Consider the following 117777-nt stretch of genomic DNA (forward strand, 5'->3'; position numbering starts at 1 on the left):
TGTGCTGGCATAGCCTTTCTTAGGCAGGTGACATTTAAAGTACTTTCACTTTGCAATTAATATATTTTTAATTACAACTGGCTTGTTAGATATGAAGAGTATAAAAACAAATAGGGAGCTAACGGTGAAAATATAAACATGATTTATAAAGTAGCGATCAGTCACCTGCGTTTGTATATTAACCCCGAAGTGTCGTGAGCCCAGCAGCACGACCGGGGTAAGGGCACAGGGTTGTAGACGGAGGAGGGCCCAGTGATGAAGGGCAGCCTGAGATGTTATTTGATTCTTAAAAATTCCTTATGGTTACTTTAAAGTCACACCTACTCAGGAACCAATTCTCCAAGTTAAATCTTTTTTTCTTTCTTAAGTGTATTATCAAATATGATATATTTGTGATACAATGATAAATGACAGTAGCTTAAATGTGTTTTTTCGTGCTGTCTAATAATTCTCTACATTTTCAACATTTGACATTCCTCAAATAAATGTTGACTCATGGGGTTTAAAACATTCAAAGGGGTGTACAGATGAAGCTATTACACTCCCCCACTCTAAGCCCTCCCTCTGGGTCTTGAGAAAGCAGAAGACAGCAGTCTCCCCCAAAGCCGCCTCCCACCTGGAGATGATGTGAAGCTGGCTGCTCATTGTTTGAATCTGCTCTACCACACAGGAGCTCCTGGGAGCATCTTTGGTCCACACAGTTCTTAGCAAGGATGCAGATAAGTTTGGCGAAGTTTTGTCCATAAGTCGCAGTTTTCCTAGCAGAGGTAATGAGCTGATCTTTGGTCTATACCAAAAGACAGGAAAGAGTTAGAAGCAGGTAACAACGCCCTCACAGGTCTTCCCTGAGACATCGGTGCCAAATTGCAAATGTCCAAAAGTTGCTTGGCACAACTTATTTCAGCCCCAGGGTGAACATATTTTAGCTTAGTCTAAAACCAGGATCTCCTGAGCTTCCTCCAAAGGCTTCAAGACCAGCCACTGCTGGGTTAGTATGAAGCTTATTCTCCTGGGAAGCACGGAATGAGGTGGTCCAGGCCCATGCATCTGTGGGGGCTGCTGAAGGGAAGACAGCCCAACCTCCTGGTCTTGAGGTAGACTTTCTCCACAAAAGCTGAGGCCTGCACTGACTCAGAGTTTTCAGCAGGCCCAGGGCAGAAATGAGGCCCCTAAGAAGGGCCAGGTGAGGGGAACATGCAGGCTGGAGGACGTCTTGGCTTGACCAGAGGGGCCTACAGTTACATGGAGAGCTTCCTGGAGGGGAACTGATAATTAAGGAGTTGCTGACAGAAGCCATCTCTTAGTTAGCTGATTTGAAATTTTAATCATTCTGGATCTTATTTGTCTTCATTTGAGAAGAGAAATTTGGACAAGATTGGCAGCTTCCTTTTCTTTCCTCTTCTTTTTTTTTTTTTAAGCAACAGAACTCTTTATTCAAATAAAATCTTCATCATGGTAAATGTGGAGGCAACCAGTACAAGTAAAAGATGGGCTGCTTCAGTGGATGGGGGACCCAAACCAGAAACTACACCTGCTCGTCTGGGATGAGCAGGTCGGTGGCCCTTCAGCAGGCCACAGGAAAGTAGACACTGGCTGGAAAAGGAAAACCCAGATGATGCCACGGGTCCTGCCATTGCAGCCACTGTGTAGACAGGGGGGACCCCTCCTCTCCAGATTTGGTTCAGATGTCAAGATGGATGATGCCACCACGCATGAACCAAGAAGGTATGAAAAGGTGTATTACTCACATAATGAGGCTTTCCGGAGAGAGTGGGCAAGCTCCTAACCAAGCCTGGAAAGGCTCTGAAAAGGCACGCGAGAACAAGGAAGGGGCGTGGGCTTGGCTTTCGTTGTGGGCGGGGGATGGGGCCGGGGTGAGGGTTTCCACTCATCAGCCAGGGCTCGGGTGGTTTGAACTTCCCACTGGCACCAACAGAGGCCATGCCTGGGCTCTTTTATTGACTTGCCCAGATGTGGAGCAAGCGAGGAAGAAGGAGGAGTGGGTGGGACTTGAAAGCTGCCAGCAAACAGCAAAAATGAAGTGACCCTGCATTGTACCTGCCCTGTTGAGGGGCTCCTGAATGCCATGAGGACTGGACACTAACTTAACGGACAGAACTTAATTTTGTTTGCCCCACTCTTTTCGTAGTGGCTGGCCCTGGTGGGGAACCACTTCCCAGCTCCCTCCCCTCCGTGTGTCATGCTGTCTCAGCTCCTCCTGGAAGGGAAAAATCAATGCTAATAAATCTGTGCTAAAGGCTTGCTTTATTAGAGGTATTTGCAATTCCAGGTAAGAAAGGAGTGGGTACAGGCTTGTCCAATATCTAATTCAAGCAGTTCCAAGCTCCAGGGCAGACCATGGAGCCAATGGCACCCCGCAGACCTACAGCAGAAGGAGTTTTCTAAATGGCTCCTGGTGCCAGGCTGCCTCTCCCTTCTGGTCCCCACACTCAGTAATGGACTTGTTTTATTTTTTTCAATGTTGGTGTGTTGGTGTTAAGCAATGCCTAACTACACCGCATCAAGAAGAGGGCTAAAGAGAGTTAGAACAGGAGACATGCGATTGAAGTTGGTCCCCCCAAAGCCGGTGGAAACCGGCCTCCTCCTCCCCTTCCAGGCTGTGCTGGCCCTGAATGGCCATCTCTCAGGAGCCTGTAGCCCCGTTACCTCTATTTTGGGGAGTTTTTAAAGACATAAATGGCTCCCCTTCAGTTCATCCTCCGGGGTATGAACGAGTCCTTGATTTTGCTAAATTGCAGCTTCTGGCAAATTTCCTTCGCTGACGGAATAAGGCAAAGCCTTACCAGTAAGCCCAAAGGAGGACGGGAAGAGAGAAATGAAGTGCGCCTTACAGTACACCCGGAGAGAGGGGGAAGACAGCGCCTGAAAATGTGCTTGACGGCCTCCGAGAGCGGTCGCTCCTTCCTGGGAGCTGCCCGGCTGTCCTGGCTTCTGCAGGGCAGCAGCTGGGAGCCCTGTTTCCCCACCACCCACGGAAGGCCCAGTACCAAGATGCGTCCTCTTCTCCTCAAACTCTGAGCCATCAGGAGCACCTCCTCGGCCACCTGCTGGGTAACCTGGGAGATTCTGTTCCCCCCGCCCACGCGGCCATCCTCCGGGAGAGGCGGGTCCCGCTCGGCGTGCAGCCGGGCTGGACAGCAGGGGGCGCTGCAAGGGGTGCCGTTTTGCTGCGGCTGCAAGAGGAAGACAGGGTGGAACTGCTGAAATTCCGGATGCTCAGACCTTCTAGCCACAGTGGGGATGCACACGGTCTCTTTATCATTTTTAAAAGAAGAGTAGGAATCAAGAGGGTTTCCTGATCCCCACGTGCCGGCAGCTCTAGGCGACATTCTCCAAACACGCAGGAAAACAGCGAGAAGAGGAAACCACGAATCCCCGAACCCCCGTTACTCTGCGCTCCGTTCACCCCCAATTTGCATAAACTGAAACCCAGCGGACTCAGATCCCAGTATGGTTAAAATACCACATCTTCTTTCCCTTGGTGAATTTTCAGGCCTTACCTGGAAGAGAAGAGAATCAACAGCTTCTTGAAAAAATTCAGGAATCCTTGAAACAATTATTCTACATGAAAAGACAATTCTCTTATGAAAAATTACTTTTTTCTCCCATTAACTTGCTTGTTGTTTTCTAGTGAGAAAAACAGTAGCTTCTGCCATCCAGAAGTGGGTGAGGGCACGTTATCCTTTTCTGGACCCTGGGTGGGGCCTCCGCTAAGCCTTTTCCAAACTCTGGAATGGAGACCAGTTGTTCTGCACTTGGAGGCAAACCCAGTAACAGAGCGTCAAGAGTGACCTTGATGGTCTCCCGGCCTCACGAGATCCTGGGCTCCTGAAGGCAGAGGCTGGGCCCTGGATGCTGGTAGGAGGGAGAACGCCCGTGGGTGGAACCTCTGGGCCTTCCCACCCCTACTTCTCCCCCGAGACCCCAGTGTAGCACAGTGATGCCTCAGAGGGACATAATATAGCTGCTGGAAAAGTACGAGCGTGATAGCAAATTCTAAGTTCACGAATCTATTTGGTCTGAGGCCGTTATTTCACCAGGAGAGGAATGGAAATCAAAGGACAACTCCTCCAGGTGCGTGTCCCTTCCACCCCGCCTTGTGGGCGGGCTCTGTTCAGTCTTTGTTCTCAAGCACATGGGAAGGGCGCTGCACTAATGACATAGGACCAGGAGACCAGTCCCCCAAGGACGGGGTTGGGTGAATCGCATCCTTTGGCTGTAGCTGTAGAGCTCAGGCCATGAAATTGCCGAGTGGCAGACGAGGGCCAGGAGACTGCGGAGGTTGGGGTCCAGGTGACCTGCCCCGGGGTGTGGGTGCCCCACATCCGGGCACTTGGCCGCCAGCTTGGCCCAGGAGCAGACAGAAGCAAAGCATGTGGGAAGAGTCCTAATTGCTTGAGTTCAACTCAAAAGTTGTCCAGATGCCAAGAACAGCAACCAGCCAGGTAGGTGGCTGGCGGTGGTGCCAGGTGTCCAAAGTGAAGGCTTAACGGCGGGATGTTTTCCTCTCCAGCCATAAGGTGTTCACTTCCACATTGGAAGCAAACCTGGGCACAAGCATGCACCCCGCCCCCCAGACTCACAGGCACTGGGAGACCCCCTGGGTCCAAGTTCACGTCAGAGCTTTTATTGCCTGGAAAGTCCTTCCTCACTGGCAAATACAAATCCCCAGCTTCCTTTGAAGCTCAACTCAAGACAGCGCTCCTCTCAACAGACACCTAAAGCATCAGCTCCATCCCTCCCGCGACCACTTTTCCCCAAATTTGAACCTCCTCTGCACTTCCAGGCTATCTGTAGCATCCTTGCAAGCAATCTAAATCACTTACCGTGCACCTGCAACACCCCAGATAGCATGCTTGGCCAGAAGGATCTAAAGATGAATAAGATCAAGTCCTTGAACTTGAGTGGCTGAGAGTTTAGACTTTCTGTGCTAGTGCACCTGAGACGTCACCTGGCTTGGCTATCGTTTTTATGTGTTTTGTCTTCAATTAAATAATCTCCCACCCTCTGAAAACTGCTAATTGGCCTTGTTTTAGACAGGCTGGGATGCCCCCTGAATGCTGGGAGGGGCAAGCCAGAGCCTCTTCTGGAGAAGGACTAACACACTGAGGGCCAGCAGGCTGCCCAGATGGGGCCCCGGAGTAGGTGAAATGAAGAGAAAGGAAAGAACTCAACTCATATGCGATTGGTGATCCCTGAGCCAAGAAGTAGGGAACTGGGAAATATTCTTTTCAACTCATGTTTCACATTCAACTGTCAGGGACCTTAAGCATCCAAAGTTAGAAGTGTCTCCAGGCTCCTCGGTAATGAAAGAGGTCAGGACTCTGTTGGCAATCCCATAGCTGGAATAAAGAATTTCCAGGTTGTAATGAACAAGGGCCCGGAAGACACACCAGCCCCTTTCCAAGACCACACCCCCCCTCAGCGGGCTCTGACCTACCAGGTGCTCACTGTTTGACGTGCTGGGCTGGGTGGAGGGTGTCTCTGCCCCCAGGAGCCCCAGGGAGTGGGACGGTGGAGCAGACACACACACACACACACACACACACACACACACACACACACACACACACACACACAGAGAGATGGTGATTCTCCCTCCCGGGGGGGTAGCCCTCCAGGCAGAGCCATTGTCCCTACTGCCCAGTCTATGCACTATAATTGTGCGTGTGAAGGAGAGTGCTCCCTGGGGGTAGGAGCCTTGGAAGGTGAGGCCTTGCTCTTCACCCAGAGGAAAGCAGCCTGCAGCAGGAGAGGTGGCACCCCTTCATGGACAGGAGTGGTGACGGGGGCTGGACTAGCCTGCCCTTCTCCCCGCTCCCAGTGCCGGCGGCCCCGGGCGGCCAGCCTCACCCTGCTCTGCCAGCAGTTCTGTGAAATGCTCGTATGGAGAAGTTTTGATGAAAAACGGAATCTGCCAGGTGAAGTCAGAGGCATTAAGTATGTGCTAGAAAGACCTTATGGAAAACAGACCAGGAGGAGCCGGCAGGTTATCTGGATTCGTGGGACCAGGCGCTGTGGAGCAGGAGCGTCTGGGGGACAGCTGGAGTCTGAGCAGAGGCGGCGTGGGCTGCGGGAGCGAGGGCGCCGTGCCTGCCCTCCTCCCAGCTACTCCGGGAACAGGGCCCTTCTCAGGGTAATGACATTTTAATCAGAAAAATGAAGTGAAGAGTCATGGGGTGGAGAACACATGGTCTGGTCGGCTTCGTCTTGGGAGAAAGCCCAGGGAAAGGTTTGGGCACGTCTGTGCAGCCAAGCATGAGGTCGCGAAGGGGTCAGATCAGGTTGCGCTGGGCTGAGCGCGTCTGCTCGGGGACTTCTCGGGGGGGGGGGGGCACTGCCAACCCACTGTACCCCCCACAGTCTGTGTAAGCAAATCAAATGTTTGGGCTCCACAGTGCCTGGCGTTGTCTGGTGCCCCAGAAGGAAATGACCGTGCAGAGAGGGGGTTCAGCAGACCCAGCAGCCTTCCAGCAAATCTCCCTTTTTGCCTACAAGGATTCCTGCCACTTGCAAACGGAAGAATTCTGATTGGGGTAGGGAGGTAACATTGCAGGGGTCAAGGTGGCATGAAGCAGCCTGGTCCACGGTGGGAGTGCTGTCAGTCCAGCAAGAGGAACCCCCTCGAGATGGGGCCATGAAAAGACTTCACAGAAGTCAGCCATTATAGGTACGACTACAGGACACTAACCGTGTGCCAGGCAAGTGCAAGTGTTTTACGTGGATGCGTTCACCAGCCCTCCGCCAGGAGAGCATCAGTGTACCCATTCTCTAGACCAGAATCTTGAAGTCCAAGATAGCTAAGACACTGCTCTGAGGTCTCAGAACTTGGAAATGGGAGAGGCAGATGCAGCCCAGGCAGTCTGGTTCCTGATCTTGGATTCTCAAAGGCTGCCCTGTGCTGCCTGCCAGATGTGAATTACACACATGGGCACCAAGAGAGCTTTTTCTGGAACTTGACAGGGGGCTTTGGTTACTAGAAAGAAGGCTAGGTGGGGGAAGAGGAAAGATGCTGACTTTCCTACCATGCCCAGGTCTGCTGCGACTGTCCCGGTGGTGGCTGGATCAGCAATGCAGGTCCCCGCTGAACACCCTGGGGTGTCTCTTGGGGCAGCACCCTGAGAGTCTACACCGCTGGCTGCAGCTGCTCCCGATGCACCCCCCCTCAGGGTGGGGCTGGGGCTGGGCAGGGTCCTGTTCATCACTGGGCTTCAGGCACTGGATCAGGAGTCTCCAGGCCTTGGTGTGACCACCTTTCCAGGCCTGGAGCTGGGCCACGGCATGGTGAGCCTTGGCTGCCCACTCCCACCAAAGCCAGTCCTCTGGGTGTTCTTGTAGCACACGGACCCTCTGGGCCACCTCCTTGGTGAGGATGAGAATACTCTCCAGAGCCACAGGAAGGTCTTCCTGGCAGGACCCAGACTCCTGACCTGCCACGATTCCCTGCACAGCTTGGATACCAGACACCATTCTTTCCAGGGAAATTTCTGGCCGGTTCTGGGGGTCTTTGCAGGCAGAGAGCTTTGGGCACAAGGCATCTTGGAGGGCATGTTCATAGTCTGCATTGATACTGCCAAGGTGGCCAGTCAGGGCCTTGGCATGAAGGGTGAGTTCTAAGCAGAGAAGTTCAAAGCGAGTAGACAGGCTGGGGGATGGTTTGGGGGAGGAAGCCAGAATCGGTGCCACATCCAGCACAGCGTCTGTGAGCACATGGACTTCCCTGCACAGAAAGGAGATCTCACCCTTTGCCTGCTCATCCCCACACAAAAGGCAAGACAGCTTGGCAGCTTCTTGAAGCCTCTGAGAAACATCTGCTGCCTGAGCCAACCCTTCCTGCAGCCCCTGCTGGTCCTTCACAGCCTGTCTCAGGGGCAGCAGGAACAGGCCTTGTCCCCCGCTGAGCCTCTCCAGGCAGAGGAGCAGGTCTTGAACAGCCACCGACCACAGAAGGCACCCGTCCTCAATGCTCTCTTCCCATGACCTAGGGGCTTGGAGACCACCAGAGGCCAGAACCTTGTCTAAAAGCTGTTTAGCATGGGTCTCCACCTCCTCCAACCTGCCTTGCATTTGTAAATGTGCTTCTGCGAGCCCAGTTGAGTCAGAATCCTTTTTACCCAAATCCATGGGCCCACTTTTGGCTGCTAGTTGGACCATTGAGGCTAAATTCTGCTGAAGCTCCATGAACACCGCTGTGTTCCCTGGAAGATCAGCTGCTGGGTTGTTGCAAAATAGCTGCTGACACAGAGAATACCAGTCACCAGCTATGACCACCAAACCTTGCCTGGTGTCCCTGGTTCTCCCAGACAGTTGGAGAGTTACTTCCAGAGGCCTATCAGTTCTGGCAGTCATGCAATGTTCTGTCTCCCTTGCTAGATCAATAATAGAAGGTGCCAGTGATGGGATTTCCTGGAGTTCAATTACTCTCTCTGAGACCAGTGGTCCCTCTCCAGCCAGGGCCTCCTGAGCTGCATTCATAGCTGCATCCTGTTCCTGCAGGATGAATTGAGCTGAGGTCACTCCCCGGTGGCTCTGGGTCTCTACAGCAAGGATGGGTTTGTTGGTGGCAGGAGGTGGAGAGCCCCCTCTCTGTGGATGGGTGTCAAGAATCAAGGGATAGGAAGGATGGTCCCTTGGTGGATAGGAGGTGCCTGGATCATTTTCCCCCAACCCAGGCTTCCTCTGGTGTTTCAGTTCAGGAACTGTGCAGTCCTGGAAGCAGGGGAGAATGAAAGAAGTCTGTCTCTTAGCCATGCCAGACCTTTGGACTTGGTCCCGGAGGGGGCTGAGGATTTCTGGGTGGTTAGTCCCGTCCAGCCCATCTTGGATGCTCTGAGCTGAAAAGATCAGATGTCTTGCCATGGTTAAAAGTGCACCTGAGTCCTGAGAGCTGTGCCCACCTGAACAGTGCTGGGCAGCTGCACCCAGGACCAGGGAGGATTGCTCCAGCTGCTGGATCAAGACTCTCAGGCCATTTCGGAAAATGGGATCTCGATCTTGGTCCACATACCTGCTAATCACCTGCGCTATGTGGGTTGCTCGACCCTGTAAATACGCCACCAGTGGAGAACACTCTCTGGAATCTCCACTCCTCAAAGTCCATGTAAAAAGGTCCAAGCGTTTGGTCATTTCCTGAACCGACACACTCAGGAACTCAGGAATATTGAGAACATCATCAAAACATGCTAATAAGCCTTCAGACGCCCTGGCCCACTCCTGAAGCAGGGCCTGCAGGGTAGCAGGGCTCCAGTCCAGACCAGACCCTTGGGGACTTTGTGAGAAAAGCTGCTGCACTCTGACCACAAGCCCCCAAAGGCCGACCATGGTCGCCTCCATGTCTTTGCCAGTCTGTCGTCGGGGGCAGCAAACCAAGACCAAATGAGCCACACTGAGCATCTGCTTGGCCTGGTCATGGAAAGCAGCGAGGAGACGCTGGAGGCGCTCAGGCAAGGCCTCGCCATCGCACGGGGAGGAGACAGGGGATGTCGCCAAGGCAGCTTGGACCAGCCTTTGAAGAGGACTTTGCGTGTCGGTGAACGTGTCCAGGATCTGGCGCAGCAGCCCAGTGCGGACCTCGTGGGAGAGGTCCTCAGTCGCCGCCCGCAGCGCCGCGCACTCCTCCGCCGGCTCCTGGCTCCCCCCGCCCGTCCCCGGAGGCCCGCCGATCGGGTCCAGGCGCCGGGCGCCGGCGCTCCGCAGCTCCAGCAGCCGGCGGCAGCGGGCCACCAGGCGCAGGCGCTCGGGCGGTGCGGAGCAGGCGGCCAGGCGCATGCAGTGCCAGACCACGGCCGCCAGCGGCGCGTCCAGCCGGTCGCCGCGCAGCCCCTCGGGCCCGGGCGCCGCCAGCAGCTCGCGCAGCTGCCGCAGGCGCCGGCGGAGCGCGCCGTGCGGGGCGCGGGCGGCAGGGGCCGCGGCGCCGGGCTGCAGGCCCACCAGGAGCTCGCCCAGGGTCTTCCTGGCCAGAGCGAAGACGTGGCGCCGGGAGGCGGCCAGCTGCGGGTCGCAGGGTCGCCGGAGGTGGCCGCGGGCGGCCGCGAGCAGCGCGGGGACGCAGCCCCGCAGCAAGCGGCCGGCGCGGCCCAGGCGCTCCCCGGATCGGCGCGCGATCAGGCCGCCCAGGCGCTGCAGCGCCGCCGCCAGGTCCGCGAAGGGGCCGCGCAGCGAGGCCGCGTCTCCCGCCGCTTCCAGCGCGTCCAGGCAGGTCAGGCACCAGCCCGCCGCCCGCACCATCTTCCTGGCCATCGCAGCGTCTTCCAGGAGCAGGACCTATTCGAGCAATCAGGGGAGGAGAAGCAGGAAAACGGTTTCTGGAGCCGCAGCGAGAGCAATGGCAGCTTCCTCACCACCCCCATCCCCGCTGTATAAGCAAACATCCTTCAAAAGACCGAAGAGTGCAGACTCCCAGAGCTAACAACAACGATAATGTCACCTACGAGTGACGATTAAAGAAAGCACTTGGCTTAACTGAAAATATGAGACCCCCGAATTGGGCTACACTTAATGTGGGGTCCAATCTGGCTTTGAAGCGCCCATCTCTCCTGATTGGAGGAGGAGCAGCCAGCCGTCTACATGGTTAGCACCGCATCACAAACGACAGGGTGTTTAGGAAGGACTTACTATTTGCATGAGGATGATGGAGGCTGGAGAGATGGCCTCTCCCAAAGTGCCTCTGAGAAACCTTTCCTAGTCTGACTCTGCTGCTCCCAGACGCCTCTGTCCATCCCCTTCAACAGAGCTGGTACCCAACCACTGCCCAGGGCATGCCCTCTCTTCCACCCATCAGCAGGTGCCAAAGCCCTCCGGGTCTGCCTCTCTCATCTCCCCGTGTCCGATCTTACTTTACTGAGGATCTGTTAAACTACCAATACAGCCCCCCATAATAAGCCACACTACTGAAGTTTTAATGATGAACATTATTAATACGTTAATACTAGATAATATTTAAGGCATATAGATTCTAACAGAAAGCAATGTCCCAGCTGAAAGAGTTGTGCCAGATGGTGGAATGCCAGGAGGGAGAATGGGGAGTGTTTGCAGGCTGAGGGATTATCCTGGCCCCTGAGATCCTCTCAGCCACAGGTCAGCACAACAGGTTAGCCAAATAGGCTAAGAGTTGCAGAAGTTTCAATACCTTCTCCCTATAGCTTCTGGCCATGGGTAGGGTGAGATCACCCCTTTATTATTAGGGGTTGGTGGCCAAGTGTAGGGGATGAGGGGGTCACATGTGGGTTTAAGATCACAGACTCTAACTCAGTATGTCTACCCAGCATCCTATGGTAGCTTCCACATTTAGCATTTATTAGTAAATTGGTAATGAACTCTGTGTCTGTGATCTTGGCATAAACTCGGGCAGCTTCCCCTCTCTGGGGTAGGCACCCGTTGTGGGAATGACATGCCAGGTCCATGCTTCCCAGCAATGAGCACTCTGTCCAGACCAGCCAGCCAGCCAGCCAGCCCTGACATCAGCCTCACCTTCGTGGTGGCCACCAGGATCTGCTGAGCTGTGGTCACTAGCTCCTCCTGGTGGCTCTGACATTCCGGCCGAAGATGGAGCTTTTGGGCAATGAGCGTGATGTTCCTGGAAGACAGGATCAGAGACTCGGCAGCAGAGCCCATTTCCTCCTGGAGCCACTCTTCCTCAGAGTCTCCTGCCAGCCTGGACAGACGTGTTTTCACTCAGCAGTTACCAACCAATATAATGTTACAAAAAAGAAACATTCCCATAAAGAAACTATGATACATAGAAATAACGGAGCACTCACAATAAAGCCATTAAAACGGTGGTTAGGTCTATAGATACGGTGATAGAAGCCACTCCAAGACTTGATAGTGAGTAAATAAAACCAAACTACAGAATAGCATATAAGACAAGATTTCCTTTGTTTTCAGTTATGTGCAGATCTCCATAGAGAGCCATTTATCTCGAAGGATAATCAAACTGTGGTTCTATCTTGGCATTTTGAAATATGCTTTGTTCCTTTTTGAATTGCTCTCATTTCCCCTGCAATGAACGTATATAATTACTACAAAAGACCAGTAAACCTCTTCTTGTAAGGAAGAAATATCTAGACTCTCATTTCAACCCCTGTTATCAAGAGGAGAGTTCTTATGTAACAAGAATCAGATTCCATGACCACAGATGTCCACAGCAACTGTTTTGTTCACGTGACTGCAAACATTTCTTTTTCAACAGTAATCCTTAATTGTGCAAAACAAGAAAAGTCCCACCTGCTCTGGCCTGATCTCATAATGGTTATTCTTTGCAAATGAGGCTGAGCTCTGTGCCTCTGGAATCTCAGGCTGGGAGGACACAGGAGTGCCAGATCGAGCGATCTCAGAGAAGCTCCTCTCAGATTTTGGTCCCTTATTTGGTGTCAGCCAATTTCAATGCTCCTCACCCCTTCCTACCCCAACAATCCAGCTACCCTCACATGAAATATTCTCTGAGTTCCGAGGGTGCAGGGTCACACAAACCCAAGCTGCCCAACACAAGAAAATAGCAAAACATTGGGGAAAAAGAGTCCTGGGAAGAACGCGTGACAGCTGTGGCCTTCTTTTATTTTACTTTTGGCTCCTCGTGGAGAATTTGCACATCAGCTGTTCAGCCCATAACTTTGATACTCAGGCCATAAATATGACTGGGCCACATTCTGGCAACTGAACAGCGGCTGTGAGCATTGGTGTGCAGGACTTTGTGTGGACATATGCTGTCATTTATTAATAAATAGCTAGGCATAGTAGGCATATGTTTAAAGAAACTGCCGAAATGTTTTCCAAGGCCGTCGTACCAGGCTGCATTCTCAGCAGCAGTGTGAGAGTTCCAGTTCCTCCACGTCCTCACCAATAACTTGGTATAGTCTTTTCAATTGCAAAAAAATGGGTAATGCTCCCTTGCTGTGGTTTTCATTTGTCTTTCCCTAATGGTTAGTAATATTTTATTCTCATGAGAATTTTGTCATATGCTTACTTGCCATCTGCATAGTTTCTTCGGTAAAGTATCAGCTCAAACCTTTTGACCATTTTTATCAGTGGTTTGTTTCTCATTCTGAGATTTGATGGTTCTTTACATATTTTTATATACACTCTTATCAAATAGATGCTTTACAAATATTTTCTCCCAGTCTCGAGCTTCTTTTCATTCTCTTCCTAGTGTCTTCTGAAGAGCAAAATTTTTTCATTTTTTGAAAAAAATCAAATTTCTTCTTCTGTGCTTTAGGTGTTGTATCTAAGAAATCAGTTCTTAACCCAAGATCTCAAAGACTTTCCCCCTATGTTTCCTTCTAGAACTTTCACAGATTTGGGATTTATATTTAGGTCTATGATCTATTTGAGTTAACTTTTATATATGATCTAATGTATATATCAAAGTTCATTTTTGGGGTATATAAATATCCAATTATTCCAGCACTGTTTGTTGAAAGACTAACCATCTGCCACTCATTTGCCTTTAAACCTTTGTAAAAAAAATCAATACTAATTTATACCAAGGATTCATGGTATAATGAACAAATTCATACCAAGTGCACAGTATTAAAAGAATAATTTTAAAATGCATAACTGCATTATAGAAGAGAAATCGCACAGAGCATTTATTGGACCACAGTGTAATTCCACTAGAGATCAGAAAGATAACTAGAAAATCTCCAACTGTGTGGTCCAGGAGAGACTGAAGTTGGAAGTGGAGGGGAGACAAGATGTCTGAAGCCAACATCTTTCCCGGGGCTGCTGTGATGATCACGCTGACCGTGCAGACACAGCCCCAACGGCACGGTTCACCCAGACTCTAAAGCACACGGTCCTCTGGGGACCCTAGGAGCCCTTCCCTGTTTACCAACCAGTAGGAGCTCCTGTATGTATATATACACATACACACATATACATATATATGCATATATATATATACACACACACATATATACACATACACACACATATATCCATGGATAGATATGCTTTATCTGAATTTTTTAATGAAAAGGGAGAGATGGGGAAGAAAAAGGTTGGGAAGAAGGAGTGAGAAGGAGAGAAAGCAAACATCTCTGGAATCAATATATACTGAATGTCCACTCTGGTTACCTCTGGGCTACAGGCTTATAGGTAATTCTTTCATTCCTCGTGTCATTCGTATTTTCTAAATGTTCATCATATCATCCATTTTTAAGCTCCAGGAAACGTATCCTTGGTGTTGGCCTCTTCTTGGGGGGTCTTCCCTGAAGCCCTGACCTGCTGCCAACACTGGCCTGCTGATGTGGCAAGTTCCTTCCGGCCTCCTGAGAGCTTCCGCAGCAGAGAGAAGCACTGGAACTTGCCAGCCACACACTTAGCGCGCTTTGTACCGATTGCCTCCTCTTGCCCTTTCCTGAGAACTGCTGGAGGAGCTGCCCTCAGAGCTGATGGAGCCAAACCCAAGTCAGAATATAAAGTATTTGCAGTGTTGCCCTGATTGATGGGCTGGACCTTTTCCCACGGTCATGAGCACAGATAATTCTCTTTATAAAAAATTTACTTGCCCGGAACAGACGATAACAGCAAGGGTATTCATAGTGAAACAGACAAAAGGGACATTTGCCTTCTCTCAAAGTTTAGCGTGCCTTTTTGTTGCGTGCGATGACAAAATGCATTTAAAAACTTAGAATGTGCAAATGAGTATTAAATTTGGATAAAATCACTCCATGCACTAACTCCTGGGTAAATTATTATAAATATTTTGGCAAATTTGTATCCATGAATGACTACCTCATGTAAGAGGACTCACACAGTATTTGTTTTTTAGCGTCTGGCTTATTTCACTTAACACTAAATCCTCAGGGTTCACCCATGTTGTAGCATGTGTCAGAATTTCCTTCCTTTTTGAGACTAATATCCCACTGTACGTGTACACCACGTTTTGTTTATCCACTCATCTGTTGACTGACCCTTGGGTTGTTTCCACCTTTTGGCTGTTGAAAATAACGCTGCTACAAACAGGAGTGTACGCGTATCTGTTAGAGTTCCTGTTTTTCACATAGAATCAGAAGTGAAATTGCTGTGTCATATGGTAATTCTATTTTTAGTTTTCTTGAGGACTCATGTATAGTTTTGAATTCTTTGCTTCTAACTCACTTAACTTTTGAGCATGAGTATTTTTTCAAAAATATTTTTGTAACTCTTAATAATTTCGAACTTCCAAAAAATTTTGCAGAAATAATACAAGCTTCAATATGTGTTTCAACCAGATTCGCCAGCTGTTCTCATTTTGCCATGTCTGCCTTATCATTTTCTCTCCTTCTCTCTGTGTTTGTATGTGTGTGTGTCTAGAAAGTTCCAGACACGATGCTGCTTTACCCTAAAATGCTTCAATGTGGATTACCTAAGAATGAGGACATTCACTTTGAGAACCACAAAGCAGTTATCAAAATCAGAAAATGAAACAGTGATACAATGCCATTATCAAATCCAAAGTCAGTATGCTAATTTTGCTTATTGTCCCCAGTCTGAGAACATGAATGAAATTTAATTGCCAAGTCCTGTGGTGGGCAGTTTTAAGATGCCCCCACCCCAAAATTCCCATTCCTCCCCAAATTGGTAAGCAGATGCAATTAAAGAGACCTTAAAATAGAGAGATTATCCTGGACTATTCGGGGTGGGGGGGTCAGTGTAATCACATGAGCCCGTAAAAGCAGCAGAGGAAGGCAGAAGGGGTGAATGTGAGAGAAACTTGACCTGCCATTGCGGGAGGGGCCACAAGGAATGCAGGCAGCTTTGAAGAGCAAAGATGAGCCTCTCTGGCTGAGAGCCAGCAGACACACAGGTTCCTCAGTCCTAGGACCACAAGAACAGCCTGACTGAGCCTGGAAACGAACTCTTCCCAAAGCCTCTACAAAAGAGCCCGGCCCATGGGCATCTCCATCTTGGCCTGTGAGACCCAAAACAGAGGAACCAGCCAAGCCCACGAACTCCTAACCTTCAAAATGATGAGATACTAAACTTTGGGGGTTTTGGTCCTGGAGTTTGTGATGACTTGTTACAGCAGCAATAAAAAACCAATGCCGGTCCCCTCAGCCTCCCTTAATCTGGAACAGTTCTTGAGACTTTCTGTCTTGACCCTTGACTCCTTGTGGAGAGTCCAAGACAGTTGTCTGTAGAAGGTCTCTGAACTGGGGTTTGTCTGATATTTTATTAATAGCTTCAGGTTCTGCATCTCGGGAACTGATTCCACAGCAGGGGTGCTATGTCCTTCTCAGTGAATCATATCGGTGGGTGTAAAATGTTTTTGTCCCAATAATAGTAATGTTAACTTTGACCACTTGGTGACATCTGCCAGGCTTCTCCTCCGTAAAACTATTTCCTCCTTTTAAAATGAATACTCTACAGGAAGAGACATAGGGACAATATAAGTATCCTGCTCCTCATTAAACTTTTGCCCACTAATTTTAGCATCTATTGATACCCCTTGCCTGGAACAGTTACTATTAAGATAGGTGAATTCTCTGTTCATATTAATTCTAGCTCTATATTAGCTTACAAATTTTGTTTGATAGCTTGCTTCCCCATGTAAAGCAATACTATAAGTATTTCCCCTAATTAATAAATGTTCATCAACAGCATTTTAAGCATCTGTTTAATGTTTCACCATAAGGTTATATCGTGGTTTACTAAAGTAGGTCATTTAGCTTCCTTCTACTTTTTCATAATTTTAAATAATGACACAACAAATGTCCTTGTAAATACATCTTGGCTCATATTTATGAGTATTTCCTTAGGATAAATGAGTAAGATTGGAATTAATGAGTCAACAGGTACATATTTTCTAAAGTCTTGGATCTGTATTATCAGATTATCCTCTAAAACACCATTAGTATATGAGAGGACCCATTTCTGCCAACAATGAGCATTATCATTATTCTTTAATCTTTGTAAATATGTTGAGCTGGGAAAACAGTATCTTACTATTTAAATTTGCATCTGATTGTTTGCTAAAAATGTTTAGGGGTAAAGAGTTGAGAGTATGAGTAAGATTGCATATATATTTCAGATTTTAAAAGTCATTTTTATTTCTTCTTTGGTAAAATATCCATACTTTCCCCACTTTTCTATTTTGGCATTTGACTTTTCCTTTTTGATATAGGCATATGTTTACTTTTCTCTTTGCTCTACTGCTCGTGAGAGCAAGGACCCTGAACGTCTTATTCACGCTGTATTTCAGCACTTAGAGCCTGACACTTTAGTAGGTGGGCAGTAAATACTTGTTGGATGAAACAGAGGAATATTTATGAGACTTCTTTCTATTTTAAAGATATATCTGGAGCAATCTTTCATCAGCTATCATGTGCCAGGCACTGAGCTCAGTGACTTGTGTATATTATTTCTCATACCCTGATGACAGTTCTATGAGATTTGGTTATTATCTCTACCTTCACAGAGGAGGTACAGAGAGGTTTCAAGATCTTAGCTACAGCCAAACAACTCGCAAATAGTGGGGATGGGATTCAAACACGGGAAAACTAATTCCAGCATCTACAGTAAGTTTTAGGTTATAAAAATACAAAACTTTTGTTATAGTATTCTCTTTCACTTACAGAGTTTGGGTTTGTTGTTATAACTAGGCTCTTTAATTTTAACCCTGGAACTGGAATTTAATACGGAAATAATTTGCATGCTAGCTTACTCATAAAGAATCAGGCCCAATGCACTGAGTGACAGGCAGGACAATTAGGTTTGGACAACTCTGAAGATTCTTATCTCTGTAGTAAAAAATAATCTGTGAAATAAGAATGAACCTAGAAATCTTCTAATGGGATATGCAATGGCTCCTTAGTGGGAAACCCAGTCAACTAATTCTGAAGTATTTGCATAATGAAATTTCACTCCAGCTGATAAATAACGACGTGTTTAGCAGGTTTGCTTTATGTTTTACCACTTTATCTGTCACACCCGACACCTTTCCAAAAGCATCTAGGAAACTATAATAAGGCTCTCGTTACACTCTTCCTCCTCGGTAAACTTGTCAGGGTAACGGGCTTGAGTTTGAAATGATTACCTTCGGGCAGCTTGCACAAATCCTTCACTAGCTTGAGCCAATTCCTCTGCCGTCTTCTCCAAAGAGGCAAATACTTCATTCCCCATGTCTCTCCTCTCTAATGAGATGATCAGATGGTAAAGCCGAATGGTCATTGGTGAGATGATTCTCTCAATGGCCTTGTTCTGTATCATGGAGCCGACGTCATCCAAGAGGAAGGACTCCATCTGTGGGCAGAAGTATGACATGGCTGAGAGCAAAAGAGGAAGACAGCCTTCTAGTCAGGATAGAATGGATAACAACAGGTCAGAGTCCCTGCTATAATATCAAGAAAAGTCAGATAAATTATAAAAATTACACCCCAAACACATGAGGGAGCTGCAGCAGCGAGGACTATGAGATGAATTAAGATTTCTGGGAGGGGAGACTCCTTCTGAGATGAGTTAGTATAGATGACAATTTCCTTAGGGGCGTTCCGTTAATTCTGGGCACAGACTCAGGAACAGAGCCAGGACAAGTCAGAAGTCCAGGGCTGGGGGAAACGAAAAGAAAACTTTGTGATAATTAAAATTATCACCTAGAAACATTACATAATCCAACTGCCGAAAATCAAACACAGAGAGAAAAATTTTAAAGCATCCAGAGAATAAACCATGCTATCTTTAAAGGAACAGTATTAAATCTGACAGATGACTTCATAGAAACAAAAGAATCCAGAAGATAATGGAATGGCATCTCAAAAGCGATAAAAGAAAATCATTTCATTGTATAACCAGTGAAAATATACTTCAAAAAAAAGAATGTGCTGGGTGACAGAGCTGTCCTAAATATTGATTGTTGTGGTTACATAACAGTGTACATCTGTCAAAACTTGCAGAATTGTATGCTAAAAAAAGGTAAAATTTACTGTATGTAAATTATGTTAATTTTTAATGAAAGGAAGGGAAAGAAAGAACTTAGAGAGAAATAAGGCTTCTGTCCTGTGTAAACTCTATTGCTTGATCATTTTAATACCCACTGCCATCAATTCAGTATAGAATTAATCCAAGCAGATTAGTGGAACAGAACACAGAATCCAGAAATAGACCAAGCACATCTCAGCATTTAAGACAATGGGATGGTACGTCAATTCAGTGAGAAACTAATGGATTATTCAATTAAGTTGTTTGGCTGACATTGTCAGATTAGGGCTCCTTAAAGTAAGAGACAGTCTTCCAACTGCGATTCCAACCTTGTTGCCCATTACAGCAATTATGCTCCCCTTCCTTCTGACAGTTAAGAGCTGCCATATGGCCCCTGCTGTGCTGGGACCCAATTATCCTCATTGCTAATGGGAAGTCCTGTTCTGTGACAGCATCTCCGACCATTCACCCTGCCCTTCGGAAGACAGCCACTGCCGCACTTCCTATCTCCTGAATAAATAAAATGTCTTTCGAACTCTTCGTCCATTGTTTCGGCATCTCTACTTCACTTACTGCGGACCATTGATTTTTTCCAAGCCTCCAGAGCCTCTTAGCAGCACATTAGAGCTTTTCGTTTGGGGCTCTTGGCAGGGTGTTAAATCCTGTCATGTGAAAGATGCCCCATGTAGAGAAGCTCTTCCTCATCCAACCTTACTTTCTGCTGTGCCTTGATCCACAGCCATCAGGATCCACTCCAGGTACACGCTTCCAATTCCTCCTAGTGCTTGTTAATCAGGCCTTGCGGCTCCTTTACATATAATTCCTCCCTTCCTCAGCAGGCCCAGCATATCCCAGGTGGACGGGCCCTCAGAGAATGACCATAATGGCATTGCTGTCCTGTAAGACATCTCCCTCACAGTCTTCCAGAAATCAGGGAGCCTCCATCTCCAGCCAGGCAGAGCATGCCAATTCTGCAGACCCAGTGGGTGCAGGGAAATGTGGACATTCAAGGAATTCAAACTCCTCTAGCCAGGTATCCAGATCCCCCCTCCCCAAGACATAAGGTCCCATGCCTTCTCTGGACACTTGACTAGACTGAGCATTCAGCCTTCTCTGAAGGTCCAGCAGTCTGAAAATTACGTCCTGTGCCTGCTCTTCGTCTCGTTGTGGCCCCAGATGCAGGGGACAGAGGGCCTCTCTAACTCGTGTGAGGGTGCCCCTCTAACTCTCCCACTTTGTTTTAAATTGGTCTTTGCCCTGAGGCAGTCCTTTCCTCTCCTCAAAGAATCAGTGATATTCAACAACATCAATCCAATTCCACTGTCCTCATCATTCCTCTGTCTCCTGGACCTCACAGAAGCCAGTGACACTGCACGCGGAAGTACATCTCCTCTGGCCGTTTCTTGTCTCAATTCAAGGTCTTAGCAATTGTGCTGATAAATGACAGGTTCTCTCGATACACCACCTCCAGTGAAGATGGGGGGGATGCCCGTTGCTGGTTGGCTGGTGAGTGATCCAGCTTCCCGGTACCGACTTTCTCAGGTTGGACTCCCTGATACAGAACATGGTATAGGGGTGTGAGGATGTAGGGGTCACTAAGTGAAGCAGGATAGGTGTTACAGATGGAATGCTCCTGTCCCCCCCAAACTCATAGGTTGAAATCCTACCCCCCAGTGTGATAGTATTAGGGGGTGGGGACTTTAGGAGGTGATTAGATCATGATGGTTGAACCATTATGAGTGAGATTATTACCTTCATACAAGAGACCCCTGAGAGCTCTGGCCCCTTCCACCATGTGAGGATACAGCGAGACGACAGCCATCTCTGAACCACGAAGCAAGCCTTGCCAAATACTGAATCTGCCAATCCCTTGCTCTTGGACTTCCCAACCTCTGGAAGGATGAGAAATGAATTTCTGTTGTTTATAAGCCACCCAGTCCCTGGTATTCTGTTATTGCAGCCCTAAATGACTAAGACAATAGGGAATGGGAAAGAGACAGCTAATGTCTTGGCCTGACGTACAGGGGCAGCTCTGGGGCGCGCTGGCAGGCTGTGGTACAGATGGTGCATCTGACCCGGGGTATCAAGTGATCATGTGATCAGAACTGCCATCATCAGATGGGCGCTGCCAGCCTCAGAGTCTGCATGAACCAGCAGTAATCTGGTGTCTGGTGAACGTAGGACATCCAGGGTCACGTTCAAGCAGGTCCAGAGCACACCAGTAAGCTTCATAAGCAGGTAGCCAGACCGCACATCATCTACTCTTTCTCAGCTCATCTCCCAGCATGTGGGGCTAATTATCACCAGGCAACAGAGGGAAAAAAAGAACCTGAGTTTGATTCATGGTTGGGTTGGCTCAGTATGCTGGTACCAGCTGAAAAGTCACCTCTGTTTACAGGTTTACATGGAGAAGTATGTCATCTACATTTGACCAACTGCAGCGAGAGAAGGCTGACGGCACAGCTGTCCATGTGGGCATTCACCCCAGCAAGGTGGTTATCACACAACAAAAACTGGACAAAGACCACAAAATGATCCTTGAAATTTAAAGCTACATCTCCCCAAGTAGGAGAGGAAAACGATTATAAAGAACAAACGACCGAGAAGGTGGGGGGATGAAGTCCGCTAATATACAACTTAAAAACTGCTAAAATGGAAAAGAAAGCCCCATTCGGAGATGAGGCTGAATGACAGTGGTGAGAAGACACCTCCCAGCGGGCAGAGATCCAGGCAATGTTCGTGGCCCTCCACTTTGGGTGGAGAGGGAAGTGACCCATCAACTCATGGGCCACATGTACTGATACGGGGAGGGCGAATGATCTCAGCCTGTCCGAACAACCTGATGAAAGCCAGACTCTGTGCCTGGAGCTGCTGGCAGTCATTTTCCCCATAATGGGGGCCTGCTACTGGACAGAGCTGGGACTGAAGGAAGAGAGCCGAGGGATGGAGCCAGTGAGACCACGGCCTGAAGACATTGCTCAAACCCTTGGATTCAGGTAAAAACTTGTCCTCCAAGTTAGCCTTTTTGTGTTTTGCTTAGACCATTTGATTGCCTTTGGGAGGCCCAGTTGACATACCTGGGAACCTCCCAAAGCAACGAGGCCTCCCTTCTACAAAGCTATGGGTGGTCAACACGTTGTACTTATAGAGATGGAGGCGGGGAGCTACAGAATCCCAGCCCCCTGTCTCAATTATCAAAAAATTAATGAAAAAAGAGGTTGTTGGATCTAGTATTTTTTTCATTTATTGGAGTTTGTATTCTCATTTTTAAATGGATACCCACACAGTGTTTTTAATATGAATTCTGCTAAAGAAACTTTTGTTTGTTTTTGGGGAGGTGGGAGGTATTTAGGGTTGTTTGTTTGTTTATTTGATGGAGGTACTGGGGATTGAACCCAAGACCTCGTGCATGCTAAGCACACACTCTATCACTGAGCTATACCCTCCCCTGCTTAATGAAACATTTTAACACACCAAAACATATCATAAAATAAATTATTCCAGATAAGAAAGAGCTTAACACATAAGAAAAAGGAGAATGTGATTACTCCTGCTTCTGAATATGCCTAGAGATCAGCCCACACCATCTTATGCCAAGAGTCTGAGTTGTAAAAACCCTCTGACCTATCTTTGATTGACAATCATGAGAGTGTAGCCACCCACAGAGAACCAACAAGGGGGAAAGCATGGACATTCTTGCTTACCTTGATGGGAAGATGCGTTCCACTCGCTCTAAGCCAAAGAGCAGAAGACTGGATTCACTCTAAATGTAAGAAATCCAATTTTTAAAAAGCAGCAACAAGAATCTATTTACAGCCACACCACAGTTCAAGACTGTGGCAGCTCCCACCGTTAGCTGACTCCGCCACTGACGTCAGACAGTATTGCTAACAAGCACACATCATCATTTATGCATGGAGTCACTGAAGGTCTGCTGTTTCTGCAGTGTTGAAGGTCCTGCTTATTCACAGGAATAGGAACGAGATTATAGTCTGAGAAGGAATGTAAATGTGTTCATCAATTCAGTCACAAAAATAAAACTCAGCTATGGGTCTTCAAAAAGTTTTGTTTTGGGGAACTGAAAGGAAATGAGGCATCTGAAAGCCAGATGATAAATCACCAAGAAGGTTCATTAACTTGGCTTCTTTCTAGTTCCCTTGTGTGTGGATTTCCACAAGAATCTGCTTTGTGAGTAGATATTCAGGCTGCTATTCCTTGGAAACAATAAAACAACTGGGGGCTTCAACTGTCGGGGGGGGGGAAGATAGCCTTAAATATGCATTGAAGGCACGTACTGTGTCCCATGTGATTTCCAGCATCTCACTGTTTTGTAGAATAATTTAGGTAATATTATTAATTTCACTTTACACATGAAGCAAGCAAAAGATTGGGGCACATGAATGATGCCACAGCTTTGAGAATTACTCCCTATTCAAATTACCATTCATTCCTTGACTAGCAATAAGTTCCTAAAGACAATAATGTTTGAGCTGTGCCTGATCAGGAAAACAGAAACCACTGTAGGTACTGAAAACCGAGGGACTTTGATTCAAAGAATTAAATACAGAAGTGTTGGGAAGGACAGTGACTTCAGGCAGGACTTCTAGCTGTGGTTAAGTAAGGAGACTGTCAAATGCTCTACCTTAAAAACAACTATAAAGATGGACAAAATTGCTCCTAAACAATCATTTCATCACTCTGAAAATTGACCGAAGGCATATAGCAATCTAAGAACTATTTACGCTTGAGCAACTGCTGGACTTGGTGGAAATCTATGGAATTCTAGTCTGTGGCTGAGCCCATCCATCTGTTCAATGTGGACTTCTGCCAGGGAGGGAAGACCATGAGGCCAGTGGTAGAGCATGCACGAGGTCCTGGGTTCAACCCCCAGTACCTCCATTAAAAAAATAAAGGAAAAATAATAAAGGCGGCCCACTCAATCTGGAGCAGTGGATGATGCCCACACTCAGGATCCTTGTCAGTGAAAGTGATTTTCCAGGAGCAGGAGAGTGGGGGAGGGCCACAGGCTCATCTCTACTGGCCAGAGGTTGAGATTGTGATTGGGGCAAGCACATTTCTTGTATTGCTTTGGATATACGTAGCAGAGATCAAGAATTCTCAAAAGAAAAGAAAGAGAGAAGGGGAGAAAGGAAGGAAAGAAGGAAAGAAAGAACAGAACAGAACCAACTCTACTGCCGTCTTCCAGACAGAGAGGACACAGGACAAAGTCCTTGCCCTCACAGAGCCTGTGTTCCTGGGGAAGCTTACATTTCACTGAGATGTCAGCGAGAGGAAGAACACATATTCCCAAAGTCTCTGCAGCTGGAATTCTGGGTTGGGTTGATAGTTGTAGGGACAAGAACTCTTTCTGGAAACCTCACATCTCACCATGTAGTAGGAAGCTATTATGTCCATATGTCACCTGAGTCATTTCTCCTCTTATTTCCTGTTCCTTCTGGGATGAATGCAATGGCTCCCATGCAGAGAGACAGGAAAATAGAAAAAGAACTCAGTGAGTTGCATTCAAACCTCCTAGAGTCACAGAATGCCAATGACTGAGGTTTTCAATAAATCCTGACTCCTGTCCCACGAAATACGTTTATGATTGTCCTGCCCATGTTACAAAGGAGAAAATGAGGCTCCAAAAGGTTAAGTAACTTGCTCTGGGATTGGTCTTCATGTCTCTTGACTCTAAAGTCTGGGATCTTAACCACTCCCACTCTTAACCTGTGCTGGCTCATTAAAAGTTTTGATTAATAGGGACTTTATGATCTGTGTGATATATGTATATACACGATGGAATACTACTCAGCCATAAAAAAGAATGAAATAATGCCATTTGCAGCAACATGGATGGACCTAGAGATTATCATACTAAGTGATGTAAGTCAGATAGAGAAAGACAAATATCATATGATAGCACTTACATATGGAATCTAAAGAAATGATACAAATGGACTTATTTAAAAACAGAAACAGACTCACAGACAGAAAACAAGCTTATGGTTACCAAAGGGGAAGAGGGGAGGGATGAATTAGGAGTTTGGGATTAGCAGATACAAACTACTATATATAAAATAGATACACAACAAGGTCCTACTGTAGAGCACAGGGAACTATATTCGATATCTTGTAATAACCTATAATGAAAAATAATCTGGAAAAAAATATATATATACACACAGGTATAACTGAATCACTTTGCTGTACACCAGAAACTAACACAGCATTGTAAATCAACTATGCTTCAATTTAAAAAAAAAAACAGGAAAAAAAAGGGGGACAAGGGGTGATGCACAAAAATTAAAACAAACAAAAACATTGTTAACTACAAAATGTAGGTGAGAAAAAGGAGAAAACTAACTACTAGATTTGGTAATTCAGAGGTCACTGGCGGTCTTAAATCCACAGCTGTGGCGTGGTGGAGAGAGAAGCCAGCTTGCAGGGGTAAGCAGGTGGCGCAGCAGGAATGAGTGGGTGAAGAGGACTATGGTGTGATCAAAGTGGGTGTCACTTTCAAAACTGGCTGTGAAGAGAAGCAGCTACAATGTCTTGGCAATGAGTTCCTGCAAAAGGTGGTCCTGGTACAACGATTTGAGAGCAAGTAGTTTATTTGGGATGTGATCCTGAGAAACATCTGTAGAGCAATGGGACAGCAAGCCAGGAAAAGGAAGGAGTCCAAAAGAAGGTCCATGAACAAGCAGGTTACAGCTGGGGACAACTGGAACTCTTCTGCAGATGAGCACTGAAACAGGGTGTAAGATACCTGCTTCTTCACAGATTTGTTCACTCACAGATTTGTTCACTGGACGGGTGAGAAAGCCAGGGCACTATCTACCAACCCTCATCCCTCATGGATGTTGGACAGCTGGAGCAGGGAGTGGGGGGGAAGGAAGTGTAATCACCCCAGCTCTTCTGGGCCTGCCCCATTTCTCCTGCTGAGTGAGCTTCCCACAGCCAGTGATTGCCTCCAGGTGGTGGCCGAGCTGTTGGCTTTGCGCAAAATAGGCAAGTACCCGTCCCAGGGAATATGGACAAAATGCTGGAGAGAGGAGAGCGCGTTCACATTACGCATTATGCTAAGCAGGTACCGTGAGCACAAGAAGAGCAGGATGGGGAGAGGTCCCAGGGTGTTCTTTCTCTAAAGAAGAGTAAAAGATGTGAAGTGCATTGCCGATGTGGGTGATTTATGAGGAAGTGCGGGAAGATTGCAGGAAATCTGAGAGTCCTCTCTCTGTCCCTCAAATGCACGCACGCACACAAAAGTTCCTTAAAAGACTGTGTGGGTATCAGAACCGAAGGGAATTTGAAGAACCACCTTCCTCTCACTTAGAACGGAAATCGAGGTCCGCAGAAAGGAAAAGGCAAGGCGGGTTGTGGGGTCCGGGGACCCCGGGGCCTGTACGCGATTATTCCCACCCGCGAGTCTAAAGTCACCCCAGGCTGTGCGCCACCCAGGAGGTCTCAGCAGCTGAGAGGAGCATCCGACCCAAAGGAAACCAGCCCCTGCCTGAACGCTTCGGGTTCTCTGCGGCCCTTAAGCAGGAAAGTAAAGAAGGGCATCTTGGACACCGGATGGGGCCTTAGAACTTCTTGTTTTTATCCACAAAATGTCCTTTTGAAATGGTAGGTAGAAGGCTACCGGAGGAAGCCCCCTGAAGAGGGACCTTCCGCTGGCACCGCCCCCTGGCTGTGACCCTGGGCTTCGGAGGACAGCCCCAGCTTCCGGTCCCTCGGCCCCGCCCGCCCCGGATGCTGCGGCTGAGGCCGCGCCCCCTCCCCCAGCCCCCGCACCCGCGGCAGCTGGCAGCCGGCCCAGGAAGGGTGCGGGGCGCGCCCCCGGCGCACAGGCCCCCGTCGCGCCCGCCGCGGGGCCGGCCGCGCGGAATCACGGGGCGGAGGCGGGGCCGCGCCGGGGGTGGGCGCGGCGTCCGGGCCGCGTTCGCCGCTCGGGCCGACGCGCGGGCGCCCGGGCGCGCGTGCAGCCGGGGGCGACTAGCGGCGCGGGGGGCGGGCGCGGGGGCGCGGCCGGAGCGTGCGGGGCGGGGCCGGCGGGGCCGGAGCGCGGCGGGCGCCCGCGCGGGTCGCACGCTGAGGCGCCGGCTGGCCGGCTGGTCCCTGCGGCGGCTGCCGGGGCGGCCCGGGCGCGCGGCCCTCCGCCATGTACACCTTCGTGGTGCGCGACGAGAACAGCAGCGTCTACGCCGAGGTCTCCCGGCTGCTGCTCGCCACCGGCCACTGGAGGAGGCTGAGGCGGGACAACCCCAGGTTCAACCTGATGCTGGGAGAAAGGAACCGGCTGCCCTTCGGGAGACTGGGTGAGCTTCCCCATTTCGCGCCCTCCGGCTCCCCCCGTTAGAACGAGCGCTTTTGTTTTAAGGTCAGAAACCTTCCCCTCCGACGTTCCTTGAGCAGGTTTAAAAAAAAAAATAAAGCGCCCCTAAAGGGCTAAACCCATCGTTTTTCATGCTTTCTTGTCTCCTAAGTCTGATTCGGGGCGGGAGTGGCGGTGCGAGCTCCCGGGGCCGCGGCTGCTTCCCGACAATGACCGGTCCCGGCAGCCCCGCGGCGGGGAGCTGAGGCCGCGCGTTCCCCGGATTCCGCGGGTCCGACGCCCCCAAATCGGGCAGGTCCGCTGGGCGGATCGCCGGGCCGAGCGAGGCTCCCCGGAGCCGGCAGCTGCCATCAGGCAGGAGTCACCTTGCAAATTTTCTCCACTGAGGATCCCGCCCTGCTTGTGTTGGCGCGGGAGGGATGCTTGTGTGTGTTGAAAACCCTGAGGATTGAGCTGCCCGAAGGCTTAGATAAACTGTCAGGGGACCTGGAAAAGACCTCTGGATTCTGAAAGCAGGAGCTTCAGCAGTGAGCCCAGGGAAAGGCGGAAGGGTGTCTGAGTTTAGACCTTCCCTTAGCTTCACCAAAGAACACGTTCTCGCAGTGGTGCGTTGGATGCAGATTTCACATGACAGTGGATTCTCTGCCCTCCCCTCCCCTCCCCGAGGGAGTTCCCTTCTTTCCCGTGGTTGAAGCTGCACCACGACATCTACATCTCCTGTAGGAAGGGGCAAGGGGAAGGAGAGGACCAGTCGCTCCTTTTTAGATGACGTAATCCAGAAGTTGTGCAGATCCCTTCAACTTACATCTCATTGACCTGAGCATAGTCTCATGGCCTCTCCTCACTGCACAGTCATCCGGGAATCGCAGCCTCACTCGGGGTAGCCATGTTCCCTGCCAAAATTCCCCTGGGGTGGGGACCCAGTCCTATGGCCAAAGACAGAAGGGGAGAATCCGTCATGAAGAAAAGTCATCTTTGCCTTGGAGAGCATCCCAGAAAGAGCAGTGTTCTGCGTCCAGGAGAGAAGAGTTTTTAGAAATAGGTGTGGTCAGAGGGTGGGGAGGGTGAACAGGCAAAGACTGAAAGTAGGCGGTTTGGAACTGACTAGCCCTTGGTGAGCTTAGAGAGAGAGAGGGCAGTTGGGTGGGAGCCTGTAGAATTGTGACGATTTGAGGAATGAAGAGGGTTTCAGCATAGCCTTACTGAAATTTTTTCTTCGGGATGGGTCCATGGACCACTCCTTATTGTTACGCAAGTTTATAATGTATGATGGAGACCCTGCAGAAGGGTTGAGTCCAACCTCCAGAAATCTTGGAAGAGACAGAATGTACCTAGAGATTCCTTTTGTTCAGCTGTCTCCCCAGGAAGCCTTCAGCAAGTATACCTTCCCTAAAAGAAGAAAACCTGCTTATAGTTGAAAACATTTATTTCCTCCTTGGTCTGTCTGCTTCCCTGCCTGACTTACTTTCCTCTTTGGACTGGGCAGTGCCTGGCTGTAAAAGCTTAGGTGGAATCCTAACATTAAAAGATGACCAAAATGGCTCTGTGGGGGCTGAAGCAGGGGTGGTTGGCACTGCAGTGAGGCTCAGGATTAGGGTGTAGGAGCAGAATCCTAGAGGGTCCAAATCCTAAACAGTTACCATGAAGTCAGCCAAATGATCAGGAAACAGTTGGTTTTTGTGGGAAGGAAGACAGAATCCCACAACCAAACGGCTATGTGCTTTCACTGTTGGGAATATTTACCTTTGGCTTAAAGTACACTGGGTGAAACGCAAGGAGATGTCCTGTACCGTAGGTGCAATAGGGATCAAGGAGGGGCAAAACTGAAAATGCTCTTCCACCCTAAGAAATAAAAACAAGGGCAGCAGAGGTCCTTAGCAGACCTGTGATGCAGTTATCATAACACCCACTCATGGGAGGGTGAGAATTGCCAGTTGGATGTGCAAAGCAACAGAATTTCTCCCATCCTAACAACCAGTCGTGAAATGGGAAAGAAGAGCTGGGTGTGACACCCGGCTCTCGCTCTGTGTGCTGGTGCTGATGTTGTCCATTCCCACCACCCTGTCTCCCTCCTGAGCCTCCTCTCTCCTTCACAGGTCACGAGCCTGGGTTGATGCAGTTGGTGAATTACTACAGAGGGGCTGACAAACTGTGTCGCAAAGCTTCTTTAGTGAAGTAAGTGTTCTTTAAGACCTGTTTTCCATTTTCTACTGAACCGTTTTTAGCTTTCATACTGAAGCAACTTAAGCAAAAATGTAGGCTTGTTTTTAAAGGGCAGAAATCCTTTTATTTTAAAAACCAGCGAGTGTCAGTCCTTTGATTGCCATCCACACTTTGCTGCAGATACGTGGTGTCTTGGATGAGGCTCCCCAAAGCAGAGCCTGAGACAGGGCTTCTTGCGTAAGTGATTTATGGGGGGAGGGCTCTCAGGAGAAACTCGTTCAGAACCAAGGACAGGGCAGCCAAGGAAGAAACCAAGCAAAGACTTGGTTTCAGCTGGAGTCTCGCCTCAGCCTGACTCCACGGGGCTTGGGAGTGCAGGGCACCCAGAGTAGTCCCTTGATATTCTGTGCTTCAGCATCACTCAGCCATTGGCTGTAGGGGGCAGTAGAGGACATGGTTTCCCTGGCATTTCTGGCAGAGGCTGGTCCCTGGGTGTGCATGAGCCCTTGGCAGCCAACTCTCCGAGCAGCCAGGGGTCCCCTCAGAAGGACACCTGGGCAGAATGTAACCGTATCTGCTGTGCCGCCCATCTCTGAACTTACAACTAGGTGCCGTAGGAACAGTGTCATAGGTGGAAGGAAGCAGCGTTACACAGTGATTAAGATCTAGGATCGGCAGCTTGGGTTTTAATTTCAGCTCTTCTTACTAGCTTGTGCAAATTTTCTGATCCCACGAAGCCTCAGTATGTCCCTCATAAAGAGGCTGTGGGGATTGAATAAGGTGATTCATGTGGTACAGTGGGCATTTGACTCTGTGCCTTAGTTTCCTTATCTGTAAAATGGGGATAATAATAGTAACTAACCCAGGGTTGTGGTGAGAATTAATTGAGTTAATTTACGGAAAGCCTTGGAATAATGTGTGTGTCCTAGTTCACGCTGTAGAATTGAAGGGTGGGTATGGCCCCTAAAGTCAGGTGTCCAGTGTTCCCTCCATGGTGACTTGCGAGCACATGTATGTAGCCAAACAAATCGTTTAGGTAAGAAGACACTGGAAGATGCGACTCAATGCATATGCTCTTTTCCCCACTCACACTGCCCTCTGGGCTCTAGATGCTTGCTGGGCTGAGTGTTCATAGGCATATTCCCACCGTTTTGTTTAGACTCACTGCTCCTGTGACTCATGTGTTCACTTCTCTCTGGGCTGAGCTACTCTTAAAGGAGATTGAGGCTTTCTGAAATCTTCTTATAACATACTTACATGTTTCGAGTGTAGACAGCTGTTTCACCAGAACTAGGAGTAGAGTTGGGACATGGTTATTTACCCAGATTATTTGTTTAGAAATTTTTATAAAATGCTTACTCATTCTTTATTCCATGATGATTTTTTTCCCCTAAAGGTAAAGGTAAAATTTTGTTTTTGAAATAGAAAGCAGAGGGGGTGTGAAAAGTCAGATTCTCTATATTTGTGTATTTGGCACCTACAATAAGGTGGAAAAAGTACAGAGCTGGAGTCTAGAAGGTATCGCAACGTTTGTGACCTTGAACAGCGCCACTCGGAATCCCAAGGGTCCATCTTTGGGGACTCTGTCCCTCCGTGGCATGTGACGTGCACCTTATAAATGGTGACATGACTTATGCAGGCCTGGGGGTGGTGTGGTGATCACCACTCTCTTAGCTTCCTTCGTCCTGTCCAGTGTCCTGCGAGGGGCAGTAGTCATTCTGGGGGGTGATGGCTTCCTTTGTTGTTTTGTCTCTCTTTTGTACGACAATGTCATCTCAAGTGGCAGCTCAGAGAAGACAGCCGGGTTGCCCGTAGTCATGGCAGTTAGTGTTAAGTAAGGACGGTTCTCATCTGTACAAATGGAGCCCGTGGGCAGTGTGACTGGGCGCCCCTCGGGGGGCTTCCCAGAGCCTCGTTAGTGTTCTGTGCTGGACCCTGTACAGCAAGTGCCTGTCACTTCAGGGAGTTTCAGAAATTCATCAAGGCCCCATGGCCTGAAGAGCTGTCCTTCTGGCCCAACCTGGAGGCTTTCTTTTCCTTTTGTGAGTGTCTCCCTTGTATGTGTGACTAAACCTCCATTTGCAAGGGCTTCTCCAATGGGCCTGTGAGGAAATGGAAGGAATGTCTGGGACTTCCTACAGAAACTGGACTTGGTTCTGTGCAGGAAATGAGGCTTCCAGATGAAGGGCATCCTATTGACCAGCTGTCCAGCTGAAACCGAATGCTAGCCACATGTGTAATTTTAAATAAGTACCCCAAGATGGTGCAGTTTATTTTAATAATATATTTTATTTACCCAAATAAATCTAAGATGTCATTTTGACATGGAATTAATATAAAAAACAGCTAATGAGAGAGATTCTTCTTTTTTCATTCCGAGTCTTCAAAATCTGGTGTGTATTTTACGCTTATAGCCCATCTTTTTTTTTTTAATTCAAACTGCATTTTTATTGTTTATGTATGTATTTATTTGAAGTACAGCCAATTACAATGTGTCAGTTTCTGATGTACAGCACAATGTCCCAGTCATGCATATACAGACATGTATTTGTTTTCATATTCTCTTTCATTAAAGGTTATTACAAGACATTGAATATAGTTCCCTGTGCTGTACAGAAGAAACTTTTTAAAATCTATTTTTATATATAGTGTCTAACGTTTTTATAACGTATCTTAACTCAGACACTACATTTTCATTGGAAACGCTGAATCTGTATTTAAAATTTCATAAAAATCTATGGTTGAAAAGTAGAGTTACATACCCAAGTCAAGTTTTTCAGTAACTGAATTAAATACCGAAAAATAATTTTCCTTTTTTAATCTTTCACGTCTGTCAAAGAGGAATTTCACCTACATGTGAAAAGTCAGTTTTTATCATGGCAGGCATTACTTCAGCTAGGTTGGGTTAAAATCTGGGCTTACTGGGATTTTTTTTTGTCTCTCTGAGTCCCTTAAGTTAAATTCTATCACCTTTAACTTAAAAATAACTTTAAAAATATCTCAATTTATAATTTCTTTTCTTTATTTCTGCCATTCACTCATAGGCTGGGTTTTGCAAGTGAGTCATAACCCAGGCTTTACCGGTTCTGTTCTGGACAGAAGAGGGTGCGTAGCTCAGGGAAGGCCTTGGATGTCTCCGGGTGGGTTCCTCCCTCCTCTGATTCCTGGGGAGCAAGGGTAAGGTTGGTGTTCGGACTTGGAGTTCAGGGCTTGCATCCTTCCTGTTTCTTCCTATCTTTGTGATCTTGGGAAGTGTTCTTCTCTGTGACCCAGTGCGTCATCTTTGAAATGTGATGCTGTTGGCCTCCCCCAGGGGTCTGATTCCCCAGGAGATGTGGTGGGAAGCCCTGATAAGCCTGTGTGTTTATTAAGTGCCTGCTCAGGGCCTGACTTTATCTTCTGTTGTGTAATGTTATTGGGGGTGAGGGTGGTATGTGGACAGGAAGTGTGTTTAGTGATGAGCACTGGAGCCCCCTGTCCTGTTAGAAAGATTCTTCCTTATTCTGTCGCTGAAGCCAGGCTGAGCTAAAAGCAAGAAATGAAGAACTAAAATAAGTCGTTAGAGAACTCCGATTCCTAAGTATTAGCCTCTTGTCTCCAGCGTTGGGCCGAGATAGTACTTTTGCTAGTCATCCGAATAATTTTCCCAGCTCTCCACTGCATTTTTTTAATGTGGGTCTAGCTCAGCTACAGCATATTTGTTGAAAAGATGTTGGCTCAGGATGACTTCTAGTTAAGTTCCCTTAGAGATGCATTTTTAAAGGAGCTATAGTTCTGGGTATTAAACCCCTTTTGAATTAACTGACGGGAGCGTGCCTGTAAGGTCACACAGGACAGCTGTGCGCTGCCCAGTGGTGCAGTGGAGGTCGGCCCAGGGAGGCCAAGAGCAGAGAGACCAGCTCCTGCCCCAGGCCACGCCCTGCCTCCTCGGAGAGCTCTGGGGAAAAAGCGCCATCCTTTCCGAATACAGTGACAGAGTGTACAGAACAGAGACTGACCCTCTATCATCTTCCAGGCTCATCAAGACAAGCCCAGAACTGGCCGAGTCCTGCACGTGGTTCCCTGAGTCCTATGTGATTTATCCAACTAATCTCAAGACCCCAGTTGCTCCAGCTCAGAATGGAATCCACCCCCCGATCCATAGCTCAAGAACAGACGAAAGAGAGTTTTTCTTGGCTTCTTATAACAGAAAGAAAGAAGATGGAGAGGGCAACGTTTGGATCGCAAAGTCATCCGCCGGTGCCAAAGGTGAGGTGGCACTGCTGCCCCTTCTCTCTTCCTGGAGGTTCCCGCTGTGCTTTGTTTGGTCACTTGTTAGATTTGAATGATGCCTTTCCATGAGTGACTACTCTCATCTGAATCCTCTAGGGCAGAGACCACGTCTAGTTATGTAGTTTTGTATATCTACGTTCTGAAGACTTAGAACTGTGTATCTGCAGCTGAAGTTTTTCCCTTTGTGCTCCAGATCCTACGGCAGGCATTTTACTCTTAACGTGTGTGAGCTAGAATTCATTTCCTTCCCAACTCTGCCCACCCAGCCTGCTCGGCTTCCCACCTTCCCATGTAGTGCACGGTCCCGCCCTTCACCAGGGCTCTGACGCCCCAGCCCTGCAAGTCATCCGTGGCTGCTCTTCCCTTGACCGTCTATGCCGAGTGCATCAGCAAGTCTTGCTGACTCCGCTTTCACAACACAGTCTGAAGCAGACTTTTTCGTGCCATTTCCATGGATCTCACTTGTTCTCTCAAATCTGTGCCGCTGCAGCACCTGCTCCTAGCAGTTCTGCTCCCGGGCAGGGTGAGGTTTCAGAAACACAAACGTGATCCTGTTACTCCCTGCTGGAGACTTAGCAGCTGGCTTCCCAAGGCACTTAGAATAAACTCCGGAGTCCTGCTGGAAGTCTACACCACTTGACATTTGTCCGTAGCTCTGATCTCATCCCCTATTTTTGGCTTTGCTCACTGTGCTGGGGCCACAGCGCCGTCCTAGCATCCCTCAGATGCTCTAAATCTGTCTCTGTCCCTGGAATGCACTTTCGTGGACGATTTTCTGTTTCTCAGCTCAGATGTTGCCTTGTCAGGAAGGCTTTTCTGATCTAAAATAGCCCCTGTGCCCTTTGCTTTCTGTCCTTTACCCTGCTTTATTTTCCCTGCTTGCATGAACCTCTTCCCAGCCCTCTGTTACATGTTTGTTCATCTGTTCATCTCCCCCATAATCCTGCAAGCTCCATATATACACAGACTTTCTGTCTTGTTCATCTCTGTACCCTCCCCATGGGCACTTAATAAATGCGTGCTGAATGAATGCGTAGAAGGCAAAAGGTATGTAATATTAACTCAGGCTTAAAGTCTAGGGTGTTCCCAGTGTAATGAACACATAACATAGTTTCTGTCGATAACTACCATCAGATGCTCTTTTGTTTGTTTGTTTGTTTTGCGGGGTAGTAATTAGGTTTATTTGTTTGTTTATTTAAGGGAAGTACTGGAGACTGAACCCAGGACCTCATGCATGCTAGGCATGCACTCTACCACTGAGCTATACCCAGCCCTCTAGGTGCTCTTTTTAAAAACCATTCCATTTTGAACTTAGTTCTTCTTTTATTGCCTTGGAAGGCCATCTGACCATTGGTCCAGTGGGCCTCACCTTCTTTTCCACCAGCCATGAGACAGGAGGGCATCACCTGGAATCTCCTGGAAGTGGGAGAGTTGGGCTTTTGCCATAAGCCATGTGCCTTACCTACTGCTCTCTCCCTTTTTGTGACCTCTTCTCAAGGACTGTCCCCTAGCTTTGTGCTAATAGTAAATGGAGGCATTGAAAGAGGAAATAGTCCTCCACAGTATTCCAGATTCTTCCTGTGAATTGGGGCTGGAGTCAGGGTGGCCACTGTAAGGACATCTTGTGTCATGGACTTGAGAACCAGGAGTGAGGCAGGACCCTTGGCAGAAGGACCTGCCAAGTCATAGCAGTGATCCCACCTGGGTGGTCTCTGGACTGTCACCAACACGAGACAGAGTGATGCTCAGCAGTAGAGAGAGGTAAAGAGAAATTATAATGCCAAACAAAGAAGACATTTTACTTTAGGAGTTGAGGGTATAAGTGGTGTGGATTTGTTTTCTTTGGGAATTACAAAATAAAGCCAATAGGCTGGAGGAGAGGGTACAGCTCAGTGGTAGAGTGTATGCTTAGCATGCATGAGGTCTTGAGCTCAATCCCCAGTACCTCCACTTAAAAAATAAATAAGTAAATAAACCTAATCTCCCCCTCCAATAAATAAAAAACAGTAGGCTGAGTAAATGACTTTTATTCTTGTTAAACAAATATTTAGTACCTGCTACATGCTGGGTATAGTTGGCTTAACTGTACTACACTGTGTGCAGTATTAAGCTACTGTTCACCACCTCCACCTCCCATCTTAGATCTGAGTCACGTTCGCCTCTCACCAGGAGCATTGCTCCCTGTCTTCCTGTCCTTGGCCGTTCTCCAGAGTCTACACAGAATAGAGTAGACAGAGATCCTGTTAAAGCCCAATCAGACCGTGTGACATCTGTCTCTCTGGGGCCAGGACGACACCTGGCATGCAGCAGAGGTTCAGTGTGTGTAGTGAGTGGGTGAATGAAGGAATGAGTGAATAAGAAAAGTAATGAATGTTTGGAGATACAGAGATAAATGAGACAGACACGATTCTCTTGCCTTCATGGACCCACAATCTAGTCTGAAAGAAGGTGTATCTGTTTCCAGATAAACTAAAAGTTGAGATGGGAACAGAGAACAAAAAAAACACAGTGACTGTGACCTCGAAGCTCCTTGATGAACCCCAAACTTCCTACATAATTTAGTGGGGATATAAACAAACACCCTCCAGGTTTAGTTAATGAGAATATAACAAATCATATGAGAAATACAGCTAACAAACACATGGAAACATGCTACACTAGTGTCCAAAACTTGCAAAATAAATGTGGGGTTTATGTATCATTTTACATCTACAAAATAAGAAAACAAAACCCTTTAGTGATAATTGTTGCTGAAAGCTTGTGAGCTGCTCCCTCTTAGTGGTACACATTCCTTTGAAGAAGCAGTAGGGTGACACAGAGCAAGAGTTGTAAAGAATTCATATATTTTGACCCACTCATCTCATTCCTGAAAACTTACTCCAGGGAAATATTTTAAAAGAAACAAAGGTGACCTACAGCAAAGACATTTGCCACTATGTTATCTGTAATAGCAAAATTTTATTTAGAAACATCCCTGTTGTCCAGCAATCAGTAAACACATGTAATCTTTTATATCCACACAATGGGATATTTCTTTGGTCAGTAACATAAATGTGAAGTTAGTATTGAAACAGTGAAAAATATTCGCAATATGAAGTGAAAGAATATGAGATGAGTTCACTGTGATTGAACCTGCCTTTGCCTGAGTAGTGTTCCATTGCCCATAAAGGAAAGTACTATGAAAAAAATGAAAATAATTATGTTAGGAAATAAGACTATGGGGAAGTTTCAGGGCATTAGTAGGAAAATGATGTTTATTCTAGGATGATTATTCTAGAAGCAGTATGCAAGGTGCTGTGCCGGAGGAGAGACTGAGGTCTGTACTGAAGAGTTGGTAGGTGGAAGTAAAGAGTGACCAGGGAATCTGAGTGTGGTTCCTAAGAGAGATGAAATGGAATTGAATTATGTTCATTACAAAAGGAGAGGAAGGGAACTTTTCCAAATTGGTTTGCTGTTTCTTGTTTAAAAGGCTAACCAAATGTGACAGAAATGGGGTAGTTGTAAAAGGGGTTGGCTTTTAGGAAAGATGAATCATTAAATTAATGAACTAATTTGTACTGAATTAAGCATGAGACCCAAGTAGAGATATGCTATGAATCTAAAGCATAGGTAGGAGATCCTAGAAATAAAAAGTGAGTCCAGCAACATTGTAGGGTATGAGATCAACACACAAAAATCAATTGCATTTCTGTCTCTGTCACCTGTTGATGCCTTGCTCTCCACAGTCTGGTCACATTCCTTCCTGTATGTTCCAACCTTATTTTCTTCATGCAATTTCCTTATGTAAGCTATTTCTTATTGAAAATAATATCTCTAATGCTGGTTGATAGATGAGAAAATAATGGGAAGAAAGTAAGGCGATACATACATTTTTATAATTAAAAAAAATTATCCTTGAAAACACATGACATTAGAGGGAAATGGAAAAGTTAACCATAGTCTTATTTCCTAACAGAATTATTTTTATTTTTTCATATTACTTTCCTTTATGTACAGGCAAAGACAGGTTCAATCAAACTCATCTCACATTCTTTTTCAATTCATACTAACAATGAACATGTGAAAACCGAAATTTTACGATACTAATCACAGTCACCCCAAAGAAAATGAGATGCTTCGATGTAAACTTACCAAAACATGTACAGGGTGTATATGTTGAAAATGACAAAGCAACTGTGAAGGAAGTCAAAGAGGACCTAAATAAATGGACAGACATACCATGTTCATGGATTGCAAGACTCAACATAGTGAAGATGTCACTTCACCCCAGATTGGTCTGTAGTTTTGAAGTGACTGCTATCAAGACGTGAGCACGTTTTTCTGTAGACATACAGCTTCTTCTGAAATTCATATGGAAAGGCACAGGCCCTAAAATAGCTTAAATAATATTGAAAAAGAAGAGTAAAGGGGGAAAAAAATCACTGTCCCTAATCCCAAAGTGTACTGTAAAGTTTCAGTAATCAGTACACTGTGGTGTTGGTGGAGGGAACAGAAATGTGAATCGGCAGGACAGAGAGACCCACACACATATAACCACCTATTTTTGACAGTGATGCAGAAGCAGTTCAGAAGAGGAAGGCTGGACTATGTACAAATGATGCTGGAGCAGATGGATATCCATAAACTAAAAAAAAAAAAAAAAGAACTTCAACCTAAACCTCACACCTTATACAAAAACTAACTCAAAATGGATCATGGGCTTAAATATAAAATGTAAAATTATAATTTTTTGGGAAAAAAATAGGAGATAATGCTAGGCAGAGAGTTCTTAAACTTGACACCAAACGTATGATCCACAATAGTAAAAATTGATCAATTGCACCTCATCAAAATGAAAACTTCTGTTCTGTGAAGGACCTAGCCAAGAGGATGAGAAGATAAGCTACGGACTGGGAGAAAATATTTTCAAGCTGTGTGTCTGAAAAAGGACTCATATGTAGAATATATACATAGCGTTCAAAGTTCAACAGTTTAAGAAAGAGGCGAAGGGGGGCAATCGAATTAGAGAATGGGCAGAAGACATGAAAGCATTGAAAAGGCTCTACAGATGAAAAATAAGCAAATGAAAAGATTTTCAGTGTCATTAACCATTCGGGAAATGCAAATTAAAACCACAGTGGGCTGTATTGCACTCCTGTTAAGATGGCTAAAATAAGAAATGGTAACAACAGCAAACGCTGGCAAGGGTCAGGAGAAACTGGATCAGTCTTTCAGTGCTGATGGGAATTGAAATTGGTGCAGCCACTCTGGGAAACAGTTTGACAAGTTCTTATACAGTTAAACCTGTGATAATCATTCGCCCCCAAAATTACATATTCATTTGCCCCAGAGAAACGAAAACTTCCGTTCACACACAAACCAGTACGCGGTTGTTCACAGATGCTCTATTTGTAATGGCCCAAACTGGGAACAACTCAAATGTCCTGCAACAGCTCAATGATGACACAAGCTAGGGGGAATTGATCCCATGAGATACTACACAGCAGTAAAAGAGAATGAGCCATTAATAAATGCAACAACTTGGATGAATTTCCAGGGAATTATCAGTGAAGAAAACAACTTCCAAGGAGCACACACTGTGTAATTCTACTTATATAACATTTTTGAAATGACAAAAATTACAGAAATGGAAAATGGATTAGCGGCTACCAGGGCTTGGGGAGGGGTGATGTGGAGGGAGGTTCTTGTGGCTTTGAAAGGGCAACATGAGGGTTCTGTGCAATAATGGAACAGTTCAGAATTAGAGAAGATATTTACAAATCGTATGTCTATAAGGTACCTGTATCCAGATTGTATAACACTTATAACTCAGTAATAAGGACAAATAACCAGTTAAGAAACGAGCAAAGAATCTAAATAGATATTTCCCAAAACAAGAAAAAGGACAAATAGCCAATAAGCACATGAAAACGTGCTCAACACTACTAGTCATTAGAGAAATGCAAGCCAAAACCATGATCATACACTACCTCACTCACACCCACCAGCTTGGCTATAGTCAAGAAGACAGAATATAACGTGTGTGGGCAAGGATGTGAAGAAATTGGAACTCTTGTACATTGCTTGTGGGGATGTAAAATAGTGTAGCCATTTGGGAAAACAGTTTGGTCATTCTTTAAAGAGTTAAACGGTTACCGTATGACCCAGCTATTCCACTCTTAGGTATATTTCCAAGAAAATTGAAAACATACGTCCACACAAAAAATTCATTGCAAATTAGCATTATTCATAAGAGCCAGACAACCCAAATGTCCATCAGTTGATTGACTGAACAAAATGTGATATAGCCACACAATGGAATATTATTCAGTCCTGGGAAGGAGGAATGAAGTGCTGATACGTGCTGCAACATGAAGCTTAAAAACGCTGTGCTAAATGAAAGAACCAGACCAGAAGGGGCCCCATACTGTCTGCTTCCGTTTATATGAAACATCTAGAAAAGGCAAACCTGCAGAGACAGGAAGTAGGTTAGTGGTCCTCAGGGGCTGGGGTGAGGAAGGAATGGGGAGTGACTGCCTAATGGGTATGAGGTTTGGGGGGAAGATGATGAAAATGTTCTAAAATTAGATTGTAGGGATAGTTGGAAAACTCTTATTAAATACACTAAAAACCATTGAACTTTGCAATTTTAAAAGGATACATTTTATAGTATGTAAAATAGATCTCAAAACTGTTTAAAAAGATACTGTATCATTTAATTTTTTTTTTCATTTTTTAGGGGGGGAGGTAATTAGGTTTACCTATTTATTTTTAGAGGAAGTCCTGGGGATCGAACCCAGGACCTTGTGGATGCTAAGCATGTGCTCTACCACTTGAGCTATACCCTCCCCCCCAACATTGTATCATTTATCTAATGTTGATGGATGCTTTGAATCTGTCCAGCCTTTTACTATTACAGTGCTGCAGGAATGTTCTTGTCCATTTGTCTTTATGCCCTAACCTACCTGGTATTTCTGTAAGATACAGTGTTACAAGTGGGGTTAACTGGTCATAAGCAGCATACAGCCTTTACAGTGGGAGCCAGTGACCATTAGTAAAGCAGCATGGATTTAGGGTGCTCAGACACTTTGAATATCCATAAACATGAAATTTCCTGCTTGGAACCTGCCATGACAGTGTTTGCAGCCCTACATGGAGAGAGAGTTGGATAACCCTGGTGCTCTTGTGTAAGCCACTGGAGGAAGGAAGGGACGCAGAAAGAAAAGTGAGCAGGCCAGGGACAGCGTTCTGTCCAGGTCTACCTGCTGTCAGTGTTCCCTTTCTGGCTTTGCAGAGAGCTTTTCCGATTAGAATGAGCTGGACTGATTCCGTTTTGATTTTGCCCTGGTAGGTGAAGGCATCCTCATCTCCTCGGACGCTGCAGAGCTGCTGGACTTCATAGACAACCAGGGCCAGGTGCACGTGATCCAGAAATACCTTGAGCACCCTCTGCTTCTGGAGCCAGGTCATCGCAAGTTTGACATTCGGTAATGCACCCGTGCCCGGAGCTTTTGTTTCACTAATCTGAAAACAAAGCAGTGGTGTGTGATGAGGGGTCTGATGTGGAGCGTGAGGAAGTATTTGACCATGTTTAATACATTACCAGTGGGGGAGGGTATAGCTCAAGTGGTAGAGCACATGCTGAGCATGCACGAGGTCCTGGGTTCAACCCCCAGTACCCCCTCTAAAAATAAACCTAATTACCTCCTCCCCAAAATAAAAAAAATAATTAAATAATAACAACAATAAATAAATAAATTGTTTTTTAAATGTTGCCCGAGTTGAGTGCAGCTAGATGGAACTGAGCTTCTGTACCTAATTTTCTGTTTTTCTTTCACCATTTCTCTTGTCTTTCTAGAAAAGGTTACTAAGATGATGCATTTTCTTTTCTTTTCTTTTCTTTTTTTAAATATTCTCTCTAATGAAGATGACTTGCGGATCCCGAGAGATGGGTATCGCTGTGTGGGGCTTGCTTATGAAAGAAGCAGAGGGACAGACAGAACACATGACCCAGACACAGCAGATCGTGTGACCCTGCGAAGACTGTGTCATCATTTTATGATGTGTGTCCCACATTTTAAGGGTTTCATGAACACACCTCAGGGTTTTGGACTTTAACCTTCTGAGCGAAGGACCTGGCAAGGAGAAAGAGGTTTTGTGGCGCTTTCGAAAGCTGAGCAGCCCCGGCCCTACCTTGCTCTTGGCCTTGCTGTCACCTCCCCAGTGAGGACTTTTTGTCACCTTGACGCCTTCATATTGACCTGCTGCTCTTGAACACCAGTCCTGTCAGATCAGCTTCAACAGAAACAGTCTTAAGATTACTAAAAGAGCAAACACGCCAACTGGGGGTTTCATAGATTAAACATAAAAGCCAAACCACTCATCTCTTCAAAATGGTGTGTCTTTTGAATGTTCAAAGTCTTCCTTGTCATTTATGGTGAAATGTTTTGTTTGCCCCCTTACAGGGATAATCCACTGTCTTGTCATCGCCTGCCTTGTCTTAATTTTTGAACCTACCTCCTTGCTCTGTTTCCTCCCAGAAAAATCACAGGGTGGGGAATGATATATATAATACGGAGAAACTTGGGGTAACCCGAATAAACTGGTATTTTGATTGACTTGCAGAAGCTGGGTCTTGGTGGATCATCAGTATAATATCTACCTCTACAGAGAGGGTGTGCTTCGGACTGCTTCCGAGCCGTACCACACGGATAACTTCCAGGACAAAACCTGCCACTTGACCAATCACTGCATTCAGAAGGAGTACTCAAAGAACTACGGAAAGTATGAAGAAGGGAACGAAATGTTCTTCGAGGAGTTTAATCGGTACCTGACCAGTGCTTTGAACATTACCCTGGAAAGCAGTATCTTACTACAAATCAAACATATAATAAGGTAAATTAATTGTATCTCCTTCGGTTGTAGGTGTCTTGCAGAAGCGTTGGGAGTTTGTGCCTTTCAAGGAAATGTTTTGTTTAAGTTGTCTAATTTAAGGACAAAAATTATTTCCTATATCCCTTTAATATCCTTTTAAGATCTGTAGGATCTGAGTTGGGGGAGCTATAGCTCAGGGGTAGAGTGTGCGCCTTGCATGCACGAGGTCCTGGGTTCAATCCCCAGTACCTCCATTAAAATAAATAAACTTAACTAACTTCCCCCCAAAATAAATAAATTAATTTAAAAAACAGTTTCTGTATTTTTTAACTATTGTAAAATGGTTTGCAACTGAGACTCTGTGTAGCCTGCAAAACCTAAAATAATTACTGTCTGGCCATTTGTAGAAAAATGTTGCCAACTCCTGACTTACAGGCCTGTTTCTATTGTCTGGTTTTCTCTGGTCTTAACATGCCTGGAGATAATTTTGTAATGTTATTATTCATTTATGACAGTTTACTAAATCCAGTAAAGATTTTTTAAATTGAGGTATCATGTGCGTACAGTAAAGTTCACAGATCTTGAATGTCTAGCATAGTGAGTTTTTAGTTATGCATATGTTCACCTAATCATAACACAAATCAGGGTATAAAACATGCACAGCACCCCAGGAGAGTCCCCTGAACTCCCTGAAATACAGACTCCCTGCCGAGGACAACTGTTCTTCTGGCTTCTATCGCCATAGATTCATTTTGCTTCTTCTTAAACTTTATGTATATGGAATTGTATTATTTTTTGTTTGTTTTGTACTCACCTTATTTTAATATTGTGTCTGTGGGATTCCTGCATATTGTTGCCCATTGTAGTTAATCCTTTTTTATTTCTATGTCATATTCCATTGTGTGAATATCGCACGCTTTATTCCTTCTGTAGCTGATGGACCGCTGAGTTTTATGTTGTATTTGAGACCTGTAATCTATCTGAATTGCTGTCTGTCAAGTGTCATGGATCTCCCACAAGGATATCCCATTGACCGGGGGTCACTTGTACATAAGGCTGTGCTTTCCCCACTGCGTTTTGCTGTGTCTTTGTTATAAATCAAGGGGCTGTTGGTGTGAGATTCTGTTCCTGGGGTCTCTGTTCTGCTCCGTGGTCTGTTTGCTCTGTCGTCACCACCCTGTCATGAGGACTGAACCTTTTTCCTTAATGTATTCTTACACAGAGTCTAGGGGAATAATGCCACGGCTCACTCAGCGTTCCATTTCTTCAGGGAATAATGTGTGGTTGGAATTCTGACCCCAGATAAGCCGAGTGTGCAGAAGAGAGAATTCGCATTTTAGGCAAAAGATTTTTTTGATGTTTGCCGCACCCCCGTCCTCCTCGCCGTTCTGAGCAGTTCAGGGGACGTTGCTTCTTGGGTGCTGGAAATGCACCTCACTGCTCTCTTGTTCTATTTTTCCCCCTGCTAGCTTCCCCCAAACTTCCCACTCCAGCTGAAAAAAAAAAAAGATGTGCTATAGAAAGTCTCTGATGGTTACAAAAAAAAATTCCTTAAAGTAAATTATTAACTTGAGTTCTCAGCAGATAAAAAAATACTTCGTTTTGATTTAGTTTTGGCGCTCAGGTTTTCCTTTCTGTTTTGGAGGGTGATGTTTCTTTCACTTTTGATTCTTCAATATTGGTGGGGTTTTTTTCTTTTTTATCATGAGCATCTATTAAAATTAAAGTTTTTTCTTAATTATAATATTTTAAGGGACATTTTAATTAAAAGGGTGTTCTTTTATAGAAAAGAGATGGGCCATAGAAAAAACTGTGTGATCTGTGGCTTGCAGGTTAAAGATGAACAGGGAAAAGAAACTTTTATTCTAATTGGTTCTTAAGTGGCTGACTGCCTAAAATTATTTTTAAAGGTTTAAACACATCTGTAGAAAATGTTTCCTCTTTGGGGAAAAGGAGGGGGTGGGGGACTGGTGGAGGGAGGTTGGGAGAGCAAGACTGTGGCTCCAAGTTCACAGTTGGAATGCAGCCTCAGTTCTTTAAAGTCATGAGCCAGGACTTACTTAGAAGGACATACCTGTTTCCTTCTAAATATACAGCTGTGGTGAAGGACAGCTGTCACCTTTACTGTGTCACCAAAGTCCTCCAGTTTTTGCCAACAGTAGTCAATCCTAAGAATAATTCTATTCTATATTTCAATATCTCATTTCAACATATAAAGCTTTTAATTAAAAGCAACAATTTGACATTAAAACTGGAGTTAGTGAAAGAAGTGAAGGGGATTTGTTGCAAATTCTTTTTTTTTTTTTTTTGCAAATTCTGCTCATCACTCAAGTGGTGGTCCATTTTTTTTTTAATATGACAAAAATACATGGAAATGTGGCATAGCCCACCTGTTGGAGGAATCCACATTCACAGGGATCGTGGTGACTCAGTGTTGTGCTGGGAAAGCAGCCTCTACTTGTAGGAACAAGAGTGATTGCAGAATTTTCGAACAAGTAAGTAGCATCGTTTTGAGTAATCCGTTGGTAATACGTTTAAAAGAGAGAATTAAGTGAAGCTAATTTTTCATCGGCACATTTGATGTAAATGATGTAAAATCATCCAAGCGCATCTCCGTGGGCCTTCTCCCTGGCCCACCCCGTTCTCAGCGAGCTCTCCCCCTCTGCCCCGCAGGAGCTGCCTCCTGAGCGTGGAGCCCGCCATCAGCACCAAGCACCTCCCTTACCAGAGCTTCCAGCTCTTCGGCTTCGACTTCATGGTGGATGAGGAGCTGAAGGTCTGGCTCATCGAAGTCAACGGCGCCCCTGCTTGTGCTCAGTAAGCCTGAACGCCACTGTGTTTTCACAGGGTGGGGGGTCAGTTCCACAGTTGGAATAGCCTGTCTTGGCAAGGTGGCGAGCTCCTGCCTGCCAGGTGTCCAAGCCTAGGCTCTGAGTGCCATCAGGATGTACCAGCAACCTGCCAACGGGAGCACTTTGGGAGGACCCTGGCCAACAGGGGGCGCTGCTGAGTCATTTCCTCTCCCACTTCCTACCCGTATGTGTTACACATTTAGTTTGTGCTCAGATGGCTGGTCGATGCCGTGAGAATTTCAAACAAACCTAACAATATCAGGGAGACCCTCTCGTGAGACAAGGGAAGGAGTCAGCAGGGTCCTGTCGGTCGCGGAGTCAGTGACGGCCAAGAAGCTCAGGAGCTCCGTGGGCAGGAGGTGGTGTGAGAAGATACAGACACGGTGGAGCTGAAGCTGGGGTGTAAGAGGAGAGCATCACGTGAGCCAAGGGGGCGGGGACCCCCACGTCCATTGGGACCTTCCTCTGTGCCAGGCTTTGTAGGGGATGCACAGGTGGCCAGAACCTGCCTGCAGGCTGCAGCGTGGTGTGCTGTGGAGTAAGGAGAGATGGAGTTGGAAAGGCGAGTTTGGTCCACACTGTGGAAGGCCTTACATGGAAGGGAGTCACTGCAACTTAATCCTCAAAGACTGTTGGTTCTCAAGAACCACATTCATCGGTGTTAAGACCCTTTCATGGTTCCCCACGTCCACATCTTGGAGAAATTGAGATGATCTTCCAACTGGGTCGGAGAAAGGCCCACACCTGCAGGGGGCAGTGTTAACACATGACTTGCTCTTTCCTTGGGAGCCAAGCCTTTGCCTCTTGCTCCAGGGCTGTGACATGGCAGGTCACAGCCATGAGCATCCTTCATCAGTGGATTCCACCAGATTCCACCTCCTTTGTCAGTGTCTATAGCTAACGAGTACCTATTCAGTACCCCTAACCCGCCAGCCCCCAGACTGAGCTCCAGGTCACAGTCGTGAGCAAAGAGACACAGGCCCCGCCCTTAGTGGACAAATGATAAAACAAATGTAGATTGCAAGCTGGGACAAGCACTTTCATAGAGTAAAAGTTGTCAGAAGGTGATACAATTGAGCCAAAGGTCCCCTTGGGAGGTGGTGCTTGAAACTGAGATCTGAAGGAGGAAGGTGAGTTAAGCAGGCCAGGGATGGAGGAGAGTGGGATGTTTCACATTCTCCCTGACCACATCTACAGGGGGTGCCTGTCTTCTCCTGTCCTTCCTACCAAAGGTTTGTCCCCTGCTCTCTGGACCCAGTCCCCTCCCTCCCCTCCCTTCCCCTGTCCTCTTGCCTTCCTCACCTACTTTCTCCCTCTTTGCTGCACAGTTCATATCAGCGGGTGGTACCCAGCAGATTTTCCCAATTATTAAAAAAGCCACATCCTGTTCTGGTGAGCACTCCCTCCCTGTTCCCTTCCCAGCTACACTTCCGGAAAGCCACACCTGCACAAGCGGTCTCCTCTTCCTCAATTCCCAGTCACGCTCTGGTCCATTCCAGGCTGGCTTCCATCCCACCCACCCCGCAGAAACTGTTCTTTCAAGGTCCCCAGCTGAGTCCATATTGCACACTATGACTTTAAAATTACCCAGTTGCATTGCAGCCCACAGTTCCAGGCCAGTATCTGCACCTGTCTTCCCAGCGTCCTGCAAGGATGTCTGTGGATGTCTGACAGGCACTCCACCCCCAGAGTTGCCCATCACAGTGAATGTCCAGGTCCTCTCTTTCCAGGTCCTAAGCCAGAAGCCTGACAGAGATCCTGCCTCCCCCTTTCCATTACCCTTAGGTTCTGTCCTTCGGGGCCGCGTGGGTTCTGCCACCAGCCTCTTCAGTCCTCCGCTCCCGACTCCCTTCCTCTTCCACAGAAGAACATCTCTGCTTTTGCAGAGAGCCTCCTCGCTGGGATCTCGCCCTCTGCTCTTGCCCCAGGAAAGTCTGTTCTCCCCAGAGCAGCCAGAGTGGTCAATGGAAACCATGTTGTTTTCTAGCCTCCCTGTTGCACCTGGGATAAAAGCCAGGCTCCCCTCCGCCTGCAAGGCTGCTGCCTCGCCCCTGTCTCCAACCTCATCCCAAGCACAATTCTCCTGATGACTCTTACCTGCTGTGGGGTCTTGTACCTGCCCCTGGCCCAGGCTCATCATGGCTGGCTGCTGCTCTGTCAGAATGGCATCTCCAGGCAGCCTTCCCTGAACAACCTCATGCTTGATTTTCTCCAGCCGGAGCCTTGGTCGTTCACTTCATTACGCTAATTGCCATCAAATCAACTCGTTTTTATTTTCTTCCCAGGATGTGTGCACCGCGAGGGCAGTAGCCTTGTTTGTTTGTTTGTTTTTTCCTTTCAGTCCCAGTACTAAACACAGTGCTGGGCACATCCTACCCCATAAATATTAATTGGAGGGACAAAGTGTGCGTTGATGGTTAACACTTTTACTCTCCTGACTCAGTAACTGCTGGGTTTTATTTCAGTAGAGACATCGTTCTATCTTCCTGATGCGCCCTAGTGACATTGGTGCTTCAGTGCATCGGATTTATCAGCCAAGATGGGGGTTTCAGGAGCAGGGAGTTTCGGTCTACTTACTCTAAAGAGCTCTGAGAGTGTTTACGTGGCAGCTTCAAGTGTTTAAAGACGGGGATGCCACTACATCTCCACGGCGGTGGAGAGACCAGAATATAAAGTGCAGTCAGGCCTCCACGTATACGATGTAAGAAAGGAATAAAATAATTTCACTGTCTTGGTGGGGGGGGAGTGATTCTGTTTCCGTTTATTCCTGAAGCCTATCAGATGTTCGCTAAGCACTTTTCTGCAGGATAGCTCTTTGATTCCAAGCATAGATTATCCCAGGCCAGTCTCCAGATAGCCCGGAACACTTCCAGGAGAGATTGGACCCTTTATTTACTGTTGGCCCTAAGGGCTTTGGCTCCAGGGTAGACCTCCAGTCTCTGAATTGGAAAAGGTGAATCTGCCTCTTTTATTCCACGTAAGGATTGAAGGATCCCCAGGCACGGGAGGGTGGAGAAGCAGCAACTACTTAGTTTAGTCAGAGTGCCGAGTAACAGCTTGGACTTTTTTCTCTGTCAGTAGTGCCCATGCGCCTGGTGGGAGCTCACCTGATCACTAAGGTGCTTTGCAGGGTCAGGTCACGATGCTGGAGCCCGACGGAGGCCTCCAGTGATAAACCCCTGCATCAACGTTCACCGACTTCTTTGGGCTCCATCTCACCAGCTCCCACACGGCCACTCACTGTCTGTTGGATTCCCTTTGCTCAGAGTCCGCATGAGGGCAGTACGATCTGGGGGAGCAGCGGGGTTTTTAGGGGACATGTGAAAATGAGTGTCGTCAAGGAGTCCGCTGGATGAGGGAGACAGACACTGTCCAGTTAATTATACTGTCATGCTGTGTTACAATTGCTGTAATAGAAAAGAAACAAGAGTTTAGGTTTTGGTTCGTGATTTTGAATGGGGAGGACTCTTGGGATGGGAGCGCACAGTGAGGTGGCTTGGAAAGCCCCAAGGGACTCAGGCCACACCAAGAGGCAGGTGGGTCTCATTCTTGTGCTGAAGGAAGTAAACTTCAAATGCCTTTCTGCCTGCTTCTTAAGGGCGGATGGGGAAGAGGGTAGACAGAGGTGGTGACATGATGATGTGGTCGAAGAAAAGTCTCGTGAACCAGAGTTTCCATTGTTTTGCTCATGTTAAAATATGGCTGACTCATCTTGTATGGAAATGAGCAGGGTGTTCACAGATACACTCTTGCCTGCATATGGTGCACGTCCTACACCAGCAATCCGAGGATTGAGATGACTCAGCCAAGTGGACGCTGTGTCCTCTCCTCCCCTCCACCCAACCCCAGAATTCTCTTTGGGAAATGCCTTCCCAGGTGGTTAAGGACAAGCATCACGAAACACCAAACACAGTGTGTTTCAACAATTGTGGCTCATGGTGACTTGCCAAGTGCCAAGTTTAACAGCTACCTTACAGGCCTCACTATCCCTTCAGAAGTGAGAAGCTGAGTAGCGTGGGCACACTGGACTGTTGAAAATGGGACTTAAATTCGTGTGGACAGAGGGCAGGGGCTGGGGAACTGGGGAGGGGGAGAGAGGAGGGAGCAGTGGCTAGCAGGAGAGATGAAGGCCAGCTGGCAGCTAGGAGTTCCCACAGCAGATCACGGAAGCATGGCTTTGCACGAGCTTTCTTCCCAGAGGGCCTTACGAGGGCTTAGAACATAGAAGCTCCAGCCTCAAGGGCTGAAAAAGGAAACAGGGTTGGAGAGAAGGTGTCTGTGATGGGGAGGATGGTGGCAGAGATTTGCCATTGCATCGGGGGGATGGGAATTCTTTCGTGAAGATTTCCTGTTTGGTGGAGATTGGGATATAGCATCTTCCAGAAATCAGGGCACTGAAGACGTCTGTTCCTGTAGGTCGGGCTGGCCTGGGCTCCTGCCCTTCCAGCTGGATCTCGAGTGAGTTGAGTGTGCACATCTGGCCCAGAGCATCATCTCAGATGTGGGTTTTCTCTCTGGACCACAGTGGTCTGGTTTTCCCCTATGTTAGAGCCAGTCCTGAGAGAGCTGCCCTGTGAAATGGGCAGAAGCCCTGAGGGAATGAGTGGGTGGGGAGATGGAGGGCCTCACTGCTACGCTGAAGAGACTGGATTGGGGAGATTCCTGCCTCGCTTTTCTGCTTTGGTGGTCCCGTGGCCTCTGGCTGAAGTCCAGACCCTTGCACGAGGCATCAGGCCGTGCCTTGCCTCCAGCCTCTCACTACGATGATCCAGTTCCCGACATGCCCCGAGTTCTCTCTTTGCGGTGGGGCTGCTCCCTCCCTCCCCCGCATCCCCACTCTCCCTCCTTTTCCCTCCCTGCCTTTCTCCCCCATCTCATCTCGCCCTCCTTCTTTATGTCTGGGGAATCTTTCTTAAAGTCCCCTCAACCGCACTGCCTGGGAGCTTTCCCTGGGGAGAGCCTGCCCCTCCATGTCTGCCCCTCAAAGGCAGGCCCCTATTCTCAGTTGGAATTGCCTGTCTTCCCTGCAGTTCAGGTCAGAGCAGGAGTTGTCTGTTCACCTGCAAGACCTTCTAGAAGTAATTATTAAGTGGGGGCTTTATCTTCATGTAGTGCCCCCTTCCGTGTTTGTACCGACAGTGGACAGCAGTCTGGTAAATGTGCGGTGGAGTTTCCCAGGCAGATCCTGGTGGAAAAAGCTTTGATTTTTCGCTTGCACTTGGATAAGCATCCTCAACACGGTCTCTCTGAACCTATTTCAGGAAGCTTTACGCGGAGCTGTGCCAGGGCATCGTGGACCTTGCCATCGCCAGCGTCTTCCCGCCCCCGGACGCGGAGCAGCCGCAGACCCAGCCGGCCGCCTTCGTCAAGCTGTGACCCAGGGAGGTGCCCAGAGCTGCCTCAGGAGACACGCGATGGCGATGGGGCCCTGCTCCGGGGGAAGGAGGCGTGTCCGAATTGCACGTTATCAAGGCAAACAGGAGGAAGGGCTGCAGAGACGTGATGGGGGAGAGCGCAGGAGGAGAAAAGGCATCCTGCCCGGGAGTGGCTGCCCGGAGGCCCCCGGATGGACCTTTCTGCACTGCTTCTGAGATTCAAAAACTGCAGTAGGTTACTCTGAGCAGAGAGCAAAATGTTCTTCTAAGGGGGAAAAACAGGGATTTGCTTATCTTACGTCCTCATCCTTGGAGAAGTCTGATTTTTCCCCTAAGGCGGCGCTGTGGGCAGCGCCTCTCCCCGCCGGGGTTGCCGCCGTGGGACCTGGTCGGTGTGGCCCCGCCGCCGCGTTAGTGCCTTAGCTCCGGGCCCGGCTGCGGCCTCCGCGCTGGGGCGGGGGCGGGACGTGGGAGCACTTGGGAGGTGGCCGCCGTGTGCCTCGCTCGGACCCCGCCTCCGGCCCTCGGGAGTCCGTCCTGGGTTCCGGGCTGCGCGGCGCCGCCTCGCGGTCAAGGGGGTTTGTCATCCCGGGCCCGGCACGGTGGCCCCGGCGGCCCCGGTGCCGTTAGGCCCGTCGCCTAGCAGGGTTGGCGCGGGCCGGGCTCCAAACAGCAAACGCTGCTGCTCTAGGTCCGCACTCTGCATGTTTTAGAAACCAAGCAGCAAGTTTGCACAAACCTGTAAGCATCTAATAAGCATGAGAGACAAAAAAAAAAAAAGATGTCTTGCTTTACTTAATAGCTGGGTGTGATGGGTCTTTGAAATATGATGATTCTCAGTTCTCTTTGCTTTAACCAGAATTCTATATGCCCTTTTGCTGAGTTCCCTTTTGTTCAGTTGTGTTTTGTTTTGTTTTGTTTTTTAAATTTTAACTTTGGTTTAAAAAAAATCCTCTAGGGGTCAGGAGAAGGTAGAATTCCACTCCCCAGACCCAGGGGGCTCTTCCCCGTTCTGTTCTCCTTGCTCTCCAAGCACCTTCTGCAGGAGCTGGACTGGCAGGTTTTGTTCCACGGAAGATTCTCTGTCTGCTCGTGCCTCTCCGAGTCAGGGAGAGGCTCTGAATGTGTGTGTGTCGCCAGAATGGGAGGGTCTCTTAAATACAGGAGAGATGTGGTTTCAGAGCAGCACGAGGCATCTTGTAAGACAGCAGATGTTAACGTGCTGTGTTGGTGTAGCTGCTACTTACAGGATGGATGAATATCCTGCAGACTTGGCAGGAGGCCACATCGCTAGCAATAGGAAGACCCAGATGCTGTCTTGTGTCCAGTGTGAGCTAAATGAACAATGTGCCGGGGATCACAGCACACCTCCTGAGAAGGCCCCCTCCTCCCCCGAACACAGTGGGGTCCTCCCTGGGGCATTTATGTGTGCTCTATGGTTTGTCTCTACAAGGCAGAATGGTTCCGCAGTCAGGGGAGACTTACAAAGAGAAGGAAGAGCAACACCTCAAACATGGTGAGATGTGGGAGCTTATGGTAAAAAGAGGAATCATGATAGAAGTGATTTAATAGATGCAGAGGTGGGTTTAGGATGTAAAACGGAAGGCCTGACTGGCTTGGCCCACCTGGGAGTTTGGAATTACAAAATAAACGTGCTGAAATGCAGCACGTGCTAAAATCCAGAATACAGATCAGGGAGTTTGCATCCAGAGCAAAACGAAACAGTCAGTGATGAGGAGGCCTGGAGACCCAGCGCAGCTGATGGGTGAATGTAGGGGGGCTTCTGAGCCAGTCATGGTGAGGTGGACACCCATTTAGAAAGTGTAGGGTCCTGGGGCCTTGGGAAGCCTACATGGCGGGGACAGCATGGAGGGTTTTGTAGTGCTGTCATTACGAATGTAGATTTGTAGTGATCTTTTAGACCTAAATTCTAGGGACATTCAAGAGTTTTCCAGCTTTTACAGTGACAGAGCTAAGAATTCAGATGTTAGGAAATCTGTGCATCTTGATGGATTTTCTAAGAAACCCGAATTGATAGCAGATACATCAGGGAAGGAAGGCTTTAAAAAGAAAAATAGGCTTTATTATGTGTCTATTTTATGCATTTATTTCTGATCAGGTTGGGTGGTTGGCTCAGAACTGTTGCATGTCCTTCCATGATATCCTTGGCACAGGTGGTGAGGCCTTGCTCCCCAGTCAGGATCCACACGTGTAGTCTGTCCATCGTTGCCAGTTGCTGAGGGAGGAGGCGTTATCCTTTGGAGACACTGATACTGATCTTGACTCTGTCATTGGCTGCACAGCATCAGAGGAGCCCATGAACCTCTCTGTGCCTTAGTTTCTTATCTCATGGACGAGCTCGTTGCCTGACCCAGGGACTACCTCATGGGAATTTAGTGAGGACACATGAGATTAGGAAGACTGGAGAACCTCTAGTACCAAGGTTCTCCACGCTGACCATATGCTGGAATCACTTTGGAAGATTTTTTTTAAATGTCTATGTCCACACCTCCTCACTCCCGACCAATTAAGTCAGAACCTCAGGCATCAGTATGCCCTGAGATGTCTTGAAGCACTGCTTGAGAAGGAAGGCCAGACACATTATTGCCTTGGAAGAATCAGATAAGGTTTAGAGCTTTTTAAAAACTTCCATTCAGAAGGGCAGGCATTTCATTGAGAACGGCCGGATGCTGACCTACATGATCGTGATACAGCGATGCTGTCCCAGCAGGTTCGCTTTGCTCCTTGTCACAGCCTTTGGAGACTCAGACATGCTTTCATCTACTTAAACAGTTTGTGAAGCCTTGTCAACCAGTGTAAACAGATATGGATTTATAAGTCTGCTAAATACATGTGAAGGTTATTAATTAATTATTGAGAGGAAAGCCCCTTCTCTCCCACTGCACTCCCGTGAGAATGATAAACTCCACTTCCCCAGGACGTGGGTGTGCCTCGGGGTCTGTGTGATGGGGTGGAGCGGGTGCTGGCAGACCTGCCAGCTGATGCGCCATTTCCCTAGCGCCTCAGGATGATTGTCCCAGACTTGGAACATCTGGTTGTGCTGCAAAAGGATGGGGTCCACAGCCCCCCGCAAGCAGCAGGGATGCTGCAGAGGGTGCTGTCACTAAGAGCTGAGGTTGTGCAGGGTTGCGTCCACAGGGGCCCTGCTGTGGGCGGTGGGGACTCTGCTAGAAAAGATGAGGTGCCAGAGTGGGTCCCCCTGGCACGTGGGTGCCATAGAGAAAACTGTCTCTGATCCTGAACACAGAATCTGTATCTAAGAGGAAATGACTTCTGAAATAAGGCAGTTTTATGAATGTTTAAAATGCCTGGAGCATTAAAGGAATCATATTTCAAGTGTTTTTGTCCCCTTTGATTCTTTCATCTTATTGTGAGTGTTCACTGTTCTAGGATATCACTGGTTATTTGAATCCATGCTTCTACCCCATTGTACTATTAAAATTTTCCAATTTTCAACACAAATTATAGGACATGCAAAGAAAGAGAGTATAGCCCAAAGAGGGAACAGACAGTCAATAGAAACCATCCCTAAAGAAGCCTGGGCATTGCACGTGTGACAGAAAGACCTTAATTTCAGCTATTTAAATGTATATTTAAAGGAGTAAAAGAGGATGAGAATTATGTGTCACCGGAGAGACAGTATCATTAAAGAAATAGAAATTGTTTTTTAAATAGAACAAAGTAGAAATTTTGGCATTGAAAAGTATGATAATGCAAATGAAAAATTTAGTAGAAGTGTTCAAACAGGTCTGAGCTGACAGAAGACAGAATCAGTGAATCTGAAGTCAGTTGACATCATCTAGTCTGAGGAGGACAAAGAAAAAAGAAAGAAGAAAAAATGAACAGAGCTCTAGAAACATATATATAATATATATATATATATATAATATATATATATATATAATATATATATATATATATACACACACACACCAATATATGTAACAGGAATCCTAGAAGAAAGGTGAGAGGTTGGGGAAGAAAACACAGGAAAAAGTAGTGGTCCACAACTTTCCCATTTGGTGATAACCATTAAAGTGCATCCAAGAGGTTCAATGAACTCTTAAGTAAGATAGACTCAGCGAGATCCACACCAAGATACATTAGCCACTAAGAAAATAACTAACTATATAGTTTAAAAAACCCTGAAATGTTACACTAGAAAACACCTATTTAATAAAAGAAAAGGCAGTAATGAAGGAATGGAGGGGGTGGTGTAAGACACATAGAAAGCAAATAGCGATATACAGACATAAATCCTGCCTTATCAGTAATTTCATTAAATGTAAATGGGTTAAGCTCTCCAGTCAAAAGGCAGGATTGGCAAAATGGATAAAGAAACCAAAACAGCTATGATCCAATTCTATGCTATCTACAAGAGACCCACTTTAGATTCAAAGACGCAAGTAAAAGTGAAAGAAGGATGGGGAAACTCAGAACTCAAGAGAGAAATAGACAATTCATGAATAATAATTGGAGCTTTCAATCTCCCATTTTCAAGAATGGATAGAACAACTAGTCAAAAGATCAACAAGGAAGCAGAAACCACTATAAACCAACCAGGTCTAACAAATATTAATAGAACACTCAACCCAGCAGTAGCAAAATATACATTTTTCTCAAGTGCATATGACACATTGTTGGGAATAAACTAAATGCTAGACCATAAAGCCTCAGTGAATTGAAAAAACATTCAAAAGCCTGGGAATAAAATGGGAACTTCCTTGACTGGATAAAAGGTATCTTTGGAAAAACCCACAGCTTACATCATATGTCATGAAGAAGAACAAAGCTTTCTCCCTAAAATCAAGCACAAAACAAAGATGTCTATTGGTGCCACTTCTATTCAACATTGTGTTAAGGGTTCAAAAGGAAGGAAGAAAAGACAGGGAGAGAGGAAGGAAAAAAGGAAGGACATCTAGATTGGAAAGGAAGAAATATAACTCCCTTTTTTTGCATTTAACAAGAACTTACATATAGGAAATCTTAAGAAATCCACAATACCTATTAGATCTAATAAATGAGTTCACACAAAAGTGCCAGAAATAAGATCAATATATAAAATACAGTTGTATTTATATACACTATAAATGAGCAATTTGAAAATTAAGAAAACAATTCCTATGTCAACATCAAAAAGGATTACATACTTAGGAATAAATTCAACAAAAGAAGTTCGTTTGCACACGATAAACTAAAACATATTTGAAAGAAATTAAAGAACAGCCAAATAAATGGGAAGGCATCCCATGGTCATGGGTTGGAAGACTATTATTGTTAAGATGAAAATAGACCAGATTGATCTACAGATTGAACATAATCCCTATCAAATAGCTCAGCCACCTTTTTGTGCAGAAATTGACAAGCCAATCCTAAAATTCAAATGGAAAAACAAATGACCAGGAATAGCCAAAGCAACCTAGAAAAAAAAGAACAAAGTTGGAGGACTTAACACTTTCTGATCTCAAAATTTATTACAAAGCCATACTAAGCAAGACTGTGGTTTGGCATAAGGGTAGACATATAGATTAAGGCAACAGAATTGAGAGTCCAGAAATAAACCCTCGTATTTATGATCAATTGATTTTTGACAATGTGTTAAGACAATTCAGTAGTCTTTTTAACAAAAGCTAGAACTGAATCCCCACATGCAAACGATGAAGTTAGTGCCTTTCTCATACCATATACAAAAATTAACTCAAAATTGGGGTTGGTGGGAGGTTATAGCTCAAGTGGTAGAGCTCATGCTTAGCACGCACGAAGTCCTGGGTTCAATCCCCAGTAACTCCTCAAAAAATAAATAAGTAGACCTAATTACCCCCCCCCGCAAAAATGAGTCAAGAGCCTAAATGTAAGAGCTGAAACAAAAACAAAAAACTCTTAGAAGAAAACATAGGTGTAAACCTTCACGATCTTGGATTAGGCAACAATTTCTTAAATATGCTATCAAACAGCATAAGCAACAAAAGAAAAAGGATAAACTAGACTTCATCAATGTTAACAACTTCTGTATTTCAAAGGACACAACCAAGGAAGTAAAAGATAACCCACAAAATGGGAGAAAATATTTGCAAACCATGTATCTGATAAGGTCTAGGATAGAATATATAAAGAACTATGAAGACTCAGCAATAAAAGGACAACCCAATTTTAAAGCGAACCAAGAGTCTAAACAGACATTTCTCCAACGGAAATATGCTCAGTGTCACTGGTCATTAGGGAAATGCAAAAAGTCACAATTAGATACTACTTTCCATGTACCAGGGTGGATGTAATTTTAAAAAAACAACAGAGAATAACATACTAGTGAGGACATAGAGAAATTGGAATCCTCATATATTGCTAATGGGAATGTAAAATTGTACAGCTGCTTTTGGAAAAACTTGGCAGTCCCTCAAAAAGTGAAGCATAGAGTTACCATACGATCCAGAAATTCCATTCCTAACTGTAATACCTAAGAGAATTGAAAACATACGTCCGTACAAAAACTTGCGCATGGCTATTTCTAGCAGCATTACTCGTAATAGCCAAAAGTGGAAACAACCCGAATATCCGTCAAATGGTGAATAAATAAACAAAATGTGTATCCATGCAATGGATGGATTCCTATTAAGCCGTGAAAGGAATGAAGTACATGCTGAAGCACGGATGAACCTTGAAAGCAGTGGAGAGATAATAAGGACGCTCAACCCTTTTAAGACGTAAAAGAAGAGAGAATTCGTGTGGCAGCTGAAGAGATCAGTGATTTGTTTTTGTTTGCTTCGTTTGAACAGCTTTTCCAGCAAGTTTGTATGCTGATGGAAATGACAGCTCCTGCAACGATCCTCTCATTCTCTGCCTTCCAGGAGTCCCTGACCAAGGGAAAGGGAATGAAGAAAGAGTTCTCCTTAAAAGCAGCAGACATTGTAAAGGGAGAGAAGGAGGAATTTAGATCACGGCTGCACACATCTTGGGAGATTTGGTTATGTCAATATAAGACAGAAACTGAAGATAACTTTTTAAAAGAGATACAGGAATGGAAATTACCTGCTGACTTGGTAAAGGTGAAATTGGGGCAGGAGGACACTTTTGGGAGTGGTGAATTAATTCATTGTCTTAATTGTGGTGATGGCTTCATGTTTGTATACATAGGTCAAGACTTATCAATGTGCACACTTCAAATGCTTGCAACTTATATCAATCATACGGCAATACAGAATACAGCTGTTAAACACATACAGATACACAAAAGATGATGTTGATAGACAGCTGCAGGCATTCCCTCATGAAATCCGTATCTAGGGAGATAAGTGCTTCATAAGAACTCACAGAGACTTAAAGGATCTTAAGGCTAGAATGCACCTGGGACGCCCGCCTTTCCCCCCTCCCCAACCCCCGACCCGTTCAAGACTCTCAAGGTCTAGAAGATGCGGGGAGTGGGTAGTGACCACTCCTTGACTGTCCTAGTGACGAGCCTTTGCGACTGAAGAGTTGGGTGGAAAGAGCAGGCAGTTTGGTGCCCAACATCGGCTTTTTCCCTGAAGCCTGGACTCCAGCTGGGTGTCACCTGAGGGTCTGCATCAGCACTGATCGCAAAGCGGTCAAGGGGAATAGAGGGAAATCTCTGATGACCGCTCTCCGCCGGTCCTAACAGCGTGAATAAGAGCGGAAGAGGTCACACGCCGAACTGGGTGTGGAGCGGCTTTCCACCTTCCGAGTCTCGCCCAGGGGGCATTTGGGGCGGGCAGACCACTCTCTGATTCTGTACTGTTTTAATCCGGCCCGTTCGCTCCACGGCATTGGTTTCAAGTCGACCCTGTAAAGGCGGAGGGCCCAAGACCGCCGGAACAGGAGGAACTACATTTCCCAGCAGGCTGTGGGCGCCCGGCCTCGGCCATTCTTTCCGGCGCGTGCAGAACTGTCCTGGTTCCCGGTGTGGAGGCGGACGCATGGATCCCGGCAGCCGGTGGCGGAACCTGCCCAGTGGGCCCAGCCTAAAGCACTTGACCGACCCCTCTTACGGGATCCCGCGGGAACAGCAAAAGCCAGCGTTGCAGGACCTAACGCGGGCGCACGTCGAGTCCTTCAACTACGCTGTGCGCGAGGGGCTGAGCCACGCGGTGCAGGTGAGCGCGGCGTCCTCCCGGGCTCCCCTCTGCTCAGCGTTCGCCGGCGCCGCTACCCCCTGCCCGAGGAGGGCGGAGGAGAGGGGCCTGGCGGAGCTGGAGGGGGGAGACTGGGGGTCGGGGGTGGTGGCGTGTGAGGACCTGGGGGAGGAAACCCGTGGGAGGGGGTGAGGCTCGGGGCCTAGGATGGGGAGGAGATCCAGGAGGCGGGGGGAGTGGGCCTGGGCCGAGGTTGCGGGGAGGAGCAGCACAGGCCGCGGGCAGGGGTCCCACAGAGGTGGCTAGGGGGAGGGTGTCACAATATAATCCCAAATAATTGTACTTCTTGACTATGCTAGGCTCAGCGCCGGGCTGTGTTGAGGGAGAGCGATATCATTGAGGCATAAAAGTGAAATTCAGTAAGAAACGTTTAATCCACAGTGATTGGTAACATTACTCGGTACCGTTTGCTCCACGTGAAAGTGATTGGCCTGGAGGGTGATGGTAGCAGAGCTCGAGTGAAGATGGTGCGGGAGGGTCTCATTTAGTAAGCATCCCAGTGTTCCAGGCCCTGGGCGCTGAGGATAAGAGACAGTTCTTACTTTTGAGTGCTCGGGATTGTGTTTTGGGTGGAGGTGATGGAGCCGTGAAGGCAGCCGATGCCAGTCCTTGAGAACCGGTGTGTAGAGTACTTCGGGAGGGTAGCTAACCCAGGTGTTTGAGAAAGGGCAGGATGACATGTATTGAAAAAGACAGTGCATTCGCTCCAGGGGATTCTACCCTGAGCTTTTGCTGGGTAGGACTTGTGTTATGAGAGGGATGGGAATAATGTGGAGAGCTGTGCCACTCCCTGATGTCTGAACTCTGTTCTGCAAATAATACGGGAGACGTTGAGGCTTCTATGAAGATTAATATTCCTTCACCTTTTTGCAAAAGACAAAACTTTTTGCTTGGTGGGAAATAATTTCTATTATGCCTGGACTCTTATTGTGTCATGTCTATGAGAAAAATTATACATCTATTTAACAGTTAATTGGCCCTGGGTTTTATTAAAACGGTGAAAAAGAGCCCAGGATTGAGATGATCAAGGAAGGCTTGGTCTAAAATAATGAACCCCCCACATAAGAGATTTTATAGATAAAACGTGGACCAGCAATTCTCAAACTTTTTGTTCCCTGGACCCCTTTCCACTCTTAAAATTTTTGAGGGATTCCGAAAGAGCTTTTGTTTACTCTGTTAGAAGCTGAAATTGAGAAATTTTAAAGCTACTAATTCATTGAAAAATAAACCAATTCTATATTAACCTTTTTTTATTAAAAATATTTTTTTCTTAAAAAAATTTTTTGTATATCTTTTCAATGTTTGGCTTACTAGAAGACAGCTGACTCCTTATACTGCTTCTATATTCAATCTCTTATAAAATGTTTTGGTTGAAGTAGGTGAAGAAAATCTGGCTCAGATAATGATGCTGCAGTTTAGCTGGTACCATGATACTTTCTGAAAATGTTGTTCCATAAAACACAGGTAAATGTCTAATATTTATAAAGCCCAGGGGAAAATAGCCTTCGTCATATACTGTTTGCCTGGTTTCTTTGGAGTAAATTCCTCCATTCTGTTGGCATGTCTGTCACTGTCATCTTTTCAGGATGCAGTAGATTCTCATTATTTGGGAATTCCATATTCGCGAGTTGCCTGCTCACTAAAGTTTATTTGTAACCCCCAAATTAGTACTCACCAACATGCACAGAGAGAAAAAAAAATTTGAGTTGCCTGGTGTGCAGCCATCTCAGCTGAGGTCCAATAAGGTGCCACTCTTGCTTCTTGTTTCAAGTTCTTACACTACAAATAATGATGTAGTAGGAGAGAGATGCTCACTTTTTAAAGCAAGTTCAAAATGTCCTTTTCAAAGTTTGCTCGGTTTTTCCCATCCTTATGCTTTTTGTTGGTGACTTTGCTGTTTAAAATGGCCCTCAAGCAGAGCGCCAAAGTGCTTTCTAATGTTCCTCAGTGCAGAAAGGCTGTGATGTGCCCTGCAGAGAAAGTGTGTGTTGGATGGGGTTTGGTCAGTCATGAGTTAGTGCTGTTGGCTGTGAATTCAGTGTTAATGAACCATGACATGTATTAAATAGGATGTCCTTAAGCAGAAACACACATAAAACAAGGTTATGGATTGATCAGTTGATGAAATGTCATGTCCGAGACTTGCAGGAACCTAAGTTTGTACTTCCCCTAAGAACAGTTCAGAATTTATTATGTTGAACAAGGAGAATCGATTGTGTTAAGATACAGATAGTGCAGCTGTGTTTGAGAAAGTGAATCTTCTCATCGCCCTTTAAAATTTTATTTTTTTATTTTTGATGGGGGGTTTACTTATTTATGCTTCAGAGGAGGTACTGAGGATTGAACCCAGGACCTTATGAATGCTAAGCATGCGCTCTGCCGCTGAGCTATACCCTCCCCCCCAATCTCCCTTTTTTAAACAAATGCTCTAGAAAAAGAATATGAAAAGGAATATATGTACGTATATGTAAGATTGAAACATTACACTGTACCCCAGGCATTGGCACAACATTGTAAACTGGCTTTACTTCAGTTAAAGCAAAAAAATACTACATTAAACTAATGCTCTAACCTGGTAATACCCTGTAATGAAGAAGAATAGGAAAAGGAATATATATATACACATATAACTGAATCATTGTGCTGCACATCAGAAACTAACACAGCATTGTAAATCCACTATACCTCAATTGAAATAAAATAATAAAATAAAATAATGCTCTGTTCTGAAATCAGAAATATATGTTACAATTTTCTTTTAGAGTAGGGTGTTAAATTCTAAAGTACCAGTGTTAGATAAAATTTAAAAATTGAGGAAAAAGTCAGCTGAACTCACGTGAAGGTGGAGAACCCCCCTTATAGTCTTAGCTCGTTTTTGGCATTCTTGTTATTCTAGCACTAAGGCTAGGAGGTAGTTAATAAGGAGGAGAGCTCACTGATACCCCTTGCTCAGAACAGCAAAGCTTCCCGCAGGAAGTGGTGCAGAGAAGCAACTGCTGTGGAAGGGGAGGAACCACCGTGGCCATCACCTTCCCGCTGGCAGGGCTCTGGCTTCAGTATGAGGCCACGTGGAATGAAATGTACCCATATCTGCCTAAAGAATGGCATTGGGAGGGAATGTATAGCTCAGTGGTAGAGCACGTGCTTAGCATGCACGAGGTCCTGGGTTCAATCCCCAGTGCCTCCTCTAAAAATATATAACCTAGTTACCTCCTCCCACCAGGATAAAAAATAAATAATACAATAATAAATAAATAAAATATATTTAAAAAAAAGAATGGTATTAGAGTGTCAGGGCCTAAATCAGGAGGATGTGTCCATCTCCTTGCCCTGTTAGCAGGAGTCCCATTTTCTTGCCATACACGCAGAGGGTAGAGGGTAAGAACAGAGAAGGCAGGCGCTCGGTTCAGAGGACAGCTTTGTTCTGTGCACCATGGCATACCTGGAGCCTGCTACAGAGTCTGGCACGTAGTAGACTCTCAAAAACGTCTTGAGTTAAGGCATTGTAGTTTTAGGTACTTAGCGAGAGTATGAGTAGACGGGTTGTAGCTTTGGCTGTCTTTTTAGATGCATCTGTCATATTGGCATTTCAGCCCTCAATGCTTGTAAAACACATGGGATTTGAAGGAGTCGTAGAGAAAAAGTGCTTAGGTGATGCAAGCAGTTAATAGTGTGAATTGTATTTCAGGCGATACCTCCCTTTGAATTTGCTTTCAAAGATGAGCGTATCTCTCTTACGATTGTGGATGCTGTCATCAGTCCACCCACAGTTCCGAAGGGGAGCATCTGCAAAGAGCTCAACGTTTATCCAGCAGAATGCCGGGGCCGGAGGAGCACCTACCGGGGAAAGCTGACCGTGAGTACAACTCACCCGTTGTACATTTTTGACAATAAACCTGGTGCCTAATAAAGTTTATACCAGAATTCTGCTTTGTTAGTGCCGCCATCCAGGAGATCCCATCTCTTCAATCTAAAGCACAAAATCACTTAATTTATGGTCTTCTGCCTTAATCTTATAAAACAGTCATTTGTTCTTGTAGATCCAGATATTTCCTCTTTTATTAAGTAATTTTTTTTCTCTCTTATTTTCATTTAGGCCGACATCAGCTGGGCAGTGAATGGAATCTCAAAAGGAACCATTAAACAGTTCCTTGGCCATGTTCCCATCATGGTGAAATCCAGGCTTTGCAACTTATACAGCCTTCCTCCAAAAGCCCTCATTGAGCACCACGAGGAAGCAGAGGTACCTGCCGGGGCCTGGGCACAGAAAGGCCAGGTGACAATAGAAGGCGCCTGAGTTGGGAGTGAAAAGACAGGAAGCTTGTCGGGGGTGGGGGGGGATGTCTGGTTTTCTTTCTCTGCATCAGTCTCCAGATAGGGAAAATGCAGCACTGACGTCCTGTCGTGGAGACTTGATTAAATCTGCACTTTCCAGGGGATCCGCCCTCCCTCTTGCCTGAGTGCACCTCTTCTGCTAGGAATGAGGGTCATGTTTGCAGTTGGGCAGATTAATATTTATAGTTAGTTATTTATCTTTGTTTAACAAATTATAATTCATCTCTTTGGCAGGAAATGGGAGGCTATTTTATAATCAATGGCATTGAAAAAGTCATCCGAATGTTAATTATGCCTCGCCGAAATTTCCCCATTGCAATGGTCAGACCGAAATGGAAAACCAGAGGACCTGGCTATACTCAGTATGGTAAGTCGTAGTGATTTTTGTAATGTTCTTTTAGAAAAGTTTAAGCTGTCTTATTAAAAAGTAAATGCAGCCAAAGAGAATCTTTGATATTTTTCTCCCGTAAACATAAATTGTTTGCTTTTCTATTAAGCATTTCTGTATTATAATTTCCTAGTGGGAAACCTGCCTTCTACTGTGTTCACTTTTTTTGAAACTGGACACATGTACTTATGTTACTGCTTTTGAAGCTGAAGGCTGGCTGACTTGGCTGGAGGTGCGTATGGGTCTCAGAAGTCGTCTGGTTCGGGGTCTGTGGCACTCCCCTTGGGGTCCCTGGCTGACGGCCACCTGGCCTCTGTTTGATCGCACTCTCCGACAGTGCCTGGCTTCATAGGATAGTATTTTGCATTCTTGAGCCCTACAGGTAAACAATTTATTCTTATAGTTGAGCTAAAAAATCAGTGTCTAATGGTAGCCCGTACACACTAAGGGTAATGGCGTCTTGACGAGTCAGTGTCTCGTCATTCATCCTTTTGTACCACACAGTGCACTCTGTCTTAGCAGTCTTCGTCTGAAGCTGAATTACCTTAAAATCTAAAATTCTGCTTTTCTCCATTCGAGCTCTTGGATCAAGCCACTGTCTCGACCAGACTCCACAGGGTGGTAGAGATATAAAGCATATGTGACCAAACTGTGCAGGGCTGTGGGCATATAAAGTGCTGTAAGACAAGGACACTTAAACAGCAGGGACCTACGATACAGCACAGGGAGCTACATTCAATACCTTATAATAACCTATAATGGAAAAGAACCCAACAAAAGAATATACATATGTGTGTGTATATATGATGTATAACTGAGTCACTCTGCTGTATACCTGAAACTAACACAACATTGTAAATCAACTATACTACAATTTGACAAAAAAAAAAGATAGACCCTGCTCTGGGAGGAAACTGAAGTTTCATTAAATTCATAGCTTCAGTTACTTTGAGTGGTTTTCAGCCCACAGAGATTTTGCACCCTGGGGGACATTTGGCAAAGTCTGGGTACATTTTAGTTACTGGTCTTGTCCTAACTTAGTGGTTTGGCTCTAATTATTTCTAAGAGACTTAAAATAATTCAGAAAAAAAAAATGTTTGAAGCCGGCATAGCAGTGCTGAGTGTCTGATGTTTGGCTCTGTTGGTTTCAATAGGAGTTTCAGTGCACTGTGTGAGGGAAGAGCATTCCGCCGTCAACATGAACCTTCACTACTTGGAAAACGGCACAGTTATGTTGAACTTTATTTACCGGAAAGAGCTGTTCTTCCTTCCTCTGGGATTTGCGCTTAAGGTGTGACTTACTGAACTTCTTTCTTTTGTCGGGAAGCGGGTCGTTGGAAGTGGGACCCTGTGCAGAATGGAAAGGCCGCCCTCGTCAGAGTTCATGCGCTGTGCTGGCTGTGTGCTGCTCCAGGGCAGAGTAGATCAGAATTCAGTGGCTGAAACATCACTACACATTTCTCTCACAGTTTCTGCGGCCAGGAGTTTGGAAGTGGCTCAGAATTGGGGCAGTTCTGGCCGGGGTCTCAGGAGGCTGCCCTGTGAGATGTCAGCAGTGGCTGTTGTCATTTAGAAGGCTTGACCGGGGCCGGAGGATCCCCTCCCGAGTTGGTTCACTCATGGCTGCAAGTCAGCTCGGGCTGTTGGCAGGAGGTCTCAGCTCCTCTCCACGTGGGCCTTCCCACGGGCTGCTAGAGGTGGCTGTGTTTCCCAGAGAGCTGGCCAAGACAGGAGAACGAGGCGGGAGCTGCAGTGCCCTTTATGACCCAGTCTTGAGAGTCACACCACATTCCCTTGGTCACAGCAGCCAGCCCTGATTCAGTGCGGAGGAGCCCAAGGTTGTGGATGCCAAGAGGGCGAGGCTCATTGGGACCATCTTGGTGTGTATCATACAAGCATTGCTGTCGTCTTGAAAAACTTACTTAGATTCAGCAATAGAGGAGTGCTGATTTTTTTTTTTAGAATTGTTACTAAATGATTAAGATGGTTTAGTCATTATTAGTGATTAAAAAAAGAACCTTCTTTTCTGTTTTCTAGGCACTTGTCAACTTTTCCGATTATCAGATTTTTCAGGAGCTTATCAAAGGAAAGGAGGATGACTCTTTCTTTAGGAACTCAGTATCCCAGATGTTAAGGATTGTAATGGAAGAGGGATGCTGCACACAAAAACAGGTCCTTAACTACCTGGGTGAACGCTTCAGAGTGAAGCTCAGTGTTCCTGACTGGTACCCAAATGAACAAGCTGCCGAGTTTCTGTTTGAGTATGTGTGCTTTTGCCTGAACTGTTTCTTGGGGGCAGAGGGTGTGCACGGGTCCCTGTATTGATTGGCTGGTGCATCACCTGGGAGTCAGAATGGCCCAGGGGGTTGGATTCTGGCTTAGCAAAGTAGGGGCTCGCTTTGTTTCTGCAGCCATCCTCACCTTTCTTTTTTTGGTGGTTTCATTTGATTTTATTGTCCTTTTCAAATTTCTTCTTGAAGTAACTTCAAACTTGCAGAATTGCTGCAAACGTAGTACATTGGATAGTCACGTTCACTAGTTGTTGACTTTTTTGCTACTTTCCTTTATTAATTTCCTTGCATATATGTCGTTTTCCTTTCTGCATCATCTGAAAATTGCAGGCTTCACATCCCTTTATTTCCCCCAGGCTAGGACTTTGTCTTCTGTAACCGCTGTGTAATTATTACAGGAGCCCTGCTCTGGACCAGCACCCTCAGATCTGTAGCCACGAGCCACATGCTGAGCACTTGAATGGCCAGTGCAACTGAGAAACTGAATTCTTAATTCATTTAATTTTAATCAATTTAAATTTAAACAGCCACACGTGGCCCAGCCCTACCACGTTGGCCTCCACAGCTCTATTCTGTTCTTTTGGTAATGCTGTCAGTAAAGGTGAAAAGCAATTTTTCGAAAATGTGTAAGGACTCTTAGGTAAACAGGGACTGGGGACCTTGGTTAGTGGGACATCACGCAGTGTTAGCAACTGAATTGTTTTTAAGCTTTTTCTTTCTGTTTTGGCAGCCAGTGCATCTGTATCCACTTGAAATCCAACACTGAAAAGTTCTACATGCTTTGTCTCATGACCCGGAAGCTCTTTGCTTTAGCCAAAGGGGAGTGCGTGGAGGAGAATCCGGACAGCTTAGTGAATCAAGAAGTCCTGACACCCGGTCAGCTCTTCCTCATGTTTCTGAAGGTACGTGCAGGCTGCTGTCACCTCCCGTGGGACGGCGTGGCTGGATTCGGCAGTATTGTTTTCTGCATGTTTATAATTTCTAGTTTGGGCATTTTATGTAAGTTTTTTTTTTTCTGTTTTTGTTTGTTTAGCTTTAAGGGACTTAAGCAATTAAGGTAGCTTGTACCAGGTTCAGAAATTTCTTTTAATGTTTTTATAAAAGCTAAGTAAAGGCAATATCAAATCTTGGTCATAACATTAATTAATGATAAAGTGTAAACGGCCTATTTCCATGCATACAGTCAGTCCCCATTATTCACAGAGTCTGTATTTGTGAATTCACCTGCTTGCTACAGTTTATTTGTAACCCCAACGATACCAGTACTTGCAGCGCCCTCATGGTCACTTGCAGACGTACACAGAGAGCAGTAAAAAATTGTTGGGGCCTCCTGATGTGCATGGTCCCAGCTGAGGTCTTAATGGGGTGATGCTCTGCCTTCTTGGCCCTTACGCTATAAACAAGGGACTCCCAAGTGCCATGCTTTCACATTTTTGTGCTTTTTGTTGGGGTGATTCTGCTGTTGAAGATGGTCCCCAAGCTCAGTGCTGAAGTACTGTCTAGCGTTCCTGAGCACAAGAAGGCTGCTGCGTGCTGTATGGAGAAAACACTTGTATTTAACAAGCTTTGTTCAGGCATTAGTTATGGTGGTGTTGGCTGTGAGTTCAGCGATAAGAAATCAACAATGTAAACTAAGCTGTCACTCAACAAACACGTGTAAACCATGGTTAGGTGTTGATCAGCTGATGAAAATGTTGATGATCAGAGACTCCCTGAAACCTAGCCCTGCATCTCCCCCAGGGAGCCGTGGTCTGTCCTCGTCGGTGGGGCATGCAGGGACGTCGTAGGGCGTGATTACTGTAAACAATGAGGACTCCATGTGTCTGTGTGTGTCTAGGGGGACAGTGCTGGCATGACACCAAAGTCATTTTACAAGAAAGATGATCTGGGGTGGCATTTTATATTTTGAATATTACCCCTTAAAAGATTTAATCTAAGAGATAACATAATAATGACAGGGAAGATGGAGAGGACTGAAGTAAAAATTGCCAAATTCCTTATCTAGTCAGAGGTCCTGTAATGTACGGCTTCCTGTGGAAAAGTCTGTCGTGAAGCTTAAATAAATATTCAGGTGCCAGCTCATAGTTCATGCCCAGTAAATGCTAGTTAACCACAGGGAGGCAGTAGGCAGCCCCACGATAGGGGAGAGGAAGTTTAGCTCGTCCTTTCCTCTTCTCTGTCTCTTTTGTTTTCTCTTTCTTTTCCGCTGTTTCAAGTTTTATAAGATAAGAAAGTGTCCGTCTTTCCTACTGGCTTGCCAGCTGTCCTGTATGCTGTGTGTCGTCTGGGGACTTTGAGCTCCTCTCAGTGTTTTTGTTCTTGAGACGACAGGCTGCTGCTTTGGCTCAAGGTTTGGTTGTTGCTGCCTGTTTCTGGGATTGAAGTTGCTTTGATCTCTTAATAAGAGCGTTTGAATTAAAAACTTTTTTTTAAGGTCTAAGCAAGCCAGCTTTGACTTTTTTTCCATTAGTGTGGATCATCTGAATGAGGAGTGATTTTACTCCATCCCAAGGGATCTTTGATGATGTCTAGAGACATTTTTGGTTGTCACAGCCTGAGGGTGCTACTGGCACCCAGTAGATGAGGGCCAGGGAGGCTGTGAAACATCCCACAGAGCACGGAACAGCCCCCCACCACAAAGAACCATCCAACCCCGGGGCCACCGTTCGAGGCTGAGACACCCTGAGCTACAGACGTTTGTATGTTCTGTCTTTAAGAAATGCCTGACCTAGAATAGCACACTGAAGAGCTGTTTTTCAGGTTATAATTTAGATGTTTTCCATGTCAAATGTGTGAATTAGTGAGCCTTTGTTAAGGAAGTGTAGATTATATAAAAGTAAATATGAAACTTGTAATTAAAACACCTAAAAATTTAATTTTTTTTTCTTATTTCAGGAAAAATTGGAAGCTTGGTTAGTATCTGTTAAAACAGCCATAGATAAGAAGTCTCAGAAGACCAATGTGTCCTTGAACACGGAAAATCTCATGAAGATTTTTACTATGGGAACAGACCTTACAAAACCATTTGAATATCTTCTTGCTACTGGGAATCTGCGTTCTAAAACGGGTACAATTAAATGGATAAGCTTTATTCAGTCATGATTTTCAAATGATTTGATTACTGTAGATTTTATATATTGTTGAAAGAGGTTCTTTTGGAAAGTAAACTTCTCTGTCTGATGAAAGACAGGCTTCAGGTTGTAGATTTTGACTGGCGAACACTGGGCTGAAGGGGTGCGGACAAGCTGTCTGTCTAGCCTGAATCTAATTTTAATAATCAAATGCATTTCCTGTGCTTCCTTCTAGAAAACTGAAGACAGGTTAGCTATCTGAAGAAAGGTTAACTAGATGGGTGGCTAACCCTGGAGGCATCCCTCCCTAAACCAGTTGCATCAGAATGACTGGAAAACCTTAAAAAGTGATTATTAAGGGCCCAGAATTCTGCCTTTTTTTTTTTTTAAACAGATGCTGCTGGTACAGGTTCTTGAAGGGCTAACAAGTATTGTGTGTCGTCCAGCCCTCTTGGACGAATCCCATTTAATTACTGGCTATTGTATTACTCCGTTCATGTTTTCCCACAGAGGAGGTACAGTGGAGGAGATAAGGAACCAGTCGAGCTGCTGCAGTTTTTGAAATCTAGGGGTTTTTACTACTTTTGTAGACTCTTCCGCTCAACAGAGCTGAGTAAACTTCGTGATAACCCACTCTGTGATGTCTAGTGTGGAGATTTTATCATCTTAGCAGAACTTAAAATACAAACAGGCTTTTTTTCTTTTTCTTTTAAGTTGAGTCCATTTTCAGTGACTTTTGTTTTTTTAAGGTCTTGGCTTCCTGCAAGATTCTGGACTTTGCGTTGTGGCCGACAAGCTGAACTTCATACGCTATCTCTCCCACTTCCGCTGCGTGCACAGAGGGGCTGATTTTGCCAAGATGAGGACCACCACAGTCCGCAGGCTGCTGCCCGAGTCCTGGGGTTTCCTTTGCCCCGTGCACACCCCCGACGGGGAGCCCTGTGGTCTGATGAACCACCTGAGCGCCACGTGTGAGGTCGTCACTCAGTTTGCGTACACAGCGTCTGTTCCGGCCCTGCTCTGCAGCCTGGGTGGGTGGCTAAACGCTCTTGTTTGGTTGGGTGGGTGTTAACAGGTACAAAGCTATCAATTTAGGCTTTTGGCGAGGCTGAACAGCGAATTCCTGCAAGATTGATGGATGAAACACGATAGATAACCTGCGACACTTTGTAAAATACTTGCTGTCTCCCGAAGGCATTTGTGGCTCATGGAAGTGTGTTCTTTACCTAATTAGAGGTGATTCTTGGTGTTTGCGGTACTTCTGTTCTCTGAAGTCACCCCCGACACAGAATTAGCAGACACTGAGCCATTCACTGCTCCTGGGGAAACAAAGGTTAGGTTCCTGCAAGCCTCATCACAACACTTTTCATCAGCTGATTGATACATAGCTTTGTTTTATGCGTGTTTCTGTTTAAAGACACCTTATTTAATATATATTGTTGATTCATTAGCATTGAGTTCTCAGCCAACAGGGCTATAACTATAAGCTTATCTAACATGCAGTTTTTCTGTAAGGCTCGGCACAGCCTTGTGCTTAGAAACCCGCACTGTAGCCCTATGCTTGAAGGCCGTTTTACACAGCAAAGTCACCAACAGAACGCGCAAAGATGCAAAAAATATGGCACTGCCCAGAGTGCGGAAAGCACGCTTGTCTACAGTGCGAGCTGAAGCAAGCAGGCAGAGCGTCACCTTGTTTGACCTCAGCTGGGAACACGTGTGTCAAGTGACTCAAAATTTTCACTGAATCTCCTCAAGTGATCAAAAAAGTGCCACTAATATTGATACTGGGGTTACAAATAAATTTTAGCAAGTAGACAAATTTGCGTTGTGTGAATCATAAGGATGAAATGTAATTTTAGATTTTGCGGGGAAAGTTAGTATGTTTACATGGCTCAGAAATCAAAATGTCAAAGGCGCACAGGGCAAAGCCTCCCTTACACCCCCGTCCCCCTGCTGCTCTCCCCACAGGCAGTTAGACACACTAGATTGCGGTGGCGGGGAGGGGGTGTCCTTCCTGAAATGATTTAGAAATTTACTCAAGCAATACAAAACACTCCGGTGTAGAGAAAGGATGGCCAGCAATCTAAAATGATGGAGCAGCCATCGAACCCACCTGCTGGGAAGTTTAAATGTTGGGAAAAGCATCCGACGTGTTCACCCTGTCTGTTCACCTCCCCAGGGGTCACTCCAGTTGACGGAGCGCCACATCGACCATACAGCGAGTGCTACCCTGTGCTGCTGGACGGGGTCATGGTTGGCTGGGTGGACAAGGAGCTGGCTCCTGGCATCGCCGATTCTCTCCGACATTTTAAGGTATCTTGAGTCTCTGAGTTGTTCTGTCCCTTGATCTTAGGTTTTCAGGCCTTTTCTGGTTGTTGAGGTAGCCCCAGGTTGTTCTAGAATGGGCAGGGGCTCTGGAGGTCAGAAGCTGATTGCAGAAGCGCCCGTACGTTCTCTCTGGTGGCAGCGTCTAGCTTTGTGCTGATCTCATCAGTTGGGGTCAGTGACAGGTACTTGACCTGTATGCATTTTTTTTGTGTGTGTGTGGTTTCACTGAGACCCTTGTCTACTAATCTATCAGATTTTTAACTTGTTTTTCTTCATAGATACTAGTGACTTACAGGGGACCTCGAAGTATGGACTTTATATTTCAAGTAATATTGAAGATACAAGTCATAACCTGTTGCCTTCTGGATCTTGAAATACACTTGTAAAGTTATTATTGTTTGAATAACGAATCTATAGAATTTCCTCCTAATACGAGTCTTTGTTGCTTAGATAATGGCCTGTAGAAGAATTGTTTTGGCTGTAGGATGAACTTGTGGTTTACACTCTGTCCTGTTGTGTTTAGTTTAGTTGGTTTTTTTGCTCGTTTTCAGTTGTTTACTTTTGATACAATTTTACACTTAAAGAATGTTCCAGCAGTACAAAGAGCTCCCCTGGCCCCATCACCCAGATCCCCCAGTTGTTATCAGCCCCACCTACTTAATCATTTGTGTGCTATTTATAAATACTATGTACATTTTTCTTCTGAACTATTTGAGAGCAGTGCACACTCATGTCCCCTTTTCCATAGATTTCAGTGTATATTTCCAAGAGCAAGGATTTTCTTTTTATTAACCCCAGTATATTTACCAAATCAGGGACGGTCAGGTTGGTGGAATCCACAGCCCATATTCGGGTTATACCAGTTGTCTGAGTAATGTCTTTTATAGCTGTTTTTCTCCTCCTGGCCTGTGACCCTGTCCAGAATCACATGTTTCATAGCGTTGTCATGTTTTTTCAGTCTCCTTCAATCCAGAACAGTTCCTCAGCCCTCAGTTTCTTGACGCCATTTTTAAGAGTGCAGGCCGGCCGTGTGGACGGTCTCTTGGTGAATGTAGCTTCCTGTGGTGAGACTCGGGATGTCATTTCAGGAAGCACTTGATGTCGGCTGGTCTCATGACTGGTGACATGAACCTGAATCACTTTAAGACTCTGTCCTTTAGATTAGTCCACTGTACTGTTACTGATTTTCTCTGTAATAAGTAATTTGTGGAGAGAGATTTGGAAGCTCTGTGAAAGCCCTTTTCCTCATCAGATTTTCTCCCGCAAGTTGGATTCTTTGCAGAGAATTATTCTTCCACTGATGATTCTTTGCTGAGTTAATTATTACCGTGATGGTGGCCACATGGTTTTTCCTAGCTCCATTTGTTCTGTTTATTAGTTGCTATTATGTAAGGTGGAGCTTTCCTCTCTCCGTTTATTTGTTTCTTTATTTGCATCAGCCTGGGTTTATAGATGCTTGCTTTATTTTGTGAATATTCTGTTACTTTCGTTTGTTTTGGTGCTCAAATTATATCGGATTTGGCCAGTGGGAACCACTCTGGACTGGTCCCTGGGTTTTATAAATGTATAGAACAAAAGTTACCATTTTAACAATTTTTAAGTGTGCAGTTCAGTGACATGTATGTAAGTACATTTGTATTGTTGTGCAGCCATCACCATCATCCATCTTCTGAACTTTTTCATCCTCCCAAATGGAAACTCTGTACCCATTCAGCAATGACCCTCAATTCCCCCTTTCCCCATGAATTTGATTTTGCTAAGTACCCCATGTAAGTGGTACATAAGAAGTCATATAATACTTGTCCCTTTGTGTCTGGCTTATTTCACTCAGCATAATGTTTTCAGAGTTCCTCTGTGTTCTAACATGTATCAGAACTTCCTTCTTTTTATGGCTGAATAATATTCCTGTTTGTGTGTGGGTGTATACCAGTTCTTTTGGATATATATACCTAGAAGCAGAATTGCTGAATCCTATAGTGAATCTATGTTTAATTTTTTGGCATCTTTGGAGAAAAAATTGTGAGATTTTCTTCCCTTAGACATATTGAGTGTATTATATTAATCCATTCCCTAATAATGATCATTCTCTAATACTAATGGTGAATAGTGAGTCTTAAATTCCTGGAATAAATCTCACTTGGTCATTATTTTAATGTTTAAATACTAATAATTTCTTAAAGGTTAATGTTCTAAGATTTTTAAAAAATCAGCATTCACAAATCTGCTTTATAAAAAAGAATTAGAAAGTCTTCCTTAGTTCTCAGTGCTCTGGAGCAGTTTGGGAAGCGTTAGGTCATCTGGTCTTTGGTCTCCAAGAATCCCTGTGAAACCACCTGGCCCTGGTGCTCTCTTTTTGGGGAGCTCCTGGATACCTTTATGTCTAATACAGAAACTGGTCTTTAAACTTTTTACCTCGGCTGAGGTTTGTTTTGGTAACCTGCATTTTCTCTCTTTCACAGAGATATGCAAAGCAGACCCATGATTGAAAGATTTTGTTTCAGTGTTTTTTTCCCCCTTTGCCATTTCTTACTCAATATATTCATATCTCCCCCTCCTTTTTTTTCTTGATTAGATCAAGTAGTGGGTGCTGTAACTTAAAAACTGAGAATTTTAATTCGTTAATTTGAACCTTTTTCTGGACTCTGCCTTATTATTTTCTGGACTCTGCCTTATTAATTCCAGGTTTTATCTTTAGTATTTCTTTACTTGTACTTTTTTGTCTTCTTTTTTTTTTAGCTTTTGAGCTAAGAATTTAATTCATTTATTTTCATTCTTTCGTTTTATTAAAAATGTGTTTAACTGTGAACTGCCCTAAGTCCTGCTGTACAGGTTTCATCGTTTTTTTTACATTTCTGTAATTTTAGTTTGTATTTCTCCTTTCACCCGGGAGTTAGTAGATGGTTTTTTGGTATGTTGTTTGTTTTTTAATTCACAGGTGGAAGGGCCTTTTCATTGAATACATTTAAAAATAAAACCGGTAATCCACTGTATTTTCGACATCAGAGAATAGACTTCCATTTAGTACATCTACACACACATTCTTCGGTCACCTTTTCCCCAGCCTCAGACATTACCAGTTTGCCTGACGTGGGACTGAGCCCCCAAGAAAGTAGGGCCTTTGCCAGCTCTGGATTTGGGGTGAATGGTCATCTGTGTGCGGCTGAGACTGGCAGGGCACTAGGTTTGTTACCTGCATAACTGATTTCACTTCTTAAGATACTGCTTTTCATGTTTGCTCTCATCCTCCGTTGTGCCCGCCTCCTGGGTGGCGGGGGATAGATATAAAACACGTCACTTATTCTGTACTGAACTCTCTTTTTTTGAAAACAGGTGTTGAGAGAAAAAAGAATTCCCCCCTGGATGGAGGTGGCCCTTATCCCCATGACAGGAAAACCAAGTCTCTACCCAGGATTGTACCTTTTTACCACCCCGTGTAGACTGGTGCGGCCTGTGCAGAATTTGGAATTAGGCAAAGAAGAGCTGATTGGAACTATGGAACAGGTACACAGACTCTGTGATTGTACAGGATACAACTTTCAGAGACTTAGTAACTTTGTTTTTTAAAGTGTTACTGTTATAGTAACGGTCAGGCATTTGGAAGAAAGCTTATTTTCTGGCTCCTCTGTGACCAGCATGAAGCAGTTTCCACGCTCATCAAACCTGAGAGAGGGTTGGTGGTCACGTTCCCTGCCTTTCCCATCCCGCCCACCTCCGAAAGTTCTCTGCGCCCAGCTCTGCCTTGGGTAGTAAGACTGAAACATTGTTGGACTCATTCACAGCCTTTGCCTACATTTTGCAGTTGCAAAGCCATGGGCTTTGTGTTACTTCAAAAAATTTGCCTGCTTCCTGTCCCCCTTCACAATTGGACCAGGGTACATTTGGACCGCAATATGTAAGGCAGGTGGTGTTTCTAACTGTGGATCCCCTCAGTGTTCATGATGCTGAGTGGAAGGCTTTCTTCCACGTCTGTGGGTACTAAACGCTGACAGGTCGACAGCAGGAGTTCATGAATGTTAGCAGCCACAGTTATCCTTATTCCTGGAACTCCCTCACCCTTCCTCCTGTCCAGATCTTTATGAACATTGCCATCTTTGAGGATGAGGTCCTGCCTGGAGTTACCACCCACCAGGAGCTCTTCCCTCACAGCCTGCTGAGCGTGATCGCCAACTTCATCCCTTTCTCCGATCACAACCAGAGTCCGAGAAACATGTACCAGTGCCAGATGGGTAAGATGGAGGGGAGGGTGGTGGCTGTCACATGTATGGAAGAAACATGCTTGGAGTTTTTTAATTTTGAAATAATTTCAAAATCAGAAAAGTTAAAAGTTGCAATAATAGTACACAGAGTCCCATGAACCCTTTATGTAGATTTCACCTCATTGTGCTGTTTTCCATTAAAGGTGAGTGGCAGACCCAGTGCCCTTTGGCCCTGAACATTTCAGTGTGTATTTCCTAACAACAAGGAGATTCACTTACATAACCAAGGATAGTTACTGAGATTAGGAAATCTAACATTAATATTATTATTTTATGGTCCTTATTCACATTTTGACCAGTTGTCCCAAAAATATGGTTCATGGCAAATTTTTCTGTGTAGCACCTAGTCTGAGATCACACATTGTATTTAGTTCTCTTGTCTATTTAGTCCTTCAAGTTAGAATAGATTGTTAGTCTTTCTTTGACTTACATTTTTAAGAAAAAGATAATTTATTTTGTAGAATGTCCATCAGTTTGGGTTTGTCTGAGATCTTACGGTTAGATTTTTGAAGAGGACAAGCCATTATCATCACCCCCAGCCCCATCATTATCACTTTTAGGGCTTTTCATTCGTGCCTGGTGACTCATGTTTCCATGAAGTGTAATTTCAGCCTGAAATTTTCAGCCTAAAAAGCTGCTTTTTATATTTTTTAATTGTTGCAGGCTGCTGGCTACAAATTCTCTTAGTTTTCATTTCTCTGAGAATGTCTTTATTTCTTCTTCACTTGAAGGAACTGGATAGATAGCTCTGATTTGACAGGGGGGTTTTGCTTTACTTTTTTTTTTTTTGTATGCCTAGTAATACTGGATTGTGTTGTGGATAGAAAATGGTGTGTTGTTCCTGTGAAGTGGGCTGGTTTTTGGATTACTGGAAGCCAGCTGAACACAGCAGCTGCCGTGCGCTCTTCTAGCCATAGGCTGGCTGCTCACGTCTGTCCCACGCATGCATCGTTCCGGAGTCCACCAAAGATTTGGACTCAGTTTGTGTGCACAGTTTAAGGCTCTCCCTTTATGGTTCTGGCCTTTCTGAAATTCCTCCCTTTACGTTCCAGTTGCCATCATGCTCTGAACTCTGTTCCTTGTTCTTCAAGCCAATAAGACTGGGTTTTTACGGGTTTCTAAGTTGTAGCCACTATATTGACTGGGCCATCAGGCAAAAAATAAAAAAGAAAAACATTAAAAACTGAAAAAGCTGTAAATTCACTCAGTGCAGTTCCTTTTGTCCAATGTTAATCCCTTTTCAGTTTCTGACTACTTTGGTTACTCTCCAGTGCTTTCAGGTAGTGTGTGTGTGTGTGTGTGTAATTGGTTTTTGTTTTTTTCTGGATCTTATACTTACATGTTGAGGGTAATATTGTAGGAGTAGTCCTCTACTGCAGGAAGCTGGAAGTTTTTCAAAAATTCATATATATATATATATATATATATATACACACACATATATATAGATAGATTATTTTTAAATCTTTTTTTAAAAACCTTTATTTTTTAACTTTTTTTATTGAGTTATAGTTAGTTTACAATGTTGTGTCAATTTCCAGTTAAAATCATTTTGTTTTGAATTGATTCTTTGTACTGTAAGGTAGTATAAAGAATTTTACCTACTCGCTGTACCTCACTACCCATGATTAACAAATACTGACTTTTTGCTCTGTGTGTGAGAGCAAAATTAATCTAATGATTTACTCATTCCCCTATGATGAATATTTAGTTTCCAGTTTTATATGTCACCTTTATAATCAAGGAGGGAAAAACAAAATGCTAATTTTTTCCCCTTTGTAGGTAAGCAGACGATGGGCTTTCCCCTTCTCACTTTTCAAGACCGATCAGATAACAAACTGTACCGTCTCCAGACTCCACAGAGCCCTTTAGTGAGACCATACATGTACGATTATTACGACATGGATAACTACCCAATCGGGACCAATGCCATTGTTGCTGTCATTTCTTACACTGGCTATGACATGGAAGACGCCATGGTAAGTTTCACCAAGAGATGTAGTTCCATTCTTTTTCATTTGTAACTTTTTAGTTTACTGTGAGATCATCGAAGGAGTATTTCTGTGTCCCCTGGTGCACGTGGGTGTTCTGTTAAATAGTTAATTCCTGATCTAAGTTAAAAGTGGCAAGCCTCAAGGGATGTTACTAAATACTCGTATGCACACAGCCTGCATGCTTGAGAGCCTGGCATGAGTAGATGTCGAATGAATGTAGTCTTGGAAACACCTACCGTTTATGTTTATGCGTGGTTAGATTTTAAGCCATTTATACCTGTCTGAGCTTTAATAGCACAGGTGGTTTGGAAAATGTGGACAGAGTTTTAAAATCCAGAGCCAGTTACCCTAAACCAAGTGTTGTAATTCTCACTGGTTTTATTTTGAAAGCCCTCGTTTGGCCTCCGTCTCTTAATGAGTTTTGGCTTCGCAGATTGTGAATAAGGCCTCTTGGGAGCGAGGCTTTGCCCATGGAAGTGTCTACAAGTCCGAGTTCATAGATCTGTCTGAGAAAATTAAGCAAGGAGATGATAGTCTGGTGTTTGGAGTCAAACCCGGTGACCCACGGACCCTGCATAAGCTGGATGGCGATGGCCTGCCGTTTATTGGAGCACAGCTGCAGTGCGGAGACCCGTACTACAGCTACGTCAACCTCAACACCGGGGAGAGCTTCGTGACCTACTATAAGTAAGTCTGCACGCCGGCGCTATTTGTCAGAGGCTGTTTCTCAGTGAAAGTGCTGGAGGTCAATGAAGGTTATTTCTCCGCAGAAGAATTCTGGGAGAAAGTGTAAGTGGTGGCTGAGTTACTAACTGTATCGGTGTTTCTTAAATGAACGTTCCGTGTCTGTTGTGCTGCCTTTGTTTTTCTGCTTCTCTTATAGTCTCTTACTACTGATGAGTTATCTGTGATTTATTTTAATCCTGTATCATTCAGGGCGAGGGTATAGCTCAAGTGGTAGAGCGCATGCTTCACGTGCACGAGGTCCTGAGTTCAATCCCCAGTACCTCCTCTAAAAATAAAGGAATAAACCTAATTACCACCCCCCCAAAAAAACACTGTGTTATTCAAACTTGATCATCTCTCATACACATTGTTAGTAATGTTTCCTAGCTGAAATGTTGAATTCATTGTTTCCTATTAAAAATAAATAATTTCAGGCTTATTTTACGACTAAAATCGGTTTCAGTAGTAGGTCCTCAGTTGCCTTTCTTGCTAGCATTCTTGCAGATAACACGGTTCTGTAGTGAACATAATCAGTGGGGTCCCACATAATTCATGAGTACTTTGAGGGGTACCAGCTCTATTTGTATTGGGGAATAGAGGTAAGAATAAGTTTTGCAAATATCCTTTATGAAGCACTAAATATTTCAGTAAAACTTAGTGTCTCTATACGTTTAAACAAATATTTTGACTTTCTGTACGGTTTATTTTTCCCTAGGAGTAAAGAGAATTGTATTGTGGATAACATCAAAGTGTGCAGTAATGACACCGGAAGTGGCAGGTTCAAGTGCATTTGCATCACGATGAGAATCCCTCGGAACCCAACTATCGGGGATAAGTTTGCCAGTCGTCATGGGCAGAAGGGCATCTTGAGCAGACTGTGGCCCGTGGAGGACATGCCGTTCACCGAGAGCGGGATGGTCCCGGACATTCTGTTCAACCCCCACGGGTTTCCATCCCGCATGACCATCGGTATGCTGATCGAGAGTATGGCAGGGAAGTCGGCAGCTTTGCACGGCCTCTGCCATGACGCCACACCCTTCACCTTCTCCGAGGAGAACTCTGCCCTGGAACACTTCGGGGAGATGCTGAAGGCTGCCGGCTACAACTTCTATGGCACCGAGAGGCTGTACAGTGGCATCAGTGGGCTGGAGCTGGAGGCAGACATTTTCATAGGCGTGGTCTATTACCAGCGCCTACGCCACATGGTCTCAGACAAATTCCAAGTGAGAACAACAGGAGCCAGAGACAAAGTCACCAACCAGCCCATTGGGGGAAGGAACGTCCAGGGTGGAATCCGTTTTGGGGAGATGGAGCGGGATGCCCTTTTAGCACACGGTACATCTTTCCTCCTTCACGACCGCCTCTTCAACTGCTCAGATCGCTCAGTAGCGCACGTGTGTGTGCAGTGTGGTAGCTTACTCTCCCCGCTCCTGGAGAAGCCCCCTCCGTCTTGGTCGGCCCTGCGCAACAGGAAGTACAGCTGTACCCTGTGTAACCGCAGCGACACCATCGACACGGTTTCTGTGCCTTACGTCTTCCGGTATTTTGTAGCTGAACTGGCAGCTATGAACATCAAAGTAAAACTGGACATCGTTTAACTGGACGCTGGCGTTTTGGGTCAGGATTGCTATCAGATTAAAGTAGAATGTGACTTTAGTTCAGTGGGGCTGTTAATAAGTTACTCTGGAGTTTTTCCAAGGTGGATAGAGCTCTCAGCCAAGACCTGGAGACGACGAATCAGGGTTTCTGAGTCGCTTGGGTATAATAACTACTGAAGATGATTTTCAGTGTATTTGTTAAAAAATTCTGTGTCTTTAAAAACAATACACTGATAAATAGAGGGATATTCAGGGAAAACTTTCCAACCCCAGGTTCTTTGTATCCAGCCTTCAGGATGCAGTGATTGTCAAACATTTGTGTCCATGTAAAGCAGAGCAGTCCAATGTGAATACAATATAAGCCATATATGTAGTTTTATATTTTCTTATATCCACATTAAAGTAAAAACAAAAGGCAGAAATATTTTTAACAGCTTTCTTTAAGTGTAATTGTTACACAAAAATGCACATATTTAATGTATATAACTGGGTGGGACTGAACGTACGCGTATGGCTGTGAATGATCCCAGTCATGGTAATAAATGTCACCTCCCGTAGTTTCCTTGTGCCTCTTCAGATTGTTTTTTGGCTTTTTTGTTAAGAACACTCATCTTGTATCAGTGGGACTTTATACCCTTTAAAATAGCAACTCCCCAGCTCCCTCTCCCTTCAGCTCCCTTCAAAGATAACCACCATTCTGTCTCTCTGAGTTTATTTTAGATGCCGCATAAGGGGGAGTTCATACAGTGTATATCCTTCTGGAACTGGCTTATTTTACTTAGCAGCATATCCTCCAGGCTCATCCATGTTGTTGCATATGGTCTCCTGTTGATGGACATTTGCATTGTTCCTTTTTTGGCAACAGATAAACTTGTATACATTTGTACAAATAAGATGCTTTTTTTTTTTTTAGTGATTAAGCGACTGATTTGCAACTTTTATTAAAATAAACTTCCTCTATAAAAACAATGTAATTTATAACTTGATCTCAACTCAAGTTTTGACAGCAGTTGAAGTCTTACATTTAAAAAAAAAAAAAGCATGCTGCTGGGAGTCAGAGGCCAGGGGTAGCCTCTGTAGTACAAAAGCAATACTGTGTTCCTATTCCAGTCTTTAATGTCCAAGGTGAACAAAAAAGAGCAGTTAGTTTGTCTTTCACTGTTGACCGTTGGTCTTAATAATAAATGCAGCATATAATAAAAAAAACTGCATAAATTTCAACTAAAGAACAAAAACACTGGGATATAATTTTATACTTTAAAAATTCTACCAACTTTAACAAAGAATGACTGCATATTCATTTACATCAGTCCTCTGGTCCAGAATACACTTTCCATTTAAAATACGTTACTCACTCTTCTGTGCAACACGGATGGCTTCTAGCAGGAATCAGCATATAGTCCGTTCTTGGTGAAGACAACATTAGACAGATGTTGCCTGACGCTGGCTAATGCTGAATGGACAAAAGCAGCGAGACATATTAAGGTGTTTCTCCCTTTCTTGAACTGTCAGGTCAGTGATAAAGCAATGAAGTCCATAATATAATAGGGTATCTGCTAACATAAGGTTATATCCTGTGAGGGAGACTTTTGTCTTCAAGATAAAGTGTTAAGATCCTGGCGCTTGCTCTGAGCACTGTTATTTGCCTTTATTCAGCCCCAGACTTCTCCAGCAGCATCAACACAGTGGCCGCCACCATCGTCCTAAGAGGCTTCTTAATGTTAATTTTATTAAGAGAATTCTTTCTCGAGTCTGTCTAATTATAAGACAGATAGGGCTAGACAGAAAAAAAAAATCTATCCATTCAAGGTATATCCTGGCTTTGCTTCATGAAACTGTTGGGGAAAAAAGAAGGGAAAAAACCACTTTGAATATTGGCTGACAATTCCCCTAACATGAGCAGAATCCCAACTAGACTTCCTACCCGATTCCTCACAGTCTGTGAGACTCTCCCTCACAGTCCCACGGTCGAGGTCTTTTGTTCAAGTCTGTCCAGCTTTTTGTTTGGTTGGTTTTTTAGTGGCATTTAAAATGGCTTAAGAAGAGCTTTCATTTTAATTATAAATTCACAACTAAGAGATTGACTTTGTGACAATTCACAGAGCTTAGTCACATTTCACCAGTATTACATGTACTCATTTGTATACGTGTATGTAGTTCTGTTCAGTTTTATCACATGTTGATTGATGTAACCACGGACATAAGACACAGAACTGTTCCATCACCACCAGTCTCTGCTGTGCTATCCCTTTATAGCTGTCCCCCCGCATCCCCCAGCTATAACCCTAGCAACCACTAGTCTATTTTACATCTCTATAATTTTGTTATAATATTATGTAAAAAGAATTAAGAGTATGTGACCTTTTGAAAATCACCCCTTCCACTCAACCTAATTCCCTTGAGATCCATTCAAGTCTTTGCATGTGAATAGTTTACTCCTGTTTATTGCTACATAGTATTCCATGGTATAGATGTAGCACAATTTGTTTAACCATTCACCTGGTGAAGGACATTTTGGTTGCTTCCTGTTTTTGGTGTTTACAAATAAAGCTGCTCTGAATACTAATGTACAATTTTTTGGTGAACATTCATGTCTCTGGGACAAACGTCCAAGAATGAAACTGCCGGTCATGGTGTGGATGCATGTTATTTTAGAAGAAACCACCAAATTGTTTTCCAAAGTGGCTGTACCATTTATTTTCCCACCAGCAATATATAGCTGATCTATTTCTTCCACATCCTGACCAGCATTTGATGGTGTTACTGCTTTTTATTTTAGCAATTCTGATAGGCGTGTGGTGATGTCTCATTGTGGTTTTAGTTTGCACTTCTCTAATAGCTAACAATGTTGAACATCTTTTCATGTGTTTATTTGCCATCTGTACATCTTCAGTGAAATGTCTTAAATATCTTTTGCTTATTTTCTAGTTGGACTGTCTTCTTACTGTAGAACTTTGAGACTTCATTGTATATTCTAAAAAGGCTTTTGTCAAAAAAATAAAAAATAAAATAAAATAAAATAAAAAGGCCTTTGTCACATAAAGTGTTCTACAAATATTTTCTCCTAGTCCATCCATATTATCTTTTCATCTTCACAAGTCTTTTGCAGAGCAAAATATTTTAATTTTGATGAAGCCCAATTTATCATTTTTTGGTTTTTGAGGGATCACTTTTGGTGTCATGTCTAAGAACTCTACCAAGCCCAAAGATTTTCTCATATGCTGTCTTCTAAAGGTTTTATAGTTTAATGATTTAAATCTATGACCCATTTTCCACTCTGAGTTAATTTTTGTATATGGTGTGAGGATGAGATCAAAATTCATTTTTTTTACCTGTGGATATCAATTGCTTAGCACCACTATTTGAAGGCTATGTCCCTCCAGAGAATTACTTTTGCACCTTTGTCAAAAATCAGTTGGCCAGACCTTCCTTTCAAGATGGTGGAGTAGAAGCCACTGAAAGATTCAGGTCTTTTGAGCATAAGCTGCCCACTCTCCTTGCTTGACACCTGCCATAAATGGTGTACCTTCCTTCACTACAGCCTGATGACAGCAAACTGGCTTTGTTGCAGGGAAGGTGAGTGGACCCAAGCTCAGTTCGGTAACTTAGTGAAGGCATGCTACAAGCAGAGGGGTTTTTAACAAGCTGATCCCTTACCTGCTGTTCTGTGAGAGACAAGCTCAAGAATTTCTGTGAGTCACCAGTTTCTATTAACCCTGTCGGCATGGTTTCACTATCTACCCAGAGATAGCACAGATTCCACAAGATAGGGGCACAGTCCTACAAGACGGCCCTCCCTCCCTTCTCCCCCACCCCAACATGCACGTACACTTCAGAGGGCAATCCTGAGTCCAGGCTGTCACTTGTACTTCTGACCAACTGGCTACAGATTGGAGATTCCAATGACCCCTCTTGGTGTTCAATTTGCTGGAGTGGCTCACAGAAAAACTAGATTACCAGTTAATTACAGGAGGATATAACTCAGTAACAGCCAGATGGAAGAGATGCAGAGGGCAAGGTGCAGGAAAGGGGATAGAGCTTCCATGCTCTTCCCAACAGGCCAGGGTTTTAATGGAGGCTTCATTACACAGGCATGAATAATCAAATTATCCACGGTAGGCAACTGATTTAACCACTGGCCCCTCCCCTCTCCCCAGAAGTCAGGTGGGTGTGATTGAAAGCTCAGCCCATCTAATCACATGTTTTCTTCTCCTAGCAACCACCCCTTAGGTGTGGTCCCAAAGTCACCTCATTAACCTAAAAAAAGACACCTTCCTTGCTCTCATCACTTAGGAAACTCCAAGGGTTTTAGGAGCTCTGGGCTGAACAGCGCATAAAGGCCAAACACGTATTTATTACAATCACAACATCACACCTTCCCTGGACGTTCCACCAAATGTCACTCTCCCAACATGTCCCATTCCCTTCCCAGATCGATGATCCTCTTAGCGCTAGTCACTAATTTAATACATGTTTTTCTCATTTACTTTGGTGACTATTTGTCTCTCCCACTGGAATGTTAAGCCCCACTCCACTATTGTGGAATAGAACTTTACAGGCCCAAGATAGAGCCAATTCAGCCCTGGGTGCCGTGTCTGCAAACTGAAACTTACACAACTTTCACAACCCAGTAATGTTCCACTACACTCCGCAGATGCGCAATCTATCCAGTTGGCCAGTCCCCAGAGGCCAAGCCAGCTCTGGGCTTATTTTCTTCTTCCTTCTCACCCCACACAATGGCTCCAGCCATTACGATTTTTTTCTGTTTTCCTCTCCGTTGTTTATTATTTATCCTATAAATGCTTCGTGCCTTCCACCCCATTTTGCAGTTCTCGGAATGGAGACTGTTTGCTTCGCGAAGTGTTAAAATTTGTTCGTTATCACCTGAATTGTCTCCTTCACTCATTTCTGTCTGTTTTATTCACTGCTATCTCCCAGCAGCTAAAACAGTTCCTGGCACATATATAGCACTTAAAACGTATCATAGCAGTGAATCACTGGATCCCATCTTAATGACAACGAAAAAATTAATCAGTAGCCAATCTGAGAAACAGAAAATTTTATTCGCACCAACCTGAAGGTTATAACCCAAGAGACAGTCTTTCCGAAAGTTCTGAGGACTGTTCTGCTTGCTAGAGGTCAGACAAGCATACTGAAACGCCAAGTAATTGTCACTTGCTCACAAGAAGCTAGTGCTCCTCTAAATTAACTATAATTAACTGTATTTTATGTCCAATTTGGCTGGTCTGGGAAGACCTCTATATCCTAGACAGCAGGACTGATTCTCAAGTTCTCTGACCAAGGGATACTCAGGCCCAGCCTCACTGGTGGGGGGGGCAACGCACCCACAGGTCCAGACTCACCGTAGGACAGATGAGGAGACAGACACGCTGTCACACCAGGAGGAATTAGACAAATAGTTTCCAAATGGTGGCATGGAGCCAAGATTAAAGCGCACGTCCGTCCTGGCTTCAGAGCTTATGCCAAGGGGTAGGGGGACACCGTCTGAGTAACCCAGGCTGAGCAGATGGGAGGTCCAGGCCTCCAGGTCTGGATCTCGGGGTGACTGCCCCTGCCCGCCTGCTCAGCAGCACGCACCACTTAGTCGCCCCAGGAGGACGGTGAGCGCATGCGCAAAGCCGACGAGCAGAGCGGCGGTAGGAATCAAGCTCCCGGTCCCTGCGCCCAGCAGCAGGCAGCCAAAGCGCCCAACCAAGCCGCGAACGGCAGCATGTTGAGGGGCAGCTGTAGCGGCAGCCGCCCTCCACCAGCTCCATTCGGGTGGCTAGGAACGCGTGTGGCTGCGACCACGTCCCTCAAGGCGCCGCGCACTTAGGCGACACACTCACCTTAGACCCGGGGCGCCGCCGTCTTCCTCACTACTTCCGGTGAATTCCCGGCGTCCCCAAGGCAAACCGGAAATAGAAGCGAATAAATACCCGAATGGGCTAGGACCGGAAGTGGCTAGGCAGGGCGCCGCCATTACTGGTCGGGGCCGGAAGGACGGGTAGGGCGCCGCCATGACAGGCCGGGCGTGTACGGAACGGACCAGCTGTCCTTTCCGCGACAAGAAAAAACGAGGCAAAGAGGGCTGGGCGCCGCCATGACAACTTGATACCGGAAAAGGCGGGGCGCGCCCTCCTCATTGATCCTCCTCCAGCATCGGCCTCAAGATGTGAGTAGCGGGAGCTCCTATCCCGTAACTGCCCCCGCACTCCTTCTCTTCCCCAGCGATCTGGACGCAGGCCAGGACTCCGGGAAGAAGGATCAGCCTCTCTGTTCTCCGGAGATCTGATCCTTAGGAGTCAGCGCCGTCTCTCACTAGCCCCAACTCTCCGCGTGTTCAGGTCCTGCCCTCTGAGCGTTTAGGCCCCGCCCCTCTCGCGTAGTAACTAAGGACTTCCAGGTTCACTCTTTGAACACCCAAACCATATCCCCTACAAATCCCAGCCCTGGTCCCTTACCCTGCAACCCTGCGACTCCAGACTTGTCTCAGGATCTCTAGGACTCCTAGCCCGTCCTTAGAGCTCCCAGTTCCTCCTCCGGGTCACCTAACTTTACCGTTTGAACCTTCCGAATCTGCCCGGTAGCTCAGACCTCACCTGTAGGGCCCACAGACTTGTTACTAGATGCCTCTGATCTTGCTCTGGATTTCCAGACACTGTTCCCAGGAACTCTAAGAGCTTATTTGTAGGACCCTCCAGATTTACCCCAGAGCCCCAACCTCACCCAAGGCTTCCAGATTGTGCCCCCAGTGCCCCAGACCTTCCCCAGGGCCTCGAGTCCTACCTCCAGTATCCCTGTCCTCTAAGACTCTCTGGTCAAGAGACCCTTCCCTAGGACCGAAGACCTCATCCCTTGGACCTCTGGGCCTCACTTTTAGGGCCTTCAGACTCATTTAGGGCTCCCAGGTTCTCTCCTAGTACTCAAAGTTACTTCTGAGGTCTTAAGCCATCTCTGCATGATTCCCAGACCTAAGCAGGGAGATGCCCAGACTCCAAGACCCCTCTTCCAGGTCCCCCAAAGCCTGCCTTAGAATAATCAGACCTTTTTTTAAGGACCTCCACTATCTCCCCAGAATTCCCCAACTGCTCCACAACCCCCAAGGCTCAGGCCTTATCTCCATACCTCCCTGGCTGTATGCCAGGATCCTTCAGCCTCTCAGATCTGCCCAAGACCCCAGTCCCACTCTAGACTCAGATCAGAACTCCCTTTCTTACCCGCTGCCTGGAATTACCCTCAACCCATCATGTCCCACAGGCAGGCAGCCCTGGAGATCACTGCTCGCTACTGCAGCCGAGAGCTGGAGCAGTATGGCCAGTGTGTGGCGGCCAAGCCTGAGTCATGGCAGCGGGACTGTCACCACCTTAAGATGAGCATTGCTCAGTGCACGTCCTCCCAGTGAGTATGGGCAAGTACGGGGGCAGGTTGGGGAGGGGGCGGTGGAATGAAAGTCTCCCCAGGCCTGAGATGCCCTGCTTCCGCAGCCCAATCATCCGCCAGATCCGCCAGGCCTGCGCGGAGCCTTTTGAGGCCTTTGAGGAGTGTCTTCGGCAGAACGAGGCCGCCGTGGGCAACTGTGCTGAGCATGTGCGCCGCTTCCTGCAGTGCGCTGAGCAGGTGCAGCCAACACACCCGCCCTCCACCGTGGAGGTAAGGCAGCGGACTCAGCCGTCCATCCCACCCGTTCATCCTTCTAGTTCAGGGTCAAGACCTTGGAGTCACCCTCAGCGCCATATAGACCTTCACCATTCATCCCAAAGCCAGAGCATGATCACCTCTTGCCCCTCCCACAGCCCCTGCTTTAGTCCAGCCACCTCCCTCACCCCTCCAGCACCAGGACAGCTGCCCAGCCTTCCCCTAGTCTCCCTGAACCCCCTCTTACCTTGCCTCTGTGAAATGACCAGAGAGAGCATTTAGGAACTGAAAATGAGTCACATTACACCTTTGCTTAAAGCTCTTTATTGGCTTCTCGGCCACACTGAGCACAAAATCCCAGGTTCTTGCTGGGTTCTCTGTGTTATTCCCCAAGAGCAGATAGCAGTGAGACAGACTTTTAATTCTTTTCAGAAAATATTCAGTAATGAATGCATTACTGTTGATGCTGGTTTATTAATCATATGTTGGTGACATTTCTTTCTTTGAAGTTTTTTGGGCATCTGAACAAAGACCCCCACCTTCCCATCTTAAAGCCAGTTGCTTCTCCCTCCCAGTATTAGGAAACCGGCCTTTCTCTGGTCTTCCTGTAGCCTTGCCCCCCGAGTCTGCTCTCCCCTGGCAGCCAGAGATGCTTTTAAAAATGGGAATTGGGTCACATCTGTCCTCTGTAAAACCTTGTGGCTCTCCAGTGCACTCAGAGTAATTAACACCACACCAGATCCTCCTCACTGTCCTCTTCCTTCCGGTAATGGCATCCCAGTCGCATCTTTTCTTCTTTGATTGGGGGCAGTGAGATTCAGGCCTTCTCTATTCTCCAGTCTCGAAAACAACACACAGTCTCATCTCATAAAACATGATAGAAAGACATCTCATATTAATGCAGCTGACAACAAAAAGCGCTAGGTGTACCTCCCCTCCACACACGCCTCTGCTCTTTACCCTGATTTAATTTCCTTCATAGGATTCATCAGCCAACATATTTTTGGTCAGCTGTTGTCTGTGCCTCCCTGGAGTCAGAGACTAGTGCCTGTCATGTCTGTTGCTGGGTCCCTAGCACTGCAGCAGCGCCGGGCACACAGCAGGCGCTCTGTAAATGCTGCAGAATGGTGCCTTCCCTGCTCTCAGTGACAGTCAATACATCCGATGAGTTCACATGGCACCTGACACCCTCTCCCTCCAGCCTGGGCTCTGCAAGGGCGGCCTCTGCTCTGGCTCTGGAATCTCCCCAGCGGCGGACCCGGGGCCAGGCCCAGGCAAGGTGCTGGTAGACACTGAGCTGGTTTTTTCCACAGGCACAGCCGCTTCCTGCCTCCTGAGGACTCTTTGGACCGTAGGAAAACTGGACATGAGTGACTGGCCACTTGATGCCTCAGACCTGAAGCATGGCCAGATGGGGACCTGAGGGCTTCCCTGGACATCAAGACTCACAATAAATGACGACTGTGTACCAGGCTTTGCTTCCTGCCTTCGGCACCTGAGGGGACCCTAGGAGAGCCGGCTGAGCAGAAATCCTGGTCCTCTGTTCCCCAGCCTCACCTAGTGTGCCAAGGAAGGGCCTGGGGCAGGGGGCAGGATGCTCCGTCTGTGCAGGGTTAGGACGACCCCTCCTCCCTTGTTAGCTCTGCCGGCCGTTTCCTGTCTCCTGCTGCAGCGACGTGGAGAAAGGCTCTTCGTCACTTTGACTCCTACATTCACCGAGTCTCTGCTGAGTGTTTACTTGAGGCTTAGGGGGCAATAAATAACACACCTCTCTCCCTGCTGAGTTCAGAATCGGCTGAGCGATAGACGTGAGCATGAGGCAGTACAGATGGAAGCAGTCGCTGAGGATGGGCCTTAGAGTTTGCTGCACTGGACTTGTCTTCTGTCTTGGTTTCCGTTCTTCTGGAGCCCAACCCTGAGAATTTGAGTGCAGGTAGTATTTTGGTGCGTGATTCCAGAAACACTCATGGAGGAGTGGAGAGAAGGGACAGAAAGAGGAAGGCATTCAATAAAAGATGCCTTATCAAGCAACGGGGGCTCAGTCCCACCTGGGACTTCTGGGAGAGGGCACAGAACCTATCCATTCCCCTATCCCGGGGGCAAGGAAGGTGGGGCGGTCTGTGTCCACCAACTCCCCGTCTGACGTTGAGGGATGTTTTCGTGGGCACTGACTGCCTGCCCTGTGGGTGGCAGAGTGCCCTCCTGCCACCAGCAGAGAGCCCTGAGCAGAGAGCAGGGGGGATCCAAGTGAGCAGCCTTCACACAGCAGAGAGGGCTGAGTGGACCGGTAGGTGCCAGCAGTGGCTGCTGCAGCCCCTTAGTGTTTCTCTTCAGGAGTCCAGGCTTCATGGGCACAGCTGGTCGATCAGTCTTCCTGCAGGGGCAGGTCCTAAAGGGCAGAGGGTAGACAGACAAGTGTGCAGGAGGGAGACAGCCCAGAGCCTGCACCCAGCTTCACCACTCAAACAAGTTGCTCCTCCTGGAGGGGCCTCCACACTTACTGAAATTAGAAGTGACTGGTCAGCGCTGATCGGATTGGCCATTTGAAATCTAGGTCTTGTGCTTTGGCTTGGAAAAATGAGCCGGAGTCTCTCTTGAGGATTTGATACCTCAAACAAAAGGACGTTGGTTGGCTTAGGGGCCAAGGAGGAAGTCCTGTGCAGTCAGGGTCGCCCTTGGATGCCACGTGGCCCAAACGCGAAAACCCAGGTGGGGGAGAGAGGACTGTGGTCAGTTCATGTGGTCCCTGAAGGAGCTGCTTAGGGCTTGGTGGCTTTGCGTTCCCGCTCCAGTTTCCTTGGGCTGTGGAGTGAGCCCTCAGATTACTGTGTATGTTTTCAGCCAACCCCACTTTGAGTAAACTAGTGTGGGTTCTGCCCTTGTGACTAAAAGGAATGATAAGAACAGACAAAATGGAAGTTGATAGAATGTCTCTAAAGGGCCTCTCTTCCCATAGGCTGGACCAGTTCCTCATATGGTGGTCTCAGGTCCAAGAGAGCAAAAATGACCTCAAAAGTCACCACCTTTACCACATTCTCTTGGTCAAAGTCAGTCATGAGGCTGACCCAGAGTAAAGGATGGGGAGACTCCACCTCTTGATGGCATTTGGCTCCAAAGAATTTTTGCCCATATTTACTCATGAAAACTTAATATTTCTTATTCCGATGTCTGTTTTGGTAAAATGTGTTTTTCTAAGAATTTTTCATGTGATCTGAATTTTCAAGTTACCATAAACTTGTTCTTAATATCCTCGTATTATTTTTTTAAGGTCTGCCGAAATCTGTAATGAAGGTCCCTTTTTCATTTCTGGTATTTAATTATTTGTACCCTCCTCTTTTTCTTGATCAGTCTCGACAGGAGTCTGTCAATATTATTAATCTTTTCAAGGAATCTACTTTTGGCTTGATTAGTGCTATTTCCCATGTTTGTTTTAATTCTCTTCTTTATTATTACCTTTTTTCTTTGGATTTAATTTTCTCTTTTCTACATTTTTTGAAATGAATGTTTAGCTCACTGATTTTCAGCCTTTTTTTTTGCTTTTCTAATAATATGCAGTGAAGTGTCCCACAAAGCATGGCTCTTTTGCTTTTATCATTGATCTCAGATTATTTAGAAGTCTAAAATTGTATTTCTTTATTTCTAAACATATGGGGATTTTTCTGGTTATCCTGCTTAATTGCAGTTGGGTTAGGAAGATTTCATATGATTTTAATCTTTTGAAATACGTTGACACTTTATGGCTTGGCATATGGTCAGTTTTTGTTAATGTACCACATGTGCTTGAATCATAATCTTTGGTTCCTGATGCGCTGTCTTAGCTTGGATTCCCCCAGAAACAGACTTTGAGGCGGGGCAGTGGGAAGGGAGATGGGAAAGGGATAGCAGTGCAACTGTGGGTAACAGCTGAATCCTCTGGGGAACTCTGGGAAGCTGTGGAAACGGGCTTCCCACTCAAGGGATGATGGTATTTATACACTAACCCTCATCATTCATTTGGCTGAGGGCTCCTTCAGGGGATGGGTCTTTCATTCCCTGCCACTTCCTGCTTGCCCCACACACAGGCGGAGTGGGCCCTGGCAGAAAGCTGTCTAGCAGAGTGAACCCACTGGTTCGCTTCAGTGGCCACCACCTTGTGGCCATTCACTTCAGTGGCCACCACCTGCTGCCACAGCTGCCCGTTGCTCCAGCCTGTCATGTCTGCCTCCGCAGCAGCCACCATCGTCCTGACCACCTCTGCTGCCTGTCACTGCTGACGCCATCACCACGTCCCACCACAGTCACCGCTGGTGCCAGTCAAAGGGGTGTGGAGGTGAGGAGGCGGGGCAGGTTAACCGAAGGCAGAGTCTTCGAGCATCTCCATGTTTACCTCTGATGGTTGAACTGAGGACTCTGTGCTTGTCACTGAATGTACTGACTTTGCTGATAAAGATAATCACTATATTAATGATAATTACGTTTGTCAGCACTTACCTTCAGTGAGTCAGCAACTCATTTATACCATCAAAAACTTTCAGACAGATTGTACACAAATAGAAGCCACATCTCTAAGGAAATCGATCATCTTGAAAGAAAGTAAGCTAGCTTTTACCGTAATGAACGTTGTACCATATGCTGCTTTTAAAAAGTCCTGCTGCCACACCTTAGACCAACTAAACTGGAATTTCTTGGGGTAAGACCCAGGCATCATCAGCACTTTTTAAAAATACCGCTTTTAAAATGTATTTCAATGTGCAGCCAAGAACCACTGCCCTGATGGAATTCCTTATTTTTCGTTGACTGTGATTTATGGTATTAACTTGCTGGGAAATAAGGGGCTGGAAGTTGCTGACCCTATTCTGAAGCCCCTGATGATATGGAATGTTCAGGGTCTGGGGAGCCTGAGTGTCACAATAGTATTTCTTTTTAACCTAGTGCATATTTAGGTGGTGACAGATAACAACAAGGTCAGATCCAAATAATTTGCATTCTTTCCTCCTCTGCTGGGCCACAATTTATGGGATGCAAGATGTGTCAGTTCGGCTGGACAGAACGAAAGGGTGTCACTCTTAAAAAGTATTAAGCAGCAAAAATGCCAAGGATGTGGACAAGTTCGTGCAGTGAGTGGACCTGCCCTCCTAGTCTCCCAGAGTCCTGGACACTGTCGCTGGGGCTGCTGTGGCTGCTGAGTGTGGGGAGACAGTCCCAAGGCAAGTCCTGCACTTCCCAGGAAAAGCCACTGAAGATAACATGATGACTGTGATGCAGCTGTGCGAGGTGCTGGTGAGGGAAAGGGGGAGATGCAGATTGGAAAAATGAAGAAACAGAACAACCCCCTAAGAATCTGCACCCAGCAGAGCCCAATCCCCAGGGGACCAAGCCCAGGGAAGCATGTATGTTCTTAAGATACATAAATACAAGACTTTAAAAAAGAAGATGGCAAATCAAACAGTACTCATTAAAATGGATATAACCTACACAGAATAAAAATAACAGTGACATATTTCTTCCTGTCTGATGATTCAGTAAAGTAGTTTTGCTTTTTCTGTTTCCTTTTCCAGTATAATTCTCTAAACTCCCTACAGTCTTTAGGATGTCTTCTTTTCTTTCGTGTAGTGATACAACTGAGAACCTCAGTGACTCCTTGTTCAATGCTTTTCTTGATAGAATGTTTAGCTTGATGTCATTGCATTGGCCTGACACCAGGCATCGGTGTGATGTGGGCCTGCCGAGAGTAGAGTTTTGAGTCAAAGTGAATTTTACCAATAGAATAAAAGTGATAAAGTAAAAACAAAAAGCAAAAAAACCCGTTTAATTCTTCTTCACATCTTGAGAAAATGAAAACGTGACCAAAATGCACATTATGAGAGCCTCAATTCACAGGAAAGTAAATCACATCTCTTTTTAGCAAAATGTTGTACACAAGATGTCCAGGACACTTAGCGAAAAAGAGCTGTTCATTTTCTTTGGTAAGGCACTTAAATACTGAATGGGATTTGCAAAAATTCCCATTTGCGCCCTCTGCCAAATATGCAGGTAAATAAGTGAAGTCCTGTTTGTATTTGGATAAGAGACCAGCAATCCTTTGTTTTATGTTTTCTGCAATTTCAGGACATTCTTTGCAGAAATTAAGAAATGATTTGAAACACGCTCTTCAAATCAAAATACCTAAGAGCTTGGGGGAACATCTGTTGTAGCCGCCATGCCTCAGTGGGGTCAGTGTAGAAAGTATGATCGTTGGCGAGACCTGACAGAATCAGTTTCGCACTGTAGGGGCCAACATGTCTGTTATGCCCTGGAGTTCCCCCTTTTGTTAGCCCACAGGACCTTTTAGTTGCAATATCTGAATCAGGAAATGCAATTCTACTCAGTTTCACAGAGCAATCAAGGGAATAATATGTTAAGCACGCTCATTTGTGTGGTGTGCCCAAGTCAATTCCGTGGCTGCTGTTTTCAACCGAGCATTAGTGTCTTTGGGGGAGACAAACACACCCACTTTTGATAAATTTCGAAGTACCTGCATGTCTCATCCTGAATTTGTGAGGCTCTATCTCCACGTGTGCTTTCACGCACTCTCTTCCCCACGTGCCACCCCAAGTTCTTTTATGCGCAGAGTGCAGTGTGATCTGTTTTGGTTACTTACTTTCCTCATCCAGTTATATATGTCCTTCCAGTTGTCATTAAAATAACATAACCATTTTGTCTGTGTTTTGAGTGCTAGCTGGGTCAGGCTGACATTGGCATTATAATCATCCTCATTTTCATTCTCTGCACTCCTAGAAGACAAGGTCATGATAGTCACAATGTTAAAAATAAAACTATCAGTGTCTCAGTCCAAAGCACAACAGTGAATCCACAAAAACAAGCTGTTAACATACAACCACGACATACTCGAGTTACACGCTGATGCCCCGGCACTCAGAGTGATGCGTCAGTGGAGGATTCACGACTCTGAGACACAAATTATAGGTTGGGGCAAATAGCAGCAACAATGGAAGGTGGTCAACTTCTGCAATTTCGTCTCCACTGACTTCTTTCCCAAACTCCAGACTTGCATATCAATTGCCTACCCAACATTTCTATTTTGCTGTCTTGAAAGATCTCAGTCTTACCATGTTCAGAGCTGAACTTTTTTTTTTTAATGGTGGTGCTGGGGATTGAACCCTCGTGCTTGGCAAGCATGTGCTCTCCCACTGAAATATCCCCTCCCCCCCCCAGAGCTGAGCTTCTGATTCAGCTCCTAAAACTGCTCCATCCCAGCCCTCCCTAACTCAGGCCGACTCACTGTTCCAGCCACTCAGGCTCAAGACCTTGGGAACCTCTTGACCCCCCTTTTCTCTCACACCCAACATCCAGTGCATTAGGAAATCCTGTTGGCACCATCTTCAATATATATCCATAGTCCAACTACCTGAAAATAAATGCTTGTACCAGGGAATAAAGTAACGTTGCAGCTTCTTTGGATTTCTTTTGTCTTTTTGCAACGTCTTAAGTAGGGAACTTACATGGATCTTTATAACTTTTAGCCTTCATTTTTCTCTAACATGAGCATTTAAGGCTATGAACGTCTAAAGAGTGTTTATGACATGGTGGTGCATTGTCATCATTTTTCATTTCTGTATCCTAAGTGATTTCCACAATAGTTTCCTCTTTGACACTGGAGTTATTTAGAAGATATTTCATGAATTTTCAAATATGGAATTTTTCTAATTTTCTTTGGTTAATACTTTCTCATTTAATTAAATTGCAGTCGGAGAGTGACATCAATCTTCTGAGATTTGATGAAATTTGCTCTGTGGGACCTTTTTTCATAAAAGTTCCATATGCGATTCCAAACAATGTCTAGTCCACAACAATTGTTCTAGTTCTGTCCCAAAGTTAAGCTTCTTGGCTGCAGAGTTTAGTCAATATAGTAACACCCTGATCTAAATATTACAGAAAGGTAACTTATGGTGAAAAAAATATGAAAACAAATATATGTATGTTCTTATATGACTGAAGCATTGTGCTGTACACCAGAAACTGACACAACATTGTAAACTGATTATACTTCAATAAAAATATAAATAAATAATAGATAAATATTACAGAAAGTAATGTGTAAAATACCCCATGGATAGGAGCATTGTGCACTTCCCCTTGTAAAGATCCTGTCCATTTTTCATTTCTATACAGTGTTTTGCTTTATTCCTGGTGTAATAAACTTTTTATCATAATGGAGTGGTCCTCTTTATTGCTAGTAAATGTTTTGCCTTAAATGCTATTTTGTCTAACAGTAACGTGGCTACATCTGCCTTCTTTCCCTTGTCTAAATATATCCTTTGGCGTTTCTTTACAGTAAATCTTTCTGAAAATGAAACATTTAGATGTCTCTTGTCAACAATGTAAAGCTGTTGTAGTTTCTATCGTCCATTCTGACAATCTCTGTCTCTTTTAAGTGAAAATTTGTAGTTATTTGTATTTTATATGTTCTTTTACAATTTTCGTGGTAATCAACGATCTCCTCAGATTATTTTGTCCATCTTATCTTATGCTTTATATTTGCCTTCTTTTCTATTCTTATTCCTCTCTGGATGCTTTTGGATCAATTAAGTATTTTTCTCTAATTCCTTTTTTTAATTTTTACAAGTATGGGATTTATATTTTAACCTAATAATTTTTTAACCCTAGATATTTTCACATTCATAATTTAAAAGCTAAAACGAATAGTGTTATGCTCCTTCAGACCATACAAGGATATCTGAATACATGAACCTCACTTCCTCTCTCCCTTACATGTTCATCTTGCTATTTTAAGCCCAGCAGATATTTTTATTATGTTTTACACCATCAATGTTCTTCATTCTTTCCTATATCTCCAATCTTTTTTTCTGGATGGCTTTCTTTCTGTCTAAAGTAGGTTCTTTAGAATTTCCTAAAGTTCTGTTAGGGGCAGACCCTCCACAGTCCTCCCTTGGTTTCTGTGGGAGCCTGGTTCTAGGACCCCCCCCCCCACGGATGCTCACGTCCCTTTGAGACAGGAGGGAAGGGGGCAGGGCACAGCCATTCAAGAAATGATACAGCAATTAATACCAAGATGGCAGAAGATTTGCCTCCCGGTAGGCCTTGAGGCCCAAGATGGGAGGGAGATTTGACTTCCAGTAGACCTTGAGCTTCATTATGTGATCATTGTAATAATATATTAGTGTGGTAAATGGCTCCCACAGGCGCCATGACAGTTCCAAGGATGATCATGAAAGATCAAAAAGTGGGCGTGGTCTAAATCCTGGGAATCCCCACCCCTTCCCCAAAGTAGTTGGAATAATCCTCCCACTTGTGAGCATGTGAAGTTACCGAGCTCATAAAAACTAACCACCGCCATACCTCGCAGCCCCTCTCCCTTCTGAGTGAGACTGACCGCACTCCGTCTACACGCACAGCGTGTATCTGCTGTTACTTCAAGCTCAGCGCTCAACACCCTTCATCCACTATTTGCCACGTGGTTCTGGTGGTTCTACTTTACTTCGTGGGGGCCGCTGCTTTTCAAAGCTTCCACGAGCCAATGAAACAGAGCATTGGCACCATCTCCAGCCCCTTGCCAGGGTGTTAGCCCTGTACCGTACGACACTGCTCCCAAGTCAGTGAGCGCTCCTTCACCCAGCTTTATGTTCTGTCTCATGTGATCCAGCACGAGGAGAATCCAGTCCTGTGTCTGTCCCCCAGCTCCCACTGGACACATCAGCTATGGCCTGCTGTTCCTTCGGTGGACGATTCCTTCCCCCCTTGGCAAGCCCAGTATCTTCCCGTCAAGTGGCCGAGCTAGTCCCTAAGCAGCTGTGAAGTGTAGGCACAATCAGGGCCTGGCTGACACATTTGGCTGATAAATAAATGAGCCTAATCTGAAAAATCAGATCAGGTAGTTTCTTACTCACGTAGAGAGTCGAGTGGGGGAAGTCAGAGGTACTGGATCCCCGTGGTCCTTGTGCAGGGTGACACCAAAACAAGGGGGCCAAATTTGGCAGCAGGAGTGATGGATGGTGCCCCGGCCATAAAACAGCTAGCAGCTTGTAGCTGGCAGCCATGCTCCTGGCGGGGAGTAAGGGTGGCAGGAAGAATTCCAAGGTGGCCCCCAAGAGTCCCACCCGCTGCTGTGCACGCCCCCCCCCCGTATAACCCCCTCCCCTTGCGTGTGGGTGCCCTCTCTCAACGGGCAGAAGTGCGGTGGGCGGAGCAGGCAACCCCACACTCCTCTATGTCCGTGTTCACTTACCTTCATTCCCCAGCGCTGTTTGCGGGTTGCGCTGACCAGACAGGCGAGGTGATGCAGCTATCCTAGAAATCACTAGCCCTGTATCTTTCAAATCTTTATGGAACTAATTTCTGCAATGTCCCCAGGGGTACAGAACAGTTTTTACTTTGTTATCTTGGCTGTAGGAGGCCCTTTCCTGGACTCCAGTTGGCCATTCTTACCATAATAGACCTTATTCCTCGATTAAGGGAGCAAGATTAGCAAAATAGCCTCGGGGTGTGTCTGGGATCCCCCTCTGACCTTCGGTGAGATGGACTCTGGCCAAGATTTCTCTCTGTCCTGACTTCTCTAAGCCTCTCTCTCTCCCTCCCGTGAATCATAGTACCCCCAGGGATTAGGCTCAGATAAGCACCAGTATCGACAAATGTGGCTTCCAGGAAAACGAGCCGGGACAGAGACGAAGGAATCCAGTCCCCGCTCCGCTCTTTTGCTAGGTGTCTGTCGGGCAAGACCCTTAAGCTTTCGACCCAAAGCTTTCTTTGCTCATCTGTAAATTAAAGCCCCAAACATTCTTCTGATAGTTTATTTGTGTTGCTGCGATACGATTACCTACCAAAGGCTTTCCACAGGCTCCAGGATAGAGCCGAATAACTGTCAGTACCACTCACGTCTTCTGGAAGAGGAACAGAAATATATATTACCAAAAATTTTTTTTAATTAAAAATGGTAATAAATATATCACCATTTAACTAGATTTTAACAACCCACATTATCAGCTTTTAATTATTCCTCATTTAGTTTCAACTTTTGTTGTTTTTTAATAACATAGAATTTAGGATGGGGGAAGGTACAGCTCAGTGGTAAGAGTGCATGTCTAGCATGTATGATGTCCTGGGTTCAATTCCCAGTACCTCCATTAAAAACAAATGAAAACCTAATTACCTCCCCCAAAAAGAAATTTTAAGAACGGTTTTACCATAGAATTTAGGAATAGGAATTTAGGATGAGGTCACTCATCAAATTGAATGAATATTCTTCCACAATAGGCTGGACAGTTTAAGGCCTCGAGAATCAAATGAATTGATCCTTATTTTCAAATAATTGAGCTATAAGATTTCTCTTTTTGGGGGGGAACTCAGGTGCATAGATTTGGTTTAATCATAATCCTTGTGCCACTCATCATTGGTCCATGCATAAGATTTATCTTTTACTTTCCTCTTTTTTAGTGATTCAAAATTTTTATAGATTATACTCCATTTAAAAGATTCAGATAAACAACAAGTTTCTACTGTACAGCACCGGAAACTATATTCAATATCTTGTAGTAACTTATGGTGAAAAAGAATATGAAAACGAATATATGTATGTTCATGTATGACTGAAGCATTGTGCTGTACACCAGAAATTGACACATTGTAAACTGACTATACTTCAATAAAAATATATTTTAAAAAAGCAGATTTACCTTTCACTTCTTAATATATAATCTCTAGTCTAGGATTTAATTTGGAAATGATTTTTTTAATATGCTTTTTTTTTTCAGGGGAGGAGGTAATTAGGTTAATTTATTTATTTTAATGGAGGTACTGGGGATTGAACCCAGGACCCTGTGCATGGTAAGCACACACTCTATCACTAGACTATACCCTCCCCACCAGAAATGATTTTTTCAAGCTGTGTACCTGTAGAAAATGCGTGCTTATGACCATAGCTGTTAGGAATGTGAATTGGTGAAGCATTTCTGTAGAGCAGATGTTACAGCTTGTTAAAGTAAAGATTTCTGGACTCCAACTGTAGCTATTACGGTCTAGTGGGAACCAGGGAGGAGGGACTGAAGAATGTGCATTTCTGACAAGTTCCGGAAGATGCCAATCCTGATGCTGTTGGTCTGTAAATCACACCTGAAGAACCACTGATGTAGAGAATTCTTGTAACATTAATTAAAGCCAGAAAACTATTCATAAACTGTGACTCAGGATAAATGAAGATGAACAGTCCCCACCCCAACACATGCTTTGGAGGCTCTCCAGCTGACCCCCTCTTCCTCGTGATCTGCTACAGTCCCACCCGGTCATGCAGGGCAGGTCTCCACCCACCAGCACCAAGGAGCATGGTGAAGGCATGACTCACTCAGGGCAGCCCTGGGTTCTCAGGGTGCAGCTGGGGCAGCAGAGGGGAAGGGCAGTCAGGACCACGCCTGAGATCTCTGGCCCTACCCAGGTCTTTCTCACAATCCTTATCAACATCTGACATATCACAGATTTGATTGATTGATCTCATTTTTATTGCCTGATTCTCTCATCTCTCTTCAGAATGTAAGTTCTCTAGAGCAAGAATTTTTCTATATTTTGTGCAACAACAGTGCTCATTGCAGGTGCTCAATAAATATTGATTGACTATACCCATATGTCTGTTTTTTGGTGGGGAGGAGGAGGTAATTAGGTTTATTTACTTACTTTTTAAGTGGAAGTACTGGGGATTGAACCCAGGACCTTGTGCATGCTAGGCAGGCACTCTACTACTGAGCTATCCCCTCCCCACCATATCTGTATGCTCACAGTACTATTTCTATAAGAAGCCACAAAAAAATGGCAGCAGACTTTCTGTGGGCAAGAGACATGGGGGAAGGAGTGGGAGTGAGCACAACTTTCTACTGACTCTGTTCAGTCCTTTGAATTTTTCCTACCAGTTGTTAAAAACAAGACAACAGGCTCAAGATGGAGTCACTCAGGCTAAGGTCCACGGCACCAAACTGAGCCTTAATTACACTTTTGGCTCTTCCTGAAATGGAATCCTAACCCAGGCAAACAGGAATCACCTGATGAGCGCTAGGTAGGTCATCCATCTGGTAGACCCCTGCCACCTCCCATCCCCCAAAGGGAAATAAACTTGCAAAAACCAGTCTGCTTTTTTGCCCAATATAACTTCCTTGTTCCTGCTCCCTTCTGCCTATAAAAGTCTTTTTTTTCACTCTTTTTTATTGAGATATAGTTGATGTACAATATCATGTTTTAGATGTACCACATACTGAGTCACAATTTTTAAAGGTTGTATTCCACTTATAGTTACTATGAAATATTGGTTATAGTCCCTGTGTGGTACCATATATCCTTGTGGCTTATTTATTTTATGCATAGTGATTTGTACCTCTTAATCCACCACCCTTCTTTTGTCCCTCTCCCCTTCTCTCTCCCCACACTAGTGACCACTAATGTGTTCTCTACATCTCTGAGTCTGCTTCTTTTTTGTTATATTCTCTAGTTAGGGTTTTCTTTTTCTTTTTCTTTTTTCTTTTTTTTAGGTTCCACACACTAGTGATATCATACAGTATTTGTCTTTTTCTGAAAGTCTTTCATTTTGCGCAGCTACTTGGGGCACCTTTCTATCTGCAGTATTGGGTGCTGCCCAATCTGAACAAGTTTTTGCTCAAATAAACTCTAAAAAAAATTAATATGCCTTAGTTTATCTTTTAACACTATATACATCACCTAGGTAACACCCCTCCCCCCCAAATTAGATCTTCATTATGGATTAGGAAAAAACAAGTTTAAGAGAAATAGGCATAATGGAAAAAAAGACACACACACACACACACACACACACACACATACACACACCGCTGAAGTCTGGTTACTGAGATTGTTGTACAGGGCTGTGTGAGACCCGAGACAGGCCTGAGGAAAAGCTCAGCGCTCACTGCACATCCTGGACCTGAGGCCCCACCCCAGCCCCTCTGGGAAGCTGGCCCCTCTCCGGGGCTCACTCCAGGGCGTCCCAGAGGCCCCTCCTGGAAACCAGAAGTTTCCTGCCCTTTCTATTGGCTCACATTATTTACAAGTTTCAAATACCAACAGTAAATAGTTACTGGTGGGGGGCGGGGAAAAGAACCAGGCCTCGGGCTACTTCTGGAAGCAGAGAATATCTCTAAGTCCAAGGAAATACGGGCCAAATAAGGATCGCGCTGTCCAAAAGGGAGACAGAAGGAGATATTTAATGAGAAAGAGAAAAGGGAGAAGCTGTGAACTAGACCTGACGTGACTTGTAAGCATCTCCGCGGGGAACCCGAAGCTGGGTTGAGGGATGAATCGAGAGATGCCGGGCGGAGCCGGAAAGAAGCAGCCCAGGTTGGATTTCCAGTCAAAGCGTCTTGGGTCTGGGAGAGCTGGCAGAAAGACTTGCCTGTTAGAGGAATTTCAGAAATGGGGCAATCAACTGGAACTGCTCTCCCAAATAAAGCCAGGAGCTGTTTCTACCATTGGTAGTGGCTAAACTAATTATTTTATTCAATATATATTTATTGGGCACATCACTGGGTCAGAACGTATGTTAGAAAAATCACCCTGGTTCAATGCAGAAGCCTTACGTGACCTGAGACTGTCTTACTGGAGACCTTGTTGGAGGCACTGATGCCTTCCCTAGCTTTCCTGGGAAGGTGGCAGAAAAGCCGCCGACCTTTCCCACCTCCCAGATGCGGGAACTCCGGGAGAGAGGCGCCTCTTTCCCTCGGGAAGCAGCTTCCGTGCTTGCCCAGCAGAGGGCACCATCATTCCAGCCACCTGCGGGAGCCGGACAGATGGGGGCCTCGCCCCCTCACTGCCCACTGCAGGTTGGGCGTGGTGCCCACTTGCTGGCGGCAGCAGCCCTAGAGAAACAGGATGCACCAGGAGGCTGTAAAAATGCTGTTTTGAATTCTCCCTAAGCTGTGTCTCTTCTGCCTGGCGTAGGCTCAGCCCTGGCGCCCTGCCAAGCTCATCCTCTCTAGCATCGCTGGGACGAAGGATCATTTGCTTCTCATCGCCGGGCAGCCTGCTTGCCCCTTTGCTGTTCAAAAATCTCTGTTTTCCAGGGCATAGAATCCTAGAGCCCCAGAGCTAGTAGGGACTCGGAAGCTGCTGGTCTGGGAACTGCCATTTTAAATAACTGCAGAGGCAGGTAGGGAGCCTCAATCTGTGAAGCTGACTCAGGGTGAGACGGTGGGGAATGATACCAGTGATGGTGAACTGGGAAGACCAGCCGTGTGTAGAAGCACCGACATTCAGTTGTTTTTCTAATTGTGAATAAAATCAAACATGGCCCTGGGCTGGGTTGGGAAGCTGGCTGCCAGATCTTTCCCTCCATCCTACAGTGAGAGACTAAGATGAAGAGGGAGGGGAGGGGAACTACTTGCCCAAGATTGGGCGCAACTCCCCTTTTCACGGAATCCGCGCCCTCACGCTGTTTGCACCTTGGGGGCACAGGGTCAAAATCCAGCTACAATAGCTGGGGACTCGGGCTTCCAGCCCGGCCTTGCCCCACGGCTGCTGATTCGTCTTAGATTGCTTCATTTCCTCCCTTGGCCACCGATCCCCGCTTTGGAGAAAGCAGCCTCCCCCGGAATACAGGGCACTCCTTTTCCTCGCGGTGAGTCACAGCCTCGGAGCTGCCTTGCGGGCAAGTTGACTCCGAGACAGAACCCTCTCCTCCCACTGCTTTTTCCAATGAATACCTCCGAGTGTGGCGTCCACTTCCTCTGGCTAGCTCCCGGTGGCGGGGAGCTTTTATTTGCTCAGGTTTTTTTCCACCTTGAAATGAGGTCCTACCGAGAAGTACCCAGGAGCCTTTCAACCTTCATTCCTCAGATCTCACCAAGAAATGCGGATTAAAAGCATAAAGTACTGCCTTCCCATCATGAGTGAAGGCCCCAGGGATGATGCCGCCCGTGTTTACAGTGGCTTTGAAAGCAAACCACTAAGCGTGATTTTTAAAACATCTAGCCTTATACTTTAACTCGGGCAACCTGGCATTGCCACCATCTCCAGGTGACTCGGCAGGCCAGGATAGGCTGGGTGGGGATTCTTCAGAGCTTTTGCTTCAGTCTTCCAGTAACAGGAACTCCCAAGTAGCAGGAATGGGGCTGTGGCCTCATTACCAGTCCTAGAGACATCTTTGGGACCTGGGGCAAGTATTTACCATAGAGCCAGGTAAGTGAAGAATGTCAGCTCATTCTCGCCTTGATTAACTCCTTGAGAAATAGTACCCAGTAACTCCACTGTCATGGAGCTCCCAAGCAGCAGGTGCAAAGATGACTAGGGGCCATCTTACAATAATCTATAATGGAAAAAAATCTGAAAAAAAAAATAGATTTATCTATATATGTCTGAATCACTTCACCGTACACTTGAAATTAACACAACATTGTAAATCAACTATATACTTCAATAAAAAAACTTAAACAAAAAGATGACGAGGGTCCTGAGAATCCAGTCTCAAAAGAACATGGTCTTAAGAATATCATTTGAGAGGAGAAGATAAGGACATTTACCTATTTATGCAACGAGAAAGAAACAGAAAAAGAATGAAACAAAAAAACCCAGAGACTAATGAGATTAGTTACCTTCAGGGCACAGTGGGAACAGAATGGAAAGAATAAAGGAAATGAAGGGGGAATGACACTTCTCTGAAATAGCCTTTTGTTCTGACTTGACTTTTGGGACCATCACAATGTTTCATATTTCAAAAAAATAAAATAAAACAATAAAACTCACAAGGATGGGGAATACCCTAAAATTGAATATATAGAGAAATAAATAAAAAAGAATGTCTTTTGCGAGTTTATAGTAAAAATAATTGATCTCTTCCGGTGTGTTAAACATTTTCCTGTAGTTTCACTTAACCTCTGCAATGGCTCTAAATCGTAGGTCTTATTACTATCCTAAATTTACAAGACAGGAAGTCATGCTTCATGGGATTCAGGAAGCTCCCAAGGTCCCAGAGACCGGAACTCAGATTTTGTATCAGATTTGTATTAGAGCTCAGTTCTGAGAGCCTATGATATACTCAACTCCTCCACGCCAGACGTGGAGTGAGTATGAGTGTCCCTGGGTTCCAGGAATCAGCGATCTCAGTGATAAACATTTTAACACTATGAGTTCTGTAAACGCAGGGAAATGAATGAGTCCTTTATTCATAAAGACTGAACAGGATAAAGATTTAAGGAATTCTAACTAAGCACTCCTTGTGGGTTGGCTTCCTGGAGGATATGGGATTTGAACCACACCTTATAGGTAGGATTCAGGCCGGTGCAGAGCATGGACAGAGGAATTCCAGGCAGCAGAACCCACTGGGAGCAGAGGGGCTTGGTGTATGGGGAGCCAAGGAGAAGACCAGCCTTTGCAGAAGAATGCACAACACAGAAGGACACATTATAATTCTCCTGGGGACCTCTTTTTAAATTTTCTATTTATTTTCTAAAGGAAACTAGCGAATTTTTTTTTTTAATGGAGGTACTGGGAATTGAACCCAGTACCTCATGCATGCTAAGCACATACTCTACAACTGGGCTATGCCTTCACCCCCTCTTTAGGGACCTCTTAAAAAGAATTCAAAGTCAAGGTGAATATCATGGGAGAAGAGTGAATTCCCAGCCCCTAAAATTTAGCCCCTTTGGTAGATATTTACCAGTTCCTTTCCAATTGAGGGGCTCAGAGAGACTGCTAGGAAAAGGCAGGCCCTATATTCTGAATCTGTAGACAAAAACTGTTTTGCATAAAGGGGAAATAAAATCCTAGCTCCTTTGGTTGCTTTTGTTTTTCTCTTCCATGTCTACTTTTACAAACAGAAAGAGAGATCGCTCCCTGTTTGCTGAGCTGAAAATTGGGCTGTCAGCCCTGCGGTGTCATTCTCAGCCAGCTCGCAGGCAGCTCTCGGGGAGTGTAAAGGGAGGTGTTGAGGAAAGCACTTCTCTGGGTTCTTGTCCTCTCCCGGGCTGGAGGGTTGGATGTTTGGCGGGCACAGTGAGAGGAAAACAGGCTGATGCCGCGCCTGGTGGGCAGACACAACGCTGGGTCCACTTGGACAGCAAGACGGAATCATAAAGAAAAGCAAAATATGGATATTTGTATCAGTCTAGTGAGTGGTTAACTGTATCTTCAGTTTTCATCAAGACCATATTCAGGTAAATCCAAAAAATCCTTGAACCAGGAACAAACACAGCATCTGGTCCTCAAGCTCCTATAGTCCCGTCCCACCCCCCCCCCCCCCGCCCCCAACCCCATGTCATCCCCTTTTGATACAACAGGAATAATCCTACATCTCTCTCAGGGTAAAGTCCTCAGCTGGCCCCTTCTGATCTTTCCATCCCTGCCCCTTGCCCTGGGAAGCCACACCAGCCCCTGCAACTCTGTGTTCACCACCCCCAAACCCAGTTGGGAGCCCTGGGACCCTGGGCAAGGCTTCGGCTCTGCAGGCACTGGGCACACCCCTCTGTCAGTGTGGTTTTTCACATCCTGTCCCAGTGCAGTGTTTGTCTCTTCACCCCCAGATTCGAAGCTTCTTAAGCGCAGGAGCCAAGTCTTGCTTTTTTCTTTACCTTGAAAACAAGATGCAACTTTCGACAGTTTTTGTTTAATAGTTGACAGATGGGTGTTTTCCCTTAAAGCCATGTTTCTTAAACTTTCAAAACCACGACCCTCAGTAAGAAATGTTTTTTTACATTATGACCCATCTACACACGTGTATAACCGAGTCAAGGGTTTCAAAAAATAATACTTACTCTGATGGAAGCACTCTGGTATTTTCTCTTTTGTTTCATTTTATTCCATTTGATTCCTAAGGGTTTTGTTGGGACTTGCAGGTGGAAAGTCATGGTCTGAACATATAAAGGGAGAAGAGCTTCCCTTCCAGCCAGGATCCAATTAGGATTACGCTGTAAGCAAATGAGGGCCTGGGCCAGCTCGGAAGTGCAGACCACGAGGGTCCTGGCCTTGATAAGAAGCAGAGGGGGCGAGTGTAACTCCTTGGGAGAGCATGTGCCTGGTACCCACAAGATCCTGGGTTCATTTCCCAGTACCCCATTTAAAAATTTTTTTAAATAAACTCTTAGTGACTTAGTGACTATGTGCTGTCAGGCTCTGAGCGATACTGAGCCCAGGCCTGCCCCTTGCAGCTTCCTAGTTCAATTTTTTCTATCTTTTCTTCATTCCTTTAACATGGCCACCCCCATGAAGATGTCCTCAGGTCTACGCTGTGTGTACCTTTGTGATCGCTCTCACTCCACTGACCGCATTGCTTTTCGTGTTGCTGGCTGCTCAGCCGAGTGCTGGAGGGAGCCTGGCCGGGAAAAGCCGGCCGCAGGAGTGCGTTGTGCAGATGGAAGAGATGAAGGGCTGCTCTGGGGGGGGTCCACGGGGGTCAGCTCTTCCTGGTGGTCGCCGGGCAGGGAGTGGCCGAGGGCTGCTGCGGGGAAAGGTGGGGCCGGGCCAGCGCCGGCTGCTGGGGGCCCAGCCGGGATGGCAGGAGCTGCCCAGGTGCAGGGAGCAGGGACTGGAATTCCATAGTGAATTTCCCAAACTCAGTTATCTCTTCACTTTGTACAGAAATCTCACAATTGAAGAAATCAAGATGCTAAATCTGGACTTCGAGGTGTGTTTAGAAGCAGGCTCTGAGGACTGGGGTTGCTGGAGCACCGATCAGATTGGCCCGGCGTTGATTTTTTTTTTTTTTAAAGTTTGTGGGTTTTGGCAGGGGGTAGGGGATTAGGTTGGTTGTTTGTTTGTTTGTTTTTAATGGAACGACTGGGGATTGAACCCAGGTCCTCCTACATGCTAAGCATGAGCTCTACACTTCAGCTTTACTCTCCCCCTTCTTTTTCTTTGTTTGTTTGTTTGATTTTGCTGGGGGGATGGAGGTAATTAAGTTAAGGCTGCTCTTCACTGTGTATCTAAATTGTCTCACTGTTTGTCACACAAGACAGAGAACCTGGCCCTTGTTCACCGGGAGCTCCTGGTGTTCATTTGAGTCCGGTAAAGCGGGAAGGCGTGGGACCACAGAGGGGGCTCAACCGAGACAGTGGCCCTCTGCTCACAAGCCCCGTGGCTGGGACGTGGCTGACTCCTTCTGAGCCCCGGTTCTTTCTCAGCCGTGGAGATAGGATAACCGAATTGCACCCAGGCCTGCTATGAGGAGGGAAATGAGGGGACATGTGTCGGGGCAGCTAACACTGGTAAAGAAGTTGGTATCTTTCTCGGGTGACGAGCAAGGCTGTTGCCTTCTGAGCTTGGAAGGGAGGTGGTGGTGAAGAGCCAGAGTGGACAGAGATTTTTTTTTTCCCTGTCGTGAATCAGTGGAAAATGAAACTGGATGGACAGAGGAGGGCTCCTGTCGTGGAGAGGCCTCCGCCACCCAGAACCATCTGGATTGTGTCCTGTAGGGAACCGTGGGGGAAGATTTCCCGAAAGCCACTGTCTAGCAGATGAATCTGGGCCCCCGTGTGGGCGGGTTGGACGTGGGGTGAGGCTGGAGGCTGGGGAATAAGGGTGAGGCTGAGGTTGAGTGGCTGGACTTAGGGATGAGGGAGTGAGGGGAGGGGCAGGGATGGGAGAGTGGCCACAAGAGGAGTCAAAACTGGGTTTCCATATGCTCTTTGACAACCAGCCCCCCAGCCCCCGCCCGCCCCCACATCTTTCTCTCTGTCTTTGCCTTTCTCCTCCCGGTCCTTCTGTCTCCACCCCACTCCCTCCTCGCCCGTCAGCCCTGTGTCCTTCTACCACCCAAGTCAGTGCATAAAGGAGGCTCAGCCAGTGCGTCAGAGGATGCAGGTGCAGCCCTGCAGCAGGTGCTCTCTGGGTGAACTTGGTCTGCCTGGTTCTGATTGGGTCATGAGCGGGAGGTGCCGGCCGCTCTTTAGTATGCAAGTGAGAAAAGCTGCTGGTTAGATCTCACAGGAAGCTAGAGCCAGGGGGTAGCACCTGACATCAGGAGCCGCACAGCCGGCTGGGTGAGAAGAGGAGGTGACACCTCTGGGCGGCTGAGACCGGTTGCTCCTTCTACTCCAGGCCCTGGAAATCAGGTCACTTTGCCCTTCTTCCCTCTGCCAGATGCTAAGGGCCCCACTGCGATCTCTGGGGAGTCAAAGAGGAAATCATGGACTAGCTCACTAGGGCGAGACACCTGGGTGAGGGTCTCAAACTGGTGGCCCCCAGGGCCACCCCCCCTGCAAAGGGTTTTGGTTGGCCCACACAGGACCTCTCACTCTGTTACATCGCACACCTCCCTGGTCCCCTTTCTACCTCATGTATTTGTCTTCCTAGACTCCCCCTGAGCTTATGAATTTACCAGCCACATCCTAGCAAGGCATGAAGAAAGATACTCCGGGAGCTTCTAACATCACTGGGAAAACAAGACACGCACACAGGCTGAGAGGGCTAAGCACGCCAGACTCACCCAGCGTGTGGACTGGACAGACATTCTATTTTGGAGTTTAGATGAGAGATCGCCCACAGAGGTCATGTTAGAAGAATGTGTGGAGGTGAGGTGCACCCTGAGCCTCGCTGGAAGAGGAATGTTGGGATGGAGACTAGGGAAGAATGTTCTAGATGGGGAAGGACAGGAGGGAACACCCTGGAGAAGTTTTGGGAGGCTGGGCTTCATTCCACACGCAGCAGGGGGCACCTCTGAGATGTTTGCATAAGGGAATGATGATGCAGGTGGAGAACAATCCAGGAAAGGTGGGGTTGGGGGGCAGGGCTGAAAAGAGGAACCAATTCTGGAGAAAGGTTGAAAGATGTAAAGACAGCAGTGTGGATACTGAAGGATCCAAGACCCTAGGCTTGAGCATCTCAGAGACTAAGCTAACGTGATGGAAATGGGGAAGTCATGAGAAGGTGGCTGCTTGGGGTGGGGTGGTTGAGAAGTTGAGAAATTTTGGTTTAAATGTGGTACATGTGATGGAAAAAATAAGCAGCTGGCATTTAGAACTGTGGACTTGGAGGTGGTGATTCAGGGCAGCAGTGGATTACATGGAGACTCCCAAGGGAGATGGGGGTGGGGATGCAGACAGGAAAGGGGAAAGAGAAATGAGGGAAGAAGACTGATGTGGAATTGGAGAGGGGGAGAACACAGAGAGGTCAGCAGGGAGGACAACCTTCAGAAAGAGGTCCACGGACATCATCGACTGCAGAGGATTTGGAGTGAGATAGTGGCAGGGATTTTGGCAGGTGTGGAGAAGTCGGCCACATATTTCAGAGTCAAGAAGATGGCATGGGTGGAGAGGAAGGTAAGGGGGTATAGACTGTTATCTCAAGGAGCCCATAGTAGTTGGAAATGACGTCAACTCTTAGCTCCCCTGCCAGGCAGCAAAGACAATTTACCGACACCAGGTTGTGGTGAAGGAAAGTACAGCGTTTATTTGCAGGGCACCAAGCAAGGAGCGCTGGCGGCTCGTGCTCAGAAGACCTGAACTCCCTGATGGCTTTCAGGGAGGGGGTTTTAGAGGCAACTTTTGGGGTGAGGGTTGCAGGGTGGTGACTTTCTTCTGATTGGTTGGTGGTGAGGTAACAGGGTGATGTCTCAGGAGTCTTGATCATCAACCTTCTGGTTCTAACCAGTCTGGGATCTACATGCCTGGGTTCAGCCTGTAGTCACCATCCTCTGCCTGGGCGGGGGTGGGGGTGTTTAAGTTCCTGTAGAACAACTCAAAGATACTGTCAGATTGTCATGGATATTCTATCCCTCAAGGAGGAACTCGGTCTGTGTTTTATCGCTGAACTATTGTCATTACTTTTCTTGTTAACTGCTTTTCTTTTTCCTTTTGTTCCCTCACTTCCCTAATAAGTAACTGCCAGTTCCTGCTTTTTGGAACTCAGGGAAGGTCTAGGAGACTAAAGCCATTTTCTACAAACAACAAATGAGGACACAGAAGGGCTCTGATACCCAGGAGACCTGGCAGGTCCTGCTGGGTTTCAGTGACAGTTAACAAAAGAAAACTTGTGAAAATTTGATGGCAAAAAGAAGGAAAGGAGACAGTGATGAGAGATATCCTAAAGCTGCGAAGGAGAGAAGATAAAATGAAGGACCCAGATGAGGTGGGAGTGGTAGACGGAGATCCTAATCTTGGATTTCACATCAGCTGCATCCCCTTGGCCCTCATCTTGTGCCCGGTCCTGGGTTCCCCTACTGTCTGTCATCTTCATTCTTGGGGTTGGGCAGCAGAGGGAAATCGGGGAGCTGGCCAGATGAGGCACTCTCTGGGAACAGCAAGGGTGTTCTCAGCTCAGGGTTGGGACCCACAGCACCAGCATTCATCCCTTTTTCCTCTGTCCTGTGTTCCTCGCTCCTTCCCTATCAGAGGCCCCCATCAGAACTGGTAGTAGATGTTGTCCAGAGGGTTGTCAACAGCAGTGAAGCGCTCTGATTGGTCCCCAGGCACAAGCAGACAGACAGGAAGTAAAAGTGGGTAACCACGAGGAAGGGAGGGGGCGGCGAGGACCGGGTTAATCATCAGAGTCCTTGGCAGCAAGTTCTCAGCCAGCCTTGGCTGAGGCAGGCAGTAACTACAGATTTAAGGTTCTTCGTGGCAGTGTGTATCTCTTCAGGGGCTGGTTGCCCACATTGATCCTGTGGCAAGAACCCAGCCAACCGGGCCTTACGGAAGTAGGAACATCAACAAGCCAGGAGGTGACCTGAGGATGATGATGACGCCACTGGAAAAGCAAACACCGCGAGGGGAAGGAGCTGTGTTCGCAGCTGGGCCGGGGGAGGCTGTTCTGGGGAGCGCTGGGCGGGAAGGGGCGAGGGCTGGATGAAGGAGAGAGGGCTGGATGAAGGAGATAGGACTGGGCTAGATTGGGAGGGACAGTGTGAAGGGAAAGTCAGGTCTCTGCAGGAATGACAGGTAAAGAGCTGGAAGGGGAAGGGGAGAAAAAAAAGCCTGCTGGGGATGAGAGTCAAAGGGTCTCTATCTGACTGGGATTTGAGTGATGCTAAAGAGGGAGGTGGATACTGATGAAGGAGGCGTAGGTGGGCCGTGAGGCCCCTGACCCCGTGTGACTGGAAGGAGACCTAAAACGTCCCCAGTCTTGAAATGGCCATTTTCTCTTATAGGCTGATAGGTGGGCGTTTAACTGGTACAGTCGGGCAACATCGTATAAATGAGAACATTCTTGTGGCCAGTGTCCCAACTCCTACCAGGACACACACACACCTTATGATGGACTATTGCGCAGCTCTTAAAAGAAATATTATGCAGATTTGAAAAGAAACCAACTAGGGAGCTCTGTATGCAACGACAGGCAAAAGTATTTAAGACAATGTTTCATGAAAAGAACACGTTGTGAAACTGCGTGGTAGGATTTCACTTGATTTTAAAAAAAGGAAAAATGGTATAAATTTATATTATACAAAAATAGAAATAATTCTATGTTTACGGTGTGTATGACAAGGAATTTCTTTTTAAAATCACTTTGTTGAGGTATGATTGGCATATAAAATTTACAATTAAGTGATGTGATGAGTTCACAAGGAACTGTTAATAACAATTTGGGGAGTTAGATTAGAAAATTGGGGTTCTAAGCAGGGGTACTTTTAACTCGAAACTCTTCTGTATGGTGCAGTTTCTGACATGAGTACATATTATTTAGCCTAATGGTTTCAGTGACCACATTTTGTGAACTAAATAGTCAGAACGCAAATCTGATAAATATGAGTTCTTATGGGGTCGATGGAACAGAGCATTGCAATAGAGGTCTCTCCTTTTGCTCTTTCTCCCTCATCTGGCCTGAAAACTGCACCCCTGAAAGTCGCTCGTCTGGTTTACATCGGAGGCCACCCAGGGTGGTGGGAAGAACTTTGGGTTTGGAGTCACTCATTCATCCTGTGCCTGCGGGGGCCTCTGTGCCAGCATTCCAGGCCCTGCTCTCCCACCTACCGTGTGGTCCTGGGCGCTCCCTGGCATTTCCCTGTGCTGTAGGGTAATGATACTTGCTCTGCCTACATCACCCAGGTGTGAAGATGAAATGAAACAACCCTTCTGAAGGTACCTGGAACCAGGTTAGAGCCCTATGCACATATTTCAGGTTTTTCTAGTTCATCTTCAGAGGCGTGATCCAAGGTCTCAGTTAAAAAGTCCAGTTCCCTGTAGATGGTGGGTATGGAATCAATTAAATGGCCAGTCCTGAAATGAATGTATTTTGGGCTAACCAGTAGGTTGCCCCCAGGAATAAAGTCACTTTTGGAAAATAAAACTGGGAGGAATCTGTGCCTCATGGCAGAGACCACCAACTCTGGAAGCATTGCATCCTAACAGATGGTAAGTGCAGTGTGTAGAAAATTGGGAGACACCCTAATCCAATTAGTATCTAAGAGTATTGAGAAGTTGCTAAATGCCAGGCTAAGCACTTTACTCATTTAATCCTTGTAACAACCCTATTATCTCCACTTTACGGAGGAGGCACGTGAGTTACAGAGAAGTGAGTTGCCCAAGGTCATAGCAGGGAAATGGCAGAGCAGGATTCTAATTTCACATGGTCTGACCCCAGAGCCTCCGTGCTGAACTGCTCCTTAGCTAAAATGGTAGGAGTTCTTCCTCAGGCAAGTAAGATTCAAAATAGAAAAGAACGGTGGTTTTTCCACATCTGATGGAAAAAGAATGTATTCACATACTGTTTCTAAACTTCCCAGATAACAAGATCATTCTTCTTTTTTTTTTTTAATTGAAGTGCAGTCAGTTTACAAGAGAGTGTCAATTTCTGGTGTACAGCATCATGTTTCAGTCATACATATACACACACATATTTGTTTTCATATTCTTTTTCAATACAAGTTACTATAAGGTGTTGAATATAGTTCCCTGTGCTACACAGTAGAAACTTGTTCTTTATCTATTTTATCTATAGCAGTTAGTATGTGCAAATCTTGAACTCCCCATTTATCCCTTCCCACCCCCTTCCCTGCCCTGTTTTCTATGTCTGTGAGTCTTTCTGTTTTGTAAATAAGTTCATTTGTGTCTTTTTTTTTTAGATTCCACATATAAGTGGTATCATATGGGATTTTTCTTTCTCTCTCTGGCTTCCTTCACTTAGAATGATGAAGGTCATTATTCTTCTTATAATTGCCTCTCAAACTGCAAGGCACCCATGGACCCCAGGGGACCTTGTGAAAATGCAGATTCTGGTTCAGCAAGTCTGGGTGGGGCCTGAGACTACCCAGTGGCCTCGGTGCTGGTCCACAGACCCCACTTTGAGGAGCCAGGCTCTATGCAGAGAGGGCAGGAGGGTCTCCATTATTAGCAATGGATTTTCCCACTGATAAACAAAGCAACTGGGTTCCTTCTGGAACCTCAGTTTCCTGTGAGGCAGCTCCCAACAGCTGAAGCCCCTCTGAGCCCCTGAACACCTGCATTTCTGGGCCTGTGAAGCTAAGGTGCAGGCCCAGGTTCTGGCTGCTCCCCTGACAGGTAGCTTTTTCTCTGGCTTTACCCACTGAGCTCTGAGGAGGCTCTTCTCGAAGAAGGTGAGGGGTCCTGAGCCGGCTGGGGGTGGGGTGGGGGTAGGGGTGGCCACGGAGAGCAGGAGGCCGAGCGGAGTTGGGTGGAAATGTTTGCTGAGAGAAGGAGGACAAATAAGAGTGACCTGGGCCATGGACTGTGTGGGTCAGGACAGGAGTGGGAGTTCTGGCAGCAGCCAGTGTAAGGTTGACTTTGCCTCCTTAGCTTTTTTTTAAGTTTTTATTATTATTTTTAAATGGAGGTACTGGGGATGGAACCCAGGACCTCATACATGCTAAGCATGCGCTGTACCACTGAGCTATACCCCTCCCCGCCTTGCCTCCTTGGCTGTTGTGTTCACGGCTGGTCCTCAGTGTGAAATTCTAGATGAAGGAGTTTGTGTTTTGTGAGGACACGTGATGGTCAATGTTGTTGATCTGCCAGAATCATACTAGACTACTTGTTGAATGAGTGAAGAAATGAAGAGCTTGGGGAAGGATCAGGGCACCCAGGGTCACTGCCCTCCACCTCCTCTGTGGAATGGCCATGTGCATGACTCATGTCCGGCTGCCCACTCACTTTCTCAGGCTAAAGCCACATGTCCCGGCGTGTGGTGGCAATGAGCTGCCCCCTCCTCCCTTCTGCCACAGAATCTTCATGACACACAGTTCCTGAGTTTCCAGCAAGTTGTCTTTCTTCCCCACTTTCCTGGGAGGAGCTGAGAGAGCTGGGCCCCGGGGGAGGGAAATGAAGTCCCTGGTGAGGTCCCCAGGGAGGCCCCTCTGAAGAAGCATTCAGGATCCCCGGGCTGTCCAGAAGCTGGCTCAAAGGAGCAGCAGAGACTTCAGGACCATTTCAAGCTCTGAGAACTGTGCCTCTGCCCCCTCTGTCTGGCACCACCTCACGCCCAAGTGTGTGAACTCAAAACCAAAGGGGAGAGACCAGGGAGGAGGCACATAAGGTCTGGAGTGGATGGGCCAGTCCCTACCCCTTGTGGCGGTGGAGGAAGGGTCCAACCTGTTTGCCTGGCACAACGTAAGTCCAGCTCTTTATTGCTGCAGGACGCTGGCCCGAGGCCGCTCTCAAGCAGCGACCACGTCAGAGCTTGGCTGTGTGGGTGCTTGAAAGCGTCCCGTTCCTACTCAGCCTCTCTGTCTGGCGCTTTCCCAGGACTTAGTGAGGGCAGAGCCCTGGACGCTGGGTGGCCAGTCCTGTTTGATGGGGAGTGAGGAAATGTCTGGAGACACAGCAGGTGGGAAACTGCTGGTGGTGATGGCCATGTGTGGTCCTTACTTGAGGCATTATTTCAAATCTATTTCTGTAGGAACTGACAAGACAGATTTCCTTTCTTGTGACATCTCAAGAGAACAGAGTTTGCGGTAACTCTAAAACACGGTCAGGGCACTGTATAAACTTTATTTCTGGGAAGAACATGTACCTTGACTTCCTGCCTCTTCTTCCTCTGGGGAAAATGGGGGCGATCTCGGAGTCAGGTCTCCTTGAAACTCCCTTTTCTATTCCAACGGGGTTTGGTAAGGCTTAAAATTCAGGCTGTAAAAGCAACAGAGTTAATAAAAATAAAGAGGGAAAAAGGGGGAAATGAATGTGTTAACTTAAGTGCAAATAGGAGTCACTGTCTCAGGGCATCGTATTTGCCCCTGCACTTACTGACAGCCAGGGAAAAAGCATTTACAGACTCAACTTTGTTGGGTTCTTCACTGGTTTAACTCTGGCTGCATTGTCTGTGCCTTGGTTTCCGTCTGTAAAGTAAGGTCAAAGTACGTCAGGAGAGGTTTATTGAGAGCTTCATGTGAGATAATGCAGGCAGAGCCCCTGCAGTGGTGTCTGGTGCACAGTAAACATCGTAGATATTACTGCTGCCTCATTCAGCCGAGGGGAGGGGAGTGGAGGGTGGGGAAGGGGTGGTGCTTTATTCAAAGGCTGCCACCTTCTCTTCCCTGGATGTTCCTCCTTGCTGCTCCCATCCAAGTCCTAACAGATGGCCTCTGAAACTGCTTGCCTTGGACCCTGGTCTGGCTCCACAGTGTTCCCACTCCCCACTGCAGCCCTGCCTCCCCCAGGCAGACCCTTTCCAGGATGCTTACTTCCTGCTCAGTGAATGGTGACCTCAGAGGCATTTCCCTGCCCTCTGGTCTGGAGGGCCTGTTGGGTCAGCTTTTCTCAGCTCTTAGCAATTTAACTCCACCCACTGAGTTAGTAAGGGGTGGAAATGTCTCCAAGAAAACTCCAAATCCACAGCACCCACGTTGGTGTTCAGCAGCACATGGCAGGCTGGCTGTCTTGTTCCATTCTCTTCGAGGTGAGGGTAGGTGAGGGACCCCTAGGCTCACGGGCCCAGAGACAGTGACTCCCCAAAGATCTTGGGGGCAGTCAGTGTCTGGGTGAGGCCCAGGCCTCTCACTCCAAGGCCAACAAGCCCATGCACATGCCCTGAGCCTCACACTGTAGCCCCCCACCTCCAGGTCCCCAGCAGCAGGCCTATTTCCTGCAGCTCCCTCATTCTTGTTTGTTTGTCTGTATTTTGTTAATGGAGGTACCGGGGATTGAACCCAGGACCTCATGAGTGCTAAGCATACACTCTACCACTGAGCTATACCCCCTACCCCCTGGCCCCCCATTCTTTATCAGCAACGGGAGAAGTCTGAAAGAGCTTGGCCCAGATGGCAGCTCTGACACGTGACACAAGCTTCCTTTGAGACATGTGGCATCTGCACAGTAGGCCTTCAGCTAGTTGTTAAATGCAGTAAGAGAGGAGATCACACCAGCCATGGACTAGACACAGACACCTTCTCCAGGGGCTTCACATACATTGGTTGAGTCTCCTGACAACAGCCCTATGAAGTAGCAACTCTCAACTCTCCCCTTTACAGATGAGGAAACTGAGGCAGAGAATTTACTTGCCATGGTCACATGACTAATGGGTAGCAGTGCAGGTAGCTAACAGTCTGTGTGTTTAACGGCCTCACTGGGGTCCTAGAGTGGGTGTCCCAATGCCTGGATTCTAAGAGAGGAACATTATCCTTGGCTGTCTGCCCTCTTCCTCCTGCTTAGTGACAAGATCACAACCAGTGCCAGCTGTATGACTTGGCAATCCTCATACCCCCTTTCTTCCCATATTCAAGGCACTGTAACTCTCTCCACAGGGAGATCCCTACCTCTCCTCCACTACTGGAGGATGAAGACATCTCAATCAAGGCAAGTCCAGGTCTCTCAGGGCCAGACCCACTGATCCTCTCTGGCCAGGTCCCAGCCCAGCCTCCCATCTCCCCTTTCAGCCCAGGGTTGGCAGAGGAACTCTGAGGGCTGCCATAAGGAGGAAGGGTAAAAACTTTCTAGAGCCTGAAGATGTTTACAGAATTCATATGTGTCACAAAGGGAATTTCCTCTGAATCTCTGCCCCAGCACTTCCCTCAAAGCCACCCCAAAGGGCCTGGACTGTGGGTTCTCACCTTGATGAATATTCACCATAGCTACACCACCTCCTCCAACAGAGGTTGTCCAGCAAGTGTTTGCCAACTTAAAGGGCTAACACCACAGACTGACAAAAGTACGCCAAAGACAGAATGAAAAAAACATACTGGGAAAAGTTCTAGGCAAGAGCCTTACAAATAACCACTTTGAAAATTACTGTTTTAAGTGGCAGAACACGAAGGACCTTTAACAGACCAGTCCTTTATTTTTTTTCATAACCTTGAAATGAAGTAAAGGTGGAGGGAGGGGTACAATTTAAGGTGCCAGAATTACATTAGAATTGCAC

The 117777-nt window shown here is 46.1% G+C and overlaps 3 protein-coding genes, 1 long non-coding RNA gene and 1 other non-coding gene across 7 annotated transcripts; 4 read left to right on the forward strand and 1 right to left on the reverse strand.

Annotated features, from left to right (window-relative positions):
- Nucleotides 1-20722: 20722 nt before the first annotated feature.
- LOC140690003 (uncharacterized) lies at nt 20723-26843 on the reverse strand. Its single transcript, XR_012065182.1, has 3 exons — nt 26713-26843; nt 22623-22681; nt 20723-20810 (listed from the first exon to the last, which is right to left on the reverse strand). It is a non-coding gene; the product is annotated as an uncharacterized lncRNA (long non-coding RNA).
- Nucleotides 26844-26932: 89 nt separating this feature from the next.
- On the forward strand, nt 26933-54125 carry TTL (tubulin tyrosine ligase). 2 transcript variants are annotated; one of them, XM_072951472.1, is made up of 7 exons: nt 26933-27236; nt 29350-29428; nt 33432-33664; nt 41019-41154; nt 42293-42562; nt 45215-45358; nt 50655-54125. In XM_072951472.1, the coding sequence occupies exons 1-7, from the start codon at nt 27080-27082 to the stop codon at nt 50767-50769; spliced, it is 1134 nt and encodes a 377-aa protein (XP_072807573.1). In that variant the 5' UTR covers nt 26933-27079; the 3' UTR covers nt 50770-54125. The 2 variants fall into 2 exon arrangements, with proteins under 2 accessions (XP_072807573.1, XP_072807574.1); XM_072951473.1 differs by having other exon boundaries at nt 42338-42562.
- On the forward strand, nt 42724-42795 carry TRNAA-UGC (transfer RNA alanine (anticodon UGC)). Its single transcript has one exon. It is a non-coding gene; the product is annotated as a tRNA-Ala (tRNA).
- A 4532-nt stretch (nt 54126-58657) lies between the features above and the next one.
- On the forward strand, nt 58658-80477 carry POLR1B (RNA polymerase I subunit B). Its single transcript, XM_006203831.4, has 15 exons — nt 58658-58894; nt 62622-62789; nt 63030-63176; nt 63503-63635; nt 64811-64947; nt 65694-65917; nt 66678-66849; nt 68843-69014; nt 69768-70049; nt 71198-71331; nt 74677-74847; nt 75416-75572; nt 77385-77581; nt 78030-78283; nt 79038-80477. Exons 1-15 carry the CDS (start codon nt 58718-58720, stop codon nt 79918-79920), a joined length of 3408 nt encoding a protein of 1135 aa, XP_006203893.1. The 5' UTR covers nt 58658-58717; the 3' UTR covers nt 79921-80477.
- Nucleotides 80478-85935: 5458 nt separating this feature from the next.
- On the forward strand, nt 85936-89031 carry CHCHD5 (coiled-coil-helix-coiled-coil-helix domain containing 5). Of its 2 annotated transcripts, none has more exons than XM_015238793.3 (4): nt 85936-86095; nt 87181-87321; nt 87408-87573; nt 88872-89031. In XM_015238793.3, coding segments are annotated over exons 1-4 (333 nt in total). In that variant the 5' UTR covers nt 85936-86093; the 3' UTR covers nt 88896-89031. The 2 variants fall into 2 exon arrangements, with proteins under 2 accessions (XP_015094279.1, XP_072807575.1); XM_072951474.1 differs by lacking the exon at nt 85936-86095 and adding an exon at nt 86140-86267.
- Nucleotides 89032-117777: the final 28746 nt, after the last annotated feature.

Source organism: Vicugna pacos, chromosome 28, assembly GCF_048564905.1.
Source record: "Vicugna pacos chromosome 28, VicPac4, whole genome shotgun sequence".
In the NCBI taxonomy this organism is placed as follows: Eukaryota; Metazoa; Chordata; class Mammalia; order Artiodactyla; family Camelidae; genus Vicugna; species Vicugna pacos.

Excerpts from the sequence above, each read along its gene's own strand:
- TTL (XM_072951472.1), top strand. The coding sequence starts at position 27,080 with ATGTACACCTTCGTGGTGCGCGACGAGAACAGCAGCGTCTACGCCGAG. Across the intron at positions 27,237-29,349 it reads GCTGCCCTTCGGGAGACTGG|GTCACGAGCCTGGGTTGATG; the intron begins GTGAGCTTCCCC and ends TCTCCTTCACAG. Across the intron at positions 41,155-42,292 it reads CATCGCAAGTTTGACATTCG|AAGCTGGGTCTTGGTGGATC; the intron begins GTAATGCACCCG and ends ATTGACTTGCAG.
- POLR1B (XM_006203831.4), top strand. The coding sequence starts at position 58,718 with ATGGATCCCGGCAGCCGGTGGCGGAACCTGCCCAGTGGGCCCAGCCTA. Across the intron at positions 69,015-69,767 it reads GAATCTGCGTTCTAAAACGG|GTCTTGGCTTCCTGCAAGAT; the intron begins GTACAATTAAAT and ends TGTTTTTTTAAG. Across the intron at positions 74,848-75,415 it reads TGATTGGAACTATGGAACAG|ATCTTTATGAACATTGCCAT; the intron begins GTACACAGACTC and ends CCTCCTGTCCAG.
- CHCHD5 (XM_015238793.3), top strand. Across the intron at positions 87,322-87,407 it reads GCTCAGTGCACGTCCTCCCA|CCCAATCATCCGCCAGATCC; the intron begins GTGAGTATGGGC and ends CTGCTTCCGCAG. Across the intron at positions 87,574-88,871 it reads ACCCGCCCTCCACCGTGGAG|GCACAGCCGCTTCCTGCCTC; the intron begins GTAAGGCAGCGG and ends TTTTTTCCACAG.